Genomic DNA, 142,801 nt, shown 5'->3' on the forward strand with positions numbered 1-142,801 from the left:
GAAGAGGAGGACAGTAGAGGGCTTCAATGCAAGAGTTTAATTCCAAAATATAATCCAAAAAGGTATAAACCGGCAGATATAACCTCCACATACAACTAAATACAATTAACAGCTGACAAGGACAGACTGAACAGAGGAAACTAAATAGACACAAATCACAAAAGATGAGGTGAGCACAGGTGACACGGATGAACAAGACGATAAACAGGAGGGTAATGAGGAAGTGAGTTCAGGTGTGAAGACACAAGGGATTCTGGGAAGTGTAGTGCAGACTAAGACAGACAGGTGCAGACGAAGACTGTGACAGAATGCCCCCCTTCAACAAGGCGCGACCTCGCGCCGTAGAACATCAAAGGGGTGGGGGGGTGGGCGCCCTGGAGGCTGATGAAGGGGTGGCCGATCTGGAGCAGGAAGCCTCCAGGGCGGAGCAGGCCATGCTGGTGGCCAGGGCGGAGCAGGACGTGCAGGTGGCCAGGGCGGAGCAGGACGTGCAGGCGGCCAGGGCGGAGCAGGACGACCCTTGGGCGGCCACGGCGGAGACCTCCCCTCGGGTGGTCCAGGCGGAGGACTATAGCCCCCCTCCCCCCCAAAAAAAATTACTTGGGGAGAGTGACAGGATTAGGAACCGGCTCAGGAACAGACACCGGCTCAGGAACAGACACTGGCTCCAGTGTGTGCGCAGCCCACACACACCACATGGTTGTGGCCATAATGGCCAGTGTCGCGGTCAGTGAGGACACAGGCGGTGTATACATGGGGTGAACAGTCTCTGTGCTGGACGGGACCAGCGGTGCAGGAAGCTCTGTGCTGGACTGGACCAGCGGTTCAGGAAGCTCTGGGCTGGACGGGACCAGCGCCGAAGGGAGCTCTGGGCTGGACGGGACCAGCGGCGAAGGGAGCTCTGGGCTGAATGCAAATGTGTTTAGAGTTTTGCTGAAAAGTCTAAGTGAGATCTGCAAATTGTGTTTTACCATGTGAAATGGTTTAAGGTATTGATAACAGACTGCACAATTATAAATGAGTTCAGGCAACTGAGAACTTTGTTCAGCCAATGGGTTTTAGTGTTTTAGCACTACTGTACAGTAAAGGCTTTTAGAAAATCCTGTAATAATATGCAAAAAATATTGTTGTTGACATGTTTACTTTAAGTGTAAACTCAACCTTAAGGATTGAATCAGAAAAAGGAAAATATTTTTTTTACGACTGAGTTTCATTGCTTTTACATTTACATTTCTTTTATTTGAGCACTTGTGTGGCTGATGCTAAATAAGGTAGAATGTGATGGGGAAAAAAGGAAGCTGCATCTCAGCCAAGTAAACATCTGCCGATGGACCTCAATGTCCTGCTCTATAATTAAGGATGTAACTTCTAGATTTACCTCTGTTTGTTTGAGTGGGTGTGAGAAAAAATATAGAGATGGTGAGTGAGGCTTAGGACTGTGATGGAGGAAGTCTGTTTACAGGATATAGATGAAACAAGATTGTGGGAAGTGGAAAGAGTGAGAGATCAGGCGTGACGCACTCTCTACCCCATAAAACAGAAACACACATATGCTTAATCCAGAGGGTCTTCTGGACCATCATCTCCTTTGATACCGAAATTAATCTATGATATTGGTCAGCCATATATATATATATATATATATATTTCATGTTCACTAAGTATACTTATAAGAAAAGTTTATTTTTATAGTATTTCTTTATAGTATATAGTATACTTAAAATAGACAAGTATATTTTTAAGTGAGTATGTACTAGAAATATAGTTGTAAGTGTACAGTTTCAACACTAGTTGGGACTAAATTGGCCCACTTTTACATAAAAGTATACTTTAAGTGTAACAGTAGTAAACTGAGTACACAACTAGTTTACAACTACGTTTATCGTTTGTACTGCAACTATATTACAAATTAACTTATATAGGTATTCTGATAGTTTACTTGTCACATACTTTAGTTTATGAAAGTACATATAGTTGTTTTATACTGCAAGTATCCTTGTAAGTTCTTTAAGTGAACAGATGTCACGGAACAGAAGAATGCAAACAGGTAAATTAGTGAGTGTCACAAGGGACTTGAGCAGTAACAGGATTGCAGATCAATATGGTTATACTGGCGGGAAAGTGACAGTTATTATCCGTTGCAGGCGGTCATGATGAATGAGAGGAAAACCAGAAGACTTGAAGATGAGATGACGACAGAAGATGGATAAAGACTGAAGAATTGACAGTTCAAGAAAGGATTGCAGAAGTAAGTTTCCTTTCACAGAAGACTGAACAGTTCAAGACAGGATCGCACAGGTAAGTTTCCTTTCACAGAAGACTGAAGAAGACTGTACAGTACAATACAGAATCGCACAGGTAAATTTCCTTTTACAGAAGACTGAACAGTTCAAGACAGGATCGCACAGGTAAGTTTCCTTTCACAGAAGACTGAGGAAGACAGTACAGTACAAGACAGAATCGCACAGGTAAATTTCCTTTCACAGAAGACTGAACAGTTCGAGACAGGATCACACAGGTACGTTTCCACAGGTGGGTAGTCAGGTAAGTGTGCAGTGTTGAACAACGAGACCAGACAAATGGTGAACTGACTGGTGACCTTGAATAGAAAGGTGCTGAGTAGGGTAACCACAGACAGGTGTGGTGACTGTGGAGTGTGAGCATGTGTGAGCCAGAGGGATTCTGGGAGACGTAGTGTGCTGATGTGACTGGACTAGTGATTGGAGATCATGCTGAGGTGACTGGACTGGTGAGGATTCGAGGATTGTGACAATAACATCATACTTACAGTTTACTGTATTATTTTTGCACTTTAAGTATAATACGTTTCTATTTAGGTATTCATTTTTTATACTTGAAATATAACTTTAATTGTACTTTAACTCTTTCTATTAATTTTTTTTTTCAATTATTCTAGCTTCATGCATTATTTTTTATGAACTGTTGGATGTGGTTAAGTTTAATAAAAGAAAGCAACATTTTAAACAAAACGTTGAGAAAATCACATTTGTTTCAAAGACTACAGTGCATCCGGATCAGAGGCAGAACGATGATCAAAACACAGATGGAGTAGATCGAGTCCATCAACACCCCCCTTGCTAGTCATTAACCCTTCCTGGGTCATTTCATTCTGTAACATTAGGCAGTGGTTTATGCCACTCTTTCATATTTGAATTGATTCAAATATATTATTATTTTTATCTTTTTTTTCCAATATATCTTTTGACATCATATACTAATAGTTCATATCCTATTCAGACAACTAGTCAACCTTTGTCCTGAAGATGTACTGTACATGTCTACATTTTGTTGCCACATCTCCAAAAGTTGATACATACATCTTATATCTTTCTTATCTCCGTGCGCAAAGTCTGGTATCATGTCTCATTTCATATGTGTTCAATAGAGACCTTATACTATTATAAGGTCTCTGGACATGAATGCTAATTTTCTGGTTCAAGAGTGTTAAAATCACAACGCTTATCTTGCAGGATGTAGAACCAGAAGTCAAAGCTGATTCTTAAAGAGGTTATTTTGACATTATCGACTTACCCTTTCCTTATCTGATCTGAACATATGTAAGAATTTGTACTTTCCCTATAAGTCATTGTGAGTATTCTCAGCTTTGACAACATAACAGAACAGAAGCCACTCTCAGAGGCTCAGATGGCAATAACAGTAGTTTTGCTCCCTCACACTCCCACAGACAAATTTATGTCAGCTTTGGGATACTGAGATACTTGCTAAAACCAAGTTTCATGCAACAGTTCATGGCTAAATTAGCCAAAGCGACATTAAAGGCAGCCAAACATGCTTTGAAAGCCGTATGGGGAAATTTGTACCATCTTTTGGACAAATTTACTTTAAGGGATAGTTCACTCAAAAATAAAAAATCTGTCATCATTTACTCACCCTCCAGTTGTTCCAAATCCATATGAATTTCTTTCTTCTGCTGAACACGAGAAGATATTTTGAAGAATGTGGGTCATCAAACAGGTGAGGATAGCCATTAACTTCCATCTTATTTTTTTCCGTCAACTGTTCGATTACCCACATTCTTCAAATTATCTTCTTCTGTGCAACAGAGAAAGAAAAACGTACAGGTTTGGAACAATGTGAGGGTGAGTAAATGATTGATATTATCTGATGAATTGACAGAATAAAAAAAAAATTGTGAACTATCCCTTTAATTTGCTAGATGGCTCTAAAATCAAATTGATAATTGTCCAGGTAGTGAAATAAAAGGTAGAAGAGGTGAGAGACAGGAAGATGTGACATTCTCTCAGTTCTCTTCCCTCAACAATATTGTAGTTCAACTAAGGGGCATTAAATGGATGTACAGCGTGCTTATGGGTGTAAACACACACTGTACACTGCCATCCAACTAAACCTGACATTTTTTTTTACTTTTAACTCATTTAATACTTCATTTTTTAAGGTGTTCACTGCAACAACAACAAAAATCATTACATCAATTATTTTATTCTACTGATAACCCTTATATTTGTATTTTAAGTTGTCATTTATGTTTCATAATTTTAACAATGCATACAAATCTTTGCACGTGCCACTGGTTGAGAATCTCTAAGAAGGATGTTCACCTAATTGGTTTGTAGGCATTAATTGTTTCCAGTCAGCTGTTAGAGCTACAGGAAAGTTGGCTTCTCTCAGTCTCAGCATATCCGATGACCTGTCAATTCCATTTCGACTTCCGCATGACTTCCTGCCAGAGGAAGGACTTCTGGCTTCACACACTCAGAGATTCACTTAAAGGACAGGATGTGGTTGAACTGCACAGAGGTCTCTGTCCTTGATGCTTATATATGTTTGTGTGTGTGTGTGTGTGTGTGTGTGTGTGCTACACTAAAAATAAAAAAACTGATGACACTATTTAACAGTGTCCTTGTTACATGTACACTGCAGTAATATCAGTTAATTATGCATAATTACATGCAACTAACCCTAGACCCAATCAAATTCCTAACCCTATAGTACATCGTTAATTAATATTACTCACTGAAATGTATAATTACTGTAACAACGACAGAAATCAGAAATCATTATAATAAAGAAACATTTATTATTATCAATGTTGAAAATGACTATAATATATTTTGTGGAAACTGTGACATTTTTTGCATTTGTGAATTTGTGAAAAGCATTTATTTAAAATATAATTTTTGTACCATTATAAATGTATTTTCTGTCCCTTTTGATCAATATAATGCATCCTTGCTGAATAGAAAATACTTATTTCCAAAAATATTATTATTATTATTTCCAAAAAATAGAATTGTGCTGCAGCCAAGTTGAGCGCTCTAACACATTCTTTAAAATGAAGATTTCGGGTTGTAAGGTGTCAGGAGGGTCTTTTCAGCTTTCAGGTACCTTTCATCCTGTGCGTGTATCAGGTTTCACCCTTTATGAAAGCTTCAGGTCTCACTCTTTATTGGCTTTCACCAAGCTGTGGTAGAAACCTTTTCAGTCTGTCAATGAATCTGGCCACCGCTCAACACCGATGACTCACACCGATGCTCAAAACACCAGGGATGCTCAGCCCTGTTGTTATCTTTTTAATATTGTAATTGAAAACAATATGAAAATAAATCTCATGCCAAAGAACAAATCAGAGAGACACATTTCAGCGTGAGAACCAACTTTTTATTGTTAATTTTTGTGATGGTCCATATTCAATATTCATAACTCAGCATTTTTCCAAGTGAATCAGAAATACTGTACAATATCAATGACATTGACTAAGAGACATTAAAATAGTCCTTGTAAAGCTAACAGTATACTGTGGCTAGTGATCTGAATGTGCTATCACCCAACAGAATAGGGTTTGACTAAAGTTTTAAGAGCATTGCTCTTCTTTAGCAGTGAAGCCCTCTGACGCCGCTACTCTCAGAGTAACAGCGGTTCCTGTGGCCTAACAGACCGTCTGACCAATGTCCAACCAAAGTAAATGCCTGCAGAAATATTGCTTATAAATCTAAGACTAGTACAGCACACAGGTGTAGACTAGAGGGTAATAGTACAGGTTTCATCGGTGTCCTTCTTACTAAATTACTTGCGGATGATCGTTACAGTACTTGGGGGCATTAAAAATACATTTACATTCACATCAAGTATATTTCTAATGATTAAAATAGCACTTCCAGAGTGCAAAAGTACTCTAGTTTTGACTTCCCTCCTTAGTGCGCATACACATACGAGGCACAAAGAGTGGAAATGTCCCAGCTAAGTGTGCTACAGAAATCTAACACTACTAACAATGATTGCGTTGAATATAGTCGAACTAAAAACAACGTGTGTGAACATTTTGACTTTTGACAAAACCTAGAAGCAGCAAACGATAATATTGGGGATACTAAGGCCAGAGGAGCGTACAGAAGGTGCTGTCTGTATGATAAGCTGACGTATACATCGAATTAAAACCAACATTTACATTAAAACCGTAAAAGAACACTTCAGTTTAGTGTGCTAACCAACAATCTTTGCGGCGTGAACACACAAATGAACGAGTCATGTTCACAGAGGAATCAAAACTCACACCTGGAGGTGAATCTTAGGAGGTTAGGGACTCACAACATCACAATAGCAAAAATAAAACAGCTTTTTTTTATACACACATACACACACACACATTTGAGACAACAGACACTACTCCCATACACAACACATACACTATTACACAATGTACAAAATAGTTAAATATTCTACGCTTTAACTGTACAACAATATCATACACATCAGTGTTACAGGAAATCGCCTGTTTGCCTTTCATAGATTTCTTACCGTTCATTTAACAAAATGTACACCGATATTTACAGATATAATATTCAGAATCACAATGTACATAAATATACAGTATAGCACTTTGCTCACAAACATTATGGCCTCCAGCACCTCTTGAAAAAAGGAAGAGATGCTTGTTGTACATTTCATCAGTTTCAGTCGACTAAAATATGGCTCAATGTTTACACTAGAATGAACTTCATTTCAAGAGGTCTCAGAGCTGCGGTTTTCATTGTTTTCAAAGCAAATTAAAAGTGCAATTGTGTCTGTGCGTCAAAACGTTGAACATGAGCCACATGATTCCAGATTGTCTATGACACTTAGTGGATTATCCTCAGTAGTTGAATTGGAATGTGAAGATTGTAGTGAACACATCCTATTCGAACAGAAAGCATTTGCAATTATGCATTAATGCGTTGCCACTATTACCACTACCTGTGACTATTATGTAGAGAGAGGCATGTGCTGCTTATATCAGAGAAGTGTGAGTGATATGATTATTGCTTCCCAGCCAAAAAATAATAATCATAGTAAGCATTTTAATGCTTGTATACGTTTGCTTGCTAATGCATGTTCAGATCATGCTGTAAATCTGCTGCCGAATGTTGTGCTTGGCTTGGTGCTAATGCTTTGTGCTAAGTCGTGTTTTGTCCCTAAAAAGGTTTCGAACATAAATGAATAGTACGTTTGATAAATGTTGCCCTTAAACCTTTAAGCTTGTGTGTGCCTTGACTGCTTCTTTGTTCCCTGTTGATTTATATTGTCTTTCCAAATACTGATGATGTGGTCAATGGTATTGTCAAAATTATACATATAACATTTCTAAGAAGTTTCTGTTATGTAAAGGGTAAGGTCAGAAGGGTTACCCGTTTTGTCTGGAGAGTGCAGATGGTTACGAATGAGGAACAAAAATCAGCTAGAGCCAGTTCTCTTTTTTATTTTGTGGTTCTGATTTGTTATTAAATATAACTTGGCTATAATTTGTATCTGTATTGAAATGATGCACAAACCCTTAATTGTAAAATGTCAACTGTGGGCCAGGATCATGAATATTTTTTCTTTAGATTCTTAGCTTAGCTTTGGTTGAAGACTTGAAGTTAACTTAATATTGCATTTTTGTTTAATGCGCATTTTCCACAAAAATGAGTTTTGTGAAATAATTGGCCAGCAGTAATGTTGTGGACCTCCTAGGGGTCACGGAGCCCCTGTTGAAGGCCCTTGATATAGATTTTAATATTCAGGCTGCCTACAGAGGAGATTTTAATTGGAGAGCTGCACTCTCCTCTTTTTTCTGTCTTTTCTAATGACTTGGTGTTGTTGAAAAGTTAGGATTCCATTCTAAATATGAGCTGTTGTGAGCTGAGAGAAATATTTTTATTTAGTGCAAGGAGTCACAAGTTAAAATTTTGCTTGACTGGCTTTCAATTTTTTTTCTTAATGAACCTATTAAAGTTGCATCTGTTTATCAGTGTAGATAAAACAATCCTAGTGTCATTTTGTGCTTGTGTGGTGCAGCTCTGGGGCCTCTTGTCGGGAGAAGGTAAAGTGCACAAACCCAAAACTGCCACAAGAGAACAACAACAAAACAAACATATGTTTCACACAAATCATTAGAGTGCAAGCGATAATGAGAGGCACCAGCTGTGCGAGGTGGGAGGATGTTCATCTCAGAGATGAGGCTGGGCACATAGAGACATGCCTTCAACACACTAATCAACGGCAAACAGCGACACCTTGTGGACAATCTTGTGCTATTGCAGATTACATACATTAACATCATTGTACTTTACCACACACTGGACAACTATAAACTACAACAAACAAATTGTGCATGTAAAAACGTCTGTGCTGATTTATGTATCAATGTGCTCTTTTGACAATCTCATCCGACTGTGTGATTAGAGTTGATGCACAACAGACTAGTTAGCAATTCTCGTCTAGGTGGATGGCTTCACATATTTCTAAACTCCTAATTCTCTTTTAATGAATGACAACACAATCCATCTTAGTGCAGGTCAATTGTGGGCTTGTAAAGGGAAAGTTCTCATAAAAACGTGAACACTTTTGTCATCATTTACTCACCCTCACCTTCCAAACCCATGTGACTTCATTTCGAATGTAAACACAGCAAGGAGATGTTTCGAAGAATGTATGGAACAATCAGTGTGAACAATGAAAGTGAATGGGGACTGGAGGTGTCAAGCTCCCAAAACATCACAGTTGAATGAAGCACTACAATGGAGGCAAAGATTATTATTTTGCAAAGCATTTATATTACTCGAAAAGTCTACTGCTATGGTGCTTTTCGTCTTTTTTAAGCTCGACAGACCCAGTCCCTATTGACTTTTATTGGAAGGAAAAAAGTTAATATTCCTAAAAAGTATATTCCTAAATAAATTCATATTTTGTGTCCATGGATGCAAGAAAGTCATAGAGGTTTGGAACATCATGAGGGTGAGTAAATGATGAAAGAAGAATTTTTAGGTGAACTGTCCCCTTAAATTATTTCCCCCTTGTTGTTCTGAAATGCAGTGGTTGCTAGGGATACCACAAGGCCCTTATATGAACATCTTGAGGCCCCCCCTCCCCCCTCATTAACATGCAGCCGTGCTGTTTCTAACACAGGTTCCCCTAGGTAACCAGCCTAGTCCGTGTCTATTTTTATCACAGAAGCTTTTGTGACAGACGCAAAATCTACAAGCAGCTGGATGATCAAAAGCTGCACTTGTACTCAGTGTTTCAATATGACCCACAACTCCTGTCCCACTCTTCTTCACACCTTCCTCAGCTCTCCAGCCCTCTTCTGCTCCCTGAATCTATTCTTACTGGAATAAATACTGAAAATGTACCCCTTACATTAAGACCAGAGTATCTGTTAAAAGCACATAAACCAAACTAAAAAGGAAAGTATGTTTAGGCTTACAGGATATTAGGCAGTGAGCTTTTAAGGGCAGCAGTTCTCAATTACATTAAGCAGTCCTCACAGTATTCACTCTACACTACACATAAAGGGACTACACATTACACGAACCAAGACTGTTCCTTCTTCCAGCACAACATATTATATCTAAATACACTCAACTGCTTTTACATATCAGTTTGATTTACATGAATCTTTTTTAAAATATATTGTACCATTTATATATTTCAGAGCCTGTTTTTTTGTAATGCAATTTTTAAGAGAAAAAAATGCAAAAAATATCATGCAAAGAGGCATATATATGCTACCGTTCAAAAGTTTGGGGTCGCTAAGATTAGAAGCATTCTATGCTTACCCAGGATTCGTTATTTGGCCAAAATATGGTTAAAACAGTAATATTGTGAACTACAAAACAAAAAATATATATATTGTGTCACTTTGGATAAATGTTATGCCTCCTTTCTGAATAAAAATATTCAGAACCTTACTGACCACAACATTTTGAACAATAGCATATCTGATCTGTGAAGGTCTGCAGAGTGTGAAATTACGATGTCATCATGTGTGTGGCCTTTTGAAATAATTCTTACGATATCAGATTGAAATCCACACAGATGACCTTGTAATGTATTTTACACATATTCTAGATCAGCTGTATTATAGAAAAATCCCAACTCTACAATCATATCTTATCTGTTTAGTGGCCATGATGAGAATGTGTGTCTGTAATATGACCCCAGAACAGCACATTTGAAATCAGGCAGTGTTAAACAAGGGCCAAACACTTCTCTGTGCAGTAAACAACTATAAGTAAATAATCTGAGATTTGGCATCTGTAAATCATAAGCAAACACAACCATTTACATGTTTTGTGGTTTGAAGTTTAAAAACATACAGTAGATTTCAGTACCACTCCCTATTTAGAACGTATTGTCTTCACTTAGAATAATTATAAATAATTCTGTCATATAGGTTAGTCTCCACCAAGCATGGTAACTTTCAGTAAAAACAGAGTCCAGCTAATGCAGATTTCTCCACTGGTTTAGAACTGTGGTGCAGAGTAAAGCTCACAATGGCAGCTTATGCCACTCATTACATTTATATCATTGCCATTGCAGACATGGAAATTAAATATTTTGTTGATGTTCAGTTCATTTGTAATTTTAAAGTTAAAGTTGTTGTGCTTGGTGGAGTTACATGGCTCAACCCGTACCCCTTATTGCATCCTGAAAAATGTAATTCCTTGTGCTGTGTGAAAGTCACCTCTAATCAGGCAGTCATATTTGTTAAGATTATAAAAAATAAAAACATCTAGATAAAACCTTCCAAAAATGAAACTCAAAAAGAAAATCAGATAAATCCAGTTGCAAAAACAGCCTGAACCTGACACTGATACTGTATATATTTGATACTGCACTGAGACTACAGTACGTTTGTTGTGTATGAATACATATGTCGCCCTCCTGTGCTGAGATGTGGACATGACAGACTGTTGATGTGCAGCCTATAACCAAGAACACTTATCAAATGAACATGTACTTCAGCCTGTACCAGAAATCGAGCTATCGATCCACTCTACTGGCAGGTGGTCTGTATTTAACAGTGACACTTACATGATATCCACTAGAGGACTCATTATAATAAGTGAAAGCTTTAGTTTCTCTGAGCCCCTCTGATTCGTCTATGTGAGCTCTAAAGTTGGGTTAAATTTAATTTAATTCCTTGCATGGCATCTTTTATCTTGTGCATTTTTGTAAGATGTCTGGAGTTCAGCAGCATTGGTAACACCTTAACCTAAGCAACAACTATTACTACAGCACTCACAGAGAGGGATGTGCTACACCCCTATGGCCCCAAACCAGTGACAGAGACCGAACCTGCAGCTTGAATGTTTCCATTACCTTCTTAGAGTTTACATTATTTTTCTAAATGCAAAAATAACTTACCAAATAAGCCACCTTACACACTGATCTGAAAGCTCCAGGCTCTCACCTTCAAACCAACATCTGTGGTCCGTATGAATAATTGGGGACAGGGAAGCTGTCTAGTCAGGGAATGCGGAAGGATCTGTGTCTTTCTGTTCGTTTTCTTGTGGTCCTGCTCCTCTGGATGGCTTGGGTTAAGGTGTGACCAACACTAGGACCTTCTCATCTGTTCAGAATCGTCTTTCTCGTTCCGTCTCAGTCTCTGGGGGGTGGGTTGGAGGATCATGACTCAGATTTGGGAGGGGCAGGGTTGGTCTGGTAACCGCTGCCATAGCCGCTGATGGAGGTAGAGTTGGTGATGAGCTCCACAGGAGATGTGCTGCCAGGGCCCAGATAGGCCCGATGGCTGGGCATGGGAGAAGGGGCTTCGCTGGGATTCTTCCCGAGGATAAACCTCGTCTCATCTTCCAGGGTGGAAGCCTCTTTTGCCAGGCTCTTGCGGTAGGAGACAGACAGCTTGTTGGAGCCGTCAGGGAGCCAGTTAAAGTGACGGGCAATGAAGACCAACGGAAGAGGAAGCATGGCCACAATGATCAGAGCAAAACACATGACTAATGCCCAAGGAGGATAACTCTGGAACTTCTCCATGGCCTGATTATAGGGAAAAGGAGAGAAATAAATGGTGAAATAGAATAGAAAGACACTACGTTAACTATTGAAGTCATTTAATGATAATTTTCCAATGTAAATGTCATCAAAATCTAGAATTAATTGCTAACTTTCTCCTTGAAATGCATGTACTACCATTCAAAAGTTTGGGGTTGGTAAGATTGAAAAAAAAAAATTTATTCAGCAAGGATACATTAAATTGATCAAAAGTGACTAAAGACTTTTATAATGTAACAAAAGATTTCTATTTTAAATGCTGTTCTTATAAACTTTCAATTAATCAAAGAATCCTGAAAACGATTAAAAATTCCAAATATGATTTCCACGAAAATATTAAGCAGCAAAACTGATCATTCAACATTGATAATAATAAATGGCTGCTGAAAATTCAGCTTTGCCATCACAGAAATAAATTAAATTTTTAAAATACTTAAAAAAAAATTAATTGTAATAATATTTACCTATATTACTGTTTTTACAGTATTTTTAATTAAATAAATGTAGCCTTTGTGAGTGTAAAGAGACATTTTTTTTAAGTAACTCCAAACCTTTGAAAAGTAGCGTATGTATCTGAATATGAACATAATGCCTAGATGTACTTGCATATATAATAGCAGGGGGAAAATATCCACATATGTAAATTAGGGGTATTAATACAAACTAACACAAAATTTGTTTGATTTTAAAAACTTTTTTAATAGAAAAAATATATAGCTATATTATTATTTATTTTTAATCAAACAAAATGTAAAAACTGTAATGCAAGATAAAATAGCCAACTAAATATAAAAAATTATATTTAATTTCAAAACGCATGTTTTATAGTTAAGCATATATTATAGTTTGGGAACAGGGAATAGTATGGGAGAAAGAAAAGAATTAAAGAGATATTTTCATAGTGTATAACTAACCAGGTCTTGCACCCATGCATTGTATCCTGGAGGGTTGATGGCCATCTCTACAACACTGGCAGAAATCAGTATGATCAGACACACTGGAGACACATACTTCCACAGGTAGAAGTAAACAATGCACGGTCTGAAACCCAGCATGTCCTCCAGATCCTGCATGAACCTAATGGACAGCATAAAACATGCAGAATTACAGATCAATATCAGACACAAGGCAAAAGCAAACTGGATTGCATAGAGACTATATTTGGAGTTAGCAAGAACAAACAATGAGGAGATCTGATTTCAGAGATAATAGGGGCTTTCACACCAGAATTCAGTTATAGGAACAAGCCACCAGGGTGGTCTTCCGCAAATTAAATTTTCCACTAGGTCTATTTTTCTGGTTGCATTTGTAGCGCCAGTAGGAACCATAGGCTACGTTCACACAGCAGCCGAAAACACTTCTCAGTCTAGGGCTGGACGATATGGACAAAGTTTATATCACAATATATTTCCTAATTTCGGTCAATACAATATAATTCCAATATCGATATGAAAAATATAAAAGCCTCAGAAAAAGTGCCAAGAATGCCCACAACAGATTGCTGTACTTACAAACTTCTGAAAAAATGTATTTGTCAAGTCTATGAAACCTCCTCCTATAAAACTATATAATATTTTATAAAATAAAAAAGGTACAAATAAATTAATGTTAACTTTTTATTTGTATATAGCCTTTATCCAAACAAGAAATGTGAAATCACTATCAAATAAACAAGACTCTCAACTTATTAATATTATATTAATTATTATTAATATAATATAAAATAAAATAGGCTTATTATATTATTCTTATAGATTGAAACAAAGGTGCTTCAGCCAGGATAAAGAATATGAAAAGTGCTGCAGAAAACAGAAAAAAAGAGTGATCAACAACAAAAACACAAGTTTCTGGGGCAAGGACATTGTTGAGTGTTTATGACACCCTGTTGGAGACAATGAGCATATATTTTTCATATATTTATCACGCAGTAAAAATGCCCCACTCCACGCCCAAAACCAGACATCTGTGGATGAGAATCGGAAGCTAGGACTGGTGGGACGTTGTCCTGCTCCACTTCACAGACGCGGAATTAAATGAGAATTTCATTTATATGACACTTCTTTCAAAAGGAAGAACAGCTCGTTTCGTGCGTCATTACGCTATTCTACGTCTGTAACGTTGTCAGTCCAATGATGAAGACGAAAGGCAGAGAAGATCAAATATAAGTCCTTTTATTTAAATAAAGAAAACCAAAGTAGACTCAGATTATCCAAAGTGTAGAAACAGCAACAAGACAGCATGTAGCACGCAATACACCAACAATACCGGACAACTGAAGTGAGCACACAGAGGAACTTAAATACACCGTGATAATGAGACAATGACAAACATCTGTGATAATTAATGAGTGTCCATGGAAACTGATGAGTGGCAGAAAATTGAACAAAGGACAAAGGCAACAGATGAATGCAAACTAAAAGTCCATGAAAAACTAAACTAACTAGACATAATTGTGACAACGTCATTGCACATGCGCAGTCCTTTCAGTTTCGGTTGTCAAAATATGATCAAGTCTTTACATGTTTTCTCGATCGGATTAGAAAAGGAATAAACCACCTATTTCATTCGGATCAAGCTCAATCTGATCGATTAAGGTGTTTACATGTAGGCTTTGCAGTCTGATTAAGCCGTCAATACGATTACTAATGGATTTGGGTTACATGTAAAGTGCCAGTGACAACTGCTGTAATATAGCCTATATTGAAATATCGGAAATGTGTTTAAAAATCAGCGTTATTGAAAGAAATTATATTGCGATATATATTGATATTCAATTATTGTCCAACCCTATCTCAGCCACGTATTTGATTGCCTAATACGGTTATATTCACACACAGTTCAGTTGTTTACAGGTGTGACAACCGCATTCTATAACCGAACTCACACCCGTAAATTTTCAGGACTCACAACCGCATTCTCAGAAAACACACGCTGTGTGAACGGTACGTGAACAGTGTGAGAGAGCCGCTCTGCACTGCGCATGTCTACCATGTGTTGTGGATTTTCATGTATGGTTTTTCAGTATCTAACAGTGACGGAGATATGAGTGTTTTAGATCCAGTCACTGTTTTCCACCGAAGCTGCTCCCATCAGTTTTGTGTGCTATGTGAGCCTCAAATGCTCCGCTCTCCACCCAGATATACAAGCTGTCAGTCAATGAAGATTTGTCGGATGAACTAGTGGCTCAATTGGTCTCTTTTCATGTTAAAATTGATAAGACATTTCAGTGTTATTGACGTCGGCATCTTTGATATTACTTTGGTCACTGTTGCTATGGCGACTGATAAGAGAATACGGGTTTGACTCCCGTTGCACATTCATACAGAAATAATTAGAAACGCTACTGTCAGTTGCTGTGAGAACGGGACATGTTGAGACTCATTTTTCAACTTGTAGTGCTGTGCATCATCGAGGCTGAGAAAAGAACATAACACTACAGAATAAGGGCCACAGGTGAATGCTATCTATCACTGTTTTCCACGTTCCTATAACTAAAATCGTTCCCAGTTCCATCAGTGCGAACAGACCAAAAAGGTGCGAAAGCCCATACAATCTTATTTTGAGTAGCTCTCTGAGCAAAACACCAGAGGACAGCACTAAACAATCTGCCCACCTCTTCGTGCCATAGATCCAGGCAACAGATACATTCTCCAGGATCACCACAATAGTGAGGGGCAAACCAGCAGAGTAGTCATCAAACATGGTGACAAAGTAGTTCCCTGAACGCTGGACAAACAGCAAGCCGCACAAAAAGGCCACAATACAACAGCCCACTGGGGAAATACAAGATCATACAAGTTAGTCTGTGCCTTATAAAATTGGCCCAGCATCATTTAGAGTAAAGTTAATTTACTGGCTCGGAAAAAAGAGAGAGAAGTGAACAAACCAGGAGCTCTCACCTGTGAGCACCTCTTTGCGAATTTTGAAGGTATCCAGAATGGGTGTGGTGATGCCAGTCATGGTGCCAATCATGCTGCCCAAGCCCAGGTTTATCAACATGAAGAAAAACATGACAGACCAGAAGGGAGAACCTGGAAAATGGGTCATAGCCTCTGTGAAGGCAATAAAAGCCAGACCAGTGCCTTGAACAGCCTGATGGGAGAGAGAGAGAGAGATAGAGAGATTTTATTATCATAAAAAAACTACAATGAAAAATAATGAAAACATTTTCATTGCATTTTACATAATTGTAAAAACTAAACTAAATAAATAAAATAAATAGTATTTTAAAAAATAAAATTGTAAAATGTTGTAAAAGTTTCACATTTTATAACCTCTTTTCAAAAATGAATATGCCACTAGACCACCAGACAGCCATTAGAAGTTTAATGCTGGTAATTATTAAGCGCACTAATTTTGGCAGCACAAATATACTAAAATAATAAAGTAAATGAATTGAAAAGAGGAAACACTGAAAAACTAAAACTAACAGTAAAACTAACAAATAAAATAGAAAAGAAAAAGCTATACTAAAGCTATAACAACACTGAGAGAGATGAATAAAATAAAAAATTGTGCATACATAAAAAATAAAAAAAAATAAAAAATGGCTCTAAAATTATAAATAGCTTGAACAGTACAATATATTCCAGAACATTACGGTTCACAGGCATTATTACAATAGCTTTTTTTTGTGTCTATTGAGCTTGGTAAAACAAAACAAAAATCATAAAAGTGTACATTTTAGTCATCCATCCTGAATGGCTTAGCTGAAAACCTGCTGAAAGCTTTTAGCTCATGGGCAGAACACCTGCCTTATTGAGCTCATCCTCCAGTAGACACGGCTCCAGCCCCAGCTGCGCAAAACTATCCTCTTTCACAATCTTTATTACGCCGTACATCTCGGCATAGTCCGACGTGGTGAGGTGGGAAAAGTTGACATGAGGAGGGATGAGATCCTGACTCAGCACATTTGAGTTCAAGTACCCTATAATCTTCTCTGCATTCCTACATGAGAACAACACAGACATGAGCTTCCACATGTAGATTTAAAGTATTAGGCATAAATATTATATTATAATGGAGAGTGTAACTTAATCCAATCACAAAAATGATCCTTTCATGAGAGAAATGAAATGCATTGAGAGGTCATACGTACTCCACAACACATTTCTCGTTCATGATGTTGGCTTTGAAGCCCAGCACAGCAAACACTACGAGTGTGGCCAGTATAGAGGTCATGAAGTTGATGAAGGAGACCAGCACAGCATCAAAATGACAGTTGTTGTCTCTCTTGTTGTAACTGGAAAAAGCGATGACACCTCCGAAACCCAGACCAAGAGCAAAGAAGACCTGAGTGGCAGCTTCACGCCACACCTGCGGCTCCAACATGATCTCCAGCTAAAATTAAATAAATTAAAACTATTTATTACATTTCAGTGATTGAAAATCTAATCTCTAAGTAAATGAACAGTGCCAAATAAGTGTCAGCATAGCTGAAGGCCTTCTATTGCATAGAATCATGTGTGATTAATGTAATAGAATCATATTTCATAATGTGAATTTGATTAAATATCCCAAATACACCACAAGAGGGAGTCCAACCATGTGACGAGCACTACATTTTAGCTGCACACATTTTCTTTTAAAGATTGCTGCCTATAAACATTTGCTTACACTGCATAAAATGTGTCTGCTAGTTTCTAAAAAATAAATCTTAAGCCTTCTGGATATCCTAACTATCGTTAAGAAAGTGTGTGCGCACAATCGCCTTACCTTGGGTGTGAACATGTGAGCAATGCCATCTACTGCTCCTTTAAGAAACATCCCTCTCACCAGGAAGCAGAAGAGCACCAAGTATGGAAATAGTGAGCTGAAGTACATCACCTGCACAAACACGGTGTGACAATATTTATTGTTTTTAATCTAATGTTTTAGCATGATTTGTGCATACATTTCTCAGAGAACAATAACTGTGTATTAATGCTTTTAGTATTATTTATTACAGCAAGAACTCGTAAATTCGGCACATTATAAATGTATTTATTCTTCTTAGACAATTTCTTTGGTAAGAATCCACTCTATACTGTATATGGAGGCCTTAAGGAGTCTCTTTTAGTTACTTTCATAAACTGCTTAGACAAGTTTTCTCCAAGACTGGTCATACATTTTTGTCATTTACATAAACGTATAGATTGGTCTGATTTGAATCTAAAAAGTAAGACTGATTAGCCCTAACTAATTGGTCAGGCTAGATCTTAAGACTTGCTGGTTAAGTTTATGCAACTGTCCCCAGAACAGGTGGTGAAGCTCTATTGGTCTGATTGACCGAAATTTTGATTTATAGAGAACTATTTGTGTCCCTGTTGTTCAGACACTGTGATACATTTAAACAGCTGGTAAATGGGTATTTTTCCATAAAATCTGTGTTTGCAAAAAAACTGCAGCACTATCACACCTTGAATTAGCTTCAAGGAGAAAGCAAACGTTCCACTCTGAGAATATAATCATAATTGCGCATCGTGATTGTGTAATTGTTCAGATGTGTCTGATAACGCAGCATCTGCATATTGTGCCTTTGAGCCATCTGAAAATTGATGTTTCTCAACTCAGTTGGTTCTCATTTCATTATCTCATGCAGTAGCAAGTCCGCCTCACCCTCCCAGAAGACTGAATGCCCCTTATTACAGCCAGGCAGACGATTATCCAGGCACCCAGCAGCGACAAAGTCATCTTCCAGTTCAGACCCCCGCTGTCTGCGATCGAGCTGGTGATGTCCAGGGTCTCGCGGTACCAGTAGTATGTGGTTGCTGAGCTCTTCTCACACTCAGGCTCCACATCTAATCAGACAAAAGAGAAAAGCAGAGACACAACAATCCTTGTCTATTAATATTTATTTACACCACCGACTATTTAATGACCCTTTGGAAAAGATCAGCATGGTATTTCTTAGTATTTGATTCCGATTCATTTCAGTTGCGATGTCCATTTTGCTTAGATACTGTATAAAAAAATTGTAGCTAATGTTGTCAATTAATTGTCAATTATAAGGACAGTGTTTCAGACTGATTTAAACCGGTAACTCATCTTTTTGAACGATTCATTAAAAGAACCGACTTAAGAGAGAGTCATGTGTACAGAGAATCAGGCAGCACGTGGTCGTGCAGTATTTTTTTTTATTCACTACAAAGAATCGGGATCATTCAAATAGAAATTCTGATTTATTGGAATATTGATTGTTTTTCGCCCCAGGTCGAGTCTTTGGTTTAAAAAGACAGTTAATTAATTTGGTGGGAAAACAATCCAAAACACTACATATGCTGGTTACCTGCTGATATTTCAATGCATTCTCATCCTTGGGCGTCATATACTGAAGCTTTTGACAAATCGTCTACATCTAACGCACATGGCACCCTTTAGCGTCAATATGACACGCACAGAGCTTTGTTCGGTTAATACATGAAACCATCATTACATGTCCATGAAATCATTCCATTCCATGAAACACTAACAAATTTTGTGTTTTAATCATTACAATTTGACAGTTATATAGCAATTTTTTTAAAGTTTGTATTACACAAAGACTGCAAACATAAAGTAAGTCCAAACAGTGTTTGAATATAATCTAGACTAGAATATAATAGTTTGGGGTTTTATTTGTACATATGCAGAGGATTGTGTCCACTTATCTTGCATGTCTACATGTATTCTAGTCTTAGTAAGGTTGAGAGTGAGTCTGACTGCAGGTCACAGCTTCTGTCTAGTTTATTCTTTGCTCACTGACCAGGGGACACAACCGCAGGGCATGCTGGGAAGTCTCAAACACACAACATGCTCTTGAGAACGAGGCTCGTGAATAGCATTATAGGATAAGGTGCGTGAAGGGCAGAACAGTGGATCACAACCTTTTTCACTTCAAGGACCCCCTTCGTCCACAACAATATTTGAAGGCCCCACTCACAATTTCTACCCAATAAAATATTTTAGAGCTTGGCAATTAGGAAAATGTATATTGGTTATAAAAATAACCAAATACTACGAAATATCTTGATTTATTGTGAGTAAGGGATAACCCAAGACTAGCTGTGCATTAAACGTTTTAATGCACGAGTTAAACCTGTTACTGTTGTTTGCAGCGTAATATTTGACCAAAAGGGTAAAAATTAGGGTTATTAATGTCAGTTATAGCTCGTTAGATCTAGCATTGGGCCCGCTTTAAATCACATTACATTTATTTGAATGAATGGATTATAGAATATATTTGAATAAATTATTGAGAGAGAGAGAGAGAGAGAGAGAGAGAGAGAGAGAGAGAGAGAGAGAGAGAGAGAGAGAGAGAGAGAGAGAGAGAGAGAGATACAGACAGACAGAAGACAGACAGTGCAGCATCTTGTTGCTAAGAAATATAACGTAGTGATTCAAAAGCAAAGCTATTTTATTATTAAAAGTTACAGGAAAGCGTTGATAAGTTTCTGTGCTCCTAAATGTTTCTGTGTGTCCTCAGAGACCATGCTGAGGACACACAGAAACATTTAGTGATTGGCTGGAAGGTGTGCAATAAAACTGATTAATGCACAGGTAGTTCCAAGTTAGTTTAATCACCAAACTTGGAACTACCTGTGCACTAATCAGTTTTATTGCACACCTTCCAGCCAATCAAAATTGAGTATTCAGACAGACCATGGTATAAAAGATTTTAAGTCCCCTTAGTTTGTTGAGGCCCCCTGAGAACCACTGGGGTAGAATATATTTAAAGTGTTTTTTATTCACTTTGGTACTATTTTCACAAGTAAGGTGTACATTTTCAAAACTCTTCTCAAAAATCCAAACTCATTACAGTGTAGCATCTGGACCAATCAGACACACAAATTATTCATTATATTTCATGAATAATCCAGCAAACTCACTCTCCCAACAAAGATCTATGAAACTTCCCCCAAAACTAACATCCCAAATGAAGTTAACACACTGGCAGAACCCGGTGTCCTGTTAAGAGACTGATAAGACTTAGTCACAACTCTCTGCAAATTCCTTTTTGGGGTTGTACACTCACTTAATTCTTGCTGAGAAGGAGAAATAAACCCTTTTAATCCCATATTATTATATATATAACCCACTTGAGAAATGTATAAACATGTATCTAATTTTCTCATCTCATGATTTTCACTTTAATTTGGTTTGGCCTATGTATTCATTCAACTCTTTTGGATTAATGTTTCAGACTTGCATCCTATGGCTAACCAAAATCAGGTGTAGCATGTTTAGTCTCTATAAACTCCAATCTTCATCCCCCATTTGTTAATTTACATTACATTTTGCTAACATTGTGACGCATTGGTATTATAAGAATCTTGAAGAAGTTTAGAAACGGAGAATTAAAACGAATACGATCTCCGTCCACACCAGCGTTTTAGCTGCGTATTAGAATTGATCTCCGTTCACATTAAAACGACTGAAAACGTGGATCACGTGACCATTCACCAACACTGGGCATGCGCGTGCCGGTGTAAACAGGCGCATGTAGGCAGTTATAGCGTTGTAAAATGCAGAATTTACTTGCACAACAGCTGCTAACAAAGACATCAAAGTCAGTACCGCTTGTAATTCGTTATCCATGTTGCAGTCACTAACGTTACGCTGTCCAGGCTGTTTTTGAATGTTTTCTTCCCGAGGACGGGTCATGTGATGGGTGGCTGACGAATCAGGGAAGGATACGCCATGACTGATGACACCCAATCATAGAGCTGAGCGTGAGCCTCTGCGTCATAGTTTCTAAAGTCCTCCGTTTTGACCGCCTTCACTAAAACGCCCTCCGGAGATTCAAAACGCGAAACGGGGTCGGCTGCGTTTCTAAACTTCTCCGTTTTAGGTCTTCGTTTTTGCAGTTGTAGTCTGGACGGGAGGTGCAAACATAGCAAAAGGTCTCCGTTTCTAAACGAAAACGCAGTAGTGTGGATAGGGCCTTAGTCCCTTTCTGAAATCCTGATGTGAAGATGATGCTGAACTAGAAGTTTTCAAAGGACCCCCAAGCTTGTGCCAGGCTTCGGCCTTGTCTTTCCATTTACCAAAGATCCTCTGACTCACACTGGTTCTCTGTCATCAAGACAACATCAGCAAAGATCAACTGGAGCCTCAACAAATTGCATCAGGACAGTTTAATTCACATGGGCGAGACATGCAAGTATCATTATACTATATGTCTTAGTCTCATTATTAAGTATCCTTACCCCTTTTAAAGAAGGGCACATAAAATTACATGCCTCCAATATTTATGGTCATTATGTGAGAAACTGCAGAGCACTCACAGGATTGGGTCCCGTTCTTCCTTATGGGACAGGCGCTCCAAGGTAGAGGATATTGAAACGACTGAAAAAAGTAGAAGATGCTCCAGCCGATAATCACATTATAGTACAGACCCACAAAACCACACACCTGCAGAATGGAGAAAAGAAAGAACAAAGGGCATTTAATAACAACTAGAAAATAATTAAGATACTAAATACTGAATTGTAATACTGAGAAGAAGAAAAGAAAAAGAACAGCCCCTTGGAAAGGTCTCATCTAGTTTAAGGCTCATTTTGCTTGACTATAGACTGTTTACTGAACATCTGAGCCACACTGTGCACTAAAAATAACAAGAGGTGACAAAATCTGGTCTAGTGATCTGGCACCTTCTGTGAATCTTTATCTGGGAGGGTTTTCTGCTTTACCTATGGCTTTGAAATAATTTCTATTTATATTAGATGAACAGAAACCACAAAATCTACACCTAAATTCACAAATTTCAAAGGTGTAGTCTGAATGAGTTTACATGCCAGTTTAGGATTGTGGTAAATTCATTTTACAGTACATTTCAGTCAGAGTAGCTCTTCCTGTCAGTTGTATAAGTGCTGGTGTGCACCAGACTGTGCTGACAGTCAAAAGTCTGGCTCCTGCAGTCTCATCTGATATATGATCGGATGTCTTAATGGATAAAAAAAAAGTCTTTTAACTCTTAAAACTCAATAGCATCACTCCAAATATAGTGTGCATACAGAAATAGAACACAATAGAATAGAATGAATGTTCTGTATGCTGAAATGACGTGTGTTTTGAGGGATTAGCAATGTGCCTGTTAACAGCAAATCTATCCCTTGATTTTTCCCTGCAGTCAGTAACAGGGCTGTAATGGTACTTTGCGATGTAACAAATCCACAGCACATTGAGTTAGTGAATAATTGAAGCACATTCTTTCTGCTGTAGCTTCATGGGTATTAATAGCTGAGGCTGCAGCAGAACAGCCACATATAGTCCCTGAGTGTTTCTCTACAGTAATTTCAACTGTGGGCCTTTTTATCTAGGATATGTTTTATGTTAACACGACAACAATGTGTTAAAAACAAAAAAAGTTTCCCTTCGCATTTTTTTTTTGCGTACAAAAGACAAAGTTGTCAAAACGATACCTGTTCACACCGCCATTGTCTTGTAAATGAATGACCAAAACATATAAAAGGTTTTCCGTTTTTAAGTTGAAAACAGTGTCATGTCATCCTAAGAGGCATGTGATATCAAAATGGCTTTCCCTATGTGTTTTTTTCATTGACACGAACAAGGTTGATTCCCAATCTGAAGTAAATAAATCCAGCAGTCTCACTCGGACTACATACCAAATACTAAATAAAATACAAAAAAGACATTCAAGATTATCTTATCCATAATTAATATTTTTTAATTATCATAATTTTTTATATTGGTAATCAGCTCATTCTGTTACTAATAAAAAGCCATTCACAAGAAACTGCTGATTCGCACAATACCAGATTTCCACACTGGTGCATCGGCTTATGGTATATATAACCACCACCTCCCAAAAGGCCTTACATACTTGCTGACTTGCTATATCTCCAAAGTGCAGTTGCTTATACAAGGAAAGAAAACCAGAAAGTCCAGGTGCAGCTGGGACTGAAAATAGATTTATTAAATGTTCAGACAGAGTGATATTTTAAGATCGAAACCTATCTGATAGGTTGCGTGACTGTGCTCATATTAAAATGATTTGAGAACAGCGTTGAGTAATGGATGACGCGGCGCCGGCACAGAATAGCTGGTGAATTAGCACTTTTAGGCCTGTAACTCATCAAAAATAAATCCTTCTATTAAGGCCTTCAGAACAAATTAAAGGGGGGAAATGACATTCGTTATTGATCTGGAACTCACAGGCTCCTCATTGTATTGTGACCCTTTTTCAACAATGCATTAGCATCTTAACTAGAATCTGAAACTGTATCAATTGCCCAGTCTGAGCTGATGTGAACAAGACACTCACAATCTAAAGTCTGGAGATCATAACCCATGAAGAATGATTTACTTTATCTTGTCTATAGCTGTATTCAAAGTTTCTTTCACATTTGACCACAACCACTCCATTTACTCAAAAACACTCTCAAACCAAGTTAAGCAACATTATCACAATCAAGAAAAGAAAATACATTGAAGAGACTGCTCATTTGTGTCTTATGTTTCAAAAGAACATCATTCACTCACCATCAGGCTGGACACTCCAATGCCACCGAGTCGTGGACAAACATAATTCCACACTCCAATGCTTCCTCGACGAATCCTCTGGCCAACCGCCAGCTCCAAGAAAAAGAGTGGGATGCCAATAAGGATAAGAAGGATGAAGTATGGAACAAGGTAAGCACCTGTAAAGAGAGACAGCGACACTTGTAAACACTGAGAGTAATGTCCTTACAACAGTGTCTTTAATGACCAACCAATAGCCCAAGATCAATCAAGTTACGGCGCACTGAACTCACCACAGTGTGAAAAAAATCCTTTTCCCCCTTCATGTTGTTTTTCCATACATACATAAAAAAGTAGTAAATTATTTTAAAATATGTCTGTTGCTAGGACATGTTTTTTCCCTCATATTTTATATTTGCATTTATTAAGTAAAATATATTATAAAGGGGTCACCTGATACCCCTTAAATATTTTGTTATATTTTTATTTCGTTTAAGACATAGACTTACCTAACTACATGAAACGATGTATGACATTAAATCATATAGTATAGTAGTGATTCAAACTACAATATTTAATGCATTTTACAGTATTTACATTCACCAGCCACTTTATTAGGTACACCTGTTCAACTGCTCGTTAACGCAAATATCTAATCAGACAATATTCGCAGGGGCTCACTAAAATTGGACAATGGGAGTGTAGCGTCTGGACCAATCAGACACACACCCAACAAAGGTCTATGAAACTTCCCCCAAAACTAACATCACAAATGAAGCCAGTGTTCTGTTAGAGGACACCTTAAGACTGATAAGAGTTTTACGACCCCAAAAAGGAATTTGCATAGAGTTGTGACTCTCACTTCATTCTTACTGAGAAGGAGAAATAAACCCTGTCAATCCCATATTATTCTATATATATAACCACTTGAGAAATGTAACTAACATTTTGCTAACATTGTGAGGCATTAGTATTTTAAGAATCTTGAAGATTCTTTTTAACACCCAGTGAAATAACATATTCAAATGCCTCCTAGAACACAATGGGTCGTACAATTTTCCCTCCAAAGGAAACAACTTCTTATTGGTTCACACACCCCCAGAGGGTGTGACATCTTCATGCTTTAAAAATCACTGATCACAAGATCAGCCATCTCTTAGCCTCTTGCGCTCTTGGTCCTTCCTGAGAAGTCCTGGTGTGAAGATGATGCTGAACTAAGTCCCCCAAGGACCCCCATGCTTGTGCCAGGCTTCGGCCTTGTCTTTCCATTCACCAAAGACCCTCTGACTCACACTGGTTCGCCGTCATCAAGACAACATCAGCAAAGATCAACTGGAGCCTCAACAAATTGCATCAGGACAGTTTAATTCAAATGGGTGAGACATGCAAGTATCAAACTTAGTCTCATTATTAAGTATCCTTACCCCTTTTAAAGAAGGGCATGTTAGAACTAAACGGATGGTTTGCTCAAGGCTGTTGATCTGCTGAATTTCAAACAATGCTATAACTTCTTGCTTTCCTGTATTCTGCTTCAGTCTCTTTCCCTTGGTAAACTGTATGCATGTATGTATGTGTATATTTAGTCTAGTTAATAAAGTCTTGTTCATATCACACGTAAAGTTGTCCATGTCTCAAGCTCATGTCCGGAGTCACTAATCATATCGATTTTGACTACTTAAGCCTTGTTTATACTCGACACGCGTCCGCACGAGTGCGAAGGTCCGCGCGGCAAAAATGACGTCATTGCTGTGTGGGCGGTCGCGCGCGTTGGGTGCGCAAAGGCCCATTTCGCCTGGCCGTGTTCACGGCAGATTTTGTAACAGCGCGCGCGGCTCCGCATCCGAAGATGAACGACTTCGAGCCGAATCTGGCCGAGCACGACCTTCTCATCACACCAGCACCCAGTTTGCGCGTCTAAATTAGTAGCTTACATTTAAAAAATGAGCATACAATAGCATAAAAAGCCTTTTTAATGAACATAAAGGTCCATGTTTAATACAAATGTACACGAAAGTTAATGAAATGTTTAGCGAAATTATAATTTTTTTAAGAGATCGTTAATTTAGTTGTATACATACATGTATTCCCATATAGGCTAGCCTACAAATATTTTGTACTAATGGCACACGTAATAATCTCAGGGTTTACTGGGTTTTACACGATTATTTTTGTATTGGTGGTGGTATACTAAAATAAACATTGTCACGTGCTTATCTTTCTTCTTCTCACCGATTCCTGATGTTTTAGAGGGCAATTACTCGAGTCGCCCCCTGTCGTTTCAAAGAATAGTACAACGGCGAGCGCGTCAAGTATAAACGCCTCGACCGTTTGGAGAGGTGCGCGCGCAGTCAGCGGAGACTCGCGCTCGTGCGGACGCGTCGAGTATAAACAAGGCTTTACTCTTAGTAGTACTAAGTAAGAAAGACATTTCCCATGCCCCGGAAATGTACATTTATATTAATCAATTAATAACCAATATTGAGGGTTCACATGATGAACTGAGTAAATTGGTTGTAATGTTAATGTAGCTACATCAAGTTAATCCGATTAACTGATCCAAATATTCATAATTAATTATAACAAGTTATGATTGGTTATTAATATTTCATAGAGCTAATTTGCTACAGGAGATTGGAAAAGCATTGCCTGGTCTGATGGGTCTGAATTTCTGCTGCGACATTCAGATGGTAGTGTCAGAATTTATGGTGGTGGTGGTGTATTGGGGAATATTTTCTTGGCACACTTTGGGCCACTTAATTTAGCATTGTTTAAATGTCACATCCAACCTGAGTATTGTTGCAGACCATGTCCATCCCTTTATGGCCACAGTGTACCCATCTTCTGATGACTACTTCCATCAGGATAACACTTCATTTCACAAAACTCACATCATCTCAAACTGGTTTCTTGAACATCACAAAGAGTTCACTACACTCAAATGGTTTCCACAGTCACCAGATCTCCATGCTATTGAGCACCTTTGGGATGTGCTGGAATGGAAGATTTGCATCATGGATGTACAGCATCTGCAGCAACTGTGTGATGATGCTATCATGTCAATATAAACCACTATCTCTGAGGAATGTTTCCAGCATATAGTTGAATCTATGCCACAAAGAATTAAGGCAATTCTGAAAGCAAAAGGGGGTCCAACCCAGTATACCTAATAAAGTGGCAGGTGAGTGGCATATATAATTTTTTTCTCATCAGAAGAGAGATATTATAAATATATCAAGTATTGGGACTGATCTAATGTCAGCCACACAAAAAGAAAAGAAATAAAACAGAACATTAATATCAAGTCAAAGAAATATTGCAAAAGTAGTGCAGTTGACATTACTGAAGATTTACATAACTGCAATATAGTTGGATCACTGATTATACTTCTCTTTTGATTACATTTAAAAAGCTTGATTTCAGTGAACTAGTAAAGATTAGTAATAAACATGACATTTGCCTTTAGAGAAATGCATTTAAACAAAATATATGACCTGCTGTCACACCATATTTTAAAATATATGAATCTTATATGACACGATTTGGATAATGAAATCCATTTATCTTATAATTTTCAAAATAGAACAAGTGCAAAGCTTAATTATTTTGATGTTTTGTTCTTCACACATTTTCCAGCTAAATTTCAACCAACCACATGCAGAAGACGGTATCTTATAGGCTATTGACAGCCTGAGCCTCAGTAGGCATGAACGAACAGACAACAGAATAAAACAGCAAGTCACGCTGCTGAGCCCTGACGTCAAACTAGCTCCATGGTGACGAAGAGTTTGGTCTGAGCAGAGCTTCCTCTGTTTGATGTCAAAGAACAATCCGAAAATAACTGCTTCTATAGACAGAGCGCACACTGTGCCGGATGACCACAAACCCCTCCTCTTGGGAGGTTATAAGTGTAATTAGAGCCAGGGATGATCACAGCAAAGCACTCCCTTGGCCTCAGCTTTTGACGAAGAACTGCTTGTTATCAGGTTGATTACTGCATTTCTTTTGTGTTCGATGTTGCTTTGTCGAGGCCTTTTGTCTGGGCTTTATTTAGCCTATGCATACAACTAATGAAACAAACGACAGGCTTTGCATAGAACAGAGGAGACAGGAGGAAAGAGAAAGGGATGGACGGACAGATGGAAGAGAGAAGATGGAGCGAGCAAGGGTGCGTAACGTAAACAAGGCCTTCTGGGAAACATTCATAATTGCAAGACAAGCAAGGACAAGACATGACGATCTAATTAAGTCAGATTTCACTTTTCAGATAACATAAACGTGTCCAACTATATTTTAGGAGCTTTTTTTAATATAGTTTGTTACTATACTATTTTCAATAGACAGTAAATAAAAAAAAATCCAGATAATTTGCAATCATTTATGCACTGCAAAAAAATAATTTATTTTGTGTGTGTCATGTTTCCAGAAAATATATTTAAAGATATATATAACAGCATACATGTGCGTGTTTTAATATCTTATCAATTTTGCTTCACTTTTTTTCAGAGACTACATTTGAATTTTTCTTACCCAATTGCCATTGTTGTTGTTTTTTTAAACAAAACACATTCTATGCTTAAACAATTTAATGGAATTACCTTGATTCATTATATTTTGTGGATATATTTAATTTTGAAGAGATTAAGCTGATTCAGTTATCATTAAATCAATAATTTCCTGAAATCATTTTAAACCACATTTCTGTCTAGAGACTGTGAAACAGCATGAAATATACATTTCAGAATAAAGGAGGATATGAACCATGAAGAATAGTCCAAGCAGCCAAAGAGCAATGACAACAGGAAATGTATTGTATTATGGCATGTAAATGTGCAAACCAAGACCACACTGGCCTTAACTTTCCTGTTTTTAAACAGCCCATATAACATTGCTGCCCTAAATAACACTATCGTCCGCTTAATAAATTTAGAGAGACCACAGCGCACAAGGCACAGAGCTGACCCAAAAAAAAGACTGTCTCAATGGAAAAAATTTACAGCTAAAAATAATAATAAAGAAGAGTGAAAACATTAAAGGAATAGTTCACAAAAAAAAAAAAAAAAAAAATCACCGTCATCATTTACTCACGCCTATGTTTTCTATACAATGAAAGTGAGTTAAGCCTGGGTCTGTCAACCTCCAAAAAGACAACAAAAACAAAAATATATAATAAAAGTCCTCCATAAGACTAATTAAAAAGTCTTCTGAAATCATACAAAAGCTTTTTATAAGAAGCTACTATAAGTTGTTATTCAGTACAATTCATAAGAGTTCATGAGTAAAAAGTCTAATTATTTAATAAATGCATATTTTAATAAATGTTTTAGAGAACTGACTCAATGATCTGGTCACAGTGGTTAACAGCTCACCGGAGGTTATCAAAGAATAACTGACATTCTGGTAGTCACACAAAGCTATCATATGGCTTCATAAAGACATTCACAACTATAGTTATTGGTAACACTTTACAATAAGGTTCATTAATTAATTTGATTAATTTGATTTTAATAATGTATAAGTAAATGTTTTTAAATTAATATTAACTAAGATAAATAAATGCTGAAGAAGTATTGTTCTGTCTCAGTTCATATTAAAGCTACAATATGTAATTTTTTTCCTCGCTAGGGGTCGCTAACCTCTTACAATAACAAAGGCGTAGGTTGATGACGCATTAAGTGGAATTATGGAACTTGTCGTCATGCCGAAGGATCTAATAATGTTTATGGATGAGTGAATACATTGATGTTTTTAACATGACTGTGATATGAAGCAGGTCACGATTGCTAATGATATACAGATATCAGCGCCACACACGAGTCCCGCGGATTTAAAGGAATGAGGACATTTCATTCTACCGAACTACCCGCAAGTGCTGAATTACTACTCACACAGGTCAGTTTATTAGACGAATGAAACTTGTGAGGTAACACAGCGCTGTTTCACTGGGTCTACACTATCACACTAAACTGCATTTGAGTGTGTTGAAAGTTATAATGTTATTCTATGTGTTAGTTTGTCTGTATGACAAGCAGTAAGCTAGATCAACATTAGAATAACACACAGTTCAGTTTTATGTACATTTGCTCACCTGTCTAATAAAGTACATAAGTTACAAGAGTGGTGTCTCTGTCAAGTCGAAGTTTGTCAAGGACGTAGAGCTCTCGGCATCTCGGCATATTGATCCTCTTTTTAGTTCTCCTTTTGTCCCAAAGTCTGCTTGCCATGGTCCATAATGTTTGAACGAAACAACAACAGCGTGAGCATGCCGCTAGACGTAACGCAGGTCCACATCTGTCACCATGGTAACTATGGTAGTACGAGCGGAAACCAGGGATACCAGAATAACGCGGTCATTGACAGGTGACAAGTGAACAGGGAGTCAGGGACGAGCCATTATTTAAAATTGGAATTTCTCTGAAATTAAAAATCTTTGGGAACTTTTGAGATATTGTACACAACTGCAGGAAATATATCACACCGTGCAAGTGATTTTTGGATATTTTATTACAAAAATCGTACATATTGTAGCTATAACTAAGGTAGATAACTAATGAACCTTATTGTAAAGTGTTATCGAATTATTTGTATATATTAAAGATAATATATATTTATATCACGTATAAATCATTTCTGTATTTTCAGGACTTACAGAACGTTTTTTACGCTTCAATTACCTCGCGATTAGACTACTGTAATTCAATGTAAACTTTCACTTTCGCACCTTCAGATGGTCCAGAACGTTGCAGCTAGATATATGACTATATGACCTCAATCTTAGTCTCTATTCATTGTCTCCTGATTTATTTTAGGATCCAGTTAAAGATATTGTTTTTAAAGCTCCAAGCCCCATCTTACATTAAAGATCTTATCCTCCCTTTTTCATCTAGCACTCTTGCATTTCCCATGACCTGTCCTTCACACATGGTTCTTAAATCTAGGCTTAAAATGCATCTTTATTCCCTGGCCGTTTTTTTATTACGCATGCTGTGTAATTTACTTTGGTCAGCTATGCTTTGTTTAAATGTGATATATAATTAAATGTTACTTACTAGAACAATTTTTTTTCATTGATTCTTTTATTGTGTTTTTGATATACAATTAAAATGTGGAGAAAGTTATTTATTGTAGATTTGGAGCGACTTTGTGTTTGTTGTGCATTTTGATTCAGTTTGAGGACCACACAATGTGTATGGGTCTTATTATATGCACATAATTCTGCTATATGTGTCATCTAAATGAACTTCTGAACCAAACACGGTATTTTGTTATCTTCCCTTACAAAGGAACTAAATGCATTAACAACTAAAAAAAATTACATAGAAGGCATTGGAATTTTGACAGCCCTAATTTCACTCCCTCAGTCTCTCAAGGCTGTTTATTTTTTGCCTAAATGTACAGCTAGGTTTAGAAATGCAACATAGCATTAAATAGTAAATGATTGCTTTAAAATTAATATTAAAGGTGATTATAATCAACACATTGGAGGAAATGTTGATTTAGTTTTCAACTAATGGATGAAATCCAATGCAAAACTATTTAAAAATATTTATGTATCTTAATTGGTGCTTCTCTGCCTTTTTTAGAATGAAATCTGTTGTCCCCATCCATTGTAGTTGCATGAAAAAGAGAAACCATTAACATTTCTCCTGTTGTGTTTTATTGAAGAAATGGTGGTTGAATAAATTATGATAGAAATATAATTTTATTTATGTTGAACCTTGCAACAGTTGTAATAAGTAACTCACCTCCTCCGTTCTTCTGGCAAAGATAAGGGAAACGCCACACGTTACCCAGGCCCACCGAGAAGCCCACCTGGGCCAGTATGTACTGCAGCTTACTGTTCCAGGCAGGTCGTCCGTCTTCCAGGTCGGGGGAGATGTCTGGTTTGCCTATGGGCGGAGGGCCCCCTCCTGCCATGCTCATCTGGCTGCTCTTGTAGTCCATGGGAGCCTCCAGCGCCAGGAGGTCGGCCACAGACTCTGTGACGTGCTCATTACTGTGCTCGCGCTGAGTCACTTTACTGCTCTTGGGCATGGCTGTGCCGTGTCGTGGTGATCCCAACAATTAAAGGTGTGAAAGAAGAGCAGGGCAGAATGGAGGTCACAATAACTGCCCTTTTTGCTTGATACAGGTGTGGAGAATGAAGGTTTGTGCTCCTGTGAAAAGAGCATAAAAATATGAGAAATCAGGTCACAAGAGATAAAATTATGGCTATGGGATTCATAATATAGACCAAATCATCTTCCAAATGAATGTCCATTTGTGTTACATTTAACAAAATATATTTTTTCTGGTGTTCTGTTGGCTGTTGAATTGTATAACTCAAGCCTAATTATTACTCTGACTTATTAAAACTATCTTTTTTAATAAATTGCTAGATTGCTTTTGCCTCAGTCTAGACTATAGAATAAATGTCATGAAAAGCTAAGCAATCTGTTATAATAGAAGCACATGCAAGCACTAGTAGGACAGATGGGAAGATTTTCTGACCCTCTGCATTGCAGTTTTGAACAGTATAGCCTAATGGTATTAACCATGCTAAAATATCATCATTTTGCACATTTTACAATTACATTCATTAATGTAAAATAAAGTAAAACAGTAATATTGTGAAATATCATTATAATTTAAAACAGATATGTTCCTAATTCTGAGTATGTGAATCTTGTGCAGTCCACTGGTATAGTATAGTATAGTATAGGATAGTATAGTACAGGAAATTCTACTCATTTCCAAAGCTACGTCTATCAAGACAACTCCTGGAGTGTTTGGCATGGTAATGGAAATGACAATGGTTTATGTTTGGTCTTGGCGGAGTAGATCTGCTGCTGCTGCTGCCGCTGCTAATGCAGTGCAAATACAGGACTTGCTACTGCCAATAGATACTCAACACGCTGCTGTGAGCAAAGATGACATCCTGCTGCTGTACAATACAGCATGAATTACCCATAGCAGATACAGGTGGACCTGGGGAAGGTGGACGGTATCTGAAAGCGTTCTGCAACTGCTACAGAAAATGCTGACCAAGTATTTGAAGGTTGAGCACACAAGCTCATTGGCTACTGATTCAACAGGAAGCAATCAGCTGTGCCCTATAAAGGATGAGTTGAGGATCTATCAGTCCGCACCATCTAGAATTTCATGACAGAACTTTGTATTTAACTCTTTCCCTGCCATTGACGGAATTTTACGGCAATCCATGTTTTCCATGTTATGACATGTTTGTCATGTTATACAGTAATAATGGGCGCTATTTGGAATCTTCTGAAAGTGTACAGAATCTCCAGATCAAGACACAGACGAAGCAGAAGCAGAAACAAGCGATAGAAAAATTGCTTATGCAAATGTAAAATAATGTCATCATCAAACATTAAACAGCATCAATCAAAATTGCATAATGATACCGAATGAAATGTCGACCCAGGACAAGGTATAGGACTGTGAATCTCTCGGGGTGTTGATGGACTCGATCTACTCTATCTATGTTTTGATCATCATTCTGAATATAATCCAGACGTATTCTTTGACAAAAATGTTTTTTTCCCCTCAGATTTTTGTTCAAAATGTCGCTTTTTTTTTACTAAACTTTTTGTTGTTGTTTAAAAGCAGAGACTCTGTTCTTTCTTTTTATATATTGCATGTTCAGATATTCATATAACAAAATATTGTTAGCTGGCAACATGTAAAAAAAAAAAAAAAAAGGTGTGGAAAGAGATACAGTACAGTTAAATGTATATTTCAAATATAAAAATGAATGCCTAAATAGGAACATAGTAGTATACTTAAAATGCAAAAAATAATATTTAAATAGTAAACTATAAGTATAATGTTAAACTGGTAGTTTACTGAGAGTATACTTCAAAGTATACTTTAATAAACAAAAAAATGTGCTGCAAGTATTTACTAGTATCTACTAGTATAAACAATCAGTATAGCTATAGCTTCACTTGTAGTAGCCCAGTTGCAGTATACGAAAAACGTAGTTGTTGTGTGCTCAAAGTTTACGGTTATACTTTCATACACTAAAACCAATTAAGTCCAAAGTAGTTTTGAAATAGTAGACTTACACGTACTAGTAGTAGATTGATATTAGTATACTTTCAACATAAAGTATGCTTAAAATTTTAGCTTTGCTTAAGTATGTTTAATTAAATGAACTTGAAGTATAGCCTACTTGTTTTTTGTAAGGGTTGATGAATAGAAAGTTAAAAAGAACAGCATTTGTTTGAAATTGAATTATTTTGTAACGTTATGTCTTTACTGTCAAGTCAACACATATTTGCTAAATAAAATTATTATTATTATTTTTTATCTTACTGAACTTTTGAAGGGTAGTGTTTTTAAATATACAAATCATTCTATAATTGATCCATAAATTACATTTATATTGGATGATTAATAAAACCCGTTAGCATGTTGTATACATGGCAAAACTCAAGCTCAACAAGTATAACATATTTGCATACAAATGAGAAGATCATCAAACAACAGTGACAAAAATTATTTGTTACATTTGCAAGTACAGTACAGAAAGCTATTTATTGGAGATGTGGTGCGAGTTCAGGGTTTGCATTCATTTTGATGCAGCTTGAAGAATACACAATGTGTGTGGGCACTGCTGCTGAAAGGTTCTACTAGATGTGGCATCCAAATGAACTTCTGAACCCAAAACTTACACAGTATTATCTTCTCTTACAAAGGAAATGCAATAACATGTTAACTACAAAAAAATCATTGACACAGAATGTATGCATCTTTTGACAGACATAATTTCACTCCCTCAGTCTTAAGGCTGTTTATTTGCTGCCTAAGTTAATGATTTAGTTTTTATGTTGGGAGACTGGTGTAATACTAAAGCTAAAATGTACTTTAACATTGCAACATTGCAAGATTAAATTATTACTTTAAAATTAGTCTTAAAAGGTAGGGTCTTATCAGCAACCTATTGGACAGAATTTTGGTTTGGTGTTCAACTAATGGATGAAATCCAGTACAAATCACAGCCTGAGATTAAAAAAGAGGCAGTCACTGACGAGCTTTTAATCTAGACCTTCTCATGATAAATAAGGGAGAGGTGATGAGCTGAGATTTTTATCTACAGAATGACTAGGGAATGTGGCAACAAAGCCGCCATCTTTTCTCTTCTCACCTTTGTTTATCTTTGGTAATGAGAACCTGAGGCACTAACAAAAATCGATACAGATTATCTCAAATACAAGAGGACACAAAACATTGCTGTGTTGCTAGGCGATGCTCACCCACTGCCCATGACCACCTAAAAAAAAAAGGCTCAGATCTACTTGGGGGACCATATGGGGTGGAATCCACCTCCTTTTAAGAGCAAACATACACATCATATAAAATTATTAGCACGTGCATTGTTTTTGTGACATGGTCAATGATGATGATAAACCATCAAAGGACCATCACACACTGAGTTTGAACTTTTGCACCCACTGAGAAAATTTGCACAGTGTTCAGGTCCAAAACAGCCTGTCCGGGCAGCAGGCCAGTTAGTTCTCTACGTCGTTATTATGGAAGGGATTATATTTCAGTAGGGAGCAAACCAGACCTGAAGAATGCTGCTTAGTCTCATTTTGCTGTGCATTAAACACATGGGTGCTTATCACTCATAATGCAGAGAACGTGCTTGGTCAGTTGATTCTGCGGAATTCAACTAAGTCATCCAAATCTAAGCCTCCCTGCTGGTGAATTAAATTTTTCAACATTTCCCCCAAGAACATAAAATGCGTTGCTGATCAGAGCCAACTATTGGTATGGCTTCCCTTAGCAATAATGGTCTAACTGTAGCTAAATATCCTTTTGATTCAATTGCACATTATAATATGCAAATGTACATATTTTATCCGTCTGGGTTGCTAGGCAATGAAGCTTGATGAAATTCTCACACCTCTGCTTCCTGCATGCTCTCTATATCAGAACAGTGAGTGACAGCTCATCTAGCCAGTGCTTGAGAGCATCCATGAACCAAATTTAGTCAAATCCTTGAAATACAGAAGGTGGGTCACAAGAATCAAATTTCATATATAGCCAGCAATATATATATATATATATATATATATATATATATATATATATATATATATATATATATATATATATCATGCTGAGGAAACGTTTACACTGATATAATGCAGGGATGATGGTAACAGCATGTTTTGATTGTGGCAAATGAATTCAGAGGACTTCTGTGTGTATGTCCCCAATGTCCATCTACAGTATATTTATTTAGGATTGCAACTACAATAATTGTACTACAATGATATTGTACTACAATAATTATAACTGTGTGTGTGTGTGTGTGTGTGTGTGTGTGTGTGTGTGTGTGTGTGTGTTGTGTTAGATGTGATTAATCGTGATAAATCGATTTGTCAGCACTAATTCATTTTAAATATATGCACAGGCCTACATTTCAACTAGCCTGTGGGTTTCCCCATACTGCCTTTGCGCAGCGCGATTTTATTCACGCTGAAAGGCAGTCTGGATACCATGGACCAGATTTTCGCCTCATCTAGGGAACCAATCACAGAACAGGGAGGGAGCAGCAAGACGATGACGACATCTATGCGACACAACTAAGCAGTTTGTTTATAACCATATATACCTTCGACCCTCATGTTTATCTTGCACAAACGGCAATAGTCGCTGAACGTCATTGTTTACACAAAAATATCTTACCCATCGTCTTCTTCCTTGTCTAATTTCTGTCGCTCTACATACGTCATCTGGTATAATGGAAACGATTGGCTATGAGCTACGTACAGGCGCATTTGATAGACATTCTTAGCACCCAATAAACGGCGCCGGGCATTCGTAAACCAAGCCTCAAATACGAGAAAATGTACATGTGGTTCCCAGACCCAAGTCTCAACGAGAATTGGGTCTGGCGTTAGCCAGGCTACATTTCAACAGTGTTTTCAAATGTTTCTGTTATGATGAAAGTTGCATTACAAGACCATGAAAATGAAAATATGAGAAAATGGGCCACAAGAGATGAGTTTTTCCTGATAAGTGTTCTGTTGACTGTTACATTTTATAACTCAAGGGCTAAATGTTATTCTGATTTATTAAAACTTCAATGAATCTTAATTGAATTACAGCATCAATTTCATGAGAAGCTAAGTAACATTTTGCAACAGATGCCAAGTCAAGCACTTATAGGACAGATGGGCAGATTTTTCTGACCCTCTGTAGGCTACAGTAGTTTAATAGTATATATGGCTATGGTACAATAATTACATTAATTAATTTAGTTGACGGTCTTATCCAAAGCGACAATTGAACACTCAAAGCAAACATACATAGCCTACAGTGGGCCTACTCGTTTTCATTTGTGTATGAAGTAGCCTATAACAATAATGGTTTCAAACATAGTTGTTTTAGCCTACTTCATACACAAATGAAAACGAGTAATGTAATGAAATAAATCAAATGCACCTTCGTCAAGTATTCAGAGAAACTCGACGTCACAAGCGTCACCTGAGGATGCGCCTGACTGCAGTCACGGACAATGATAGCTACCATTCACCTTTACCCTCCCTCTTTCGCTGATCTTTCAACACTAATCGAGACGAGAAATACGTTTACAATAGTTTAAAAGCACTAACACGTGGACCCCTCGGGGCTTAATGTTGTAAAGAGTACCACGCGCCTTGCAGCATCCTCAAGGTCAAATATTTGTGTCACGTTGACCTAAAACTGACGCGCCTCTGATAACATGAGAAACCTCGTAAATAACAAACAACTGAGCAGCAATTGCTGCTGTGAATTATCGACATGAACTGCGTGCAGCGTGATAAAAGCATGACATGAATACCAAATAAGTTGCCACAACGCGATCATCGATGGAAAATCTCTTGCATCTTTTATCACGTCGGGTAGTAAATGAAGAGAAACCATGCACGGTCACTTACTGGATGTCGAAGAGTGAGAATCAGATGCGAGTGTTTTCATATAGGTCTCAATGAGTGACAATAACCCGAAGAATCAATTTGATGGCTCCCTCAGAAAGAATCCTCGCTGGTGTGCCGTTTCCGCGCTCACGACTGAACCTGTCCAGAAATGCGCAGAGTAAGTGATAGAGCGCGTCGCCTTACGCAAAGCCCACCGCGCACTATTGTGTATTCTCTTCCAGCCCAAAATAGTAACTTTGGGGTCACGCTGACACATCTGTGGGTGTTGTCAGCGACAACACTTTTAACCAACCCACTTCTTGTTTTGTCCTCCAGTGGTTAAAATTCCGAGCACAATTTTTTTTTCTCCTTACACGATTGGCAGACAGCAAATTATAGGTATAGGCTACGCATGAGTCACGAACTCGTTCATACGTCAGCAGACGCGTAATCTGCGCATCCCATCCCGTCCAAATTCTGATGAAATACCTTTTGGCGATTGCAAAGTAAATGCTTACTTCCTACCTTTGAAACCCACAATGTGCCCAGATCTGTCCAAAGGGCTTCAAGTCATTTCTTATTTGATACAAGATAAGGTTCTTTCCCTCACATTTTAAATCAATAAACTCCACTATGATCCCATCAAAGCAGTGAGAAATGCTTACCTAAAAATCTGGAGCTCTACTGATGCTTGTTTCTTCTCTCAGAAAAGACTGTCTGCTATCAGAAAGGCTATTTCTTCACACCTGCAGCCAGTCTGATTGTGTCTAGCTCATTCTTCTTCCTGACATTGGAGGATTTATACCGTCCTTGGTTCTGGCTGGTCTGGCTCAATTGAGTTTCTTTTCAATTTTGCTGTGTGAATTGAGATGGATGTCTCAGATCACTGATTAATGTCTTCAGCAGATGTTTTTTAAAGCCAACCCATTAATCACACGTATGCACTCCTGTAAAGATAAAGAGTGATTTAGAATGCATCCCTTAAAATGAAAAGATGGTTAATGTAAAATACTAAGATAATTTTCAGATTTCCATCCTAATGACTTATAGTAGCCTAGCGCTCTGACTTAACTGATCACAAATCAATACAACACAGTTTTTACCTCATGTGGAGACCAATAAAGGATGTTCTGGCACCATGTTTTACAGAGATCAAACTCTGAATGTTTAGTTCCCTGGGTTGGAGGCAGAGCTGTCTTCTGCGCCTACTGTTTGGAGAACAACAAACAGGTAACACATATGCCAGATATGGGTTTGTTTATTTGTGAGTGTGTGTGTGTGTTTGACTCACATCAGCAGATGTGGCCCAGAGAAGCAGATGTCTAACACCAAAGAGACTGTTTAGGGGCCGGATACACTTGCAGAAACACCACCTGTGTTTTCATAGTGCTAAATGTCCAGAATTTACTTTTTCCACGTTCTGCACTGACGAGAATTTTCCGCACTACTTTTATTGGAAAATCTGTTGAATTGATAGGCCTGATTAAAAAGGGCTTACTGATCACATAAAGAAAGCATAATTAAATTAACCAAACTGTATTTAATTAATTTGATTTAATCCTTTAACATTCAACCCTAAAAGGAGTTAGTGAAACTTAAAATTGACTTACAATTCTTATTAATGGACATCTAAAGAATTACCTCAAGAATTTTTTTTTTCAAAATGCATGTTTTTATGTAGAAGATACAATATACAAGTACTGGTTGCGATGCTATTCATGGTAAATATTGCTTTAGATTTGCAGAACTACTTCATTTGTCAATAATAATACCTTTAATTTGAATAGTTATAGGTGGATACATGGATTCATGATTATCAGGGTTCAACACAAAATAAAATGTAATCAAAAATTGTACTTCCCTATGTTGGTATGTTGTGGTCAATATAATATCCATTTTCAGTGATTTTAATGTATTATTTAATTCATTTTTATGCAGGAGCAATATCTTAAATCATAACATTTTCAATAAATTCATCCACAAATTTCAGTAAATTTAAATAAAAGAAACATTTTCTACAACATGATTAGTCCTTTATATCACATGAGTTATATGTTTTTAAGATTGTTTGCTAAATATCAAAGTAGTTATAATATTTAATAAACACAGCATTCCTGTTCTATGGAAATCTACAGATTGGCATAGATTCCGCGTGGGCCTTGACATAGCCCACATGGTTACCTTCAGACTTATGCATCTACTAGGTAAACACTAGTAAGGCACAATGAGGATTTGAGCATCTCCCTTTCCCCAGATGTCTAAGACGCCGGGATGCTGCATGCAGACGTGCACAAACACAGCCAAAAATAGGACTGAAGTATCCAGCAATTCCCTCCCTGTGTTAAAGCCTATAGCTCTGGGCACGCTGGAGCATCCTCAGCCCTGCAGCGCGTGTGTGTGTGTGTGTGTGTGTGTGTGTGTGTGTGTGTAACAAGGCTCTAGCTCTCTCTCTCATGGAGCACAGAGAGCTCCTCACCCTTCTCATGTGACTCACCTCGCCAGGGCCCACTGCTGGGATCTGTTGCTATGGCAACAGCAGATCATATGATTCTGACTCATTCGCTCGTGTATGTGTGTGTATGCATATTTGGGATGATGTTCTGGTGGCATGAATGAGCCATGGTGGCACACGCATGTCAGATCATGGTAAAAGGGATGCCTGTCTACTTGCAACATGAAATCACACCGCACGCGTCGCCTAACCCAAGACTTCTACTTCACACAAACACAGTACAGAACATAAGCCATAGCACCAGTGTTTTCATTCAGTCATAACTATACAGCATAACAAGCTACAATCCATAATTGCTGCAAACACAGCATCTGAACGCAGAACTTGCGAAAATATACAAGTGTTATAATATTGGGGAAATATGGAAATGTTGTATTTACCTGAAGTTATATAAGATGTTGATTGAATATTTAAATGCCTTATCCTTTTGAATTTAAATCTATTGAACCTGCATAGACCAGTGATGTTATTGTTAATAAATAAAAAAGTAGCTTAAATATGCGATAGCATCGGTATAAACACAATTTCCTCTGCCGTTCTTACTGTGAGGCTGCAACAGTGGTCCCAGAGGGAGGCTTTAATTATTGAGAACTTGCTGGCGTCACCGTGACCTTGAGTGAAGTGCATTTGTGTGGATGCTCTCCATTGGCGCACACATGCTAGCCTGACGCATTACACCAGTTTTCAATTCTATAAAAAAGAAAGGATGAAAAGGAGGTATTTTTAAACACTATTAATGAGTCTTCTAAAGCTTGCAACTAAGGTCTGTCACTCAAACGTCCATGAACTCCACATCCCGCCTCAGAGTTGATAAGACTTCACACTGTTCACAGGCTCATTTGCACGCACAGGCTTCAGGAAACCAGCGGCAGGGATATTTATCACCGGCCTAATGGGGCATGCAGCAAGGCTTGAATTTACAACATGGCCGCACGGGGCATTTTATCTGGGGAAATTATGACACGGCGGGGATAGTGGAGAGGAAGAGAGAAAGCAAGATGGAAAGTATAGAGTTATTAAACAAAAATAGTAGTGTGTGCGCTATAAAATTGGGCCTTAAAGGATCAAGGATCCAAGATGTTCATGTCTTTAGTTCAAGATGTTCATGTCAGTGGAAAACATATTACGTTTTTTGAGGAAAACATTTCAGGATTTTTCTCCACACAATGGACTTAAACTGCAACCAAATTGTGGAAGTCCAAATCAATGCAGTTTCAAAGGGCTTTGAAGTGCTTCAAAGGTCTGCACGATCCGAGCTGAGGAATAGAGTCTTATCTACCAAAACGATCGGTCATTTTCAAAAAAAAAAATATATATATACTTTTGAACCACAAATGCCCGTCTTGTACCATCTCTGGATGCGCTAGACACGGAAAAAAAAATTATAATAATAATGAATTAAAACAAAGATGTCGGACGATTTTGAAGTTGGAGGAGAAAATTTGATTACTTTTTCGCCCTTCCCTACCTTTTTGAACCGGAGTACACAGGCAAATAACTTAAGACAGATGACGTGACCCGTGACCTTTCCGATGTGATTAATAATGCCTGGCGCGTTGCAGACCAGCACAAGACGAACAATTGTGGTTAAAAAGTATATTATTTTTTTAATTTTTTTTAGAAAATGACAGATCGTTTCGCTAGATAAGACCCTATTCCTCAGCTCGGATCGTGCAGAGCCCTTTGAAACTGCATTGATTTGGACTTTAACAATTTGGTTGCGGTTTAAATCCATTGTGTGGAGAAAAATCCTGAAATGTTTTCCTCAAAAAACGCAACTTCTTTTCCACTGAAGAAAGAAAGACATGAACATCTTGGATTGCAATGGGGTGAGTAAATTATCAGGAAATTTTCATTTTGAGGTGAACTTATCCTTCTCCATATTCACCCATGAACACATCAATTTTTACTCACCCCCATATTATTTTCTTTAATCTGTGAGATGCATAACTGGTAACATTTTATTTTGATAGTCCACTTTAGACATTCTAACTATAAGTAATTTTCCAACATATCAACTGCCAATCATTAGTGTTATAGACTGTCTGCTTAATATCTGCAACACTGTATTTTGACGGTCCATCCAACAGACAGTAACTTTGCAAGTACATGTCAACTTATTCTACTAACCCTGGCCCTAACCTAACGGTCTAATACTCCAATGACAGTCAGCTGACATAGTTGCAAGGTTACTTAATTTGTCATCATTTACTCATATTGTTCCAAAATCATACAGCTGGCTTTTTTCTGCAGAACACAAAAGAAAAATGTGTCAGCTTTATAAGAGGAAACAATCACAGCATGATGAAAGATTGAAATGTGGCTTTATTCACTCTCAAAAAAAATAAAACAATTTTTAAATAAAAACATTGATCAATGTATGCATACTACATCAAATATGGCCTAGTGATATATTCAATCATTAGAACTGGGCAAATAATTTCTAAAGAAAAGTCTCTAAACAAATTCCCACAATGGCAAAAGGAAGTACTCAGCGGTAAGAGGGAAATTTTGCAGTGCTGCCAATCTGACATTTGTCAGCACCATGTGTGATCCAAAGCGCTGTTCCTTTATTGCCTATTATTTATTCCATGTACTGGTATTCAGGATTTAACTACTTACCCCGGACTCAGATTTAATGGCCCGTGGTGTCTTATCTCACTTTCTGTGCCTTTTAACTGCCTTTGACAAACCGTATTTCCTCAAGCCTTGTACCAACCTGACAGAAGTAACCTGTACAGTACCTCTTGCACAATCTGTCAGAGACACGGAGGCATGGAAATGTAATTCTCCTGCAGTGAAGTCAGATTTATACAATTACATGAATCATTAAAGATGTATGCTCAAATCCCTTCAGGATCAGACAACAGACCAATCACTGTAACTGACATCTAATGAACTTAATCACAGAGAAGACGATAAGGGACATGGGTGAGATACAGATGTAATATAGGTGTCATGAACCGGGGTGTGTGTTACACTGACAGGATATGAAGCACAGGACATATTTCAGGCTGAAGCTGATCTGAACACTACGAACAGCCTGCTGTTAAGGGCCGGCTGACGTCATAATCTCCTGCTGCAGCATTACGTATCATAAACAGGAAGGCGATACAGATTTTGTCAGTGCCAATGGTGGAGCTACAGGGATGCTTTTGATTTGGGCTCGATTCCAGTTAGATATGTTCTGTGACAGAAATTCAGGACATATAAAAAAAAATATGACCAAAAAAAAAGATTCTATCAAATGATTAAAAGGGGCATTGATATCAGATTTTGTCTTAAAATAATAAATATTCTTATGTGTGTGTTTTGGTATCGATGGAACTGTTATTTCATTGGAAAGAAATATAAAATGGTAGAGATAGGAGGTTGGAACTGCATGATGGGAAGGCACAACACCATCTGTATCACAACCTGCCAATGAGACGGTCGATCGGCACACAGATAACGGGAACACTGATAATATACAATATATAAAAAGAGATAAAAAGGGATATAAAGGGAACACATATTATAGATAAAATATTAGATAAATATAATAATATAAATGTTTATGTAAAATGTTGTATTCTGTAATCTGTGATTATTTTCCCACATCTGATGCATTGTGCTTTTGTATTAAATAACTAAACTTGATCATATTACTCATCAAATGCCAGAACGGAAGATGATAGACTAATGGTGAATTTGCCTGATGAATTCATATTCAATACAAAAAAATTTGTGAAAACCCACACATACACTGCATAATAAAACTAACACGGTGCATTTTGAATCACAGATATAACATGAAAGGATTAGACATGTGAGAGCGAGCGCAAGATAAAAGACTCTAAAGGCTGCAGGAAATAGACATTTCATCTGCACAGTTAACAGAGTAACAGCAAGCTTTCTGCTGCCAAGAATTTGAATGCATCCTTCAGCACCGCTTCATCCATAAAGACAGAATCCAGAACATGACATTTTGATTTTTAACTAAATGGCTTTGTTTTTCTTCATGTGTTCTGACTTCAACTCGCTTCCTGTAAGACATTGAATAAGGTGCCATTGTATGGATTATAGATTATAGGTTTCATGTCTCATGTTAATATAAATTCAGAAATTTTTGCACTATAGCATCATCAAAAAGAACTGACGCTTTGTTAAACTCAACCTCTCTTACATCTCAGACAAGCTTTACAGAACATTCCATAGAGTTGAACTGGAGATGTATGTGCTCACATGTGGTAAAAACAGCCTGGATTAATTTAAATGAATGAATGAAATAACATTGTTACATTAATTGTGTATGTAATTTTCAATACTTAATTACATTAAGTAACATTATTAATTTACCTTGAAACAAATGTAGATGGTCATTCTAATGTTCTCATGTTGAGGGCTGAAATAGTTTAATCCACATGTTTGAGAACATGAACGTCTTATTTATACACATACTTATAAACTCAATTTTATGGAAACTATCCACTCATGATTCTCCCTATAGGATTAAAAGAGCTAAAGGTTATATAATAAAAATGGTGCAGATGCTAAATTGGACTGGTCAGTAATATTTTTAAAGCAAGACTTAAAGGGTTAGTTCACCCAAAACTATAATTTACTCACCCTCAAGCCATCCTAGGTGTATACTGTATGACTTTTTTTCTTTCAGCCAAGCACAATCGGAGTTACATTAAAAATATCCTGGCTCTTCCAAGCATTATAAAGGGAGTGAATGGTACCTTGGTTTTTGAAGCCCAAAAAAGTGCATCTATCCATCATAAAAGTAATCCATACGGCTTCAGGGGGTTAATAAAGGCCTTCTGAAGAGAAGCAATGCATGTTTGAAAAAGAAAAATATTTATAACTTTACAAACTATAATCACATTCCGGTAACAGCCGTACTGTACGCAATTCGAGTTCCGGCGGAAGAGTGACCTCAGACCTGACGCATGACGTAGGAGTAGCGTAAGCTTAGGTAAGAGTAGATGCCTCTCGCGGTTCAAATAAGACTGGGCAACAAACTCAAGTTTCTCTTCTACATTTCACATAAAAAATTCTTACTTTAGACTTCTAATTCGTGACCGGTGTTTTGTTTTGCTCAATCCTCTGCACTTCCGCGTTCGTCAATACATCATGCATGGGGTCAGAGGTCACTTTTCCGTCGGAACTAGACTCGCTTATGGCCGTTAGATTATGGTTTATAAAGTCAAAACCGCATTGCTTCACTTCAGAAGGCCTTTATGAATGTCTCAAGCCATTCAGAATACCCCTGAAGCCGTTTGAATTACTTTTATGATGGATGGATGCGCTTTTTAGGGCTTCAAAAACCAAGGTACCATTCACTCCCTTTATAATGCTTGGAAGAGCCAGGATATTTTTTTATATAACACTGATAGGGCAGAAAGAAGAATGTCATATACACCTAGGATGGCTTGAGGGTGAGTAAATTATGAGATAATTTTCATGTTTGGGTGAACTAACCTTTTAACAAAGGTTCAATTGCTAAAATTAAATAATAATCCATCTTCCATTGGCTGGACGAGATTATTAAGATGGGATGGAAGAAAATCAGAAAAAAATACATCGCCTTCCTATTTACCTGTGCATAATATCCTGGAAATATCCCGGACTCTTGATGATAATAGTATTAGACTGTCACAATAACTGATTTGATTAATGGCTACGTGTGCACCATCAAATCCAGTTCTACAGTGCCCTAGAGCTAAGTGTCCAGAATAAGCGCTCATAATAATCCTAACGCGCATTAATGGTCAGCCAGCCATCTCTGCTTTAGTCATTTTTTAATATGTCTCTCTGTTATATAAGGCATTATATGGGCAGAGATGGGAGAGGGTTAAGCCACTGCTAAGCCCTCATTACAGAGATAGAAGGAGGTGTGAGGACCCAACAGATGGCCCTCTAGAGTCAAGAAGATGCCACTCAGTACAGATACAAGTGTGTTTCGCTTATGTAAGTCTCCAATCTAATGGATGAAGTTAGTATGACAAACTGTACAATTAAAAACCTTTTGATTATTTATATATATATATATATATATATGTATATATATATATATATATATATATATATAGATATATATATATATATATATATATATATATATATATAGATATATAGATATATATATATATATTCATTGAGATGTTCTGCTCCACAATGCACTTAAAGCATCATTATAAATATATATTCAGCTCTATTTTTATCATGACGCTTTAAGTCCATTGTGGATCAGAACATCTCGATGAGTCAGAAGCTGGATTTTATATTGTGTTTGCTGATTAATCAGATGCTCATTCTACAAAGCTGCATGAATATCGCTAAAAATATGATTCATCTGTCACGCATCCATTCATAAAGCCAAATCCAGAGCTTTTTTTTTTTTTTTTTGCACATCTACATAAATGTTCTGGATGCCGCAGAAACTAAAACAAGACGCAGAACAAGAACATCTACTGAAATTCTGCTCGTCTAACTGCACATCACGACTGCAATTTCCATTAGAGGAAATACACTTCAGCACAGTTCACTTATAATCTGCAACATAAAGCCCCACGTGGTCGTCCATCAGCTTAATGACTACGAGGTCTTTACACATGGAAAGGCCTTTTGATAAAAGAACAAAGAATCTGTCAGGAAATGGTCACCTCCTGGGTGCTATACCTGTGTCTTTTCTTGTTCGGGTAGAGACCATGTCAGATGTGTGCATTTTTCTCCTCTAGAATTTATCTCTAGAGAAGTTAAGCAAGAAAAAATAGAGCCAGGAAAGAGATCAATAAAAGGCATTCGGTGTGTTTTGACTTCTGCAAAAATCTCTAATGGTTTTCAAATTAAACATAGCTTCTTTTTCTGTGGCTGCCATGAGGGTCAGTTCAGAAACGGCATTCTTAAATATGATGTCTTGGTTTTTGGATAGAGCGGCCAAAAGTCTCTTACCCATCATCATGCATCAGTAGAAGCAAATCAGCACAGCCGTGAAATGGAGCTCATTCTGTGTGGACGCTCAGCACCCTCTTGTGGCTAAAAGTTAAATCAAAATGTCATTGTCATTTTATCTTTGCTGGGTAAAGCTTATTGAAAACATTCTGTAGTTTGAGACATTAAGTATTTACAGACAAGGTTACAAACAATAAATATAAACAAGGGACTATAAAAGCAATCTAGAACAGTGGTTTTCAACTTTTTTGACTCCCAAGACAATAATTGTCCAAGACAATATTCGAACGCCCTCCTATAAATAGTTTATATATAGAGTCTATGTACAAACATTAGATAAAGCAGGCATATACCAATATTGAACAAGGGGCTTCAGAGCACACACTTTTTATTTAACATTAAGGATGAGGTTAAGTGATAAATCCATCAGAATGATTCAAAAAGTAATATTTTATTACCCCAGACATCACACACATACAATGTGTGTGATGGCGAGACCTGTGTGAACGTGCATGAGGAGATTTACGCGGGCCCTTTCAGCACTGTAAAGGTCACCTTTTGAAGACGAACACACACTGCAGACGAAATAACCCACCGCCCGACTCCCACCCTCCTCTGGGTCCAGAGAAAAGGGCTCTTTAGATGATCACACACCGGTGTGCATTAGGTTTCAGGATGATGGCTTATCCACCTTCACAAAAAGCTGTCTTTAAAAGTTCACATGACAGACGGACATCAGACTTAGGGAAAGTGAATAAACCATGACTACGATTTTTTTTAAGGAAGATAGTTATAATAATTTTAAAGAAGTTAATTATAATAATTTGGCATTTTTTGTCTAACCCACTGTACTAAAATATGACATATGGCTAACTTGCTTGTAAATGTAAAACACAAATGTCTTTTTTTTTACAAGCAATATTTTGTCCCTACTCTGACATTTTTTGCTCTTTCTCTCACACATTCTGTCTCTCTTTCCACACACACACAAATACAGTGATGACAAATGAGTGTGCCACAGCCGCTCTGGTGTGGGCAGCACTATGTCTTTTCTCTCTGCACGACTGTCTTCCTGTTCCATTGCTTTATTGATTCTGTGCCACTCTCCACCAGATAAAGACATGACTACAGTCTATATGAACAAGCCCACCCCACACGCCCAAAGTCCCTTTTTTCTATTATGAACACAGAAAATAACCTATTGTATGCTACGTAATGAACCTTATTAATTTGTGGGCTGTTCTTTAAGCCACAAATTACTTTATAGCCCATGTCTCTGTTCAAGGAAAAGTGCTTATCAGTGCATTTAATTGCAAATGAAACTGGGAAAATTGGAATTTAAGTTGTTTTGGAGAGGACTGCTTTGCAGAAGCCATACGGATGTAAAATAGGAGATTGTGGTCATCTTTTTTTTACATTAGACCATGCCAACTGCGTATTTATAAAAACAGACAATATCACACCATTATAGCCATAAACAACCTTGGTTTTAGCACCGAATGTGCTGGAAGGGGCTGTAACTCTGCAGTCTATGCAGTTGATATACAGTTGTGTTTTTTTTTAACTCTCGGTCAGCTCTCAAACTTCAAGCAGCGTGGTCGTTACAGGGAATGATTATGGCTGTATTTCTCAGGTCCAGTGTTCTTTTCTTGCTGTTTGAAGTTGCATATTAAGGTCAGTTCTGTGCTTTGGACCAATGGGTGAAAAAAAAAAAAAAAAGCATTATCACCGCAAAGAAGTCCAGGGTAATGGGCCATATATCATATATCAACAGGCATGGCGGTGCATTCTGTGATTTTCCTGGCTTTTAAGACTTCATACAGAATGACAGGCTATACGTCAGGTTTGTCAAAAGTAAATAACGTTGAAGGTTACTTCAGAGACCTGCTAAGAACCATTTTAGGTTGGTTCAATATGTTTTAAATGAGCTATTTAAGCAAAAACCTTGTAGCCTCTCAGACTGCCATTCTCAGAAATGTTTATTTTGCTCCAAAAATTCTGCATTTATTAGAATAGAAATACAGTAAAAATAGTAATATATATATATATGTTTGTGTGTGTGCGTGCGTGCATGCGTGTGTGAATATTATATTTATAGTACCAGGTAAAACTTTAAAATATCATTTATTTATGTGATGCAAAGGTGAATTTTCAGCATCATTACTAAGTGTCACATGATCCTTCAGAAATCATTCTGATATGCTGATTTGATACCGGTACTCAATGACTATCAATGTTGGGAACAGTTGTGCTGTTTAATTTTTATTTTTTTGGAACCTGTGATACTTTTTTCAGGATTCATTGATGAATAAAAAGTTAAAAAGAACAGCATTTATTCAAAATAGAAAACTTTTCTAAATAATTTTTACAGTTTAACACATCCTTGCTGAATAAAAGTATTCATTTATTTCAAAAAAAGAAACCCAAACTTTTGAACAGTATGTTGTTACAAAAGATTTATATTTTAAATAAATGCTGTTCTTTTTTACTTTTTATTCATCAAAAAATCCTGAACAAAAAGTAGCACAGGTTATAAAAAAAATATTAAGCAGCACAACTTATCCCAACATTGATAATAAATCAGCATATTAAAATGATTTGTTAAAGGATCATGTGACACTGAAGACTGGAGTAATGGCTGATGGATATTCAGCTTTGCATCTCAGAAATAAATTAGATTTTAAAGTGTAAAATAGAACACCATTATTTAAAATTTTAATAATATAGTATTTAGTAGAATTTTTTTTATAATTAAAATTTTTTTTTTTCTTGTGTATTTTTTTATCAAATAAATGCAGGCTTGATGTATAAAAGACTTCTTTCAAAAACATTTTCCAAACTTTTGACCAGTATTGTATGTAAGTAACCCCTCAGGTCCTACTCGCTCCGCTCTGTGCGGGCCTCGAACCTGGGTGTCCGGTTTGGGAGCCGATGATATAAATGATGACCGAATTTTCATTTTTGGGTGAACTAATCCTTTAAAGGCTTTCCACCCTATTCTTACAAGAAAAAAAATAGGCTCACTGAAAGGTAACAATAAAATGTAATGGTGCCTAAATTAATTATACAATTCAAGCATTTCAGAGGAGAACTTGATAGTGTGGCTTCTTCCCGAAAAGTTGGACAGTGTCCACAATACAGGAAATTACATCACTCATAATGAGATAGCAGTATTTCATCCACTAGATGGTGCTAAAAATGTCATGCTTGATTTCAGCTGAAAGGTTCATTACCAAAGTCCTGACTTGTGTTTAACAAACTGTACTGTCTATTTTCTATTTTAATCAAAGTTGATGCAGCTGATCTCACATAGAGTTGTATAGTATCCATTATGCATAATTTAAGTAATTTATGTAAACTTACTGTACCCGATACTCGTAAATATGATCATCTACCCGCCGGACTCAATACAGTCAAATATGGAGCGATGCACTAATAATGAATCTAAAGGAGCAACTCAGGCAACATATTTGAGATAAGGCTGTTATCTGGAAGCACTGTGTGTGCTGCTGACCCTTGAATGAATTCTCTGAACGGCTCTGGTTACAGCTTAAATCTCCATGTGTTTATCTTTTGGCGAAGGGAGGGGGGTCGAATGCTAGAATGCTCTTGTCATAACCTGGCAACATTTGAGGGTCAGATCATGTGGAGGAAGACTCATTTGAACAAGAACCGGGGCCAAGTGGAGAGTTTGTGAGAGAGTTTTTTTTTTTTGATTGCAAGATTTTACTACAGATGGTAAACCAAGCAAGCAACCACATGTTGAGTCCTGTATATGTGTAATTATGACTGCATCTCGACCTTTTGCTCAGGCCTTTGCATACACAAGTCTACTTCTTTAAGTAAGGATATCAGGAAAAGCCCTGACCCCACAAGCTCAACATGCCCCTTTTAATAAAACAATAAACATGGGACGAGCAATCCACCCCCATAGCAACCAGCCACATAGCCATAACCTTTTATCCCCGTACCAGCCGATGGCTACAAATACTCCGAACACAAGCTCACTACAAAAGCTGGTCACTATTTTAAGCCATCGAAGTCAAATAAAGTTACACAGGAAAAGAAGCTATATAATTCCACTCATACCTGGACGTTTCAAATAAGCCGCTGTAAGTCTTTATTTACGCTTGGCTCCCCCTATGTGATGTCCTGGAGTGTTTGAAATTGAAGCCCTGCCACAGAAGAGGGGGGCTCACGGGGGTCCCAGACACCCAATACCCCACGCGCTGCAGGCTCAGTTTGAAGAAAAAGAGCACAATTGGATTAGATACCAAAATATGAGCAGTGTTTGTTTTAATCAGTCTGGTGACACAGGGAGCTTTTGAAAGCACTAGGGAGAGAGGGCTGAGGCGAAGGGAGATGAGAAGGAGAGAAGGACAGCTGTCCTGCAGACCTGATACAGCGTTTGGAGACAGAGGCCTGCGGTCTGGGGGGTGCTTGGCCATAAAGGGGTCACAGCCAGGACTCTATAGTAGGCCATAGTCAGGGTAGCGCCTTATTTATTTATTTATTTTGCCAGGAAATAGGCCTACAGACAGTGCATTCAATGTATACTGTTGTTTACAACATGCCAACTGTTCAGCTGACAAAGCGTATATAAAAATATATAAAAAATAAAAACTTTTAGCAGACAAAGACTCCATAAAACAGTTTGGAAAGTTGTGAGTTGTGAAAATTAAGTAATCTAGGACCTTTATAAAGAATGTGCCATTGTAAAGACTTAAGTCTATCTATCATTTGTTTTCATCCACATACAATTCAATATGGCGTCCAGTGAATACAACCAAAGACTACCTTTGCATATGTCTGATTCTGAGCATGTGTAACTTCTCAAAATAATTTTCTCTTCACAGTTTCATTACTCATGGAACCTGTAACATAGCTGATGTATTATTATAAGATATAATCACTCATTATATTCACCTCATCAGAATTCAGATCGGCACCAGAATATTCCTCCGGTAGGATGGTTGAAGCAAGAAGAAGCCTTAGCCTATCAGACTGCCGGAGACTTTTCCTCTCATCAGGGAAGAGTCATTGAACTGGATGACACCTGCAGGTTATGAATAAAAATGGTTGGAAATGCGAAAACAAAATGTGCGACAATTATTTAAAAGTTGCATTTGACCTAATTTGGAGTGTATCAATTTATTAGTTCCAGAGTGTACGTGCGCCAGTGTTGGGGGGTGTGATTTTTTATTGCGACCTGTTGAGAATCGAGTCGATTGCAAAGGTTCCGGGGAATCCGGTGGCTTTTCATCGGGTGGCTTTTCAACCAATATTAGACAGCTCGTTACCCCAGAAAAGCTAATAAGTTGTTTAACAGTTTATGGCAAAGAACACAGAAGAAGAATTTTTTTTTTTTTACAGTTTTAAAGCTCACGATGTGCGAGACACATCCATAGAAAGAGAAAACAATTAAAAAGCAGGCCTTTGCTCTGGTAAGCCAGTCCACTTTATGTTAACCAGAATTATTGCTTTGTGAATGTTTTGTTTTGAATATCTGAAAGCAGACAGCTCAATGTTAGCTTTATTGTTTAGCCTATACATATTTTTGTGCTAAGTTTTGTAGTTACAAACGAACAATTTGTGGAATTAAAATATGCCTTCATGGACAGTGAATTAAATTTTTATTTTGTTTGTGATTTTTACATTTCAAATTTGTAGGCTATTGTCGGTTTAACAATAAAAGGCTATGCAATGCTACTTCCCAACACAGTCTATTTAATCACATATCTCTGTCACACACACTCATCTTCCAATAAGACATTAGTTTGGGATCCTTTCTGGAATCAGACTCGATTTCTGCAGTCAGTTTCAAACTCACTTCTGACCACTTTCCCTTCAGCCAATCGTGGCTGTACTGAGTGCACAACTGACTCCCATGGAGTAATTTTTTTAGTTCTGTCCCATTCGAAATAACCAAAAACGTATCTGTTTTCTGAGTGTTTGTTCATATCAATTATTGGAATACGGTAAATAAACTGCCCCTGTAGTCAATCATTTTATCCCTTAAAACTCTTTGGTAAAAAAAATGACATTTAAAAACATTTTTTCCTTAAAAAAATTTCTTCATGCCTTAAAATAGATTGAATGTAACGACATCCTTGCCTCATTTGGCATATTAATATGTTCTATGAATATGCAAATTAGCCCCGCCTCCACTCACTCACACCAGCTCAAAGATCCACTTGATGACGATCACAGATTAACATGATTGGTTACACGGTGAGTTTTGACATCTGAAACACCGGGAAATTTTAAAGCATGGTTTGTCTTGAATCGTATTAACACCACATTAATAATAATAAAAGTTGGATTTTCACCACAGGGGGACTTTAACAATTGTATTCTAAAACACATTAAAAAAGAAATTGTGATAAGAACACATTACTCACAAAACAATTTCAATCTGCTGGCTAATAGGTACTGAGTTGAGGCTGGTCTGGTGGTCGACCATGCATGCAGTTCAACAACAACAACAAAACTATACAAAATGATTGGGATCTTTCTAAAAATGCTGGACTTCACGATGTGCAGGGTACTAGTGGGTGAGCTGGAGGTGCTCTGTAGACTTCGCCAAAAGGCTAAACCTCCTCACTCTCCCTCAGCAGAACGACTCCCAGATCCCAGGTTTAACCCCTTAAGTTCCGCTGGCTGTAACGGAATCCCTCTCTCGGAAGTGCAAATCCAGCTGCTGCTGCGCTTCAATAAATTAGATTTTCTGCACTGCTTCAGGGATGTAAGTCTCCAGGGCACAGTTGGGCAGCAGTGCCATGATCAATATGTGTGTGTGTGTGTGTGTGTGTGTGTGTGTGTGTGTGTGTGTGTGTGGTGCACCTGTATAAGATTTTGTTTTTCCACATAGCTGCATGTTTGTTGTTAGTGTATAGTGTACATTTGACTGTCATTTTAAATCTGTATTTTTGAAACATAAATCATCATTGTGCTTGGTGTTTTGGCTGTTTTAGAAACATGGGAATATGCCTAACCTGAGGATAAAAATGGCAAATTTGCTATTAATTTTCATTTTATTACTAAAGTAAGAGACATTTTTTTCTTAATTGCATCTTTGTATTATTTCAGTTTTTGCTAAATGGGATGACAAACTTTTGTTATGAATGGTTAAAAAATATACTCTATCTCCCTTCTATTCCTTTGTCCTTATGTGAAAGACATTCAGCAAATGGAACATTAATCTGATGTTGATTTTGATCGTCATCTGCTTCTCATTGCTTTAGGTGCAGAGTATTTCCAAACAGTTTAGGTTTTGATTCCACAAGTTTCTAATTCAAGGTCAGTCGCTGTCTTTTAGAGAGAGGATTGAATTCACATGAAGTAGTAATGTGCCTGTGAGGTTGTGTGATGTGGTTTCTCATTTACTCAGTCTCTTTTGAAAGTGAGAATAGTTGTATTTGAGTGCTGAAATCTTCATGGCTGTATTGCTGTCGGAAGAGCTTTGATATTAAAAAAATGTTCTCTCTCCCCTTTCCTCTCTCTTTCCTCTGTGTAGGCCTACTTGTAGCCATGAGCGGTGAGAGAGTCTGTGTGCTGGGTCTGTTTTGTGTGTGAGCCTGTGTAAGTATACACAAGTCCCTATGTTATTGTGAGTGTCTGTCTGTCCTTTATGAAAGAATCAACTTCAGTCCTGCGGATGTAAGAATTCGATACTCAGGCAGAAGATAGACAGCAACGCATATGAAAGGTTGCATTATGCCCAGCATCTGGGTGGTTCTGTGAGGGGTCAGAGCGCATGTCCAGTGCCTCGGGCCATCAGGATGAGCTCCGGGCCACGTGAAGATGACCCGAGCTGTTCCTGTGCAGTTACGCTTGTACAGCTGCCGCAGTCTGGCATTCAGACTGGTCCCACAACCAAAGGCCATGGGCCAAATTTAGGTCATTATCCTCCTTCTTGCACTGTTCAAGGTGACAAAAACCTATGCAGTTTGAAATGTGGCATTCATTTTTGATGCCTGTATTCCTCACAGATATTCATTGTTAATCGAATGTGACTGTTGAACCATATTGCATATTGCTTCTCAAAGCAGGGCTATCATGTTATTGATTGTAATGCTCCCTTCACATGCTATCAGATTTATCGTAAATACAAGTTTCCTAGTTAAAAATTGGACATGAACAGAACACTCAAGTCATATACGGGGATAACTTTGATACCCAAGTTCTCGAGATGGGCGTGCCACAAACTTTAAACATGGCGGAAGGGGAGAACGATTGCTGTAGCTATTCTTTTTTCTGGAATTAAACTTTTTTTTATTGCCAATTATATATTACTAATATTGACTTTGTTTTTTGTTTTTCTTTTGGCGCCATATTGTGAAAGCAAGTGAAAATATAAATTAGTTTTTCTTACGCGCTACTTGGCGTTTGAAGAAACCCAGCAATGAGCGCCCCCTGGAGTAAGATATCCCTACTTTTTCTTCTTGGCCATAGCACATTGCCTATATCTCATCCCAACGCATATTGCTATAATTTACTGAACTGCTAGGCTATCTACATTTCTCCTGAATCAGAAGGAGGGAAAAGGCCACGAAAATAAGAATGAAAGAAATCGTAGGCTATGGCTGATTTCCCCCCCCCCCCCCCCCCCCCCCCCCCAACAACATACAGATAAACGGTTAGGCTACGTGAGAGATAGGCTACAATGATTCATACAAATATTAACAAACGTGTATTTGTCCTTTTAAGCAAAACGACATACAAATGATCGTTATTTTTTTATGAATTAACATAGCCTAGGCTACTTCACTTTAAAACAGTTGTTTTTTTCTAAAACATAGGCCTATAGGCTACTAGGCCTATATAGGCCTACTTTATTATTACTCAATTTTCAACAAAATGTTTTTAATTTAATTTGAAATAATTTTTTAATGAAGATAGCCTACTCTAAGAGTTGTTAGAATAATTAGCCTAAGAGGAGGAAAAGAAGTCATGGTATCCTGAAATTTAGAGAGAAATTAGTCACCTGAATATCAACGTTTTTGTTGATAGGCTACGATGTATTCTATTGAAACAGCTTTGATGTTTTGTAGCCTTAATTGCATCATTGAATAGTGATTTGTGTATTCATTTATATTATGTTTACTTTTTTATTTCAATATGTTTATTTGTTAATGGGAGATTTCTAAGTAGGCTATAAAGGGTAGAATAATTCATTTAGATTTGCAGGGGAAAAATATTGTTTTTATTTTTAAGTGAAAAGGACCGTGGATGTTTTTTTTTATGTACCTCAATGGGGGAAAAATTTTATCAGTAATTGCATATTGTGGTCATCTTCCCCTAATTTATTTGTTTATTTATTTAAATAATTTATAAGTTTTTCTTTTACATGATGTATAATTTGTCATTTAAAACCTTTGTAACCAACTAAACAACCAGTGCACACAATAATAGGCTATACAAATAAAATAGCCTAACATAAAAATAAAGACCAAATAAAGATAATATACATTCAATCAAAGTTTATATTTGATTTTAAACAACCTAATAGCCTACCCTAACAAAAATGTTTAACTGCATTGGACTCGCCTTCATTCCCCGTGAATGGTGGCTTGAGACAGACAGCTGTTGCTCTTCCACCAATCAGTCCTTTATTGTCGACGATATTCCAGAGTTTCTCAAAGGGGCGTTTAGAGAACATCAGGGGGCGATGAAAGCAATAAATTTGTTTTTAAGTTGGCCGTTTGTTTAAGTCGAATTTACTCCAAAAGATTCACTAGACCAACTGAAACATGTTGCCTAACTAATGTAAAATATAAATGGCCAAGTAATGATAACATATTCCAAATAATTCAAACTTTTGTTTTGGATTCGTTGAAATGCTTTTTTATAATAATAATAATAATAATAAAAACATAATAATAGCCTATTAATGTTAACATTAAAAGCAATAGCAATCAAAAAAATAATTATCCGTTTTATTTGATGGTGGCGATAAGAAACCTGCAAGAATGGATGGGTGACCCCAGAAACACTTAGGCTACAAAATGTTTGTAATTTCGCTTTAGACTATTTATTGGGGGAAATTTTGTAAGCCTTATTTTTGCACTAGGCTTATTTGACGATTGTTGTAGCCTAGCTCTCAATTTCTTTAAAATGTAACAAATAGTAGCCTAATGTGTATCCTTACACAATTTTACCAGCGCGTATAGCCTATCCTAACTATTTATGATCTCTCTCTGTAGCCTATAGCGAATGAAAAATGAAAATAACAAACTGGAAACGGACTTTGGGCAGTTGGCAAGAATATCATTGCGTGTAACACTCAGAAGCATTTTTATATCCTTATTAAAAAGAGTGAATATTTCAAATCGTTTGACAAATGAACCCTATATGGCCTATAAAGAATCAAATAGCTACCCTAAACCCTAAATCGTTCCACCATTCCTTCTGTAGAGAAGCATTTAAATAAATGTGTGTATATAGCCTAGTCTAGGCCTATATTTCTCATATGCTTTCAAAATATTCTGGTCGGATTTGGATATGGCTGTTAGAAATGACAGTGAAGTTGATTGTCAATTCACGAACAGTAGACTTGAATCTATTATTGGGACTCGCTGACTTCCAGAGGAACAGGCAGAAATTTGGCATGGGTTTAACTACAAGCTTTGAAGCGACATGACCACTCATTCGTTTCTCGGTGACAGTTTAAAAGGGCTCTTTCTATCCCGTGCGCGCATGACTCATGAAACAGCCACAATGCTTGTGTCGAAAAGAAAGGTCCGTTTTATTTAAGAAAACCAAAATTCAAGGAGGAATGAATGACGCCACAGCCACAACATACACAATACTGTAAATTGTACTTGTTTATTGTGTTGTTTTTGACAAGATCAAAAGAATAATTATTTTCTTTGTACTTTATTTTTTTACTTTATTTTATTTTAGAGCAACAGCGACTTTAGCGCAACATGGGCATGACGGGACCTTTGGAAATTGGTGATATGTGGAGAAAAAAATGTAGGTTAATGCATCCTTCAAAAAAGTACCATCTTCTTGATAAGCCGAGGGACAAACATACCTTAAAACTCTCTCAATTACTAAAAAATGTAAATAGACATTAGAAGAAACCTACAATAACATGTTTGACAGGACGTTGGGATTTAGGGCAGGGTGCAGTACAAATTGCATACCAGGACAATTATATTTAGAGGGACATGGTGCTCAAGGAATGTTTTGACTTCGTAGAACAAAGGTCCTGCATCATGGAATAGAGGAGAGGTAAAATAGGATGCTTAGCCAACTCTCCGGATTCATCCATATCTGAGAAGAGAGTCCATGCCTCAGGCTGCAGCTAATGAAAATCCCATGGCTGAGCATCTGAGCTTCAGAACCTTCTTCATGGTCATTGTGTGAGCACCTTTAATTGAATCAGAGCCACAGGTCACAGAGACTCTCCGCCACCAGCTCCCCCTTTCAGTATAAACACATTTGGGGATTATTTATTTTTTAGCTGTGGCGTGCGTCCACAGCAGCCAGGTCAACTGATACCCAGATGGTTACCCAGACGAGGAGCCTGTTTACGGATTCCTGCAGTCAGAGAGGAAGAAAACGAGGATCTTTTGATTAGAGTCACTCAGCTTTACATACAAGAATAAGAGCGTGATGAGCATTAAGGCCTGCTAAGTGAGCTCAACTTGTACGCTGTATGCGATTACTTTTTTTTTTACTGATAGATATGATGTGCACCATTCAGAAATTAATTGAGAATGCTTTTTAAATTCCAGTTTGAGTTTGGAAACAGAATACTGAACTGCATTTCAAAATGATATAGACAGATGTTTAAAATGCAATTTATAGATTTTTGGAAGGACACTTCATTTCTCAGAATACATTGCCTGGGTTGAATTTCTCTGATTTTGCTATTCAGTAAATTCCTCTTCTTTTTATCCCAATTTAAATTCCAGTTCAACTTATTGTGGAGCATGGATAATTCATGAATTTGAACAGGAGTCAATTATGAATTATGCACAACCCTGCATGCAGTTTCTAATATCCCAACAACAGCGTGGCTCTCGGAGGAAATTCAAATGGCACAACAAACAAAAAACTTTTTGTATAAATGTTCAAATTTTAATTTGAACATCATTGCATTCACATCACCTCGGCATCTCTCAGTATTCTCATGGAGAGAGGCAGTGAAATATGGGGTTGTTGAGGGGACAGTCAGTCTGTTCTTACCCAATATCCCCTGCACACACATACAGACTGGCCCTTCTTGAGTGCTTTTCTGAAACAAACTCCCGCTTCCCAGACTCCCTCTGTCATGTGTTATGACCTGCGGGTCGGCAGCTGTCAATCAGAGCTTCGGCTTCAGCTGGCCATCAAACTGCTGGACAGAGGGAGTGGAAGAGAGAGAAAGAGCCCTCAGAGGAAAATCCATCCTCTTTATATGGGATCATCTCTCCGCATGCAGGGCACATAATTGAATTACTGCTCCTTCCCCTCCACATATTCCAGTGCAAACCTGTAGGCTGCTGAAATGATAAAGACCATCCACACATGATCAGAGTGTGCGAATCAGATTGTTAACAGCACAGAGGTTTCCCTGTTTAAACACAACTAATGCTGCACGGTATTGTTGAAATCCTAATCTCTGTAAACCAACCCTTCAAACTGCAGAATGCACCAAATCTATCCATCTATCTATCCATATCCATCATTTACAATGGCGTATATGGTTCATGGAGTGCAGCCACACTGAAAAACTGTTATTTGGATTCGTTCTAATAACAGATAAAAAACTAATAGGCGTAGTACTGTAGGTCCAGCTTTGCGTGAATTGAAGGTCTCAGAAGGGTCACATCCAACTCTCTGCTCTGAGCTGGATGAAAAAGAGAGAGGGAGAAAGGGGGAAAGAGAGCGTGGGCCACAGACTGGACTGATTTCCTGTGTGGGGTCATGCCAGGGACAGGTTCAGCTGCCCCAGGTTCAGGAAACAAGAGTGGCCACAAAGCCACAGCAAGCGGAGGAGCGAGGGTCAGCCGTTTGATGACTTACCAGAAATCCATTGAGCTGCTGGAGATTTACAGCACGGCCAGAAATTGGTGTTTCCTCCTGATCTATAACCTGCAGAGTTTTGGTGGCTGGAGTTTAGGTTATCAGGGTATGTTAATGAAAGACGGGTGCTGTTAAAGGGATACTTTACCTTTGTAAAGATGAATGTGTATTTAAAATGGGTCATTTATGTAGTAGAAATGTGAACTTATTTTTGAATTTGGAGCCTTCTAGACTGAGAAAAGCCAGAAAATGTATTTGTGGCTCATGTGGATGAAAGACAACAACTCCCAGAATGCACTTGCTTCACTGCCCTACGAGGCCATGCCGGTAAGAGAGCGCAGTTAAACAACGAGGCTAGGCTACTAGTGAGTCTCCGTGAAGAGTCTGCCCGGGATTTCAAAATCCGCCCAAAATGTCTGGGATACGGCTTTTGCGTTCTACGGTCGCCATTCATTATGTTTACTGTGGCGAGCAGGACAAGGCTGAGGGCAGCGGAAGAAGCCGGTAGCGTGATTACTGATGAGCGGCACCTGTGAGACGCACCGGTCTCGTATCTCTCACCGAGGAGCGGGAATGTTAAAACGCACATTAACCCATCACTTGTTTAGCGTTCATGTAAACACTACATTCAGATTCACCAATCGGAATGAATTCAGTTAGATTGAAACAAAAGGTGTGCGTGTAAACAATGAATGGCGACTGCAGAAAGCAAAAGCCGAATCCCGGACTTTTTGGATGATCTCGACGGCCGGACATGTCCGGGAAAAAGAGAATGGTAACCCCTACTACTCAGCTTTCTCCACAGAATAAGAACACTGTAAAAAAAAAATGTTGGTTTAACTTAAAAAAGCAAGTTACCTTGTTGCCTTAAAATGTTGAGTTCGTTGTAATTAAAAATTTGAGTTAATACAATGAAGAAGAATGGTTATTAAACAGAATCAAAATAGTATGTTATCTTCACACATTAGTTATCGAAGTTGATTTGACAAAAGATAAAAAGTTGTGATGATAAATCATGAAAATATTTGTTTACAGTGAACCTGTTAGCTTAGCTTCCAAAAAATGATGGCTGACACTATTTGTACATTCTGTGAGTGAGATCCCACCCTCTATGGGCGGGTTGAAAACATGCGGATCTAGCGCCTTCTGGCTGTAGTTTTTAGCCTCTGGCCAAAAAATCCTCAGATGACGCAAAATGACGATTTTTTACAGACAAAAAATACATAAATCTCTCGTCTCAGTGGGATATGAGGGAGGGAAGCACGGTCATTTGAAAATACTACAGGTTTTTTTACTGATACAAAACTTAATGCTAAATCCTTAAGTATCCCTTTAACCTAATTTTTTCTCTGGGAAAACCTTCAGAATGGAATAGTGATCTTTGCCTTTTGTAATCTAACTTTTTTTCAGGATGCAGTCAGTTCTGTTTATTGGACACACAAATCATATTCAGTTCAAGAGGAGACTCATTTGTATGCAAGAATTACATATCTTATATTCTGAACATATTTATCTGTGCTCTAAAATGGCCGCTGATCGAGAAGGGGAGGGCATCATGTTTTTCTCTCTATTGCCAGTTGTGATTTAATGGTATCAGCAAGCTATTGAAGTAGATGAGAGCATCAGCTGTTAGTCTGCTTTCTACAGATGCAAATGATATGGCTGTGGTTGTGCACACGCCAACTCTGTCAACACCAAAGTTAAGAGCACTGGTTCCTGAGGCCATCCAGCCAACTCAGAGTTGATATGTTCTCCAAACGTGTCTTCTGGAGTTATATTTTTTCTACTGGGTTTTTATTTTTATTTCAAGAACACGCCATCTCCTCCGGCTAGAGTGAAATGTTTTCTATAGCCATTTAACCCTGTGCCAGAATCACAAAACTTGGCTGAGGCTACTGGATCACACACAAGAGAAGTGTTCAGGGTGCACTGCATACACAGTATTTACAGTAACAAAGACATACTAAAGTGGAGATTGGGGCTAGTTGTCACACTTTTACTTCAGTGAATATTTCTTAGATTGAGTTTATTTTTGAAAGTCAAAATAGGCACAATCCTTAAAGTCTGGGCTTTAAAAAGATAGTAACATTTACACTATTATTGCCCAAGGGGGGAAAATATAGTTATATTAACAAAAGTTTACCTTTTTTGACAACATGCCACAATCGTGGGTCATATTGTCACACCCGGTTAAAATTATATTATATAATAAATAAAAATGTGACACCCAACCAGACATTTATGATTTTTTTTGTGTCCTGACTCTGAATGACTTTGGGTCATTCAGACAGAGTTAGGACACAAGGTATATATATATAAGGTATATTTATATACCTTATACCTTATATATAGGCCAGTATAAGGTATATTTTGTGTTCACTTGTTGTTTACCCATTTAAAAAAAAAATTACACTATTGGAATTAGTCTGAAATAATTATTCTAATTTAAAAACAGTTTAACTGTTTAAAACAAACAAAAGTTTCGCCTCCGAACTCTATGATGTAGCTCTTGTGACAACCTGCCCCAGACTCCCTAATATAATTTATTTTTAAATAATTACACGCATGAGTTGTATTTTATTTAGAATGCATTATCTCTGTCCCTCCTACTTTCTGCAGTCTATAAACTCTCCCGCACGCGTGTATTTAATCATGTTCGCTGTATCATTTCATAGACAGGATGTGGTGGTCATTCTACTCAGAGGGTCTCCAGTTTTCCCCCATTTCCAGAGCTCCCACACATAATCTAAGTCATGTTCTTCATTAATTGGGTTACAAACATGCCCCTGCAACCACGAGCGGCAGGCCGGTCATGTCCTTTTGATTAACTTCTGCTCGGTAATTAACGGGGCTCCTGATGCCTTTTAGGATCACTATAATGAAAGACGGCGTTTTTACTCTCTCTTTTTCATCTTCATCTCGTCTGTGCACGGCTAAATGTGGACTGTTTGCTCAAGGTTTCCCTCAAATGATTTTTTTTCTGTTCTCCTTATTTGTAACAAATGTACTCTCTCTGCCCATTACAAATGAGCATATGTCCTTTTTTATACACAAATCGCAATGACCTTTCAAGTGACATATAACAGAAGGTTATGCAACAAAATAACAGAAAATAAGGTGTAGGCCCATGTTTCGTTTTGAAAAAGAATACGACGTCAGTGTCATACAAGTGAATCAATATTTAATTAAAAATTTCAAAAGACTATGCAGTTTGCTGTGCAACAAAACAACTTGTCAGAGGAAGTGATATGATCTCTTCCGTATATTCCCAAAGTCATTTAGCTTGGTGAATTCATCGTCGAATGAAACGGTTCTTATGTGGGCTGACCGAAGCAAATGGACTTGATGTTTACACACTTGTCCGTCAGGGGTGCGTTTCCCGTACAACTATATAGCTCACTGCTTAACTACCATAGTATGATGCATCGTTGGAGAAATCAACTAGCTAGTCACGAGTGTTTCCCGAAACCGAATGTCGTAAAGTATCGTTCAACCACGCTGGTTTATGACGTCTCGCACGTGGTGGACTAATACATTATTTTAATTAATCTGTTTGAGATCGAATTAACGCTAGATTTTGTCATATAAGTTACAGACATGGCATCTGAAGACCATTTCTAATTTTTCTCAGTTATTTTGCTTTATTACCAGACTCAATATTTGGCTCGTTCTTACATAGTAGAGCACGTTCGCACATGCGCAGTCTTCAAAAACGGTGTTTTAAATCTCTTGACAAACTAAAAGACGTAAATTACATTTGTATGTATTCTAAATAAATAACACGGGTTGTACTGAATGTCAGCTTGCTTATTTTGCTAAAGATAAGGATTTATTCAGTCTATATCTCATGTAAACTAGAAACTATGCTTCTAACCACAGCTCGAGAGCAGTCGTTCCAACCACACAAGTTTGCGATGCTGTTTGCGAACGTTCGTCAGAACGATGGTTTCGGGAAACACCAAATCGTTGAACAATGCTGATAATGACGGAACTTGCGACCATAGTTGGCTAACGATGCTTTCGGGAAACGCACCCCAGGTTGGCTCCATGCGGCTTTGATAACCAAAAAAAATGGTTAGACATCCAGGGGTGCGTTTCCCGAAAGCATCGTTAGCCAACTATGGTCGCAAGTTCCGCCGTTATCAGCATAGTTCAACGATTTGGTGTTTCCCGAAACCATCGTTCCAACGAACGTTCGCAAACAGCATCGCAAACTTGTGTGGTTGCAACGACAGCTCTGGAGCTGTGGTTAGAAGCATAGTTTCTAGTTTACATGAGATGTAGACTGAATAAATCCTTATCTTTAGCAAAACAAGCAAGCTGACATTCAGTACAACCCGTATTTTTTATTTAGAATACATACAAATGTAATTTACGTCTTTTAGTTTGTCAAGAGATTTAAAGCACCGTTTTTGATGACTGCGCATGTGCGAACGTGCTCAACTATGTAAGAACGAGCCAAATATTGAGTCTGGTAATAAAGCAAAGTAACTGAGAAAAATTTGAAATGGTCTTCAGATGCCATGTATGTAACTTATATGACGAAATCTAGCGTTAATTCGATCTCAAACAGATTAATTAAAAAAAGTTATTAGTCCACCACGTGCGAGACGTCATAAACCAACGTGGTTGAACGATACTTTACGACATTCGGTTTCGGGAAACACTCGTGACTAGCTAGTTGATTTCTCTAACGATGCATCGTACTATGGTAGTTAAGCAGTGAGCTATATAGTTGTACGGGAAACGCACCCCTGGAAAGTTGCACAAGACCTTTAAGTGCTCTATGTTTAGAGATCTATTGCAGAGATTTGAGCTGCCACGTCAATATCAACAGTTTTGAATTTCTTCGATCTCTGGATGTCCAAACTGAAGCAACTCACGTGAAAGGTGATTTTATATATTTTGTATTATTAGCTTGGATTAATTTGGTGGACAGTCTGCAGTTTGCAGTATTATTCCTCAAGCTTTTGAGTTTAAAGTCACTTGAAACTTAAAAGGACAAAAATACTCTTAAAACATTAACTTTTCTGCTGGGTTGGAGAAGTTGGATTTGTAAGAATCATTGATCGAGCAGAAAAAAATAATGGATGCAGCAGACTTTCGTTTTAATAACCCTAGGCTACAGCAAATCCTTTACCTCTAAAAAGCAAGAACTAAGTGGCATTATCTAAAAAGATTTGATTTGAAAGTGGTTGCTTTATTATTTAGGAGTAAAGTTGAAGTTCTGTGTTTTTGCCATGATAGAAGTGGAAAGAAGTAACAAGTGAGTTGATCACATTGGTGAATTTGATATCAAAGATTGAAAATGTTCTGTGATGTGTAATAAAGATGCAACCACGTTTTGATATTTTTGTAAATTGTATTAGTGATGGATTAACCCTGTTTATTGTAATCTTGTTAGTTTATGAATATGTTTTATCTGGCGGTCTCGCTGTTTTCTATAAATACATGGGCTGTTTTCTTTTAAACTACGGGCTTTGAAATGTTTCACAGATTTTGGTACATCAAACGTAGCCAAATTATTTGTTTCCTGTCTGAAATTATACATAAAATCTCAATCATTCTACTAATTTATGGCCCTGTGATTGTTTCACAAGGTTGTTTCATTCTGTACATCCAATTACAATGATTTATTTGTACTTCTGTCTAGACCTCGTTCATGTCTCGATGATAAAAACGATGCTTCTTTAACGCAGGCTAGGCCTAATTTTTGAATTATAGGCCATGCATATAGCTATTTGTGTGGTCATATCCGTCACAGCAAAATATCTTAATTTTGTCATCGATCCTTTATGTATATGCCATAAATCATAATTAAATTAATTCAGGATTTTTTTTATAACCAGTGCGCGTTCACTTGGTTGATCCCTGCTTTGATTGAGCTATGACAGTGACCGGCAGCGTCACGCGTAAATGTTCCTGGACCGAAACTCATCAAATCTGGATTAATTTGGGTGATTTAAAGTTATAAAGGCTCAGCCAGTCGTAATTACTCGATTTAGTCACATTGTCCTATATCTCTTATAACAATTTTGTTTTATTACAGAAAATGTTTTGTAGGTAGGCTAAATGGTTAATTGACAGGAGCCGCACGTGATTGATTTCTGGGCGTATTGAATCAGATCGCTGTCTCACTCTCTCCCTCCCAATTCACGGGTCTTTGTTTCTGATCCTCTAAATCCCACCCACTTGAAATGAAGAGGTGGAAAAAAATCCCCTACTCGCTCGCTTATACACTAACGTGTCCCCTGTTAATAGCATCCTACTCCACTATTTGCGCTCTCGTGCTCGGGACGAGGTGATGGAGACTGAAAGTTGTTTGTCATTCTCCTCGCCTCCAAACAGGATCACGCCGGAGAATTCACCCGGTTTGGAGCATAATTCCGGCTCTTTCTTTCAGTGTGACGACCTTCAAAAGTCTCCGCATCTTCCTCTAGCGCATCGACATGAGTTTTTTATGGGACGCTACGCTGACGGCGGCTCCGCGAACTTTACGCACGGCGTCAGCACAACAACTCCTCGCGCCTCGCCTGGAAAGCATACCAAGTTTTTGGAGAATATGAATCAGGACCAAAAACCTTCGATCACCGAGAAGAACTCGTCATTTTATGAGACTAATTCCGAAGGTATGTGACTGTCGTTTTGGTAGATAATATACAAACGCTATAATAATAATATTTTTAAATAATAATTAAAGTAAAAAAAAAAGCTTTTCAAAAACTCCGTCTGAAAGGCCCCATCTCAAAACAACCAAGAGGAATATGTTATGTAGAATATGTGACAAACCATTAATGTTTTCAACTGACCCATAATTTGTTAAAAGTTTATGGCAATTTTTTTCTTATTATTATTATTATTATTTAATTTTCCCTTATATCAGAGTTAGATTTGACCTATTTTAATATTTTATTTTATTTTTCATTTAGTCTTTTCGGTCAATCAGTGGGCCTATTTCGTTCGATCTGGAAACATAAGCGGCATTTTTTTTTTAGGAAATTAGCTAGTTCTTAAAATAGGCCTAATAGTCGAACATTACTAATAAAAATAGGCTATACAGATCTCAATAACCAAACAGTAAATACGTAACATAAATAAGGCTAATGAGAAAAATACCATAATCTTAAAAACTAGCATAAGACAATACACTTCTACTAAGGTTCAACAAAGAAGCATTGAAATCCCACTTGGCCGTGTGGGGGTTTTAAGTTTTTTTTTTTTAATGAAAAGATAAATGAAAACAGTTGATGTTTGGATCTTCAGGTCAGTGTATTCGTTGATATTTCCATAGAAGGTTCTCTAAATAACTACAAAACAAAAAAAAGTTATTTATTTATTATTATTACTTTATATAGGCTATTTCGCTATACACTTAAAATACGTATGCTTTAATGAAAATGTTTAATTACCTTTTTCAGATTGTAGAGATAATTGATCTCATATTGCCTAACTACTATGTTTGATATTTTATTATTTTGTAGGGGAAAAAAAGATTGACCCTATAAGATTTTTATTTTTAACAGCTGAATGATTTCTTCAGGTTGAAGAATTATGTAGTATTTTAGATTAAGTTCAGGCCTACAGGCCAATATCAATTGCGCGTTTCGTCCTCAGACTTTTCCATATTATGATAAAAAAATAAAGCATTTGTAAAGGTCTAGATTATTGATAGTTCATTTGGTTGAATAACCCTCGTAGTAGTAACGATTTAACGTTTTCTTCCCTTACCGGACTGGAACGATTTATTTCAACCACAAGTCCCAATTTATATAGCAGGCCTAAAATATTGCGATGTGAAGGCCTAATGCTCAGAAACAATATTTAATCAGATTAAAGCATTCAAACCTGTATTTGTCTGCGCAGTTTTGAGGCCTGTCTCGTTCGCTTTTAAATGCTTACAATATGTCACATATGAAGACGAACGTTAATTTTCCAATAACATATTTGGAATAGGATGCTTGAGGATTCTAAATTCGTTTTATTTATAAAGGATATTGTTGAGACCATTTTCCATATAAGTCAACACGCAGGTTTCCATTTCTGAAATAACTTAGCCTATTTGTTTTTTAAGATCCCGAGATTTGTTCAGCCAGTAGGCTATCTTTAGCCTTTTAATTGGGAACCTTATACCTTATGGGAGTGTGTCAAACAAATATAGCCTGGATTTCATTGGTCAGAAGAAACTAGTTCTGAAGGCAACACTGTTATAATAAGAGGTCAATAAAACATTTCAAAGACAGGTTGTCTTCTGGCTTACAGTATAAGGAACAGAAAAAAATGTTCTTTCAAATATGACTGGAGTTTTGGGACTAACTTGTTTTACATCATTGCACGTACTTTATTATCTACAGTAGGCCTATTCACATAAAGTCTATTTTGTAAAATGTTGGCTTTTGAGTAGAGACATCTTGGAATATATTTATCACAAATAAAAATGAAAATGGATAAAGTTTTTTTTTTCTAGTTTCTAAACTATTTTAAGAGATCAAATATAATGCACTCTTTTATAGCTCTAGTAAATGACTTCCTCTGTTTTGGTTAAAATTAAATTATGAAGAACCATAATAAATAAACCATTCATTTCTGCTACTTGTAATCACTAAGCAAAGAGACACATTGAGCTGTAAAGCAAACTGCCTGAGGATATTTTATGACCCAAGGTCAGATGTTTTGAATATCTAGAGAAATTATAATTTCACTCTAATTCCGATGGAGTTCTTGTGAGGAAACCGAACAGCATTCTCATCAAACAATATTATGAGCTTAATTATTAGAAACTTTAGATGTGCCCATTATACTTTTAATATAATAATTGTTTTTTTATGTATGTGTGTATGTATTTAATTTATTAACCTACATTTTATAGAGCCATAATTTTGTCATTTTATTGTCGTATATGATCATGGTTTAAATACAAATATTGCATTACAATTTTTCTCAACGTCTCACTAAAGTATAGTCATGAAAGAAACCAGTCTCCTTAAGCTAAAGCTCTATGGTTTATTCCTTTTAAAACAGCACTTCCCATCCTTTATATTCTCTTGAGAAAAGCAAACACGTCCTGTTTGAATGATGTTTATTATTATAGTGATTTTAACGGATCATTTTTTGTTGTTGTTGTCTATAAAATTCTTTGACTTCTTACAACCTTTTAATCTTTCACATCATAACCGTGGATTTTGGAATGACATGCTTTTTTATTGTATTATTCAAGCAAGCATCTGAGCTAGCAAAAATTGCAACATTCACTCTAAACTCAAGCCATTCAATCTCAAGTTTCAAGCTAATCAAAACAGTAAGCTCTACTGACAGAGTGTTTTATTGTCCCTTTTAAAGTATGTGGAACACTCAAAAACAGACAGAATATTTGAAGGAGAACATATTTTTGTCTTTGAGGTTGGTTGAATGGTCTACTATTTATTATAAAAACCAGATATATTTTTGATTTTATGTGCCGGTTGCACACCATTATTTCAATCCCGTCAGGAAGTACATCACAGCACTTTTGATGTACAACATAGGCATAGCTTACACAGCAGTGATTGCTATTAATTGATCTCATGTCAACAGTGTGGGTTTTTTTTTAGCAAAAGTTATATTTGGGGAATATATAAAAATAAAAAATGTAATTTGTCTTTTTAAAAAAAGATATATATACTGCATTATTGTGTTTGCCGTTTAATTAAAACTCACATATTTTACATGCTTTTTTTGGTTAGTCTGAGGTCTGAGGTTGCTTAGCCATGTTAGACAGTTAGCTATATCACATGAGGAAATATTCGGGCTATACATAAAAATATAAAATAAATAGTCATTAACAGCAGTTGAGGAGACAAAAAAAGCACTGTACTTACAGAAACTGATGTTTAATTAGCCTGCAGAGTATTTATATATTTTGTTAGAGACTAAATGGTCACTGATCTGCATTTAGTGGCAAAACTTGCCTGTTTGTAACTCAGCAGGAGAGAAGACCCTACCCAAGCCCCTTGGCTATCCCGAGTGCTGTGGAAAACTGAAAGAGCCGTCCCACGAACTAACTGGAGACTCCATCGCTGACTCCATCGACCTTTCAGGCAAGAACAAGAAGAGGCGAAACCGGACAACTTTCAGCACCTTTCAACTGGAGGAGCTGGAGAAGGTCTTTCAGAAGACGCATTACCCAGATGTGTATGCTAGGGAACAGCTGGCACTGAGAACGGAGCTCACAGAGGCCAGAGTGCAGGTGTGTTTGACTCCGCCTCCTGGGACAGGTTGTTATGCATGTAAGAGGAATGCAAGATTAAATAAAACTGCAATATTAAAACAAACATGATACACTATCTGTCATTAAAAAAACTAGGGTCTGAGATGTTTAAATGTTTTAGTCTCTTATGCTCACCAAGGCTGAATTTAGTTGATCAAAAATACATTAAAAACAGTAATGCTTTGAAATAGTATTACATTTTAAAACGACAATCAATATATTTTAAAATGTAACTTATTCGTGTGATGTCAAAGCTGAATTTTCAGCATCACTCCAGTCTTCAGTGTCTCATGATATTTCAGAAATCGTTCTAATATGCCGATTTGGTGGTTAAGAAACATTTCTAATTATTAGCAACGTTGAAAACAGTTGTTGTTATTATTATTATTGTGATATCATGCTTTTTTTTCAGGGTTCTTTGATGAAAAGATAGTTCAGAAGAACAGCATTTATTTGAAATAGAAAGCTGTTGGAACATTGTCAAAGACTTTTTCTGTCAGTTTTGATTAATGTATGAAAAAAGTTAATTTCTTCAAAGTAACCTTTTCAACTGTAGTGTAATTCATTAATATATCTGGTTAATATAGTCTGTTGAACATGAATTGATACAATTATGATTTAAGAAAAGATTTTACATGAGACAGAGGTGTTTACTTCAGCTTCAGATATCAACCAAAACTTCAGCTTAATAAATGTGTTCTTTACCCAGGTGTGGTTCCAAAACAGACGCGCCAAATGGAGAAAAAGAGAGCGCTATGGGAAGATGCAAGAGGTGCGAAACCACTTTGCTGCTACATACGATATCTCCCTTCTCCCTCGCTCCGACACATACCAGGTACACGCATGAATACACAAACACAGAAGACACACAGAGCTTGAGAACAAGTATTTCAACACACACTGGGGAGTTGCTTTGGTTTGGCTGGGGATATAGTGAACATTGTAACAAATTATATTTGTTGTCAAAAACACTGATTGAATTTAGTTTTTAGGGCCATATACACAACACTGTTTTCTTTTCTTTTTTTTAAGTTAAGTTTTTGTTGCAAAGGGATACAATTCACGTCTGTTTGTGACATTTGCCACTTTTACAGTTTTACGGGCTTACAATTATATTTATTAATCAGGAATAGCAAAACTCTCCAGTGACAGTTCATTTAAAAAAAACACCTCAATTTATCTCTTTAAGTTAGCCTCCGTTTCAACACAGAAACTATTTACAAAAGAAAGGGGAGGTATAAATAAATAATAATAATAATAAATAAATAAAGACATAAAACATTAATTCTATAATAAAAAAGTATTTGGTTAAATAGGAGTTGTATACTCAATCCATTTGGACCATAAATCAACCAGTAAATCCTTCTGAAAATTCACACAAAATGTAATTTTCTCCACATTGAAAATACTTTTTAAAACATCAATCCATTCCAGTAGGCTATTTGTCAAGGGTTCGGTTTATAACAGCATCTAGTTTGAAACATGTATTACATGTATCGACACACTGCCCAAGTAAAGTACCTCAAAACTTAAATCAATTGAAGTACCTTGAATCTTTTTGAATACAGTGCATAACTTTCCAAAAACTTCTGATATTAGGGAAATCCCAAAATATGTGAAAGGTTGGCATGCTGAGAACCACACTGTTACCAACTATTTGCATTACCTAAAAAATTCACTATACCATTTTTAACTAAAAAACGTTTTTGCTTGAGGGCCTGAAACCGCAAACTTTTGACAACAGGTTTCAAAGTGAATTTTTTTTTCTTCAAAATGATACCATAAACTTCTTAAATACTTTTTTACTTATGTATTTGTATTTGTTATTTTATTTTTCAGACAATATTCTATAATTATCATTCATTCTAAGACATTAGAATAATTCACTAATGTTTTTAATGTCCACATAGATGCAAAATACCCTATGGCCAAGCAGTGCGGGAACGGGAGGTGTAGGCGGAGCGGCCAGTGGTTGTGTTCTGGGCACGGAAAACATGGCATCGTCCTGCATGACCCCTTATCCCCATCCTCATGGCAACCTACCCGGGCTTATGGGTATGTCTGCATCTGCAGGCCATCCTCATCATCATCATCATCATCACCCAACCCACCATCCTAGTATAAACGGGATATACTCACTCCATGGCTTCCCAGGAAGCCTAGGGGCCCATTCCTTTGAGCCCGGACCAGAGTCTGAATACAAGGCCTCAGGCCTGGTGGCCCTGCGCATGAAAACCAAAGACCCCGGGAGCTTGTTATCCTGGCCGACATGACCGTGCAGCTGCAATTGCGATTGCGATGACATCACTGAGCCAGCAAACATTTAGCATGCCTGCACAAACCGGCATGTTAGTGTTACTCAGAAACACACAACTGAAAGACACTATCGTACACATTTCTTTTTTTGCAGGCTTCTAGATGTTTTCACGGCAAAGAACCACCTTGTGCCGGGACTCTTTGTGTTGATCTCTTTCCCTATGGAAGCGTCTCATTTGTTTGTGTGATTTTGTTGAAACTCAATGAGCCATAATGGGCTTTGCACACAACTTGCCTTACTATAAAATTATTTCTGGGATACTAAAATTGTAAAAAATGTGTAATATTAATTACCAAAGAGGATGTGCAACATGTTTATTTAATATGTTAATGTTAATCTCATAGTTTCAGTGTATGCAGTGTTTTAGCCCCATTATGTATATGTAGTCCCAGTCAATAAATGATTTTACATTTCCCAACTTTGTGCATTCAAATATGTCACCACTAAAAACACCAACAACATGTGTGCTTCTTTGGCAGAAATTAAGCATCTCTGCATATTGTGCAGATAGTGTTTTTTTATTTATTTAGATAAAATCATATAGATTTAAACCATTATTTTTGTATAAACCAAAATTGTTATATTCATGCATCTTTAATTTAAAAATATATTTGGAATGTGTGGTTTTAGTGTAACAGCAAATTAAACAGGCCCAGACAACTTTTGGAACCATAAAAACATCTTATTGATATTAAAAAATATTTTGTATGCCAATTCTTTAAGGCTATAACATTTGCATGTAAGGTGAAACGTGTTGTATTTGAGAGAAGACATGGCCATCTAATGTGTAATTTTAAATGTGTGTTTTGCTGTAGGCCGGCTGTGAAGGCTGTCAATTGTCACTCGATACATCAGCAGCATGTGACACCACTGCTAATACAAAACCAACTAAGTAACCACAAACCCTTCACTCCTGGACTGATGATGGATTCCAAGGTTTTTCTCTGTCGTACCTATTAATTGAGGTCTGGGGTCTGAAAGCGGAGCAGAACCACAAAGCCTAATGAATTATGTGTCAATGTACATGTTATGCTATACTGTTTAATTCAAAAGCCTAGGACCAAAATCAAAATACTTTCTTTTTCAGTGCAGACTCCAGGTTCCTGAAGCTGGCTCAGTGGGTGAATGTATTGGATAAAGACTCAAATTCAAATTCTGCCTGGCGAAAACATATACAATTTTTTTGTCATTGACTTTTAACTAAAACTATGTCCCTTTATTAGAGTATGCAGTTGATCATGTTTGATTGATGTGTTTTTGGAATCCCGATCCAGTGGGAAATAGCTAAAGTGTTCTGTTGATACAAGTGCCAAAAAGCCTTGAGGAGGGCAGTTCTGTGACCCAGCAATGGGACTGGTGTGGGTTATTCAGCTCCATCTGGGTTTAATGACTGCATGCCAATCCTGCCAGCCATTCTTTCTGGGTGATTCACTTCATTTAGATGACACATAAGACGACATTTTTCGAGATGAAAAAAGCTGCAGTGACATGATTTTCAAAGCTTCTTTCGTTTTCCTAATTCTCAAAATGGGAACAGATCGACAGTCGCTTTGGGGCAAGCATTTCCTGCTGCTTCTTTCCTTTGTGCATTGAGGATGACAGAAATGCTGGATCACATTAAGTGCCAGTTTAGTGGACCGTGCCGTGTTTTGGAGAGAGCTGACATGTGGTTCCAATAGAGGATAGAAATGGAGGCTGACAGAAACTCTCTCCACACCCACAGCTTCGAATTCCAGCCTGATCTTTCAAGAAAGGGGAGCCAGCCCCAGCTACACATGCAAACTGATTAAATCCCAGATTAAAGGATGTGATAAAGAAATACAGTTCAGGAATACAAGAAAAGCAATATTAATAGGCTAAGAACTACAATGAAACTGGCAGAATGAAAAATAGACAAAGAAAGTGTGTGCTAATAGGCTCTGATAGGATGGACGGGCACACAATATAAACGTACACGGAATCTAAATATTTAACATTAACCATAAAATAGCCAAAACTATTGAGTTGACCTGTCTTAATGACTAGGCCTGCAGCAGTTTGAATGACAACTTGGCAGTTAACTGCCAGCTAACTTGCAGGCTAAATCCACTATAGGCTACTTAAAAAATATATAAAATAAGCCTATGAACAAAAATGTAAATTATATGATGTGTTAGCTTGTGCTTTGTGGATTTAATCCTTATTTGTAATAGATAAATTATTTGTAGCCTATAGAAAGCATGTATTTCCTAACACTTTTATAATTGCATAGGCTACTTGATCTCTTTTGACCACACAAGAAACATTCAAAGCTTTTTTATTTTTTTTTGCATGAAGCAAAAGATTAGAGCATCTTGCCTTAAATATAGGCTAAATACATTCAGTTTTGTAGCTCTTTAACTGTGTTACATAACATCTTACATTAGCCTTTGGTTAGCTATTTGGGAGACAAAAATAAATAAATGTTCCACCCGTTCTGAAACATTTTATTATAAAAAATAAAAAAAATTCCCTTTTATTAGGGTGAACCCCGCTGAAAATGCTAAATCTAATGGGCTACTGAGCCGACATGTTAAAAACTAATAATATTCACGTTTACACTAACGTGACCCTTCCGTCCACCTCAGTGGAACAGGCAAGCATCACCATCTGTTGGACATAAAGTGAACTACCATATTTTATGTTTTATTTATTCGACCACTCACAATTTACAAAGATAACATTTGTAATTTAAATGAAATGTAAGACACAACTCCCAGTCTTTAGAATCAACTCAACATAAAACACTTTTTTTAATTCAAACTATTTTTTCCTAGCAGATTTATTGATTCATCATGTTTATTAAAAGATGATGGAATTAATTCGGTGCAGAAGCACATAATTACCTATATTTTAGGTGCATGACCTCAAGACCTCATTGCAGATTAGTTAAATGTCACCTCTCTTGTTTATAAAGTGGCTATGGTAAATATTTGCCGTTTGAAGCTAAAATGGTGTACATCGAGGCTGGGCTCTGTACGGGCGGTCTAGATTGACAGATAGAACAACCAGTGGCGTGGAAGTTTCTCAGAGATTCAAACCAATCAAAATCGACGGGCGGGACATGTTTTAGTCTCGACAAGATGGCGTATGCGGTTGTTTTGCCGCAGGGACACTGAACAAATTATACAATTTCTTGTGTAAATTCGTTGCCATCGCGCCAGCGTAACTGTTAAAAAAGTGTTTTGTTTGACGCGCAAAGCCAGAGGATATCTAACATGAAAGGGAAAGAGCGGTCGCCTGTGAAAAAGCGTTCAAGGGCCTTGGATGATATACGAGACAGAGGAGGAAGCCACCCTACCAGTAAGAAAATGGGGGTTATCTCGATTTCTGGCGGAGGAAGCAACAACGGCAATAGTTCTTCTAAAAGCGAAGGGGGCTCTGCACGAAGGGGGCTGATCGGAGATAAAAGAGATGGAAGGGATTTTGACGGACATGTCTCCAGTCGGACTGGAAATAACCACGGTTACACCAGCCCCGTTGCGAGCTCGAGCGGCAAGAATCACGCGTCGAGCTTGTCTTTAGAGGCGGCCGCGCGCACCAACTCGCGCGGAGAGTCGCGCGCCCCGCTTCCCACCAACGAAAGTGAGTACAAAACTTTAAAAATCAGCGAGCTCGGCTCTCAACTGAGCGACGAGGAAATCGAGGACGGCCTTTTCCACGAATTCAAAAAATTTGGTGATGTGAGCGTTAAAATCAGCCGAGTCAATGACGAGAGAATCGCATTCGTCAACTTTAGGAGACCGGATGATGCCAGGGCGGCAAAGCACGCGCGAGGCCGGCTGGTGCTGTACGACCGTCCTTTGAAAATCGAGGCTGTCTACTTGAATAGGCGGAGAAGTCGGTCTCCGGTAGATAAGGACCATTTCTCTGTCGTTGCTGGCCATAGACATTTGCATACCCAGAGGCCGCTTTCTCCAACCGGTCTGGGTTACAGAGACTACCGGCTACAGCAGTTAGCGCTGGGTCGGCTTCCTCCTCCCCCACCCCCGCCCTTACCGAGAGAGCTTGAAAGAGAAAGAGAATTTGCCTTTTATGAAGCGAGGGCGCGGCCCGCGTACATCGCTGAGCGAGCCGCTCCTTTCCGCGAGGAGGACTTTATCTCTCCAGAGGACGACCAGAGAGCCAACCGCACACTATTTCTGGGTAATTTGGATATTACTGTGACTGAAAATGATTTGAGGAGGGCTTTTGAACGATTTGGGACCATCACTGAGGTGGATATTAAAAGGCCCACTCGGGGCCAGAGCAGCACCTATGGCTTTCTTAAATTTGAGAACTTGGACATGGCCCACAGAGCAAAAATGAGCATGTCTGGGAAAGTCGTGGGCCGAAACCCCATAAAAATTGGCTATGGCAAAGCCACCCCCACCACACGCCTATGGGTGGGTGGTCTTGGACCTTGGGTGCCTCTCACTGCGTTAGCCAGGGAATTTGACCGCTTTGGCACTATTAGGACTATAGACTACAGAAAAGGGGACACCTGGGCTTATATTCAGTATGAAAGCCTGGATGCCGCTCAGGCAGCCTGCACACACATGCGTGGATTTCCACTTGGCGGTCCCGACAGGAGGCTGAGGGTGGACTTCGCTGACACGGAGCACCGCTACCAGCAGCAGTTCTTGCAGCCCCTCCCTTTGCAGCACTATGAAATTGTGGCTGAGTCTTTCGTCCATCGCGCCACCCCCGAGGCCATCAGGGTCCGAGAACGGACTCCCCCACCACTGCACTTCAGAGAACGAGAACTATACGCCGGGGCTGAATGGCCTGCCCCTGCCATTCGTGAACGTGTACGAACTCCTGCATTTGAGCCCCTTGAACACTTAGAGCGTGAACGACGGCGAGAGGCGTGGTCACTGGAGCGGGAGCTGCCGGCCAGGGACGCTGCACGCAAACGACGACTCATGGAGGACGGGAGACATCTGGAGTGTTCACCTGACAGCAGCAGCGAGTGGGCAGCCCGACGTCGCAGACCGCCGTCCCTTGAAGGGAGCCCGGGAGGGAGCAGCCGAGACGGTCGATTCAGCGACTCGGAGCGTCCAGCGAGAGCAGATCGGGTGTCCCCTGCACGAGAGAGCCGCAGCAGCCTGGACCGAGCCCCTGGTGAGAAGCGCATAAAAGGCAGCATCGTCTCAGAGACCAGTGTCGGTGCAAGTCCAGCGGAAAGAAAGCGCAAAGCAGGTGATTCAGCCAAAGGCGTCTCCAAGAGGGACAGATCCGAGGGCAGCTCCAAAAGCAGCCAGGCTTCAAAGCAGGATGCAGGGGGCAAGCTGAGCATGGCCTGGAATGGCATGCTGCTCCTAAAGAACAGTAACTTCCCAGCCAGCATGCATCTCCTGGACGGAGACCTGAGCGTCGCCACCAGTCTTCTTATCGACGGCAGCATGGGTGGCAAAGTCGCTCAGCTGCGCATCACGCAACGCCTCCGTCTCGACCAGCCCAAGATCGACGAAGTGTCTCGCCGCATCAAAGTCGCAGGCCCGGGCGGGTATGCGGTTCTTCTGGCAGTTCCGGGCAGCACCGAGGAAACTTCGTCGTCGGACCCAGCAGCATCGACACAGAGGCCCCTGCGCAACTTGGTTTCCTACCTGAAGCAAAAGCAGGCCGCTGGGGTCATCAGTTTACCCGTCGGGGGCAGTAGAGATAAGGACAACACTGGCGTCCTGCACGCATTCCCACCATGTGATTTCTCTCAGCAGTTCTTAGATTCTTCTGCGAAAGCTCTTGCCAAAACGGAAGAGGACTTCCTGGTCATGATCATTGTGCGAGGAGCATCCTAACAATCATAATATACACTAAAGTATTGTTAAATGCAAGCTTCTCTTAATGTCTCTTAATTGCATGCTCTCTAAAGCAGAAGTGGTACTAGAGTAAAGGGCAAATGTTATTACCTGCTCTGCCAAACATGTACAAAAACGAAAGAAAAAGGCCCATTCGTATAGCAAAATTTAGCTCTATATAGCAATATATTTGTTTTCCATTGCAATTTATTCAGATGTCTAGTTTGTGATAAGTTGTACCCTGCGTAAAAGAATGATATTGGGCATATTAGAATAGAAATTTAATTTGCTATGGGTCATTAAACACTGTTTAGTTACAATGTATTTCAGTCAGACTCCAGACAGTTATCCCTGTACGAAATCAATGTTCATTTCATTCATGTTCATGGTTTTCTATTGATCTGATTTAATGGGAACCTGGTTTGTGTCTTGATGCTTTGAACAATCATTCATTAATGGGGAGTGTTATATAGGTATATATAGTCCTGTAGGCAACTAAAACAGGCCCAATATGTTGCTCAGTGACCTGCATGTTAATGCTCGTGTTCTGCTGTAAGCTGTTGCAGAGGTTTAATATACAAAGATGTAGCCAAATAGTGTCATCAGTGTTATATTGATTGAAACGGGCAGCATTTTAACACCCCATATCACATAAAAAAATAATCTGTAAACATATTTTGATTATAAAAGTAGTCCTCCTTAGACCAAAGCATAGCATTACATCAAGCATCAAATTTTGTGAAGAATAAGGTATTCTGACATACTGTTTCCATGTTTTTGGGTTACATTTGAAAGGTTTTGAATTGAGCATGATTCTGGTTTCAAAGTGAGGTGTCTCAGTTTAAATTATGATGATAGTTAATTTGTTTGCATAGTGTGGTTTCAATTTTATTTTCCGCATAGGACTGTTATAATTTTCCAGATATATCCTCTTTACAGTGACATTTTTAATACTGGTATTCTTATTAAGGTCTCTTTATAAAGATAAATTTGCTATAAAAACCGACTTTTCAAATAATCAATGTTATGTGCACGTGGCCTATAATATGATATTTTGTCATTGTCACTCATAATTTGCTAAATATGCCATGTGGATAGCACTGAGAACTTAAAGGGAAAGGTCACCCAAAAATGTACATTATGTCATTTACTCACCCTTATGTTGTAAAACCTGTATGAGTTTCTTTCTTCTGTTGAACACAAAAGAAGATATTTCGAAGAATGTTGGTATCCACACAGTTGATGGTAGCCATTGACTTCCATAGTATTTTTTTTTCCTACTATGAAAGTCAATGACAACTGTCAACTCTGATTACCAACATTCTTCAAAATATATTTTGTGTTCAACAGAAGAAAGAAACTCGTACAGGTTTGGAACAACATGAGGGTTGGTTACTGATGACAGATTGTTAATTTTTGGGTGAACTAACCCTTTAAGGTGTATGACTAATTTAAAGAAATCAAGCCCACATATTTGTACACAAACTGAGACTTAAAATTTGAATCTTGTGTAACTGTAAGACAGTCCTACATTTTATTTTATTGACATACTTTTAGTTGACAATATAGATGTACATTTAAGTATGTTCATAGTTTAACAGCCATTTTTGTTTGAAATATTACACGCTGTTGTGGTTCTTAAGTGTCATTGTTCGAATGGTTTTAAAATGACAGTCTATACTTTACGCTGAAGTCCTGAAGAAGTAGAAATTTGTGTTCTTAGTCTGTTTAGCTAACTGCAGTGTACTGATCTGATGCATAACTAACATCTTTTCATGTATGACTTTTCTATTCTTCACACTAAATTGTGTTTTAAAAGTTGATTGATTGGTAATTTCACAATATAACAGCTCTTTGTGTACATGGTTAAATGGACATACTGTACGTTCAGTCCCGGCCACACAGGACAGGACAGCAAATGGACCGTTCCACAAGTGGACTTCACATGGCTGGAAGCCGAAATAATTGTTTGAAATGATTCAGGAGCCCTTTGGATGCACAGGGGCAAGAGCTTTCCATTTAGTGTTAGTGTACTCTCACTGAGAGGATCTTCCTGCTTGTGTAATTGTTTTTTTTATTTTTTTTGTGCTTACAGTTCCCGTATTTAAACGGAAATAATGACGCTCTTGATTTGTGCTGTGTTTACCTAATTTCTTGATTGGGGAGAAAGAGGAAGCGTCACTCACTCCTTGCACAGCTCTTGACGAGGCTGTTTGTACACACACAAAAAGTGCACTGGCCCCTCATTTGATTATATCACGCTATCAATAAATTGTTTCATTTGAGGGAGAAATGTTTATTCCTTGGAAATCAATTGAAGAACGCCTGCGCTGCTTTTTTCGGTTGTGTTTCGGGAGGAATTGTTGCTCAAATGCTTGTTTCTGCTCAGGAAAGAGAAATTCTCCTCCTTTGTGTTCGGCCCGGGATCAGTCATGGCAGTGAGAGCGAAGGGCGAGAGAGCTCTTTTGAGGCTCTGTTGTTGTTGATCTGTGTTTTCCACCCTTGTGTCCTGGAGTTGCCCCACATGCTAAGTAACCTGAGGGCGCGCTGCTGCCCCCCCAACCCTCAAACAGATCAGGGAGAAAGGGGCCGTTCTGCTGAGCGTTGAGAATGAGTGGAGAGATGTTTGCGCAGACCTTCATCTAAACTGAAATCTCTGTTTCAGCACCTTTTGATTCTCTCAGGCGTGCCGGCTGCTCCCCGTATCCCCGTGTCCCTCAGCTGGAAGTATCCAGGCTTGCTGTAACCCGGCCGGCCACACTATGCATTGCCAGCACGACTGCCTGAACCTTACCTGATATCAGTGATTTCCAATTCAGAGGAGCAGGCATTTGTTTATCCCATCCTTTGATTTCGTCTGATATGATTTTGTTTTGCTCCATTGAAAAATCAGTGAAGGAAGAGGATTTAGAAAAGCCAAAAAAGCGGTTTTAGCCTTCGAAATTGTGTCCGCCTTGAATCGAGCTTTGATAGTTTTGTTTCCTTAAACGTTTATTTTCCCGAAAGAGATTGTAAAATGCATCCAGATGATCGATACGTGGTTAATTGACCCTCCGTTGTGAAGAACCCCTGAAAGAAAACAAGCTGCCCTTGTGAACTCCACTCAAAAGTTAACATGGAGTTTGCTTGCATTGCGAGGAGCCTCATCAGGAGGAAGAGAATGAACACCTTTCCTTAGTAAGACATGCGGTCAGCTGCAGCACTTCACCTGCAGCTCATTCAGGCCTCTGGCGTGAGGATCCAGACCAGTCCTCTGGTGTGGGTGGTGAGTAAGGGAGCATTTGCTTCATACCAGGTCTTTAGAGAGTCTACCTGGTACAGGTAAGTGTCAGTTAAACAAATGCATTAGAACATTGCCATTGACTGTAACTGTGACATCTCGGCCTGTATTGTTCAAAACATTTCCTCTGAAAAGCAAAAATATCGGTATCACTTTACAATAAAGGTTGTATTAGTAACATGAACTAAGAATGAACAATATTTTACAGGATTTAGTTCATTTCAACATTTACTAGTACATTATTAAAATCAAATTAGCATTAATGCACTGTGAACTAACATGAGCAACTGTATTTTTTTTATTAACTAACATTAACAAAGATTATATACTATAACAAATGTATTGCTCATTGTTAGTTCATTTTAGTTAATACAATAACAAATGGGACTGTTGTAAAGTGTTACCGAAATATTTGTTGTGATATATATTTGGTAGGAGGTCAAAGACTTGTGAATTTACACAAATAAACTGGCAATAAGGATGTTCATGTTAAAGCACTAGTTCACCTGAAAATGCACTCACTCATGTTCTTCCAAACCTGTATGACTTTCTTTTAGAACAAATGAGGTATTTTGAAGAAAAATAAATTAATTGTTGTTTTGGACCCTATTGACTTTAACTGTACGGGCAACAATGGTTAAGATATTCTTCAAAATATCTTTTGTTTTCAATAGAAGAAGAAAAAAAGTAATCCAGGTTTGGAATGACGCGAGGGTGAGTAAACGATGACAGAATTAGCATTTTTGGGTGAACTATCCCTTTAAGTTAAGAATAATAAATGCATTGTATTTTCAAATGTAAATAAATTAAAAACCTATATATTATTCATACATGCAAAATAATGGTTGGTTGTATCCATAGAATGACCATAACTCAAATTAACTCTAATCATTTTAAATACATTTAGAAAATAAAAATAAACCTTTAAAATAAGTATATCTGTGTTCTTAAATTTTTATTTGGATTATAAAAAAACGGAGACAGCTTTTATAAGATCTAAAAACACCACATTTACAATTTACTTATAAAATTTAAAGGGATGGGTTTTTTTTTAGATTTTACTCGCTGTCAGGTTGTTCCAAACCTGTACGAGTGTGTGTCTTCTGTTGAACACAAAAGAAGATATTTTAAAGAACGTTGGTGTCCAGACAGTTGATGGACCCCATTGACTTTCATAGTATTTTTTTTCCTACTATGGAAATTAATGGCTACCATCAACTGTCTGGTTACCAACATTTTTCAAAATATCTTCTTTTGTGTTCAACAGAAGAAAGACACTCGTACAGGTTTGGAACAGCATGAGGGTGAGTAAGTAATGACAAAATTTTCATTTTCAGGTGAACTGTCCCTTTTACCATAATGCCACATTTGTATTTTCATAGAGTTAAAACTTCACTAGATTTACAATTAGACCCTTCACTAGATTTACTATTAGACTTTTAAGCCATTTAATCAGCCTTATAATCCTAACAATGAATTGCCTTATAAGTTCTATTGATAACTTTCACCTGTTGTGTTGAAAGTACTGTAATTAATGGATTCGTAGTGCACTATGTGCATAATAATTTGCTACACTAATGTCAATATCAGACCCCTCCTGGTTGTAAAATATTTTCCTAATGAAAGCAGGAAATGAAGAAGATAGTGATTACATTAGTTATGCAGTAAACTTCATTGATTATGAACAGACTTGAAAATAACCAGGGGCTGTGGGAGATTGTGTTGAATATCTTATCTAATATATTGAATATCTAATTAAATTATGATGGGTGTCAGAAAAATTATTTAATTGCATAAGTCTTCTGTTTTTCACATAGGGCTGTCATCATTTCTACCTTCACAATGAATGACATTGTTAATACTGGTATCCTGAAGATCACTTTATAAACAGACAAACAGGCATTTTCTGTACAAACATACATTTCTGTCCATGAATATGAATAGAATTAACAAGCTGAAATATTATGTATATATATTTATACTCGGTTATAAAAATAGTCAATCTTCAAATTTTAGTTTTCAAAATCAAAGTTTTATTTTTGAAATTTGAAGGCTGCGCCCTCCGGAGGTCATATGTCATTTAGGCTTCCTCATTTCAGAAAAGTAACCATTACAATCTAAAGTAAATTACAATAATTTGCTCCTCACAAGGAACAGTCAATTTAAAAATGTATACTTTTCTGAAACATGCGTTCCACAAAAGTGACCTCCGGAGGGCGCCGCCTTTGAAATGAGACAGTTTTTATTATGAGTATAGATGTGATGTTCTATTGACCAAAATCTGCTCTTTGCAAAAAGATTTGGGCACTGACTAATATTAAATCCACTTGCATTAACAAATACAACTGATATAATTAGTCTCTATAACAATTTCACTTGTCCAGTTTCAGCTACGCATCGAGAGAAGACCGTGGCAGTGATGAAAATGACGAGTTCTCTCAGTCCATGGCACCCAGCTGTGGTCTCTTATGTTTTCTCTTGTGTCTTCACCACAGTTCTGACTGACTGGCCTGTCTTCTGATGCTATGGAATGTTGCCTGGTAACTTGGTAACCGTAGGTCTCCACGGTAACACTCAAGCCCCTCCTCTGGGCTCATTTGCATAATCTCTTTGTGTAGTCCTGGCACTTTTCCCTCCCAACTTTTCCAAGCAATGAAAAGACCATATTACGTCTTGACAGTCCAAAACATTAGCTCATTGTTCCTGGTTGTAGCTTAGTTCTCTCCATAAGCTACCACATGATGACTATAAAACTATTTCAAGCCTCACAAGAGGCTTTCTACCCTCTGATCTTAATAAGAATGACCTTACTACTCTGAGTGATTATTGGAAACTCAAGTTAAATGTGCAAAATGAATACAGCCAGAATGAGCTTTTTAGGAAGTTAATTCTAAACTATTATACATGTACTAATCATTATAGAGGAGAGTGATCATTGAAATTCTTCATAAATCGGTTTTACAACACAGTATAATGTTGATGCCTCAGGTGACCTATCTGCATCCTCCGCTGTTATAACTTAATTTTAACACCGACTATCCCTCTAGCAAGTATATGTGCTGAAATCCTTTTTTTTTTTACCGATGTGCTGATCTGAATGGATTCCAGGTGGACAGATCTGAGAGAAACTGTTAGATGGTTTGTTATTGATTATAAGCCTTTTGATTAGTTTTTCATGTTTTATTTTATGCATGTAATTAATTTGCTACAACTTTTTATGTGCTGTTTTTGGTGTCTACAGAACATCAGTGTTGCATTGTGGGTATCCATCCATCAGTGATTAAACACGAAATAGTCTCATCACGGCTCACATTTCTGTAAGTACAAGATCATTTTTTTTTATCTAAGCATTTTTTTCTCTCTCAATATTTTAGAATTGAATAGGTTTATAATACTAATGAGGGCCGAGGCTAATGATTTTGTGTAATATAATATTTAAAATATTGATATATATTTTATTTGCAATGACAATAAAAGGAATTGAATTGAAATATATTAGAATAATTATGAATTAAACATGTAAATACTGCCTACCATTGTTGTATGTACTACATTGTGTTCTCAATAAAGATATTTTTACACCACTTTGTTTTGATTTTGATTTTACACATGAAAATGCAATCTTTTATTCCAAAAGCTAATAATTAAAATAATGAATGTACTTCAGACAGTTGCATTTGAAAGGTTATAGTATATTGTGATTTGAAGATAAACTGTTTTCTTTTCATGGGGAAAAAGGAGAACATCTCTCAGGTATCAACAGATGTGTTACAGAAAACCCAGTTGATTTGTCAAATTACTGCGGGCTTTAATTGCAGTCATGTAAATCTTAACAGCTGTGAGCATTGTCAACAAAACAATTATTCAAAACCTTCAGAAACAGTAAAAAAAAAAAATCCAGTTAATAACCCAAATACCAGCATAATGCTATGACATTTCCACACAATTACAAAATCACTAACAGTACAGAATTCTGAATGAAGTCTGTCATTGACAATAATAGTGTTATTGTGTCCCCTTATTCACCCTGAAATTAAAATTCTGTCATAATTTACTCACCTTGAAACCTGTATGAGTTGTGTTTGTTCTGTTGAGCACAAATGTTGGTTTCTGGTCACCATTGATTTTTTTTTTTTTTTTTTTTTTTTACTATGGACGTCAATGGGGTCCATCAACTGTTTGGTTAAAACATTCTTCAAAATATCTTTGTGTTCAGCAGAAGAAAGAAACTCGTACAGGTTTGGAACAACTTGAGGGTGAATAAATGATGAAAGAATTTTCGTTTTTGGCTGTCTTTAAGGCTAGTTTTTGAGTTTACAAACAATTTATACAACATTACCAAAACATTTCTAACCAAATTCTCCAAAGAAACTTGCTTTTATTAAACAATTAAGAGTGAAATGCTTTCTGCGTAAAAACAGCGTGTGGCATACTGTTCTTATCTTTGTGATGTGCTTATTTATGAAATGGTCACAGTTGTGCGTGTCTTGCTCGTTCTTGTTAGGAAATACTGTTTGTATTTACTTGCTGATGAAAGAAAAGAACTAGACATTCCAGAACATGGATCGCCTGTTAATTGATACAACATTCCAGTAGCAGTACATCATTAGTGCCTCTAGAGGGCAACAGCTCACGCAGAACTTCTTGAGAGCGTGTGAGCACTAGAATGTATTTCTATAAACAAAGGACATGTTCCAAGGCATAGATTGATAAATTATATTTCTATTGCATCTTTGGCTCTTATTACATGATATTTAGCACAGTCATTGGGTACAAAGGCAAATAGTGGCGATAAACATAGTGCACTGTAGATTACCCAGCAAAACCTAAAAATAAAAAAAAATGACAATAAGTATAAAGGATTTGCACTTTCGAGAAACTCTCCACATAAAGGCTCACTGTCTGGGCCTCTTGTACAGGTACACATGAACCCACAAGCCAAATGACCTAATTCTTGCAACACTTGGCTCATTAGCATCAGAAGAATATTCACTTGTTCCAGCAAATCTCTTGGTTGTTGTCAGTAGTGAATGACAATGTGACTGATTTGGCACCAGTGAGAAGAAAAGTCCATGCCTGGAATATTCTGCCCCCAAATGTATTACAGTTGGGGCACTGACGACAAAACAAAATCTATGTGGTTTTCAGTCATTGTGCCATTATGTAGTCATTTACACATCTTCATAGCAACTGATACACATCAACAGACATTAAAGGCTCAAAATGGGGACTCACAGAAGAAGTAGCCATCTTAGGCTTATTGCATTGACCCATCACCATCTGACAAAATACCCTTATTTTAGTTCCTAGTTTATTTGCCTAAGTGAGTAAAATGTGTCAGTGGAAGCTTTTGAGTAACTTTATAGAAGGAAGATCCTGATTCATAATGTGCTGGAAAATAAATGCTTGTGTGGTGATGAAGACTCTTCATTTTGTTATTGTGCTGATTTGATTGTCATTAAAGATTGCGGTGAGGGAAACGTACTATTTGTTTATACATCAAACCAATTCAACAAAATCCAGTCTCATTCACCCACTAACAAAATAGTTTGCATTGTAGTGTCCTCAAGCATTCGTTTATTGGTCTCCATATTCAAATGAACATTCATTTGCTTGCCACACTGTGGTCCCGCCAAATGTTCAGGTCAGGTCCTCTTCCGATCAGAACCACATGACATGGTGGAAAGTAAAATGGCTTTGAGTTTATTTCCTTTATTATACAACACCATTCCTCTGAGGTGCCGGGCAGAAACCGCCGTTATTCCACATCAATTCTTCACTCATCGTCTCCAGCCGTTTCTTTCGGGCTTGCCAGCGTCTCGCCAGAGGCTCGAGAAAAAGAGAAACTGATGATAACAGGTAACACGCACCTGCCAGGTAGAAAGAGCAGTCGTAGGTCTGTGTGTAGTCGTACAGGAAGCCTTCAGGAAAAAAACGCAATGCGTTAGACGTATATTAAACTGTTGGGAGAAGGAGTTTTTCTTAAATAGAAGTCAATGAAGAAAACAAGGAAAAAATACTTTTGATTTTATTTTTACTTTCCCTTGCGTGACACATTTGCGAACAGTCAGTAACCTAACGCTTAAGATGATGGACAGATGGAGAAAACTTTCTTCACTTTACACCCCAGAATCTCCCACACCTGTTTTCTGACTGGATACGCTTTTAAAACGACAGCTTGTTTTCGCTACGCAAGCAAAAGCGGGTCAAGTCCAGAAAGGCCGGAAAAATCAGTTTTGCTTCCCTGGCTGCTCATTATTTTTGGTAGGCGGAGGGATTGTGGAAGGGGGCCCTGACAAGATGGTTCATGTTAGCATAACTGTAACAGAGTTCAGGGCAAGGTCTATACTCGCCTTCCTAAAGAGGCCCCTCTGCAAGACTTGTATTTCCAAGAATTGTCCCTCGCTTTACAGCTGTTCTACATAAGGAGATTCTGTATTGGGATTTATTACTGAATATTGCTAATAAATAGCAGCAAATAAGACAAATACATATATGTTCTATAATCCAGCATTATATATTCAGCATTATATTATAATGAAAAAGTGCCAATAGTCGTTTCAATCTAACCAGACAGGTCATCCTATTTTTAGATGGGTTAACATGTCTTCCATCTGTAACCCACTTAAATTGGAATATGAAACTAAATGACTGCAGTGTCCCTCAAGCCACACACACAGAAGCAGGCTAGTCTTACGCATTATCAAGACTGGCCAAGACTTTCCAGAGCTGTAGGTTATTTTGGTGAGACATCAAGACTGCATTTACCTATTGATGCTCGTATGTTAGTCATGGAGCTCATTGAAACTCCACATACCTGCAAGAGGAGGACCTGTGAGACAGCCAAGCCCCACAAAGAACATTGAGAACCCCATCGAGTTGTTCAGCTTTTCAGAACCCACCAAGTCCACCTGGAAAACGCAGACAGGAAAATGAATGATATTTATGACAGACGACATATGACAGATTATGACTTCTCTGACTAGGCCAGAAGAAATGGAGCTTTGGTTAGCAAACTCTTTGATATGAAAAATAGACAAGGCACTATCATTAAAAAAAAAAGAAAAATTGGAAGCACAGTAAATCCCATATTTGTAAATACACTTATTTCCCCCAAAAATTAATAAAAAATATGTTTTATCTTTATCTAAAAATTATACTGTATGTCAAAATTAATATCCATTACACTACACATACACTACAGCAACATATATAGCCATGTGATGGATTGTTAGACTATATTGCAATTCAATAATGATTATAATGTAATTCAGATTTTTTATTTATTTATTTATTTATATATTTTCATCATTGCTCCAGTCTTTAGTGTCACATGATCCTTCAGAAATCGTTCTAATATGTTGATTTGGTGCTCAAGAGACAGTTGTTCTGCTGATACGTTTTTCCCAGAACTTTTAATGATCATCAAAATTATAAAAAATAAAGGCTTGAAATATCTCACTTTGCATGTAATGAGTCTATATAATATATTAGTTTCACCTTTTAAGTTGAATTACTGAAATAAATTAACTTTTGCACGATATTCACATTTTTTGAGTTTCACCTGTATTTGCTGAATAAAAATCTTATGCAGACCCTTAACTTCTGAACGGAAGTGTATATTTCATAAAAAAAAATGTAAGGACTTTAAAAAAATTCTAGCACCACACAGTATGAAACATTGCTGTAATGGAGGAAATTCTTTCACTTTTACTCACTAATTCAATCATAATAGAACAGCTGATTTGCATATCACATTTGGGCAAGTAAGGACGTTGTGTTGACAAATGGCTTTTTTGGTTTCTTGAGGTTCAGGGAGTTCACTTTTTCTGTTCAAAGCAATGTTTAACATAACTACTTTTTAAACTCAACAAGCAATACTCATTTAATGTCTATGCATGTTGGCAAAAGACTAGTTTCTTTTTCTGATTCACTGAGAGTGTTTCCATAGGTTGTAAAAATATTTGAAAGGTAAAACCTAAGATTCCTTCCAGAGGAACGGGTGCACTGCAGTGCTGACTGTCAATCTATCCCTCTCTCCTTACACTGCCCTGCACAGTATTGCAGCACAAGAACTCAATGTCTCAATACTTAGAAAGTTGCAGAGACCTTTTCATGAGCACATTTAATAAAAGTGAACGAAGCAGCACTCAGTACTAGGATGTCCTCAAACCCTGCTAACCAGTGCAGTCAGTTTACAAAATTATTTTCTCACTTAAAGACAGAAACACCAACAAAACTCTATGTACCTACAGAACAATTTGCACTTACTCTTTTCAAAACTGTTCAACTTAAGTTCAAAACCTTACATAATACAAAAATGAATATGACAGCAATTTGCTACATGTCTACAGAAATACCATATTGACATACTGAATATAAAAATACTATCAAAACAATTAGATGTACCAGAATGTATGTAACACACACACAGGTGTTAGTCTTTCAATTTCATTACTATCTATACCAAATGCCAGTACAAAATTATTCAGGACTAGGAGTGCCATTTTTATTGGGACCCCTTTGTAGGTGTTCAGCTGCATCTAATTGTTTTGATTGTATTTAATTTTTTAGATTCTGAATTTATTTTAATATGGTATTACTGTAGAAATGTAGAAGATTGCAGTATTATTCATTTTTGTATGTTAACTTAAGTTCAACTGTTTTTAAGAAAAGTATTTAAACATTGGCCTGTAAAAGTATTTAATTATTAACCTGTATACATGGAGTTGGAGGTGTTTGTGTCGGAGTGAGAGAACAATTCATGAAATTTGACAGATGTCATAATTGAATGCATGTTGTTCCAAAGCAATGACAAATGATCCACAGTTTATCCCACATAGACTGCTGTTGTGTTCACTGGTAAAGAGACTGGTGAAAAAGAGAACCCAAGTATTGAGAAATGGGTCCTAGCGATTGTCAAAAACTGTCATATCCATATCATAATACTCCGATTTTACAGTTTATACTCAGTTTCTAACTGCCAGTACTCACCAGCACAGGAAGTAGTAGGGCCATGTACCCCCCACAAAAGATGGCAAAGAAGATAGCGTAGACCATGAGCAAGATGTAGGAGGTGGCCAGAGGGGAGAGAAGATTGACCACACCACACAGGATCAGGTAGGCCTTATGGTAGTGATATTTGTTAACTAGATTCCTGTCTGTCACCCAACCAGATGCAAGTTGGGACACCGTCTCTGTTATACCTGTGAGACAGAAAAGGCGCTGAACTGATGGACTGAAAATGAACCACTTATTGTTGGTTTCATGCAGTATTGAAGTATTATATTAAGCCACTGGCAACACATTAATGAGTGAGATTTAAAGTTAAGCTAAAATGAATAGATTTTTTCCTTTGAATAAATCTGAATTTGGTTAACCATCATCAGACACGCAATAGCTGCGGATTAGTTCTTTTTAAATGCCGATCACTGCAGCTTGGTATTAATATTATTACCTCACCCTCATGTTGTTCCAAACCTGTTTGACCTCTTTTCAGTATGCAAATGAGGGCTGTGACTGTCAAGATGCAAAATGACAAAAATCACCCTAAGGTGTAATGACAGTGATCTAATTTAATTGAGTATACATTTCAAGTCATTCATTCAATCCTTTTCATTTGTGAGAATTAAAGAAATTAATTCTTCTGTTCATCAAGAATGCATTACATTGATCAATAGTGGCAGTAAAAACTTTTATAACATTACAAAATATTTATATTTTAAATAAATGCTGTCCTTTTGAACGTTCTATTCATCAAAAAAATCCTGAAAAAAACAATCACGGTTTCTTGAGCATCAAATCAAGAAAGCATAGAATGATTTCTGAAGGATCATGTGAGGCCGAAGACTAACTAATGGCCGCTGAAAATTTTGCTTTGCCATCACAGTAATAAATGACATTTTAAAATAGAAAACTGTTTATATCCATATTTCACAATATTTCTGTTTTTACTGTATTTTTGATCATCAAATAAATGATGCCTTGTGAGTATAAGAGACTTCTTTTAAAAACATTTTTAAAAAATGTTCCCATCCCAAACTTCTGATCTAACAAGAACTAATGACAAGGAGTGATTATCATACCGTCAGTTAATTGCTTTTAGCCTCTGGCAGAATCTAATTTTCAGTTCAAAGAGGGACAGAAGAACAGAAGTAATGATAACAGCTTAGTTGTTTTGTGGCGTCCTGTACAAAGCGTTCAGTGCCGGTTTGTATTTGCTGTTGTCTGTCCCGCAGTTGTGGTTGCGTGTCCGTGTGCTGCAGAGCTTTATTGACCAGTCTAGGAAAAGACCTGATGCAGCACTATTGCAGATTCATACATACGCAACAGATCCAAAGTGTGACACTGACTGCTGACATGCAGGCTGCCACAGTTTATTGGATGTATAAAAAATGCATATATGCCCCATACATTGGATCATATTTATCTTGTAATTCATTCATAATCTCTCAAGTAACTAAATGTTTAAACAAAAACCCAGAGGTGTTGGCATGATCAACCATACTGACCAGGGCTGTTTCCCAAAAGCATCGTAAGCCTACCGGTAAGTTGATCTTAGAACAATTGCCACCAATGGTCTCTAAGATCAACTTAGACTAAAGATGCTTTGGGGGAACACAGCCCAGCTCATGTAGAACTGACGGCTTGAGCTGATGCTGCAGTTCATGCACATGTGGGGTCATTTATTGCTGGCCAGACATAAGACAAAACAGCTGCTCAATGTTTGCGTGTCCTCGGTGCGCCACTAAAGGTGATATCCTGGTGTGCCCCGCTTGGACCCGAAGACATTTTATGCGTTGTTTGTGTGTTTAAATCCCAGCAGGGCCATTGAGTTTCACAGCTGTTCCTGTCATGCTTTGCACAATGAAACTTCAATACAAAATCTCAGTGACAGAAAGTAGTAAACTGCCTTTAAATGGAGGAGCCTAGTCCACAAAACTCTGTAGTGTATAGGGGGACTTTCACCAGGGTAATCGGGCATGTGACAGGTGTTTGTGTCTTTGTGTACTTCACCCAGTGGACACAAAAGGACTGGACGAATGCAATGTCCCCACTACATCAAAGGCGGACAATAGGCCCTCACTGAGGTACAGAGAGTCCAAATGCATGTCCGATGGCTACTAGCTCATTAAAACACAAAACGTGTTTGGCTCGTCTCCTCGCCCTCTTTTGTCCGCATTGCTGCCTCGGTGGCAAGCCACACAATGTCAGGCACTTCAGAACTGGGCACAGAACTGCCAAGCTTCGCGTCAGCTACTTGGGCTGTTGCTTAGCGACTTCCCTCAGCTCGCCGACTGTGTGTGACCTGCCACGAGGAGGTGAGCTTTAGTTCCCTGCTCGCCCTGCCTGATGTGAAAACTGCAAAGTGCAGGTGGGAGGGGGTGGGGGATATGAGACGTTTGGAATACGCGAGTAATATATTCCCACTGAAAATTCCCAACAGAAAAAGTGCACTTTAAATACTCAGCACTTAATTAACCGAAAAAGTGTGAAATGTTGGACACTATTTTCTCTCAAGTTCCGTAGCGGAGGGGGTTGGGTATCGTGCTGTAATAATGCTGGATTACAAAATAACGTATTAAATTCATTCACTAAAGTACTCAGATTATTGGAGTATATTTTACAAGAAAATGCTATTTCAGTGTTTCTACTTCCGAATTTCATTTTTATTTCAATGCGTTACTTCACGTTTCTTTGTAATTATTTGTGAAACTTACTAGCTTTTTCTGGAAGCATTTTTTTTTTTGACAGCTTAAATCAGGCAAAACAGAAAATGGCAAAATTAAATGAAATACAGTGGCTGCTGTATTAGACATTCAAACATTTTATGTGAGACTCTGAAAAGTGACTTTTTGTCTTACTATATAAAGTAGGGATACACGATTGCATTTTATTCTTAATTTATTTTCACAAAATAGTTAATAATATTATTACTGGTCATTTGGTCAGTTATCGGCTACGACATAAAAATAACCAACAGCTTATATCGGTCAGAATTTTGGCACGTTAAAACCGACAACAGACATGTTGTGAAAAGAGAGCCTTCATCAGGGTGTGTACTGCATTAAACATACAGATAATTAATAAGGTGTTGCATGTTTAGATTACTCTGTGTCCTGACAACATGTTTGTGGGTGTGGGGGGTAAGGGAGTATTCGTTACTACTATCTTTTGGTAAAGAAATGTAAATGATTGAAAAAAAGCATGTTTGAGTAAACTCATTTGAGTACATTTTCATTCACTACGGCATTTTTGACAGGGCACTTAAAAGCCCTCTGGTTTTAGCCACTGGGCCAAAGTTCATTATTTATGTAAGAGAACTCATTGCATAACACTGCAGATTTTAAACAGCTCACAAATAATTAATGTGAAGTTGGCTGCGTTTGCATCAACTCTTTGAAGCCCATATGGGAGCACATCTTGCTGCAAAGCACAATGGCCTTAGTGCATCTCTCAGGTACGGCTTTATGGCTTTCCAGAAACACAGCACTGATGAAGCCAGAAAAAAAATCAGTTCTCTGGCACCGCTAATGAAACGCAGTCCACAGGCACTGACATTACAGGGTCTTTTGTCTTTCAATTTTCCACAGCACAGCTCAGCAGTGCTTACGTCCTATTGATTTCTTCTACTGTAACACAGTATTAGTGTACAATTAAACTGTTGCAGCCAGAGAACACCAATAACAGACATGCTGACTAGAGGACTTTTTATGCAATAGGTAACTTTGAAAGTTAGGTAACTTAGAAAGGGAGACTGGGCTTTTGCCATAGTCTGCCCCAAATTGTGGAATAGCCTTCCGTTATCTATTAGGCTAATCGCTACAGAATCTCTGTTTAAAACAAAACTTGTGACACTGTCACACATGACACATGTTTTAACCACTCTATATATTATATAAAACCTACTTTTTACAGAAGGCGTAGAATATGTGAGACTTTCTGAGCTTGTTTTCTGTATGTACAATGGCATATGTCATTTTATTTTATTGTTTTGATTAGTAATTAGAGTCTTCATGTAACCTTTGTCCCCAAACCTTTATCTATATTTTCCCCTGCTAATGCAAAATTAATTCTCTAAAAAGCACTTTATACTTAAAATAGATGACAGTGGGAAAACAAAACTCTAGTGTTACATACTGTAGGTTGGTCAAAGGTAATTTGACTCACCAGCCACAGAGATGATGAAGGAAGCATCCATGGGGTCGATGCCCAGGTTCCGGGCCCTTGCAGACAAATGGAAGTAAGGGATAAAATAAGCCAGCTGACTGAAGACTAGCGACCAGGTGTAGATGCAAAAGAAAGGGTTCTTCAACAGCGAGAAGTCCAGCACTTTTTGGGAGTTTTCAGGAAGAGTTTCTGTTTTGCTGTTCTCAAGTAACGCATCCACAGGAGAAACCCCATTCATCTCAGGGGACGTTTTAACTTGGCTGCCATCCGTTCCGTTCACCCCATTCTGGATGGATTTTTTGAGTTCAGGGTGTGGAAGAGTGTTCTGCTCATGAGCTCGGTTCTCTATTATAAGTGTGTCCTTGTGATTGGTGGATGAGCTGTCCATTTTGGAAGTGCCATTGGACACAGGCGTGTTGCCATTCATATTGTTCTTAAGAGGATCTTTCTCTGACCCATCCTGATGAAGGGTGGAGTTTGACACGGGTGAAGCTGGAGGTCTAACGTTAATTGGCCGCAAAAGCATCCCAGAAGCCACAAGGTTCAACATCAAACCTCCCAAAATCAACAGAGCTCCTAAAGACAGAACAAAAAACAATCTGTGTAAATAATAAGATTTATTTAAAGGAATTTACACTTTTATTCAGCAAGGATTTTTTTTAATTACTCCTAAATTACAGTAAAGACATTTATAATGTTACAAAGATGTCTAATTCAAATAAATACAGTTCTTCAAACTTTCTGTCTCCTCAAAGAATCCTGAAAAAAATCCATTACATTACACCTTTTATAATAATGCAGCCGAAAGCCAATTACCCTGCCAAGCATACTGATCCAAAAGCAGCTGAGTGAAAGGAGCGAGGGCAAAGGTCAGACCCATGCCAGAGCGTCCAATAGAATATGCAGTTGCCAGTCTCTTTCGGAAATAGGTCACTGTTACAACAGATGTGGCCTGATAAAGAAGAGCAAACCCTAGACCTGGAAAAATCAAAGTTTTGTCGATGACTTTTTGCATGATAACCCTCCAATATTTAACTTTGATTATAAAACAAAACATTACACAATACTCACCAACAACTAACCCCATGCTAATGTAAAGGTAGATCACGCTGGTGGCAAATATGCTGGAGAGAAAGCCGGCGCTGACTAAAAGCGCCCCCACTATGGAGGTAACCCTGTTCCCGAGCTTGGCACAGGCCACCGAGGCCAACGGACCTAACGGGTCACAAACAAAGTTCATGACCAGTCATATTGACCCTTTGGTTCAAAGGTTGCTATGGTGACCGTACCTCCGGAGAGCCTGAGGCTGGACATTATGGATCCAATCCAGCTGATGCTCTCAGACGAGCCTCCAAACTCATCCTGCAGTGCCACAAAGAAGATCCCAAAGCTCTTCAATGTACCCATCACCAACACGTTCACCTGAAGAAACACCAGAAGATTTTAGCTCAATACAAAACACTTTAGTTTTATCATAACAAAGATATGTTCTCATATTCATGACATACCAGAAAACAATGCAGAACCACCATCCAACCCCAACCGCCATCTGGTGGGTCCACATACACAACCTCGTTCTTTTCATTCTTCATGGCCTTGGCTTTTTCTTCATTGCAGGAGGTTTTGGCAGCCTTGCCATCACTGGAACATTATCACATCCACTTAATACATTTAATACACTTACCCCCAGTTTCACAGACAAGGCTTAAGCCTAGCACAGATTAAAATGCATGTTTGAGCTGAAAGCAGCTTGCAGGGATATCTTAAAATATGTCAGTGCCATTGTTTTGTCTCAAGATGCACAGCAGTAATGTTTTTTTCTAAAGCATATTTATAAAAGCTACTTAAATGCCCTAATTAAACTAAGGTTTAATCCTGGCTTAATCTAAACCCTGTCTGTGAAACCAGGCCGTAATACAATACATCCACTAGTGAGAGATAAAGTTTCAGAAGTATCATGAGACCATGTAGACTGTTCACAGTGTCAGCCCAAATCCAATTATATGTGTATCCGATTGGAATGTGATCTAAAGCCTCGTTCAGACTATCAGTCCAAATCTGATTTTTGTGCATATCCGACCGAATCTGATCACATTTAGCAAATGTGAACGCGGTAAAAAACAAACAAATTACTAATCCATTTTTGAGCAACATTCTTGTGGTTTGAAATCCTATACAAAATGCATTTCTGGAAATGCGTTTCAGTCTGACCGCTCTAATCAGATTTTGCGTAGTTATGTAACTTTCTTTCCATTTAAAACGTAAATATGTAAGACACTTTTATAGTAAATGCGCTGAAAGTCGCTTCAGAAACCAGTTTGTGTTTTGCTAAGTGCCGGTTGAGCAAAAAATTACAATATAATGGAGACATGTTGCATTTTGTTTTCCATTCAACAGCAACGTAGAAGGGTTCACAAAAAGATGTTGTCTTATTTACAACATGACAATATGTAGCCACCGCGCTGGACTACTACGTCTTCTGAAGCAGCGGCAGAAACATAGGGGGCTGCTGGTATGCGCAGCTTTATTCCATGCTGTTGTCTCCGCCGGTCTCAAAACTATTGTAATTTTCTGCTCGACTGGCACTTTTTAACAACACAGCTTCTCCTTTAGTATTTTTTCTTATAACAACGTCTGGCATGTTCTCCGTGACTCGAGAAAGATACGTAAACCACGCAAAATCCGATTAGAGAGATCAGACTGAAACAGACTTCTAGAAATTTTAATAGATAGTGGCTCAAAACGGATTTCATGTGATTTCTCGCGTTTACACTTGCTAAACGTGATCGGATTCCAAACGGACATGCATAAAGATCAGATTTGGACTGACAGTCTGAACGAGGCTAAATATTGTACTGTTCATTTTCTGAAACATATTTTTTAAAAGGGCTTTCATGAACATATTAAGTAATTTACATCAACAGGTTCTATGAAAACAAAGACAAATGTAGCAAAAATTTGTCCTTTTTGATTTTTCCAATAATTTATCTTCTATCTCTTTTGCACTGGACCCCAAAACAATATCGCCAGCATAATGTGGTGTGATCTGAGGCTATTTAAATATTTTCTGTTGCAGGGGGTAGTAGATTATGATGACATCAGTAGTACCATGCTCTGTTTAGAGTGGTTACAATTTGAGTAAACATGAGGATGCCACTTGTTTAATCTGGTGATCAGTACGAGGTGAGGTGTTTTGGATCCAGGCCTGAGACTTTAGCTGGAAAATATCTTTATTCAGAAACCGCTATAAAGCCAAAACAATCTCAATTACCTTAAATTATTCCGTTTTAATCCGTTATTACTGTAAAGCCGCTTTGAAACAATCTACATTGTTAAAAGCGCTATATAAATGAAGATGACTTGACTTGACCTCTTTACTTACAGCTGATACAGCTGAATACAATGTGTGTCTAGTACAGTGTTCAAAATGACACAGAGAGACTGAGCGAAAGAACGGTCAAAGGGTAACGGGTTCGTTCAAACAAACACCTGGCATAAAGTTAACCAAACTGCGAGTCCCTGTGCGGAGGTGGTGGATCCTTTGAAATATTTCACAGAAATAAATGCTTGCTCAACTATAAATACAGAGCAATCAAAGTCAGCACCACGGGTGGTTCCAGCTGAAGCAGGAACATCGCTGATTTTAAAATGTATGTGTGCATATACCGTACACACATCTGTATAGAATTATAATATTTTTATCCTAAAGGTATAGTTCAATCTCCAAGCTCCAATAAGCACAAAAAACACCATCAAAGCCTCATAGAAGTATGATGATATGATCATAGAAGTATGATTTTTTTAAATGTAACGATTCGATAGCTTTGCATGAGAAATAGACTAAAATGCAATGCTTTATTAACTGAAGTCATGCCATGGTCATTATTCACTTTCATTGAATGAAAAGAGCAGCTTGGACATTCTGTTTTAAACATCTCCTTTTGACTTTTGTTTTGAAGTAAATGACAAGAACATGTTCTTTGTTGAATGAACTATTCCTTTATCTAAAGACTGGCCCACACTGAGATTTTCAAAATGTGAGACCACAAACATGACAATAAAAAAATTCAGACATTTAACAGTTTTGTTCCTATAGTGTGTGGAATGCCGCAATGTGACCAAGACAGCACACCACACACTAACAGATTACATTCACAAACAAAAAACAAGAGTCTCGACTCTCGACTGACATGGAAAAACCTCACAAAATCTCTTGCGGTCATTAACACACATCACACCACAGGGAAATCTGTTAAGAAATAATCTGTAGAACCATCAAGATAATCTGAATTTTACCAAGGATTTTCGGAAAAGGAGAATTGAGTTCAAAATCGGCCTGATTATCTTGAATGTGTATGCTGTTAAGTGTGTATAACTTTTAAAGACAAAAACAGTTCAGAAATTCAGTGTTTCATTGATGAAAACACAACCGTGTCAAGAAAATATGTGGTTTGACTCGTTCAAGTAGTTGGCTGTTCCTTAGAAGAAAAGATAGACATGTGGAGAGGCCAAAGCATGCAGAAACTGCTTAGAGGATTACAGAGCAATGAATTGGGCCAGTGTGTTGTAAGTGAAAACATTTCCTTCCATGTGCTTACCGCGGGCCACCCCGGAGTGTGTCTCCATGTGTGTGTGCTTGCATGCATGTATGCAAGAACACAAGTGTAAATGCCTCGGTTCAAGGGAAAGTGCAGGAAGTTATATTGGTTAGGTATTGCAGCAGACTACGATCCACCCTGTTCCCCACACTTTAACTCAAAAGCCTCTTAAAAATCCCAAAATTGCATTTTTGGTAATTGCCCTAGGCAGCAATTGAGCAATATTAGTGAAAAGAGCATATAGACAAAAAGGGCCGTCTATTAGGCATTCTCAAGTCTTAAAGGAATAGTTGACCCAAATATGTCATCAATTACTTGCCCACAGGTTGTTTCAAACCTGTATTACGTTCTTTCTCTGCTGAACACAAAGGAAGATATTTTAAAGAATGCCGGTAACCAGACAGTTGATGGACCCCATTGACTTCCATAGTAGGAAAAAAAAATATTATGGAAGTCAATGGGGTACATCAACTGTTTGGCTACTGACATTCTATAACATATCTTCTTTTGTGTTCAGCAGAAGAAAGAAATGCATACAGGTTTTAAACTACTTGAGCGTGAGTAAATGATGACAGAATTGTCATTTTGAAGTGAAAAGCAGAAACTAAACAAAAAATTTTAACATCCTAAATATTATATTTTTAGAATCACTAACATGGAAAAGAAGAGTTGTGGATTATGACAATAATATAAAAATCACAAAATCGATCAATAATGTTAGAGCCATGCTGATTAAATAAAAGGATACTGGAATTGCAGACTCACCAGTGTTGCTCTTTTGGCAGCATAGTTGTAGCACTTGAAAATGAAGGGCCTTACTTATGTGTCATCCTCTGCACGAAGCTCAACTAGTAGATCCCGTATTTGACGAACCTGTTACACAAATTTTGTTATAACTTGCTGTGTTTTGGATCTTCCCACACAAGAGTCTTTAATCATTGGGTGTTCATGGTGTGCGTATACTTAAAATAATTAATTTTCACAATTTTCATGCGTGCTGTCAGAGGCATTACACAGTTAATCTTACATTCATTGTTAGAAATGTCTGACCTGGGAATTACAAGCCTTCATAACTGAGGTGACTTCTGAGGTGAAAAGTCAGAGTACTGGTTTTGGCGCATTTTTTTTTTTTTTTTTTACAAAATTGTAGTTGTTGGCATACCTGTGAGGGACTTTACACCCCTGTGATTGTGGAGCAGTTTTTCTTGTATTGGATTTTCGCAGGGGGTTGGTCCTTTTTAATTAGTTATATCACCTTAATTCAAGTGAGAATTGCATTTAAATCTATAAATCTCACTAATTTGATGAATCTGCAAATGCTATCTTGTCATTGTGACATTACAGCTAGGGGAAGGAAATCCTTTGACCTCTCCATTGATTTTCTGTATGTTTTTTAAACATTACATTCACAGAAGTACATTTCCACACATTGGCTCCCAGTGTCTTCACATCAAACATTTAGATTCTACAAAACGTACTTATAATAATGTAAAACATAATATTAGGTTTGGTAAGACTGAGCAAGATTAACAGAGCATATTGTAACTTTGGGAGAAAGTGTCTTCAAGTAGCCTATGATAGGCTACAACACATCTCTCTTCTAGTCTACTTTATTAATGCACTGCCATTGCCATTGCCATAAATGAAAACTGGCCGCGTGATTCCTAACTTTTATTTAAACAAATGTTTTCCACCCTTCAAAGATTCACATTGGGAACGCACTGTTCAGGACATCACACGTCTACAACGTGATCATCCTCAAACATCAACAACTACATCGACGACAACTGAGTGAGGTTGTATAGTTCAACGTCTAAAAGCTTAGTTTATAATCCTATACCATGGCACAAAACATTGGGGAAAATCACGAGGGTGTTCGGTGTTGCACTTATGCACTTACCCCAAACGCCAGAGCTGATGCTGTCGCGCGCTGTCCGCAGCCGCATAGCGCTCGTGTGTGGTTCGCGCGAGCCCAGCGGCGTTCATGTGAATGCGCGCTACTGGAGTGCAGTACTTTACACCTATCGATAACAGTCGATGAAAAAAAACAATGTCATTAAACCTCCGGCATTGTACGATCAATGCTGCATGTTCTGATCAAACATGTCGCTTTTTACTTTACTGTAAGTGAAGTAGCCTAACACAAAAAAAGTGAATCCCAAATAGGTTACCTGACGTTTCACACGCATTATTTTGCCTGTCAAATTTTTCAAATAAATTAAACAATTAACAAAACAGCGAAAACACATTACATTTGCTAGCTTACAGTGATTCAACTATTAATTTTAAAGGTAAATAAATTCGAAAAGATTATAGGCTACTTTTTTTTCAAGTAAAGCATCAAATAGGCTACTTTATTTTATGACATAGCCTACTGAACACATAAATCCATCTAAATAAAAGTAAAATATAAAACATTCGCTATTAATGACTCGTGAGAGAGACACTTACAAAGAGAGACTATAGAAAAAGTTGTTATATTTTGGCTAACTTGTGACATGTCTGCAACCGAACAATTTATTCTGTCAATTGTCAATGACCATTTTATAAATGGAAACATATAGTTGCCGACAAAAATAAGGACTTAGCCTACCATATTTCCCGAAACGATTTCAGTCAGTTTATTCCAGATTTCACTTGTTAAGACTTGATTTGTGTAGACGTTTCCTAATGCGCGCATCTGCAGTTGCGCTGCGGGCAACATCCGTGGATTCCCCGGTTACAGCTCCTCCTATGTGCTGGTATATCTGATCAAAATCATCCCTGAACATGGCTGGACTCCCTGTGCTGGATTTCTCTTACTTTCTGAAAGTTTGCCCCAAGTCTCTGAGTATCTCGAGGGTCACATCTGACCGGCACAGATCGGATGCAATGCGCTCAGGCTGTGCAGAGCCAAATACTGGCCCCTAGTGCATTTAATGACCATGTGACCGGAACCTAGTAGCCAAGTATTGAAGTGGAACTTATTTCAGAGGCTTTCCTGGACTGTGGCTATTTGAAAGAGGTCACTACACTGTGACAGCTTCAGGGGCAAATTATGAATGCATAGGTATTCAGATAGATATCACCATGCGAGGGGAAAACCCTAAAGGTAGTAATGTGAGATGAACCTTAAAAGGTTGGTTGAAGGCAGGTTAATATTTTAGGCTGTTAGAACACAGGTAAATAAACCGTAATGAATGACAGACTGTCGTGAATGATAGATATTTAAATACTGCAGCAGGTAAACATTGCTGTGTCAAGTGTCCTTTTTTTGTCTCATTATGACACAATGGGTCAAACCTTCATAGATACACCTGCTGTATTCTGAAATGTTATTATAACCATACAAATGTACTTAGAGAATATTTATCTGCTGACTTAAGCACACACAAACCTTCTGCAATGTTTAGTTTATCCTGAAATTGTCAAACTATTTGGAGCTGAAATTCAGATAATATAATCTATCCTCTCGGTTGTATATGGCATTATACAAAAAGATCCAGTGCAATTCTTTCAACTGTGTTTTCTTTAGTCATGAAATTATGTTATGTTTACCCACGCATGCTACGATGATGATTACAATGCGTTCTGTTGCGAGTGCAGTTTTTGTGCTCACAAAAAGTTAGACATTCAGAACATCTACTAAACATTACAAATAATACATTACAGATACAGTACGTCAAAGAATGGGATAACTACTTGGCTTGATTTCTTAACATTCATGCTGCTTTCTTTGTATACCTATTGCATATCATCATATTAACTGCAAACTTGGCAAATACAAGTCTGGGTCGCCAGTCATCACACGCATTCAGAAGGAACGCTTCATGACAGGCCAGAGTGACTGATAATAAAAAATTCAGCAATCTTCAGATACCTCATTTCTTCCCCTCATATGATTTACTGGAGTGAGCATGACAAAAATAAGACTATTGAATTCTCTGCATTCTCTATATGCATAAAGCAGTTAAATCCAAGCAAACATAAAGAAAAGAAAAAGGGATAATATATATGTTATTCCCAAAAAAATAAAAATAGTAATACTTAGTTGCCTCTTTTCAAAAGGTTTTCTCAGCTTACGTGTCTGTGTTTAAGAAATAATTAGTTATTCACCATTACAGAGAAGGATTAAAAAACACCTCACCTGTCTCAACTTTTATAATATAAACTGCAGCTCAGAATGAAAACACTTTTGCTCTGATTTGATTCTTTTCAGGAATCTGTTTAATGCAAATGTGTTACAACTACTGCCCCCTTCTGACACACTATGATACTTCAACTAAAGCACCTCTCACGCACTTGTGTGCAATTAGACACTGTCAGAATAAGTTTCCTTAAATAACACAATTTATTAACTGGAAACAATATTGTTTGACCAAAAAAAGCAGTAAACACATTTGAACTGTGGTTTATGGTTATAAGAAAATACAAATATTGGAAAAGAAATTAGTGATTAACCACGGACAACAAACATCTGATGGTTTCTGATATGAAGGAAGACTTGATCTCAGCCAATCATTAAGCTTCTATGTTGCTGACAATAGACCTTTAAAGATTTTCAAACTCAATGGCGTTTAAAAACACTGCACAAATCCAATATCTGACAATTAGATACAAACAGAATTCACGATGCCATCTTATGCACGGCCAGTGTAATCGCTCCATGTGTTCTCACCAAAATATTCCTGCAATAACAGAATTACAAACATTCCCCAATTAATACTTAAAAAGCAGCTGCAATATGTATTATTATAAGTCTCTTTATAATAAATGTAGGAGGAGTAAGCTTTTAAGGTCTGGAGTTTGTTTTGTTGTTTTTGTTCTCTATCAAATCAAGACGCTTCTTACCCACAGTCAGACTCCAGGCACACAGTAGGGAAGTCAGTGGGGTCTTTGGTTAGAGAAGCAGCTTGCTTGGCCAGTACAGACACAATTCCTCCATGTTCATCAGAGAGCGAGCCACGGCCTACAGATTAAAACATTAAAGAAGCTCACAGTTACAGTACATAAGTCGTTCTCATATTATGGTGAGTAATGGAAAAGATTTCAAACATTCAAGAAAATCCATATAAAAGCACAAGTCTATAACAAGTCTATTTCATTAAACAATATGTTTATATTGTATTGTATTTATACAAGCTCTATATTGCTCAATTTGCTCTTGTGTGCAGCAGATTAAAATTTTTGTGCAGATTGAGGATTTACCGGTATGGAGAGGACAAGAAAATGATGCGTTTATTTTATCAGGCAGTTTATAGAGAGCATAATTAGATATGGCATTATGGTATGGTTTGGTAACCGTACGGCTCAAGCAAAGTCTAAGCTTGCTCAACTGGTAAAAATAGCGATGAAGGAACATCAGTCTTTTGAGTCATTGTATAGACAGTCAGTTCTTAGGGAAGCACATCAAATTTTAGCCGAGGCATTGCATATAGAGGATATTGCATATATACCTCTGGAAAGATAATAAATAACAATACAAATTTGTTACATTTATAGTGCTTTTCTCTGCACTCAAAGTGCTTTACATGGAACGGGGAATCTTCTCAACCACCACCAATATGCAGCATCCTCCTGGATGATACGACAGCAGCCATAGTGCTTTTATTATTATGAATTGTTATTATATATTGTTGCATTTATTGTTTATGGACCCAATTTATTATCAATGTAAACACACCTTGAGTCCAAGACAAATTGGATAATAAATTGTATTTCAGTTTCAATTGTTTTGCACATTTAAAAAAAGTGGGAAAAATTTATATTTAAGGAATTTGTCACTGGTCTTATTTTTATTTTAAAATTGAAAAAAGTCAGAACTGAGTTTACAGTATACCAATCAAAAGTATCTTATGCTCATCAATGTGGCAGTTATTTAATCAAAAATACAGTTAAAACAGTAATACAATTACAATTTAAATGAATTGTTTCTATTTTAATACGTTTAAATAAAAAAGTAACTTATTCCTGTAATGGCAAAGCTGAATTTTCAACATCATTACTCATTCAGTGTCACATGATCCTTCAAAAATCATTCTAAGATTTAATGATCAAGAAACATTTCTTATTATTAATGTTGTAAACAGTTTTTGCTGCTTAACATTTTTGTGGAAACAAAGATACTATTCAAACGTTTGTGGGTAAGATTTGAAAAAGATCAGAAAAAAACTGAATTGTGAGATAAAAAGCCGCAATTACCTTTTATATTTTTTTATTCTATGGCGGAAATAAGCTTCATATATTATTACCCTTAATTTATTAGTGAAACAAAATTAAATAAATGTAAAGCAGCGTTATTTTACTATTATCGTTTTTATTCATATTTTGAATTAGCTTTAATTTTTATAATAATAATAAAACGTTTGTAGTTTTTTTATATTACACTTTAGAATTGTTTTATTTCCGTTTTAGTTTTTAGGTATTTCTAACTTTAGTACTTCAATTAAAATTTAATTAAGTTTTCATTCAGGTTAATTTTTAATACTTTATTTATTATTTCAATTAACTCGTGGGTTTTTAATAATTTTAGTTTTAGTTAATCATAACAACCCTGACAACAACATTCACAACTTTAGTAATTTTCTACTGGCCCAAACCTACACCTTAACTTGTAACGTACACTTATGTAGCCTAAATATTAACCTAAAATGATAGTTGTTGTCGATGTTGCTGAAAAAATAAATACATGAATGGACATGTAAACTACGCAAATACAGTCGTTACTGTCATCATGACCCAGTGGATGACCAATACAAACGAAACTTACATCCTAGATTATGGCCTTGAGCGTCTGTGCACAAAACCCCAACAATAGCAGGATTTTTCATCCTAGTGTAAGAAAACACAGATTAGTAAAGCAACACACAAAATAAGTAACGTTAGGCTATAATATGCTTGGTAAAGAACGATAATTGTTTTAACCTACGTATCATCAAGATGCTGTTCCAGTGCACCCTCCATAATAGTGGCTTATAAAACGATGTTAAATTAACAGTAAGAGTAAATATTGTGGAGAGAGGGGAAGCGGCAGTTATTATTTGGACGATACTTCCGGGATGTCAGCTGACATCCTAACATGCGACTCAAACACTACGGCGTCCTCCAAGGAAAAAACACCAAACGAATGATCTAGCGCCATCTAGCTCAAGTCAGCATTAGAAAATATTGTAAGCAGCGAAACACTCTCCGTGTAGTCTGTAATGCTATGTGTTTTGGTTTCAATTTAAGTTATATGATACAGTGTAACAGACTTTATGACAGGACAACTGAATAATTTTCTGCGTAGTCAGACTTGCTGAAATCTGTTGTTTTGCTGGACGAAAATCACCAAAATGGTTTAAGACCAGCTTGGACCACTTAAAAAACAAGCTACAATGTACCAAAACGCAGCAACCAGCTTTAGATGGATGTTCCTGCAGGACTATTATTAGCAGATGGTCATGATACATGCTTTTTTTCTCCTCCTACTTCCTTTTTTATCAATAATACATTCTTAAAGAATTCTTTAAAATTTTTAAAGGGCAAATGTGTCCAGTTAACATTTAGCTGTCATTGTCAATGAGAACTCCCAGGGGAACGTGTGAATGTTCCCTGTTGATATCTCTAGACGACCCCATGCTCTGACCAAAAGCAGAATAAAAGACCAGTCCTGCATGCTCCTCACCATCAATTGTATTTGAGGAGTTCTTTATCAGAAACTGATGCTGTCTTCTCTATTTTGAACTTATGATACTGAGGCACTCTGTCTTTTGTGTTTCGTGAGCCACTTTTAAAGAAGACAGTTTTACTCTGTCCATTATATAATACATACAATATGTTTGTATGTTTATCATATATCCTGTACACTTCAAAAATACAGCTTACCATTTTGTATTTGTGCAAATTGTGAAGTATAAATCAGCTTATTGAGCTCAATATACATGCAAATGAAATGAAGCAGAGCAACAACCCCTAGAGCCCAGTAAACTGATTCAGGTTTCCAGAACGTATGCAGCCTTATGGCCATCACATTTTTTAGGTCAATTTAATTTATTTTTCCTTAATTTCTCTCTCGATAGATTAATGAAATATAAGATCCTAAGTGCCAATATATTTTAACTGCTTTTACAAACTGCTACTACTAATATATCGAATTAATGAATTATTCGTTATACTGTGTGTTTATGCTCTTATTGTGACAAATTTTAGTGTGTGCTGATAATAGTTTAATTAGCATGGGAATTATTAGGTAAATATCTTTATATATTATACATTATATAATTATGACATAAATTATAATGGTCATTATCTGATTTATATTAATATAATATAATATAATATAATATAATATAATTGCTCACCTCATTTGGTTCAATGCTCACATTGCATTTATTATGAAGTTCTGTTTAACATCGTCCAAGCTCTTTTAGCCAACGTAGGTTCTTCCCCGCTGGCAACGCTTGATGATTTCTGCCCAGTCCTGTGCAGTTAGAGCCAAGTTGGTCTGCTGACGGGGCAAAAAGTTGCAATGTAATTACGTGGTCCGGCCGTCAGTGGCATCCATCACTTTCACTGCAGCCAAGAGATGCACTGCTGACTAACCAATGGCATTTTCATGCTCTCGCTAAACGTAAATCAAATCCCAACAGATAGGACTGACATTTTCCAGTCGGCAATCCTTCACTCCAATTGCCGTCAAGTTGGATATTTTATTTAGCTATCATTTCAAGTAAGCTCATTGATTCTGTATAATTGCATTCCATCACGTATCTCCAACCCAGGGGCTTTGATCATCAGCAGTTCATACATATCCACATTTCCATATGCATCTGACTCCGATGAAAAGAGAGTGCCTGACTTCATATAGTGCAAGGCCACATAGACGTCATGTATTTCTTTGTTAGCTGAATTATTAGTCAAAAGCACTATCAGAATATTTAACCATGCATGCAAGTGGCTTTTATGAATGGCAGGCGTTGTAATTCTGTGTAAAATGCAGAGCTTTGCATGAAGTTCTGCGGGCGCTGATTCAGTGTAGGCCTTCCGATGACCTCACAGCAGCAAAAGCTGAAGTACGAGACCAGATTAAACTTGACACCAGAAATTGAAGAGTCCTTATTTTTAAAGAGTCCCTTCATGAGAAATGTACTGTTCGTAGTGAGTAGGGCACATGTGTCCGCGATGAGATGTAATTACTCTTGTTACTGCTGGGTCAGAGAAGTTTTCAGGCTTGAGAGGACATGATGTCGAATACGTTTAACAGTCTGTGCCTGACTGGCACATTTAAGACTTGTAAATAGGAAATTGTCAGTGAATGACAGTGCATATTATGTCATGGGGTGACTGTAGGCTTAAACGTCTCAAATGAATTGACAAGTGCTTAATTTGTTGTGATTTACCTAGAAGCATCATATTGTCAGGAAGCAAAAATAAACGTTTCTCTCGTCAACCCCTTGCGCTGATGACTCATTTCCTATGAACTTACTTGACTTGTGTTGGTATTCTGAAACTTGGCTGCAAGACTGACATTACTCTGGCGTTGTAAAGGGTGATGAATCCTAATGATTCAAATGAGAAGGTGATAATTATGGCCCGTGGACTCCTGTAAAATGAACAAGTGCCTTGTGGAGAAGTGAATAAGGGGGGAAAATTAAATTACTTTAACAAGCTGCGCATGAAACCAGATGCATAGAGGATATTAGATGATTGTGTGAAGGATTCTTTCTCTTTGACAATGAAGTAAATCATTTTAAAATGTATATTTTCAAATTATTGTTTACATCATTACAAATCTCCTCAAATTTAAAATAAAATAAAAATATATTATAATATTATTTTAGATGCACAATTTAATAAATTAGAGAATCTAACTGCATGATACTAAAAAGTATACCTACAAAACATTATGTTAATCAATCAATCAATCAATCAATCAATCAATCAATCAATCAATCAAACTAACTAACTAGAGGATTAACTGAAATATTGCATAGTAATATGTGCTCTAGTGATTCCCAACTTGGAAAGATTTTGATTTATTAAACCTATAAAAAACCTATAAAGATTTAAGTTTATTTTAAGAAAATAATTAAAACACTAAATTAATTTTAAAAAATATTGTGTTTTTTTATGAATTTCTGTGGATGACACTGATAATATTTGTGCTACTGTTTACTATATGTGTAAATCTGGTTTCAAACATATCTTTTATATTATCACATATGGTTTTATTCAATTCTCACTTTAATTGTATTAATGATATTTTGATGATAAATGATATTCGGAATAAAATGAGTTGACAGTGAACACATTTCAGTTTTCAGTGAAGGTGTACTTGAGTCTTAGTGATTGGGGGGGGACATAAGCCAAAAACAAAGTTTGGCAAACAATGCTCTTCTAAATTTAACTCAGCTGATTAATAACCACACATATCCAATGAAAAACGTGCTAATAGCTGGTGCCATCAGGAAAGATTTGCTTGAAGTGAAACCATTAAAGGTCTCTTCTCCATCATCCGGTCCAGCGTCATACAGAAAGAGATGACGAAGTCCATGCGGAGGTGTGGGTGGGGGGAAAAGAGGGGCGAGGGGAGATAAAGAGAAAGAGAGATGGAGAAAGAAAGAGAGAGAGAGCCAGATCTCAGACCTTATTTCAGAAGTTACCAAAGACTCCACACTCCGAGACAGAAGGTTAAGAACAGCAGAGAAGTCAAATCGTCTCCTCTGGGCCATAGACAATCCTCTGGGAGCTCCGCAGGACAGAAGAAAGATCAATAGGGAGATTTAGAAGACTGAAAAAAGATAGTTCGTGCTCTTAGTGTTTTGTGGTGTTTGTCCCGCTATGAGCAGGGTGTTGATTCTCTCCGTGCTCCTGCTGTCCCTGAGCTGGTGCAGATGTGCCGTCATCACAGGGGTGAGTCTGACTATAATCTCACTCCATTTACTCTTACTCATTTTGATTTCATTTAATTCACTTTATTTATCATTTATCATTTACTTATGCATTTATACATAATAATGAATAGTGTTCAGTTGGATTCAATAACTAATAGTGAAAAAAGTGTTTTATATTTCACCAAAATGGATTGGTAACAATTTGCAATAAGGTTTCATTTGTTAACATTAACTAACATGTAACAGCATTTATTAGTTCATGTTAATATCAACATTTACTAATACATTTTTAAGATTAAAAGTTGTGTTTGTTAGTTAATGTACTGTGAACTAATGTTAAGATGAATATTTAAATTAACTAATAAGTTAATAAATGCTTTAAAAAAATGCTAATTGACTAATGTTGACAAAAGAGACCTTAAAGCCAATGGATACAGTTTTATTTATGATTTACCTTCGTTGTGTTTGTTCAGGCTTATTGTTTAATTGATAATTGTTTGCCTCAGCCAATGTGTCAGATTAAATTTACTGTATTAGAATAGATGTTTTGAAAGGACAGTTTGTTCATTATCAGATTTTAGATCCGTGTTTCAACATGTTTCTATATAGCCTAATCATTTTTGCATTTCTACTGCCCCCCCACCCCCACCCCCCATATCTGATCAGGGTTTCCCATCCTTTTTAGCTTAATACTCTCACAGCCGCATCAGCAACATCCTAAATTGATATCCTCCATTTAACTCATATTTAACTCTGTCTAGCATTTTCATTTAATAATGAATAATAAATATATTGAAAGATACACTTTTTTGACTTACCAAGAAAGTGGCTTCCTCCTTGCTGGTCTATCAAAGGTTCTGAACATTCTAAGTAAAATTATAATAAATAAAAAAAATAATAAATAAAAAAAACTTTATAGGCATTATTTAATAATGGCATCTTGTTTATAAATCAAATATTTAACAAAGGTCATTTGCGCTCTTGGCATTGGAGAATTCAAAAGCTCAACAAAATATCACCCATGAGCAAATCCACAATATTACACAATTGTAATCTTACAAGTAAACAAAGCCAAAGCAAGATCTTCTATGTATTGGGCATACAGTATGTGACGTATTCTGTGTTGTGTTTGTGTGTCAGGCTTGTGACAGGGATGTGCAGTGTGGCGTGGGTCTGTGCTGTGCAGTGAGTCTGTGGCTTCGAGGCCTGCGTATGTGCACACCACAGGGGCTGGAAGGAGACGAATGCCACCCGTACAGCCACAAGGTATACAGATACACTCACACACACACAGTGTACAGAGCTATGAGAGACCCCTCCGGAAAATCAAAGCAGTGGCTCGAGGGAACCCAAGGTTAACAGTTATAAGAAGAGAAAGAGAAAAATATAGAGACAAGAAATAGAGTGAAAGAGCAAAACAGAGATAGTCTAATGTTTTTAGACCAAGTCAAACAACTCTCAATTGAAAAGAAACACTCGGATTCAAGAACGCAATCTCTTTTTAAACAGCTGATCTGATCGTGAAGTGAACATGCTGCCAGAAATGACTGAGAAAGGCTTTAAAAGAATCTGCTGATAAGTGTAGCTGATATCGATCGAATGTCTCACAGATCAGGGCTGTTTATCACTCTGACGGACAGTCTCGGACTGATACAGAAGCTTTGCCATTCAGCGTAGGCTACGAGGTGAAGAAAAGCAGGTTTCGGGGGTGTTTGTGACTCAATGATGACTAATAAAACTGACAAGATCCTTAAACAGAAACCTACGCCTATAGAGTTTTGCAGTATAATCTTGACCTAACATCTGCAAAGATTTAATTAGAATGGTGACGTCTTTACACCAGTCATGGTTTAAAAATAAATGGTCTTTATTTTTATTAATTTTAATGTAGCAATTCATGTTTTTTTTAAATTAATGCATTGAATGATATGAAATAATAATATCATAGTGATTAATAAAGTGTGTTTTGACTTCGCTGCAGTTTCCTTTCCCCGGGAAGAGACAACACCACACCTGCCCCTGCCTGCCACATCTGGTCTGCACCACCTACAGTGACAACAGATATCGCTGTAACAGCGACTTTAAAAACATAGACTTTTAACACTGGAAAGAGTGCAAGACAAGAGGAATGGAGGAGGGGAATACTTGAAAGCAGGATAGCACAAGAAGATTAATAACAAGTGCCATAGCCCCTTTCTGCTCATTTTTATTTTTCACTCTCATGCACTTTGCACTACAGAAATGCAGACATACATTATTCACAGTGGCGCAAGGTTCAATGGTTTACCTTGGCATCTTGATAGTAAAAGCAAAGTTAGTCTCACCTTTATGTTACATACACCTTGATATATGTATCACCTTTACCTCACCTTCTCACTCGCACCTTTATGTTACATACACCTTGATGTATCCACCTTTATGTTGTGTACATGCAAACATAGACATTTTGGAATGTGCTTAGGATGGAGTCATATTTCAGATTAATTTATCTTCAATATGCTGTAAATATGTTGAAGGCTTAGTTATTGTAAATAAAATATATTCAGTCTGAATTGTCTTTGTGCTTTTTTCACTATGTGAAGAGTGAATGTGAACTGGACCTTTTCATGCATTCAGACTTTTTGATGCATTCCCCTTAATGTTTCTGTCAACAAAGCATTGACGGGAAAAAATAATAGAAATGCACATCTAATGCACAAGGTGAACAACAGTGTTTCATCCCTATAACAGGGAACGTTATAACTCAAAATTATGAACAAAAGTTCTTCCATAACATTATTAGAATGTTCTGGTCTTTAATAATGTTCTCAAAATCATTTATATATATATTTTTGATGTTTGTCTAATGTTTTTAAATTGTATTAATTGCTTCAGAACATTCAAAAGTAATGTTCAATGTTTGAACATTCAGAAATAACATGTTCATAACTTAATGGGAACATTAGCACACAATGCTCTTAGAATAATATTTTAGTTAGGTGCTATCTGATGCTGAATAAAAAGGTTTTTGAATACCATTTTTTGCATTAAAGACAGCAAAATACTTGTAGAAATGGCATAAAATGCTATAATATTCCATATAAAATGTAAAAAAAAGAAAAAGAAAAAAAAAATCATTGTTTACATGCGTTACATGTCAACACTCACTAAAAAATGTATTTGATTTTCCAAGATACTAATGGAAACAAAATATTGGGGAGAGAAAAAAATGCCCTAGACCTCCAAAAAGAGATTTTCCCAATTTTACTTTCAAAATGAGAAATAAATAAGACATATGCATTATTTAGCACATATAAAACAAAAAGGTTTATGAATGTAAAAATTTAAAATAGAAAATTAGGTGCAATACATGAAGCATTGTTGTCAATAATACACAATTAGTCATCTTCTATTTAGAGATGTGTGAATCGAAGATAACCATTTGACCCTTCTTTTTTGTCATTTCTTTTTAACATCTGTTCTGTATGACCGGAGCAATCTGAGTTTCACTTCATAGGGGAAAAAAAACTATTGCAGTATCTATTCAAAGATTCCTCTGAACTCTGCAATGAATGCAAGGAATTCTCTTCATTTCTGAGACCTTCTGGCTGATCAACATGGATAGGTCAACAAATTGCCTAGAACAATCATTATGAAGACAAAGCAAGGGTGCCCTAAAATGTCATGTTGAATTTATTGGCTTGATTTGTGCAAAGTGGTTGTCCTGATTCATTGGAATGGTCTTGATTAAACCAGGGCCCCTGAAATCACCATATATGTTAATGTTGCCTTGCTCTGCAATACTTATCCTTTCGACAGAAGTGGCCAAGACTCTCTCTGGATTCTGATGGGTCTTGCCATTGCTGCCAAAAAAGTACTGGATTGCAAAAATAGTTTTTTTCCGATTTCGACATCTAACTAGTTTCATAGTTGAAAGGTTCTCTATTCATCCGAAATAAAATTATTGCAATTATAATTATTGCATCACACATTGTAAGACCCACATTTAACGATATACAGTTTGAGAGCAAAAAGTAATTATTTTTTAGCTTCACAGAGACAGTACAAATGTTTTACTATTTAAATGTTTTCAGGCATTTATTATAATAATCTATATTTTATATTATCATCAAACAGTTTTGCAGTAATTGTTTTTCATAATGAAAAAAAAAAATATCCATTGAACAGCCAAAAACAACAACCGGAAAAAATCTAAACAATGAAAATATTATAGAAAACAAACATCACAAATGTTTATGCTGGTGCTCTCAAAATAGTGGAGTATTCTACACTTCCCTCTGTTGTGAAAGTACAGCTTGAAGAAGGATCAGTGTCTCCTGGACTGCGTATCTGTAAATTGGCATAAAGTTCAGATGGATCCTGGGGCTTGAAGTCCACCATAGAGTAGATGATGCTGTTCTGCTCCTGTGGAGAGATGTTGAGCACACAGGGTTTGATTCAAATCATCCGTCCATCTCTATATATCAAGCTGTTCCCTTTTACAGATGATGAAGGTGTTTACAGATCAGCATACTGAGATATTATGAATAAGGAATGAAAAGATTAAGCAGTATGCGAGTTGTGGTTGAACTCGTGGGTCAACAAATGGTCAATTTTACCTCATAATAAACCTTGTTTGTAGCATGACTGATGAATATATCATAAAAGTGAGAGATATATCAAAATAAATAATATGTAATTTACACTTAAATATCTTACATCTGTCTTTGCTATGGGACTAAAAGTCATCCGTCAATTGAAAATATATGTACTCCTTACCATGGTGGTGTTAGTAGAACCACAAGTTCCACTTATTTCTGTGGGAGAAAAAAAAGAAGTGATGTTCAACCAAAAATCCTTAGATAATTGAAAATAATCATTGTCCATTGCACATACCTGTGGATTTTTTCTTCCTGGTCTTTAGACAATAGACAAGCAGTGTCATTGAGATGACAGCAAACACCAGACCACCTAAAACAGCAGCTAGCGTGTAGGGTGTTCTCCAGCCGTCACTGCTTAATGTTGTGTTGTGTTACACAGATTCATGACTATTACTATACTGATTTAATTGTAAGGGGTTAATATTTGTGATGAAATTTACCTGAGTTTCCCTGCGTCGTTCTCAGAAACAATGGGTGTAGAGGGAGAAGATGGCCAGACTGCTGGCTTGATGGAGGATTTTGGCAAGAGAGGAGCTGTGTTTACTCCACTGAGATCTTTTAAGCCTATTTGTGGAAAATACTAATATTTTTACATTTTTATTTTACAATTTATAAAAAAAAAAGAAAAAAGTGTAACTATTAACTCATATTTATCTACAACTTACAAATGAGTATGAAGAAAAGAAAATCTCACCAGAAACTGTAACTTCAGCCCTTTCATAGGTGTCAGGGAACCATCCGACAACACACATGTACATGCCAGCATCCATTACACTCAGGTCTGTAAATATTACTTCAAATTCCCCATAGTAATTATTGATGAATATTCTTCCTCGATACAGGGGAGCAACTTGTCCTCTATTGTTCACAAAGTAGAAGCACTCCGACTGATCAAACTTACAGCAAGCTTTTTCAAGACTATTATAATTCGGGTTAAAGGAATATTTTAAAATAACTTGCCCTGATGAATAAATCACATGGAGTCCTTCGGCCGGATTCATTCCTAAAAAACAATAATGTTCTCTCATTTTAATAGACATAATCCCATATTTTATTGCTGCTTGAATAGTATATTATTCTTCAAAATGATAAAAATAGATTTAAGTTCTAATAAATAAATAAATCGCAAAAATCAATCCATAAACGTTTTTAAATGTATCTAAAATAGATTTTTTCTTTTTTTTAAAATCTGCTATCAAATTTAAATAGGGAATTACAATCCTAGTGGTGCTTTTGCTCCATAATCTTTTAAAAAGAGCAGAAAAAACAAGAAGCATTCTTACCGTTCTTCAAGAGCACAAGAAGAAAGAAAATCAGCTTCATTTTCCTCTCGAATAGTTCAATGTTCTCCAAAAAGCTGGACTGACTTCGGCGAACTGTATGTTGTTCTTCTGTCAAATTGAGGAACAAACTATCTAAATATAAGACTATGATGAACAACTGACAGAAAAAGGAAGTGTGGCCTTGTTTCTCTGTTAAAATTATGTTCTTCAAATGTCTTGTTATCCAGCAATGACAACCAGATATTTCTTTACAACCACTAACAATGCTAATTGAACATTCTGATTCCAATACTATCTTTTGCCATGTGGCATTTGAACACATCATGAAATAAATTGATGGCTAGCATATGAGAAACCACAATGCTTAAACCTATAGTAACAACCATATCTTCTGCACAAAATTGAATCCAATTTTATATAATCTAAGTCAATATATTTTGTTGTATCCACAATTAAGGGTATTGTTAGATGTCAATAGAATATAATAAGTGATTAATCTCAAGATTTCCAACCAGCATTTAGACTGAAACTGTGATGTCAAATTTAGTGTTGTTTTCATCCTGACCATCGATCATCTTTCTTGCATTTGAGAACATTCTAGAATTTAATATTCTGTTGACTGAACATTTAAATGAACACAACTTTATTGGGGAAATGGTTAAAGGTCATATAGTTTGTCAATAATGAGAACATAATGTCTCTATCCATCAAGAAATTAACACAAAAAATGACTTAAACATGCTTTTATTGTGTTATGCTTTATGTTCAATATGCGGTTTATGCAGAATCATCATTTTCATATTCGTCTTGAGCGATTTGTCCATGATTCATCTAAGAAGAGAATCACAATCAGACTTTATATAGTTTTGTTGATAACATACTGTTACAGAACATTTGAGGCTGTTACAAGCTTCCAAAGCATTTTTTAAACAGGAAAATGTCCTATTATAAATGGTATTTAATCCTAGACCAACTGTTTACAATAAGAGTGTGTTTGACAAAAGAAATAGACAAAACAGTACTAATATTATAAAGCTACACAACTGTATTAACCAACATTTGGTTGCCTTGAGATTCCACAACAAGCTGTTGTGGGATTAAATATTGAACTCCATCCTGAGAGTTGATATACTGAACCTGGGCAATGGAAGACAGAAAAAAGACATTGGACAGTGATTTACTTATGAGTCTATCTGAAAATATTTATTTGAACCTATTTTCAGTGCTGGGTAGATTTCAAATTGTAGTCCAAATGATTCCAAATTAGATGTTTGGTAACCATTGTAGTTGGTAACATAATCCATTACATTACATTTAGGGTAATACTTTTTGATTACTTTTGATCTAACTCATTTATCACATTGATTCTTGTACCATCCATGTTGGAATAAAAATACATAGAGAAAGCAAAATATGTGGATGTGATGCGATCTGGCTGCAACCTCTGTCACCCCATTGATCGGTTGATTCGGGTGGCTAGGCGGGTGTCCCCTTCCTCCCTCACCTCTCCATGTGTGTGCCCTTCCAAAGCTCCGCACTCAGCTGAAGAGGACAAGTTCCCCCGGTGGATGGGCATCGTTGGTATAGAGGTAGCTGCACTCCCCTGCTAGAACCTCCAAATAAGCTCAAGGCCCATTTGTAAGAGAAGAGTAGGAAAATCGAGCTCAAGACTTCAAGCACAGCCAAATGAGGCACTGCATGTGGCAGTCTACCTGTCTTTTTGGGGCAGTCGTGGCCTAATGTTTAGCGAGTCTGACTAGTAACCCAAAGGTTGATGGTTCGATTCCAGTACCAGCAGGAAATTACTGAGGTGCCCTTGAGCACCTCACCCTAACCTAGTAATGAATTTTTGGAATTTGATTACATAATTCAGATTACATGCAATCAGTTACTACCCAGCACTGCCTATTTTTATAGTGATTGTTGTAAAACTGTGGCAGAAGCTGTACCTCAGTAATTTCATTGTGTCTGCTCTTTAAGTACTCTAAAATCTGCCCATCTGCAGAGTTGTTCTGCAGGATATATGTCACTTCCTGTGAAGCAAAGTGAACCATATTTATAGGACATGGGTTTGATGTTTCGAAATATCCCCACTAGTGCCAGCCACTTGATGGATGAAAAAAGATGCACAAATTGCTTACCAAACTGGTGTTGAGAGAACTGCAAGTTCCATATTTATCTGAATACAAAGAAAAGCATGAATTATGTTCAGCTTATATATATATAAAAAAATCAAAATTAGTGGCATTGATACTCTAAATTGCAACCTGTGGATTGTTTCTTCCGATTCATTAGAAGGAACGCAAGCAGAGTCGCTGAGACGGCAGCAATCACCATAAGACTGAAAACAGCAACTATCGTGGATGTTGTCCCGCTGTCAAACATGGATAATTCATGTAAGGATATAATTCATTAAAAAAAAATGTAAATTCTGTCATCATTTACTCTCCCTCATGTCGTTCCAAATCTTTATGACTTTTTCATCTGTGGGACACAAAATTATTATTTTTTATTTTGGTCCATAAAATGAAAGTCAGTTGGGTTCAATGTCCTTTGGACCCCAGCACTCTACAAAATATCTTATTTTTTGTTTCGAAGACATGGAACAACACAAGGTCTAGAAAATGATTACAGAGATTTTTTGTTTTTATGGGGGTGAACTGTCCCTTTAAGAATTGAAATTTTTAGACCTTCATATAGGGTATGTGACAACATTTACCCGAGTTTCTCTGCATCATTCTCAGAAACATTGACTGTAGATGGAGAAGACGACATCCAGACTGCTGGCTTGATGGTTGAATTTGGCAAGAGAGGATCTGTTTTTACTCCACTGAGATCTTTCAAGCCTTATTGTGGAAATATAATTATTTCAAAATTGATAAGAATAAAAATGAGCATGAGCAACACATAGCACATATTAGACTGAAAAGCATTACAAAGAATTCTTAATCAATGACTGCAAAAGGCTTTCATTTATAAATAGTTCCAAGCCTTACCAGAAACTGTAACTTCAGCCCTTTCATAGGTGTCAGGGAAGCCTTTGACACCACACATGTACATGCCAGCATCCATTACACTCAGGTCCGTAAATATTACTTCAAATTCCACATAGTAATTATTGATGAATATTCTTCCTCGATACAGGGGAGCAACTTGTCCTCTATTGTTCACAAAGCTGACGCACCCCGACTGATCAAACTTACAGCAAGCTTTTTCAAGACTATTATAATTCGGGTTAAAGGAATATTTTAAAATAACTTGCCCTGATGAATAAATCACATGGAGTCCTTCGGCCAGATTCATTCCTGAAAAACATTTCCTGGACATTAATGTTTTCTCATTTTAAAATTGAGATTATAGACATAATCCTACCTTTTACAGTTGTTTTACATCTATTATTATTTTATGTGTACCATTATTACGAGAATTATGAAATTATTTTATTATTGAATTAATATAAGTACATTAAGTTTAGGTACATTTAGTACTTCTACTCAAGTACTAATTCAATTATTAAGGTTAATCATTCAAGTTAAAGCAGAACAGATTAGAATCTTGCTATTTAATTTAAATATGGAAATACATAGAATCCTAGAAATGTTTTCAGTCTAATGTCAGATTGAACACTATAATCTTCTAAAATAAACAGAAAAACCAAGTACCATTCTCACCGTTCTCCAAGAGGACCAGAAGAAAGAAAATCAGCTTCATTTCCCTTCAATATTTTCCCTGGACTGGCTCTTTTGAACGTAAATTGTAAAACGGAAAAACCTCAAATTGAGGAACTAAACTAGATTAAAAAAACAAGACCATGACGAACAACTGAAAGAAAGAAAAAAACAGGAACTATTGCCTTGTTTCGCTGTCAAATTATTTGATTTACATTTTTTAATCAAGCCTGTCACCCATTATCAAAAAGCAGATATTTTGGTGCTCAACTACAGAAACTTTACCAACGGTGTAAACTTAACATTCTGTGTTAATTTAAGACTTACTGAATCTTCAAAAGCAATTGAATACAACAGAAAACCATGTTGACTCCACCCTTAGCCTGTAAAAACATATAAAGATAGCATTTACAGTATGAACATTTGATGGGAACTAGTTAGTTTATCAACCATATCTCTACAAAGTTACATCCAACTTTACAGCTTATGTCACAACCAAATGAAAAAAGCCAACCTTTTAATTGGCAGTTGGATGGACCTGAGTTTTGGGACTGAGCAGACAAAATGCAGAAGAAAATGCAGTGATTCGATCATGAGTTCATCTGAACCTTTTTTAACCCGACACAGCTTGGCATTCATGTGCAAGATCTCAATAATGTACCCGAAGTGACATAACATGAAATAAAATTTCATATTCTATTATGTTCTGTTCCCTTGTATCATGTTTTTGATATTTTGCTTCATAAAACCTGTAGAATATGCTAGCATGATGACACTAAGAAAATCAACGATAGGTTCAGATAAAGAGGTTGTGATTTATTTGGTATGCATTTTAAGTTCCTTTCTGTAGCCATCTCAAAGAAAAATAAATCTTTAAAACTTAAGAAGCTAAAGATGAAAAAACGGCACGTTTTACATCAAATGAAAAATGATCAACCCTCCTTTCATAACAATGTTAACGCCAATCCTCCAGTCTACCGTTCATAGTATCATTGAAGTAGCATCTACCGTAGTACATTACAGCGACATGTAGAATTAAATACAGGATTCTCTATACAGGCTGCTCTTGGCTTTCGTGTTTCTTTTTCTTTACAAGGCAAAACACTGTAGGCACACAAAGTTAAATGCTTTAAATATTTACAGTGGCATGAGTTGTATAATTTGCAGAGAGGATCTAACTGTACATTCACCCTCTTACTGACTAATTCTGGTAGAAGACCAATTTAAGCCTGTGGAATAACCCGTCAGAGTTTGTGGTGTCCACTGCACTCATCTGTAACCGAGACGAGCCGCAGATGCTCTGTCTGTGTGTCGGTGTTGTTAAATAATAGTCAAAGTGTGTGTCTTGTTTTTACTCCTCAGTAAAAGTGATGACGTCATACTGGATGCCCTGTTGTTGCAGCTGCTCCAGTTGTTCAGGTGTGGCCTCGGTGTAAACTGTCTGAGTCTGAGACATGGCTGCATCTGCAACGGCTTCACACACACACACAAACATCCCTTACATCACCTCTGATTCTTCTGCATTGCCAGAAGGTTGAAGTATTACTACTAAGGTAAAAGGTCCTACCAGTGACAGCGGAATGGGCCGCTGCCTCCAGGTCCTCAGGGGCCACAACCTGCTGTTCGGCAGTGATGGGGACGTACTGGATCTGTCCATCCTGAGACAGAGCAATCTGACAAAAACACAGAAGACATTTACACATGAACCAGTTTTTACGTTTTCACTGTTAAAGCCAGTTAGGTGATATACGTCTACACTACCGTTCAAAAGTTTGGGGTCAGTTTCTTTCTTTTTTTTTGTCTTGAGAAAATAAATGATTAAGTCAAATTAATAATGCATTAAATTGATTAAAAAAAAGTTACAGTTAAGACTTTTACATTGTTACGAAAGATTTAAATTTCAAATAAATGCTGTTATTTTGAACTTTCAATTCAAAGAATCCTAAAAAAAAAAAAAAAAAAAAAGTACCGGTATATCACTGTTTCTAAAAAAAACAAAAAACATTAAGCATCACAACTGTTTTTTAACTTTGATAATAATCAGAAAGTAGCACCAAATCAGCATATAAGAATGATTTCTGAAGGATCAAAGGACACTGAAGACCGGAGTACTGATGCTAAAGATTTAGTGTTGCCATCACAGGAATACATGACATTTAAAAAATATATTAAAAAAGAAAACAGTACATTTTAAATTGTAATGATGATAATAATAATTCACAATATTACTGTTTTTACTGTATTTTGATCAAATAAATGCAGCCTTGGTGAGAATTAGATTAAAAAAATTTGACTCAAAAACATAAAAAGTCTTAAAGGACGCCAAACTTTTGAACAGTAGCATACCGTACTTCTGATTTATGCCGCTTCATTAAAATAACATATTGAGGTTTAATATGCTGTCATTAACAACAATGGTGCACATGCCAGTTGGCATTATGAACATTGACGTAGAAAGAAATAATTCATGTTGTATTAAGTTATCATGTTGTATTTACTGTAATTCAGACATGCCAATGATGTAGCATAAACTAAGCTGAAATGTAAAAAGCAGGTTTGTATTCTGCTCTGGGCTCAACCTGTTGCTCCTGCAGAAACGTCCCATCATGCTCGTACTGAATGTGAGCGATCCGCCCATCCTCCATCTGCAATTCACAATCAGGATGTTTTTTTTTTTCATAATGACACAATATAACGTCGAACAGACCATGAATGAAACTGAAAATGCTTTTCAGTCAGTAGTTACAGATCAGATGAGCCTGTTCCTAGCCAGAGAACGGTTTTGGAGCCCGGGGGTTATGAAAGAGCTAAAGAGCACATACTAACCTGAATGTGGTTTCCGTCTGATACCACCACATATTCCCGTGGGAGCAGGTGCTGAACTCCATCCTGAGAGATGATATACTGGACCTGGAAAAATATATAGGGCAGAAGAGGGCACCAAAATTGTAACTCTTGAATTGTAAATCTTGAAAACTAATTGACAACAGAAGTATTTAATATAAATTAAGGGTCGGTAAGATTTTTAAATGTTTCTGAAAGCAATGTCTTGTGTTCACTCTATTCAATAAATAACAAAATCTATTAAAAACAGTAATATTGTGAAATATTATTACAATTTAAAATAACTTTTCTATTTATAATCTTTTCAAAAGTTTAATTTTCCTTTTTAAAATGTATTTGTTTTCCTATGATGGCAAAGCTTTCAGCATCATTAATCCAGTCTTAAATGTCATATGATCCTTCAGAAATCATTCTAATATGCTGATTTGATGCTTAAGACACATTTATTATTATTATCAATGCAGACACCAGTTGTGCTGCTGAATATTTTTATGGAAACTGATATATTTTTTTACTCAATTAACTAATTTATTTCTTGAAGAAAAAAAAATATAATCTTACCAACCCCAAACTTTTGAGCTGTAGTGTTTATGACTTTTGCTGGTTGTCAGAATAAAGCCCTAGAAAATGAGTTGTACCTCAGTGACCTGATTGTCTCCAGTCATTAAGTGCTGTACCGTCTGTCCATCTACTGTTGTGAACTGCTGAATATAAGTCGCCTCCTCCTGAGAAATGTAGAGTTTAGTCAAAAACAAAACTAAACCTGAAACCTGAATCTACTTGAAGTCTGACAAGAGATAATAATCCAAACTATCTGTATTACATGCAAATTAAAATGTAATAAGCTGTTACTCAAAAAGAGTCAATTAAATAAAGGATAAAAATGAGACTGTCGCAATACCTGGTCAGAAAGCGACTGATCCTGAGTCACGATGATGTGTTCCTGACCCAAAGCCTGCTGCAACCTCTCCGGACTGATGACTGTCTGACCTGCCTGCAGATCTGGAGAACATGGGGAAAACAAATATTATTAGGTAGAAGAACAAAAGCTTAAAGTGCCCCTTTTACACTTTTTAGGATATCAGGGTATTAAACAGCACGTGTAGTTAATATGGTCCCAGTGATTTTCAAAATGGACACATTTTCCACCAACCAGAGGATTGATTTTGTAAAACTAATTGATACGGTAAAACCAGCGCCATCGTTACTGTTCATATCATTGGGTAATCAAGTGCTTGGGAAGCCTCTGGAGCTGAAATTCAGATATAGGCATTTGGTTCAATATGGTAATAGACACTGTGAGAAAAGAGGTGATGCTGCAATGTATATTATGAGAAAATTCAAGTATTTTGACATTGAATGCATGTAAACCTATTGTAGGAGACCTCCAAGAACAATATTAGGAACCTTTAAAATAGCATAATAGGGGCACTTTTACAACATAACTAGAAATGTCAAATAATCAGAACAGGGCTGTGTGAATCCATTATTTCTATATAAACAAAATGCAGTTTCACAAGGTCAGCACTTACTCTGTAGTGTGGCTAAAGCTTCTTCGTCGCTGTTAACAATGATGGTCTGCTGAGAGGGGACAGGGCGGGTTTTACGGGGTGAGGGTTCCTGAGTGTGAAGCCTCTCCATGTGAAACTTTAGATGTCCGTTACGGTTAAACCTAAAAGAGAAACTCAGAGCACTGAGAAGGTCTGTGTGTATTCGTGTTGTTTACATCGATTAGAAGCGCTTATGGATGTAGAACAGTACAACCAATAATGTAAACAGCACAAATTCTGTGATAAATCAATTCTATTATCATTTTAATGATGGCTTCTCATTCGCTCCCTCACCTCTGGCCGCAGACCTGACAGGCGTAAGGCTTCTCGTTGGTGTGCGTCATCATGTGGCGTCTCAGGTCTTTCTTGTTTTTAGAGGCAAAACTGCAGCTGGTGCATTTATGAGGCCTCAAATATGCGTGCATGGCCATGTGAGACTAAGATTGTAAAAATAAAAATAAAAAGAAGTATTTAACACAAAAAATAAGTTTTTTGACAGGTAAGAAACAAAATCAGACACTGAATTAACACTCATACCACAGGACCAACACACCTTGACTTCTGGCCAAGAAGGCGCTGTAAAGTCACAGTCTGGACACTTGAATGTTTTGGGGTCTATGTGCGCCCTCTTGTGGTTCTCCATGTCCGAGCGGCCGTGGAAAGCCTCCATGCAGATGCGACAGGAGAAGCGTTTGGTGTTGAACTGTTGAGAAGGGGGTGATGGACACAGGGAAGGGGAACCTGGAGCTTCACTGCTTAGCTGCAGAAAGAGAATTTCATCAATTTAACTTTCCATTGGGAAGGAACACAACATTGGTTATTCCATCTGTGAAGTAGCAAAACCCAGTCTCACCTCTACCTGCTGCAGGACTCCATCTGTCAAGCCTGAGCTCAGGAAAAACCTCTCTTTATTCTCTTTGAGAGGTGAAGAGATGGACAAGGGCTCAGTGCTCACTTCCATGACCTGAGGCTCTGCTGAGGGTTCCTCTAAACTGCTGACAAACACACACGCATCATCTTGAAGGGTTTATATGACATGTATAGGCATTACAGTGGCAGTTTTCGATCTGAAGTAGTACCTCTGTTCTGTCTCGTCGGAGGCCTGCTCCACCACGCTGAAATCTGCTCCCTCGTATGTACCGATGCCAATCTGTGTCACTTCCTGTGACTCACCAGTAGTCTCCTCTTGCTCCACCTCCCCTGTAGCCGTCTCAAACGCCTCTTGAACCAGAGTGTCCCCGTTTTCTGACACATGGAAGGTGACGATCTTTTGAGGCTCACTCCCAGAGCCATCTCCGGGCCACGTTCCCGTCTCCAGAGTCTTACCGTCGGTTTTCAGCACTGCCACCTGAGAAGAGTGAATCGACTGATCAAGACATATTATAGGATTTATTTTTAAATACAGATACATAATGAATAAAATGTTAAATTATTTTATATATTCATGTTCATATGATATGTGATGATATGATTCTGAGACAGAGTAAAATCCTAATTCTAGTTTGACTATTATTATTATTGTTTTTTTTATAATTACTAAGAATGTATTGAATTTCATAAGTTATCTACAATAAGCAGGATTTTGGCAAACTATCTTATAATACATCCAGTTGTCCCTGTGTAATTATTTTCTGATGCATTAAATGAAAAAAAAAAACTTACAAGTACTTTTTTTCTGACAAAGTGGCATAATGTCTGCTATACTGCTAAACATTCAAGTTATTTGTAATGTTCTATCACACAAAATCTTTTTTATTTCTTATTGTTTTAGTACAAATATAACAACCTCAATAAAATTGTCATTTTAGAATATGTATTATTTTTCTTTCATTGTGCCTTGTAGGTCTGTTACACATTCAACTAACAGGTCAAATTCAGTTTTGTTCAATGGAAATTACTTAATATATATTTCTGTTTTAACATTATGGATTTAACACTAAAATATATCGTGTGCCTTTTTGTAGGGGTACATCTGAAGTAAAACACTTACAAGCACAATTCAAAAGCAAAACAGATCTGTTTTTGTTACTTACTCTTTTACATATGACATTAATTAACTTACTGCGACCTCTTCCTCCAATACATGCCATATAAATTAGGCATTTATAACATTATTCTATATTCATAATCAGAATTCCAGTAGAATTACCCTATAGTAGAAGATGCCCAGTGTGTCAGTACAGTACCTGCAGTTCTCTGGCGTTACTCATGTTTAGCAACAGATCTAGAGCATTCTGGGCTGAGAGGTCTGAAGTCTGGGCTGTGAAAGAAGGTACAGTTTAAATTTAACACCATAAGATGGATATTAATATCATGAGGTGAATGGTAAAATATGTGTGAATGAATTCATAATCACACACTATATTTTAGATGGGTTACAACCACAGATGCACTGACAACTTTTTTACTGACCTTGCTCGTAAATGATGGTAGTGTTTCCCAGTGCATCTTGGGATATAGATGTGTTCCCTATGGACTCCATGTTTTGGAGCGTAATGGGGTCCACTGTTACCTTAAGGTGTAAACAAATATTTATTTTATATTATATTTTATATTATATGTATATGTATATGTACATGTATATGTGTATATATATATATATAGAGAGAGAGTAGTTGTCATTTAACAAACACGCCTTGTACATTTCAATCTCATAAAATCATTATTTTTTATTATAATTATAGCATTTATCTAAATATCTTCTAATTGTCGGAGCCGATAGTCTTAAAGGCAGTGCTCCGAGATGTAGTGTGGTTGTGCTTCGGGCAACCTGAGTTCGAGTCTCGGCTCGGGGACCTTTCCCAATGCCGATAAATAAATATCTAAATATCTTCTTATTAAAACAGTAATACTAAATGTTAAATAAAGGGGGATTTTTTTTTAAATATATAATTTCCAGAGAAACTTTTGAGTATGAACACAGTCATCCACGACCACAACCTCAAATAAGAGGTGCTTATTTCATTCATTCGCATAATATCGTACAAGGTTTAAAACATTTAATAGACATATAAAAAAGTAGAAAATGTGTATGATGTAGTATTTTAGTTGATATTACTCTTGCCAAGCTCTGATATCTGAGAGACGCACAAAAAACGTCTATATAAATGATGAATGGATGGATGCTGGGTTTTCCTTTCATTTAGATACAAAAGCATCAAAGTGCATATCCATGTACTCACAATGGTCCCCTGAAATCCCTGGCTTTCTTGCTGTAATTTCAGCTCTTCAATCTCCTGCATGGAGAAAACGGGCGTCTGGCGTCGACGAATTGGCTCCTCTGGGTGGGATTGACTCCACTCCTCGAAGGCCTCGGGGTGGCGACACTGCACATGCAGCCGCAGGTTCTTCCTGTGTCTAGTTGTGAAGTGGCACATGTCGCAGGAGAAGGGCTTTTCACCTGAGCAGGGGGTAAATGACTAATGAGGAAACCTTCTAACTGCTAACATTTAAAACATTCCTAATTGTTACGTGACTCACCAGTGTGTTTAATGGCTATGTGGGACACCAGAAAATCCTCTTTACTCGTGGAGTATTTGCACTCTTCGCATTTGAAAGGTTTGTCGTTGGTGTGGGACAGCTGGTGATTGAGCAGGTGCTTCTTGTCATTGCAGGTGAAGTCACAAAACTCACACTTAAACCTGACAAAGAAGATGAGAAAAATAGCTACCTTTACAGTATGTTTACCAGTAGAGGTTGTTTTGGACAAACAGACATGTACACAGAGTCCTGACATCTCACTTACGTGCTGTTGCCACAGTTCTGTATGTGCGTGAGAAGATGCATTTTGAAAGTGTAGCGCTTCTTGAAGGATTTCCCACACTGCAAAGCAAACACATTTTTACTAGTATTAGCATAGCAAATATCCAGGGCTGCATTTCCCAAAAGCGTCATAAGCCAGTGCTTTCTACAGTCTGCTTAGGTTTATTCATTGATTCATCAAAACTAGTTTAATGAACAAAATTAGCATGCAGCATACAATAACTTTACCTTGTCACACATGTGAGGTTTCTCCGTGCTGTGTGTCTTCATGTGCTGCGTCAGCCGTTTCTGCATGGGGTACACGCGGCAGCAGATTGGGCATGGAAACTCGGACACTTTGGGAACCTGTGAAGGATTTATGCAAGACTGCTGTCGCATAAAAAGCTACCCTCATCAAACCACTCAGAGCCAAGTTGAACAGATACATCATGCCAATAAAAGGACAATTTTGCTAAACCATGATTGTTTGTTAATGTTTAACATCTGGAGCCTTACCATGTCTGTCTTCCGACTCCTAAAAGAGAGGAAACAAGCACATTTATTACTACTCTAATCAGATTATGTCAGGTGTGAGTTTTAAATGAATCCAAAATGTTATATTTTCGTAATCTGCACAATATTAAAGGGGCAGACACAATGCAGCTTGATAGAATTTTTTTTACCTCAAGGGTTTGACAAAATATTCATGACGAGTGAGTGATCAATAAAAAACATTTTGAGTTCTTACTTGCTTTTGTTGTGGACGGCTGAATGCCGGATCACGTCCTTCTTGTAAACACTGGAGTAATCACATACCTCACATTTGTAAGGTTTTGTACCTTCATGATTGAACATGTGCTCCTATAGGACACATGCATCAATTTTATTATGTGTAATGTCAAGAATATTTGTATAGCGTTTTTCACAATACAGATTGTATCAAAGCAGCTTCACAGTATTAAATTAAAATAATAATAAAACGTCCATGTTTGGTAATGCTAATCAATAGTAATATTGATTGATTAATTAAATTGAATATCCCCAACTGAGCAAGCCAAAGGCAACAGTGGCAAGGAAACGAAAAACTCCATCAGGTGACCTAATGGTGACCTAAAACTCCATCAGGTGACCTAATGGAGAAAAAAAAAACCTTGGGAGAACCCAGGCTCAGTCGGGGGCCAGTTCTCCTCTGGCGGTTATGAACTAGAGGCCGGATTTAACTGTAAGATTAAAACATTTATATGAATGCCTGGTTAAAGAGATGCGTCTTTAATCTAGTTTTGAACTGGGAGAGCGACTCTGAGCAACGAACAGTATCAGGAAGGCTATTCCAGAGTTTTGGAGCTAAATGTGAGAATGCTCTCCCTCCTTTGGTGGACTTAGATATCCTAGGTATAACCAAAAGCCTCGAATTTAGCGATCTTAAAGAGCGCGATGGATTATAGGGCGATAGAAGATCCGTTAAATAGACTGGAGCTAAGTCGTTTAGGGCTTTATAAGTCAGTAACAATACCTTATAATTAATACGGAACTTTATAGGTAACCAGTGTAGAGATGATAAGATCGGTGTTATATGATCATATTTTCTTGATCTGGTAAGAACTCTAGCAGCTGCATTTTGGACTAACTGTAGCTTGTTTATTGAGGATGCAGGACAACCAGCTAATAGAGCATTACAGTAATCTAGTCTCGAGGTCATGAATGCATGAACTAACTTTTCTGCATCAGAAACTGACAGCATATTACGTAGCTTAGCAATGTTTCTAAGGTGGAAAAATGCCGTTTTTGTAACATATGAAATATGATTTTTAAAAGACAGGTTTATGCATTTAATGCAGAACAATGACTAAATATTTTTTTATATATCAATTTATTTAGACACTGAAGCACATATTATTCAAATATTTACATACAAATATTTTAAAATGTAAAAATTAAAACTTACAAATTTAACTAATAGACTATAGTTACCTTCAGTGAGGACCACCGTTTGCAGCGGTAGCTGCACTGCAGGCACTTGAAGCGTTCAGGGTCGTTTCCCTCGTGAGAATCCACGTGGAATCTGAGATCATCTTGTGAAAGAAAGCGAGAGCCACAGATCCAGCAGTTATGAGGCCTTAGCAGAGGCTTAAGGGATCTGTAGTATTTACTTAAAAAAGAAAAATGAGATATTGACTGTCCAGAATATGTGGTTACATTGGATTATAAAGCATTCTAAGACATAGTTTGTGTCAAACAGACAAGTCAAATCAATCAAATGTTGTTGTGGATGATCACAAAGTAGTGCCGGTATTACATACTTGCGATTCATGTACTTTTTGTACTTCTTCTGAAGGAAACGTTTTGAAGGCCGGCCTCGTTTTTTGGGCAAAGACTCCAGGTCATCGTGGCTTGTGTTTGATGATGGATCTTTGTTCTCTGAATCTGACTGGCTGACGCCTGGCTCCGCTGCTGTCCCATTGGATAATGAGGAAGTTCCATTCTCTAATCCAGAGGAACTTGCTTCTTCAGGAGCTTGAGGGTCCTCTGCATTGTTCGTTTGAGACACTGCTGCTGTCTCTGTTTTATAAAAAGGTGAAAATAAGAGTTATCACAGACCAATGAAAAGTTACATTGAAATATCTGAATGCAACTAGCTAAAAATTACTATCTATTTGAATATTGTATTGAATATATTTCTATGACAACAAAAAGCTAAATTAACATTGACCTGACTCAGGAAGGAATTTGCGAGGTGGGCCGACCATCCTGCGGGGACGTTTCCGTGAGGTAGAGGAAGAGGATGAAGAGCAGGAAGGAGGAGTGGAGTGACTGGGAACCAATTTGGGCCTGGCCTCTTCCTCACCTGGCTTATAATCACTGTCACCTGAATGCAAATTAAAACTGCATTAAAAAACAGAAAATGACGAAATGGGGAATGCAAACTGCACTCCACTAACCTTGATCATCTAGAGCGCCCGCATCAATGATGTCATCATCTTCCTCTTCTGGCGGCTCCTCCTTTTTGACCTCACCGGACGCTCTTGCCTTGCTTTCGGACTTTCGTGGACGTCCCCGTCCACGTTTCTTTTGGCCTGGAACACCTGCTTGTGAGATAGCACATCCTGAACAAGAGAACCTAAAAAACTGTACGCATAAATCAAGACCTGATGGAAACTCAAAGTCGGCATGAAAAAGACGGATTTTGTCCATTGAGAATTGTTTGGATAAGGTTTGCTATTGCTGCAATCTCATGTGAGTGACAGGTTTCCTCATCCTCATAAAAGAGAAGTTGTTGCAAGTGGGAGGGGAGGTCATTCCGATTAGGGCACATAAAAAAAAAAAAAACCTGAATTAATAATTTATAATAAGCACTACAATATTATATAAAAAATAAGAATTGTCCATCTATCATATTTCATGGTAACTTTAAGACTGTCCTATTAAAATTTTATTATTTCTTACTTTATTTACTTATAAATTTAGTCTTTGTGGCCACCATCTGCCTATAATGTGTCGAGCACAAAGTACAGTCCTGGATAAGGACTGCAAGGTTTGAGAGTGCCATTTGGGACGGGGCCATTAATGGGGCTGATATTAGTTTATTTTTACATTTGACAAAGACATAATTAGCACCTGCTACTTTACCTGCTGGTTTAAAGTGTTTGTCTCTCATGTGGTTGATGAGTGTATCCTTAGAGGCACTTTTATATGGGCACATCCTACACCTAAACTGCTGTACGATCACCACCTCCATCATTTCCTCCAGTTCGGCCATGTCTGGGGTTCTGTGCCCAGACTCAACCACCACCCCAGACCCCACCACTTCAGGATCTGGCTGGGTGGAATAGGTCCCACTGCTACTTATGTATGGGCCAGGCAAGTTATCGTTGCAGTCCTGATCATTGAGCTGGGACCCCATCGTGTCAGCCAGGGAGTGGCGAACAGCGCCCTCGTCGGCATATAGTGAGCCATGCGACATGTAGGAGTGCTGGGGCTCTTCTACCACGCTATCTTCCTGCTCCGAGGCCGAGACGTGATCCCTGTCATCCATGCTGCTGTCGATATAACGTGAATGCTGCGGCCGCTCCGCCCCGTACTCCAAAAACCCATCACTGCACTCTACAACATAGCGGGAGCGAAACGAGCATCTCTGAGGGCTATCGGCTGTACCGCTGCATTCTGCTGCGTAACGCCGTAGAGGTTCTTCCGAGTCAGCCACGTTGTAGTCACCAGAATGACGTGGGGTCTGGTCTGGTTCGGTTCCCGAGCACTCGATGTACCGAGCCTCCCTGGTCTGGTCTGGGTCGTCTCCTCCACTGCATTCGATGTACTGGGAGTGCTGAGGCTGGTCTGGGCGGCTGCAGCTGCTGCTGCTGTCGTCATGCTCACGGTACCCGGAGTGTCCAGGCTGGTCGGGTTCCACGCTGCCCTGCGGGTTTTCTGACAGGTCTGCCTGGTCCAGGCAAGTGGAGGTGGGTCCATCAGCAAGGGCTTCAATGGCAATGCGGCTTGACAGTGCAGAGGAAGACATCCGAGCCACCATAGGAGCTCCTACACACACAGTGAACAAAGAAAATGCCTGAATATCCAAAAGCTACCCCACTTCTCTTTTATTTCTGCTCATTTATTTGATTTTTAAAGGAATAGTTCACCCAAATAGGACAATTCTGTCATCATTTACGTATGACTTTTCTTTCTTCTGTGTAACAAAACAATTTATTTTGAACTTCTGAACAGTTTTGGTTCCCATTGACTTCCATTGTATGTTTTGCAAATGAAATGAAAGTAACTGAATCTGTTTGGTTACCAATATTCTTCAAAATATCTTATGCTTTTTTACACAGAAGAAAGTCAGTCATTCAGGTTTGGAATGACATGAAGGTGAGTGAAGGAATTTTTATTTTTGGGTGAACTGTCCCTTTAAGTTAATTTGAAATATTCTTTCCTGCAACGAGTGTGGCAGTAACACAAGCACATTTGGGTCAAGCAATACATTGATTAACAACTTTAAAATCTAGATTTGTCAAGAAGATTATGCTAAGGACAAAAACAAAAGGGAATTTTACTACAAGATAACTAATGACAGTGCCACATATGAATGGATAATTTAGCCAAACATGAAAAATCGGCCATAATGTATTCATGCTCATGATGTTTCTATGGAACACAGAAATAGTTATTTAGCTTAGTGGTTCTCAACCTTTTTGGCTCCAAGGCCCCCCAATGTCTACAAAAAAACAAAACAAAAACTAAAAAAAGTAACAACAATTATAGTTTAAATAAAAAATAGTTTTCCAGAAGTTTGAGAGTGAATTAATATACATTTTTATTTTATTTTTGGTAACTTTAGCTTATTTCATAACTTTTTTATTTTAAGGCATTTATAATCGATAAGACATATTTATTTATGTAATGTTTAAAGGCACCCTAGTGCGTGCTGGACTCCAGGTTGAGAACCACTGATTTAAAAAAGGTTAAGGCTGTTTTTTTTCATACTGGGGCTGCCAACCTCCAAAATGAACAAGAGCACTGTAAAAGTATTGCATGGGGGGTTTTTTTTTTGGTACTTTTTTATAGCTTTACAGCCCCAGTTCCTACTCACCTTCATTGTATGGAAAACAGCAGACTGGACAGGTAAATAACTCATTTTGTGTACCATAGGAAAATAAATTAATTTACTTTCCAATGACATGAGGTTAAGTGAATGATGACAGAGCTTACATTTACTTTGCTAAACATCCCTTTAATTTATTTATCCCTTTAATTTAATTTAAAACCTATCGTGGCTGCATCTGAATATGCATACTTCCCTACTATAGAGTAGGTGTGTTAAAGACGGTATGTGAAACGAGTAGTACGTTCAAATTAACAGTATTCATAAAACCGTAGGCAAAGGGTACTGGTACCTGGATGACTTACTACTACTTGCAAGATTCTGAAGTGCGCATCCAATGGACACTTTACTATCCCATGAGGCCGTGGGAGAGGATTTGTGAATGGCTGTAGGTCACGTCTGGATTACATTCATACTATGTAGAACATACTATTTTTAAAAGTAAGTACTTTTACAAAAGAAGAGCCTACTCAAAGAATATGCGATTTCAGACGCAGCCCTATACTGTGAACTCTGGGGATCTTTCTCACCATCATCAGGACCTTGGAGTATCAGATACTGTGTGGTCTCTGCACTGCCATCCTCTGCACTTGTAACTGCAATACATCCTGTAAGATGGACACAGAAACACAGTATTTACATTTGAATACTAAACTTAAATACCTTGAGCGTAATAAAAATGAAGAGGCAAGGTTTTTCTACCATTCATAATGTCAGGTCCAATGGTGGATTCAATTATTTTATCAATCGCCGAGCCAAGATCTGAGGACGTGGAAGCAGTGGAATCAGAAACCATCATTCCTCCTTCAGAAACAGCACTGGAGTGCACCAGGACCTGGACAGACTCCGAAACCAGGACCGATTGTGTCACGGTGGAGACGCTGGACACACTGGTTGACTGGGCGACAGAAGACGAGTCTGGGAGATGAACTCTTTGCACATCTGTACTGGAGCTTGTCTCTGGGATAAAAACCTACAAAACACCCACCCAAAGAAAAAACTCAAAATGAAGAATTACACACTAACATGTGTAGCTACGCAGATGTGTGGATTACTTGTCTTACCACAATTCCCTCGGAGCTCTGTCCTACGTGACAGTCTGATTCTGGTGCCGGGGCAGGAGGAGCGGCCGCATCGCTGCTATCGGCAGACATGGCTTCTGAAGACTCCATGCCCATGCCGCTTTCTGACGGCTCCTCCATCCCAGAATGCCCCACATCACTGCTGCTCTCCACCTCCATGTCGTCAGAATCCATCTCTGCTCTATGGGAAAGTGTCCGTCACTCGGTTATACAGCACTGAATGTGTCCTGAATGATAAATGCTAGGATATGGAAGACATGTGGACAAGTGCATAAGTGTAGTTAAGTATAATAATTTGATTTAAAAAATTTTTTTTTTTTTTTGATGTATTAAAATGATTCAGTGGATGTTCAGTATTTTAATATTTATATGAATCATATATTTTTATAAGTCTGAGGTCAGTAAGATTTTGCATTAATCTGATCTAAAGTGTCTGAAAAGACATTAGAATATTACAAACGTTCTATTTCAAATAAATGCTGTTCTTTTAAATGTTCTATTCATCAAGAAATCTAAAAAAATCATCATGGTGCACAATTGTTTTTAACATTGATAATAATCAATGTTTCTTGAGCAGCAAATCATATTAGAATGATTTCTGAAGGATCATGTGACACTGAAGACTGGATGCTGAAAATTCAGCTTTGCCATCATCAATAACATTTCACAATATTACTGCATTTACTATACTTTTTTATCATTAAATGCATTCTGGGTGTGCCTAAGAGACTTCTTTTTAAATACCTTTTCTTTCTTTTTTTAAACTTTCCGACACCAAACTTTTTAACTTTACTTTAGGCTTCATATATCACATCCTAAAATCTGTGTGGAAATAAACTCATTTTAAACAATATATATATATAGCCTATATATATAGATTGCTTAATTCGATACACTTTGCATATTCATGGTGTTCTTTTCATTCTTCACATAAACATTAATTCACCTGCATATTCTCTGCAGTATTTGCAGAAGAGCCTTGTTGCACAACTAACATTAGAATTTTCTAAATAATTAATTGCACATTACATAGCACATTTTATTCACATCTATTCTCTTTATATTTTGTGTTGTTTTGTATGAAATGTTATTGCATACGGTGTGATTTATGTCAAATGACATATCGTTGTTTTTTTTAGACGAACGTCTCAAATTTCCCCAGGGGATGAATGCGTCTGTCTTGTGGTAGCGCCTTTCTAGATCACTTAAGTACTTTATAAGCATATTATAAGCTTACCAGCGAAACCACAAGCCAACGTGGTCTTCGCATTTAATGCACTTTAACATCAAAAACAAAACACAAACAAACACTAAACCATTTGATTTCTACAATATGCCAACTGTTATCAATCCCTCCCCACCAGAGCACCCATCTGGCTGTGTTTGGGACATAAAACCTGTCTTTAGACTCAAATTTCTGAAGGACATCAAGGTCCTGGTCCTTGTTCATCATTAACACGGTTTTATTTTGAGCACACTAACAGCTTTATAGCGACAATGTCACTGCAATAGATCATAATAAAGCTTGAGGTCCCGCATAAACTGTGGCTGGCTACTCTTGTCTTGTTCGTTTCAAATGACTATGTGCTGCCCTTCCTCCTGCCTGCTCGCGCAGCGCCATTTTCCCTCCCGCCGCACCGAGTTTATTTTTTTCCGCTCAGGCGTTATGAAGAACCGCTCGGGGACCTCGAGGGCCTGCGTGAGTAGGGAGAGCCAGTCCGCCCGAATGTTTTTCTCTCGGCCATCATGGAAGAAGCTGTATTTGTGAACAAGTTGCCCCCACTATTTTGAGCTAGGAATTTTTCTTACCGTAAATGGACGATTGTTTTGCTCTTCAAGGTCGCGAATGAGGCGAAATAAATAAATCTTCGAAAGCGAATAGTTGCTGTGCTTTCTAGTCGGGCGCCATCAGCGTCTCCTCGCTTCCTGTCCTCAGAGCTGGCCGGAACTCATTTATCTGTCATGGGGGAAAGACGGAGTGGTATAAACGCTTAACCGGTTTTATAATGTGTCACGATTTTTTTTTAAGTCAAGTTTTATCTAAAGAACATGTATATCGACCATTTCGCTTCATCTTTTAAGTGTTTTGTCATGTAATGGTGTGAACCGGAGGACTATTGCTCTGAGAGGATGAAACCGCTGAATGTCTCGCGGATTAATATGACACGGTTGTTTATCTTGAGATTCTCATTTATATATATTTTTTGATTTCGCCTAAATAAACATCTCTTTACTCAAATTGAATGTGAGGGGTCACATGGTATTCACGTTTTAATTTGCATTCTGTTGAATTTATGATGTGGATATGTGGCATTATACCACACTGCATATATATATATATATATATATATATATATGCTGTCATCCTGCGATTTATGGTTTATTTTATTTTAAATGTAGATTTTAATTATATAATTAGTCCAGCTCTTTCGCTTATTTGTGCATTTACTCGTAAGGCAATTTTAAGAAATCATAAACGGCTTTTTGGTAAATAATTTAGAGCAGCATTAAAGTAACTTACACTGCTTTTTCTGTCAGTTCTCTTGTATCATTTACGTACATTTTCAAAGACGACAACATTTTCACATACCAATACCAAAAGCCCCCCTGAAATTCACCAAGTATTTTCTCATAAGCAGTCTTGACGGTTTTGATTTCTTGTGCAGAGCATTTTTATGAGTAATTGTAATTTAAACTGATAAATTTATTAATGAAGTAAACATGAGTATGTGGGGTGGTTGTGTGTGAATGTTGGATACTGCATACAATGTAAATATGGCACATACAAGCTTGAACCTTTTTATTACTTTTAATATTAATCACCTGCTACATGCCAAATACTTTTGAACTGTTTAAAACCATCTGCAGTGATTGGGTATTGAATATATTCCAAACTTATATCACATTTTTACCAAAAAAGCACCCGATCTTTGTAAGTTCACCTTACGAGAGACTAGTGTTTTCACAGGCCAAATACTAATGAAAGAGCAGTTGCACATATTGAATGGTCTTGTTTACAAATTTATTGAGTAAACATAATGCAGCAAACAAATACAATATAAATAAGTGGAAAGTGGAACATTAAATTAATAATATTAATATTATCATTTACACCAGGCAAATGATTACACAATACACCAACATCTGGGCTTAATAACATCTCAACATTAGCTCGCCTCTAAGGCTAAAAATAAACCTTTGCTTTGAAAAACATCTGAGTGGGTCAACACAGAGAATAGAGGCTCGGTTGTCAATAAAAAAGTGTCTAGGCTACAATGTTCCTGTGGTGATTCCACTCATACATTTACATACACAAAGTTAATTCCTCGAGTTAGACTGGCATTGCCTCATTGAAGTTTTATAGAACAAGATTAGTTCCTCTTAATGTGCTGTTAAGAAACTCATCATGACCAAAGCAGTTATTTAGTAAGCTGAAATAATAAATTATAAGACCAAGTTAAAGCTGACAGACAATGAGGCAAATATGCCTAACATCCCGTTTCATGTGCCTATGATAAATTCAGTGTTAAAACTGTTCTTCTCCTTTAACAGTTAAAGTCAAAATCCCCAAAACAGGACTTAAAATTGAATACATTCTGCCTGTGTCTTCCCGACTACATTTTACACAGAAGAGAAATGGTTTCCCTATTAAAAAGGGCTCTGTCATCATCAGGTTAGGATGTTGGACGTCTTCACTGTGCCGAGCGACTGCACGTCTTAGCATTTCAGGAGGTCGTGCCTCACATAACCAACACGGTCAACCTGCCTTTTGGCATTCATTCTCCAGTAGAAACTTTCCCGGCAGAAGTAAAAGAATCCTGCAAAATATTGAAAAATAGAAAGAACAAATTTAATTTGCTAGATCAGTAAATCAGATTTTAAAAATGAATTTGAACATAATCTCACTTACCCTTGTAGAGGAACACGTCATGTGAGTCGAGGGGCACTCCACCAAAAACTGATTCAGTGGATCGAGGGTATCCTCTGTCGATCATCTGAGCCTTCACGTCGAGTCTGTGACAAGAAATAAGAGATAAGATAATACTGTGAAAAACTACAATTATTATTATTCAATTATAATCTCCCATCGTTAACTCAATGCTATAAACTCTACACTTTCTGCTCAGTTCCAGTCATAGCAAAGTTACTTACCGCCAGAAGTTCTCTCCATTAAACAGGAGCACCTTGCCCTTTGCTCTCTGCACAGTTCCCTCCACTCTGCCCAAGTCGCTTGGGAGGCCGAGCTTCTCGATTTTACGTGGTCCAAGCACCTCATTTTCAGCATAAACCCAGAACTGTTTATCTGTGTGCATGAAATACAGTTATATATCTGAACTTCAACATATTCTGCAATAATGGCAAAATATCTTTATCTGATAAGTAAGTACCTGCAAAGAAGTAGATCTTTTTAGTGAGTGGTTCCTCAAAGGCACTGTTAATGGTGGCTGGCAGGCCAGGCCACTTCTCTGATATCAAGAAAGGGCCTTTGCGTTCTCCATTGTTTGAGATCTTCCAGTAGTGCCTTAGATGTTAAAAAGAGAGAGTTTAGAAAGATGTATTTGAGAATGTGGAAGTTTCCTGAGTTATGTTTGCAATTTCATGTCAGTATATGTAACAGCTTATACCTATCCTTGAAGAAATGAAGCTCTTTCTGGATTTCAGTGATGGCATCAAATTCCTTGATTTGGCAGGCATCCTGTGATGGGTCTACATGTGTTGTGGTGGAAACAGTGGTTGTTTTCTCACTTGGGGTGGGTTTAGTTGGCACAACCGGAGAGGAAGTGGTGGTCTTTGGTTTCGGAGGAGTGGGATTAGGGCCAGTTTTAGGTCCTGAAAAGAAAAACATTTGTAAAAATATAGCAATAAAACCAGAATTGACCAGACTCTTACTGTCAAGATCAGAATTCTTGAATCTTGAATAAGAAAATGCATAGTAAACGTAACAATCAGTGAATGATAGTGGATAAATACCATAGAGATACTGAATGCCTTCAATATCATCCTGATTCAGGGAGAAATCCTCTATATATTTGTACATGGGATACATCAGAGCATCTTTAACTTTGGAATGATCCAAACCAAGTGCATGACCAAACTCATGAGCAGCCACCAGAAACAGACTGTATCCTATGAGAGAAAGGGCATGTTAGCTAATCTCTCACTTTCATATTTGTATAGTGTCTGAAGATGATTATCACTTACCCTTATCAGGGCAAAATCCCCATTTTTTATCTGTGTCATAGTTGCTGGTAGTTCCACACCAGAGTTTTCCATCACCACGGCCTTCACTGGTGCAGGAAGTGTATGTCTTATCCAGGAAGATGAAAGGAAACTGGCATGGCTCTCCTTCTGAATTTCCACCAATCACAGCTGTATCTGTGAGGAGAAAATATATTATAAAAGATTAAATATCTTAGATAGATACTGTAGAAATATGCTGTTAAATGTTTGCTATAATTACTATACGTAATAATATCTGATTGTGAACTGCTGAGACTTTGAGAACATATTGTTTTTGCATTTACGATATGTATCTTACTTTAAGTTTCAGGGTTGAGTCTTGAGAGCTGCTCACCTCTGTTAGGGCAGAATCCATACTTGCTATCAGTGTCAAAGTTAGCTGTAGTGGCACACCAACGATACCCATCAGTTCGTCCATCCGTGGTGCATGAGTCATATTTTACCCCCTGAAACACGAAGGGGAAAACACACGGTGCTTCATTGCTGTTCCCATCAAACGTGAAGAGAACTGTGGGAAAACAGAGGTGGAATGTTAGACATCTTGTTGAAATACTGTCACATTAATTCCACATATTAAGGGCAAAGGAGTCAGTTTAAATGTCTGCTTTGGAATTAAAGCCCTATTAAAAATCATTACTGGAACACTTACGCTCACTGGGACAGAAGCCAAATTTCTTGTCCTTGTCGTAGTCTGCAGTGGTTGCGCACCAGGGGAGACCATCTGTGCGGCCCTCGGTGGTGCAGGAGGGGTAGGATGTCCCCTCAAACAGGAAGGGGAAGTGGCACATTGCACCCTCTGCATTACCATAGCGGGTTTTAATGGCTGAAGGAGACACATCAATGTTATGGTCTAATCCACAAATTTATATATAAATTAAATATATAGGGGTAAACATGATGATCCCCTTGTGAGGGACCCGAGATATACTATATATAAGGGTTTATTTATAATATATATGAAATTGAGTGGAGTCATATTCTGACCCAAGTTTAAAAACAGAACTAGGCTATATATTTGAACAATTAAGGACTAATTTATTCTATATGAGAAATATTAAGTGTGATATTATAAAAAACAATGTGTTTCAAAACAATGTGTTTATGGTTATTAAAATGAACCCAAAGCAAATACTTTAAAAACTGTTTTAGGACACAGTCAAACTATCACTATACACTCAAAACTGTAGAGGGAGCTATTGTCCCACTATAGAGTAAGATGCTTCCTGATACTTGAACTATTTATCAAAGCCACTGCTATTCATACTGTATTGAAATATGAATCAAGTAAGAATCCCACACACCTGGTCCAGATCCAAGGGTCCAGTTTTCATCATCATCAAAATGGGCATCTCCTTGGATTCCCTCACCAGGAGGGTAGGCATGAGCCAGCAGTCCATCTTTCCCATCAAAAGGGTAGGGATCTCCGTGATCTGAAACAAAAACAGCAGTTCATTCAAACCTTCTCAGAAGTCCAAGTGTTTAATCTAAATACTTTTATCCATTACAAAAAAATCAACTCACCTTCTTTGCCAAAGGAGATCATGATGTCAGCAGTGCCATCATAGAGGCGTGTGAACGTCAGAGGGGTGATGTCACTCCAGACTTTGAAAGCTCTGGCAAAGGCGTCATCGATCAAAGAGGCTTCCATGTCCGGTGAATAGTTCAAAATCCTGAAAGTCAAAACAGTGCAATAGATTACAACATGTTCATCACAAACCCATTAGATATAAAAATGTTGTAGTTGTCAAAGGTTTGGTGTAGATAATATC

The 142,801-nt window shown here is 37.4% G+C and overlaps 10 protein-coding genes across 28 annotated transcripts in view; 3 read left to right on the forward strand and 7 right to left on the reverse strand.

Moving 5' to 3' along the window:
- Positions 1-5,642: 5,642 nt before the first annotated feature.
- On the reverse strand, positions 5,643-54,800 carry slc6a17 (solute carrier family 6 member 17). 2 transcript variants are annotated; one of them, XM_079638210.1, is made up of 16 exons: positions 54,513-54,800; positions 53,038-53,167; positions 48,112-48,195; positions 39,764-39,868; positions 39,326-39,607; positions 32,493-32,903; positions 24,772-24,929; positions 22,554-22,680; positions 18,907-19,088; positions 18,025-18,135; positions 17,408-17,649; positions 17,064-17,256; positions 16,209-16,401; positions 15,923-16,082; positions 13,224-13,386; positions 11,472-12,294 (listed from the first exon to the last, which is right to left on the reverse strand). In XM_079638210.1, the coding sequence occupies exons 6-16, from the start codon at positions 32,779-32,781 to the stop codon at positions 11,926-11,928; spliced, it is 2,187 nt and encodes a 728-aa protein (XP_079494336.1). In that variant the 5' UTR covers positions 32,782-32,903; positions 39,326-39,607; positions 39,764-39,868; positions 48,112-48,195; positions 53,038-53,167; positions 54,513-54,800; the 3' UTR covers positions 11,472-11,925. The 2 variants fall into 2 exon arrangements, with proteins under 2 accessions (XP_079494335.1, XP_079494336.1); XM_079638209.1 differs by lacking the exons at positions 39,326-39,607; positions 39,764-39,868; positions 48,112-48,195; positions 53,038-53,167; positions 54,513-54,800 and adding an exon at positions 38,682-39,040 and having other exon boundaries at positions 5,643-12,294.
- A 10,997-nt stretch (positions 54,801-65,797) lies between these two features.
- On the forward strand, positions 65,798-74,104 carry alx3 (ALX homeobox 3). 4 transcript variants are annotated; one of them, XM_079638214.1, is made up of 5 exons: positions 65,798-66,018; positions 67,532-67,757; positions 71,091-71,350; positions 72,081-72,206; positions 73,282-74,104. In XM_079638214.1, exons 2-5 carry the CDS (start codon positions 67,589-67,591, stop codon positions 73,642-73,644), a joined length of 918 nt encoding a protein of 305 aa, XP_079494340.1. In that variant the 5' UTR covers positions 65,798-66,018; positions 67,532-67,588; the 3' UTR covers positions 73,645-74,104. The 4 variants fall into 4 exon arrangements, with proteins under 4 accessions (XP_079494340.1, XP_079494339.1, XP_079494337.1 ...); XM_079638213.1 differs by having other exon boundaries at positions 65,842-66,018; positions 71,088-71,350; XM_079638211.1 differs by lacking the exon at positions 65,798-66,018 and having other exon boundaries at positions 66,976-67,757; positions 71,088-71,350.
- A 2,533-nt stretch (positions 74,105-76,637) lies between these two features.
- On the forward strand, positions 76,638-83,845 carry rbm15 (RNA binding motif protein 15). The gene has a single exon (XM_079638539.1). It carries the CDS (start codon positions 76,925-76,927, stop codon positions 79,484-79,486), a length of 2,562 nt encoding a protein of 853 aa, XP_079494665.1. The 5' UTR covers positions 76,638-76,924; the 3' UTR covers positions 79,487-83,845.
- Positions 83,846-86,445: 2,600 nt separating this feature from the next.
- On the reverse strand, positions 86,446-103,265 carry slc16a4 (solute carrier family 16 member 4). Of its 3 annotated transcripts, XM_079638731.1 has the most exons (11): positions 103,128-103,265; positions 102,435-102,555; positions 101,300-101,407; positions 97,445-97,577; positions 97,226-97,358; positions 97,008-97,151; positions 96,753-96,914; positions 95,937-96,512; positions 91,761-91,972; positions 89,584-89,677; positions 86,446-88,687 (listed from the first exon to the last, which is right to left on the reverse strand). In XM_079638731.1, the coding sequence occupies exons 3-11, from the start codon at positions 101,320-101,322 to the stop codon at positions 88,482-88,484; spliced, it is 1,683 nt and encodes a 560-aa protein (XP_079494857.1). In that variant the 5' UTR covers positions 101,323-101,407; positions 102,435-102,555; positions 103,128-103,265; the 3' UTR covers positions 86,446-88,481. The 3 variants fall into 3 exon arrangements, with proteins under 3 accessions (XP_079494857.1, XP_079494856.1, XP_079494858.1); XM_079638730.1 differs by having other exon boundaries at positions 86,554-88,687; positions 96,753-97,151; XM_079638732.1 differs by lacking the exons at positions 96,753-96,914; positions 97,008-97,151 and having other exon boundaries at positions 86,554-88,687.
- Positions 103,266-103,381: 116 nt separating this feature from the next.
- Positions 103,382-107,691, reverse strand: lamtor5 (late endosomal/lysosomal adaptor, MAPK and MTOR activator 5). Its single transcript, XM_079638733.1, has 4 exons — positions 107,442-107,691; positions 107,283-107,344; positions 105,365-105,482; positions 103,382-105,201 (listed from the first exon to the last, which is right to left on the reverse strand). The coding sequence occupies exons 1-4, from the start codon at positions 107,474-107,476 to the stop codon at positions 105,141-105,143; spliced, it is 276 nt and encodes a 91-aa protein (XP_079494859.1). The 5' UTR covers positions 107,477-107,691; the 3' UTR covers positions 103,382-105,140.
- Positions 107,692-111,114: 3,423 nt separating this feature from the next.
- prok1 (prokineticin 1) lies at positions 111,115-113,937 on the forward strand. The gene is made up of 3 exons (XM_079637838.1): positions 111,115-111,406; positions 112,528-112,653; positions 113,369-113,937. Exons 1-3 carry the CDS (start codon positions 111,335-111,337, stop codon positions 113,486-113,488), a joined length of 318 nt encoding a protein of 105 aa, XP_079493964.1. The 5' UTR covers positions 111,115-111,334; the 3' UTR covers positions 113,489-113,937.
- Positions 113,938-114,430: 493 nt separating this feature from the next.
- Positions 114,431-117,419, reverse strand: LOC307011877 (uncharacterized protein). 5 transcript variants are annotated; one of them, XM_079637945.1, is made up of 7 exons: positions 117,311-117,419; positions 116,988-117,030; positions 116,722-116,885; positions 116,468-116,591; positions 116,263-116,378; positions 116,146-116,183; positions 114,431-115,791 (listed from the first exon to the last, which is right to left on the reverse strand). In XM_079637945.1, exons 1-7 carry the CDS (start codon positions 117,348-117,350, stop codon positions 115,621-115,623), a joined length of 696 nt encoding a protein of 231 aa, XP_079494071.1. In that variant the 5' UTR covers positions 117,351-117,419; the 3' UTR covers positions 114,431-115,620. The 5 variants fall into 5 exon arrangements, with proteins under 5 accessions (XP_079494071.1, XP_079494069.1, XP_079494070.1 ...); XM_079637944.1 differs by having other exon boundaries at positions 114,587-115,791; positions 116,263-116,381; XM_079637946.1 differs by adding an exon at positions 115,986-116,013 and having other exon boundaries at positions 115,698-115,791; positions 116,263-116,381; positions 116,722-117,030.
- Positions 117,420-118,038: 619 nt separating this feature from the next.
- LOC307011670 (uncharacterized protein) lies at positions 118,039-121,066 on the reverse strand. Of its 2 annotated transcripts, none has more exons than XM_079637623.1 (7): positions 120,973-121,066; positions 120,307-120,615; positions 120,030-120,156; positions 119,578-119,684; positions 119,452-119,489; positions 119,260-119,343; positions 118,039-118,447 (listed from the first exon to the last, which is right to left on the reverse strand). In XM_079637623.1, the coding sequence occupies exons 1-7, from the start codon at positions 121,019-121,021 to the stop codon at positions 118,346-118,348; spliced, it is 816 nt and encodes a 271-aa protein (XP_079493749.1). In that variant the 5' UTR covers positions 121,022-121,066; the 3' UTR covers positions 118,039-118,345. The 2 variants fall into 2 exon arrangements, with proteins under 2 accessions (XP_079493749.1, XP_079493750.1); XM_079637624.1 differs by having other exon boundaries at positions 120,982-121,064.
- Positions 121,067-121,212: 146 nt separating this feature from the next.
- On the reverse strand, positions 121,213-138,021 carry LOC307011659 (zinc finger protein 335-like). 8 transcript variants are annotated; one of them, XM_079637584.1, is made up of 28 exons: positions 137,601-138,021; positions 135,774-135,972; positions 135,412-135,682; positions 135,240-135,317; positions 132,741-133,646; positions 132,053-132,196; positions 131,824-131,979; positions 131,414-131,672; positions 131,085-131,262; positions 129,862-129,974; positions 129,630-129,648; positions 129,363-129,503; positions 129,118-129,194; positions 128,853-129,013; positions 128,555-128,772; positions 127,785-127,884; positions 127,559-127,632; positions 126,452-126,720; positions 126,226-126,367; positions 125,926-126,132; positions 125,667-125,809; positions 125,355-125,494; positions 124,724-124,824; positions 124,461-124,547; positions 123,805-123,888; positions 123,558-123,623; positions 122,546-122,651; positions 121,213-122,451 (listed from the first exon to the last, which is right to left on the reverse strand). In XM_079637584.1, exons 2-28 carry the CDS (start codon positions 135,963-135,965, stop codon positions 122,330-122,332), a joined length of 4,554 nt encoding a protein of 1,517 aa, XP_079493710.1. In that variant the 5' UTR covers positions 135,966-135,972; positions 137,601-138,021; the 3' UTR covers positions 121,213-122,329. The 8 variants fall into 8 exon arrangements, with proteins under 8 accessions (XP_079493710.1, XP_079493712.1, XP_079493713.1 ...); XM_079637586.1 differs by having other exon boundaries at positions 121,575-122,451; positions 126,226-126,364; XM_079637587.1 differs by having other exon boundaries at positions 121,576-122,451; positions 126,226-126,364; positions 129,363-129,500.
- Positions 138,022-138,585: 564 nt separating this feature from the next.
- Positions 138,586-142,801, reverse strand: part of mmp9 (matrix metallopeptidase 9) — a 4,847-nt gene continuing 631 nt past the window's right edge. The window contains exons 3-13 of the mRNA XM_079636914.1: positions 142,554-142,702; positions 142,334-142,462; positions 141,682-141,855; positions 141,367-141,540; positions 140,994-141,167; positions 140,763-140,918; positions 140,417-140,621; positions 140,180-140,313; positions 139,944-140,094; positions 139,702-139,805; positions 138,586-139,609 (exon numbers count right to left, since the gene is read on the reverse strand). Coding sequence (XP_079493040.1) covers positions 139,509-139,609; positions 139,702-139,805; positions 139,944-140,094; positions 140,180-140,313; positions 140,417-140,621; positions 140,763-140,918; positions 140,994-141,167; positions 141,367-141,540; positions 141,682-141,855; positions 142,334-142,462; positions 142,554-142,702 — 1,651 coding nt within the window. The 3' untranslated portion in view covers positions 138,586-139,508. The remainder of the gene's footprint in view (positions 139,610-139,701; positions 139,806-139,943; positions 140,095-140,179; positions 140,314-140,416; positions 140,622-140,762; positions 140,919-140,993; positions 141,168-141,366; positions 141,541-141,681; positions 141,856-142,333; positions 142,463-142,553; positions 142,703-142,801) is intronic.

Source organism: Phoxinus phoxinus (genome assembly GCF_949152265.1).
Source record: "Phoxinus phoxinus genome assembly, chromosome: 15".
In the NCBI taxonomy this organism is placed as follows: Eukaryota; Metazoa; Chordata; class Actinopteri; order Cypriniformes; family Leuciscidae; genus Phoxinus; species Phoxinus phoxinus.

What these genes read in the sequence shown, in the direction of transcription:
- slc6a17 (XM_079638209.1), bottom strand. Translation starts at nt 32,781, where the DNA reads ATGCCCAAGAGCAGTAAAGTGACTCAGCGCGAGCACAGTAATGAGCAC. An exon ending in TTGGAGTGTCCAGCCTGATG is followed by an intron (nt 22,681 to 24,771) that starts GTGAGTGAATGA and finishes TCCATTCTGCAG; the next exon opens with GTGTGTGGTTTTGTGGGTCT. An exon ending in ATGCATGGGTGCAAGACCTG is followed by an intron (nt 12,295 to 13,223) that starts GTTAGTTATACA and finishes CCCTATAATCAG; the next exon opens with GCCATGGAGAAGTTCCAGAG.
- alx3 (XM_079638211.1), top strand. Translation starts at nt 67,433, where the DNA reads ATGGAGACTGAAAGTTGTTTGTCATTCTCCTCGCCTCCAAACAGGATC. An exon ending in TCACAGAGGCCAGAGTGCAG is followed by an intron (nt 71,351 to 72,080) that starts GTGTGTTTGACT and finishes TTCTTTACCCAG; the next exon opens with GTGTGGTTCCAAAACAGACG. An exon ending in CTCGCTCCGACACATACCAG is followed by an intron (nt 72,207 to 73,281) that starts GTACACGCATGA and finishes ATGTCCACATAG; the next exon opens with ATGCAAAATACCCTATGGCC.
- rbm15 (XM_079638539.1), top strand. Translation starts at nt 76,925, where the DNA reads ATGAAAGGGAAAGAGCGGTCGCCTGTGAAAAAGCGTTCAAGGGCCTTG.
- slc16a4 (XM_079638730.1), bottom strand. Translation starts at nt 101,322, where the DNA reads ATGCTGCCAAAAGAGCAACACTG. An exon ending in TGGTTCTGCATTGTTTTCTG is followed by an intron (nt 97,359 to 97,444) that starts GTATGTCATGAA and finishes GTGTTTCTTCAG; the next exon opens with GTGAACGTGTTGGTGATGGG. An exon ending in CCCTACTACTTCCTGTGCTG is followed by an intron (nt 89,678 to 91,760) that starts GTGAGTACTGGC and finishes TGCGTTTTCCAG; the next exon opens with GTGGACTTGGTGGGTTCTGA.
- lamtor5 (XM_079638733.1), bottom strand. Translation starts at nt 107,476, where the DNA reads ATGGAGGGTGCACTGGAACAGCATCTTGATGATAC. An exon ending in TCAAGGCCATAATCTAGGAT is followed by an intron (nt 105,483 to 107,282) that starts GTAAGTTTCGTT and finishes TTTAATCTGTAG; the next exon opens with GCCGTGGCTCGCTCTCTGAT. An exon ending in TGCCTGGAGTCTGACTGTGG is followed by an intron (nt 105,202 to 105,364) that starts GTAAGAAGCGTC and finishes CTGTTATTGCAG; the next exon opens with GAATATTTTGGTGAGAACAC.
- prok1 (XM_079637838.1), top strand. Translation starts at nt 111,335, where the DNA reads ATGAGCAGGGTGTTGATTCTCTCCGTGCTCCTGCTGTCCCTGAGCTGG. An exon ending in GATGTGCCGTCATCACAGGG is followed by an intron (nt 111,407 to 112,527) that starts GTGAGTCTGACT and finishes TTTGTGTGTCAG; the next exon opens with GCTTGTGACAGGGATGTGCA. An exon ending in GCCACCCGTACAGCCACAAG is followed by an intron (nt 112,654 to 113,368) that starts GTATACAGATAC and finishes ACTTCGCTGCAG; the next exon opens with TTTCCTTTCCCCGGGAAGAG.
- LOC307011877 (XM_079637942.1), bottom strand. Translation starts at nt 117,350, where the DNA reads ATGAAGCTGATTTTCTTTCTTCTTGTGCTCTTGAAGAACG. An exon ending in TCTTGTGCTCTTGAAGAACG is followed by an intron (nt 117,031 to 117,310) that starts GTAAGAATGCTT and finishes ATTGTTTTTTAG; the next exon opens with GAATGAATCCGGCCGAAGGA. An exon ending in AACGACGCAGGGAAACTCAG is followed by an intron (nt 116,382 to 116,467) that starts GTAAATTTCATC and finishes CACAACATTAAG; the next exon opens with CAGTGACGGCTGGAGAACAC.
- LOC307011670 (XM_079637623.1), bottom strand. Translation starts at nt 121,021, where the DNA reads ATGAAGCTGATTTTCTTTCTTCTGGTCCTCTTGGAGAACGGTGAGAAT. An exon ending in AATGATGCAGAGAAACTCGG is followed by an intron (nt 119,685 to 120,029) that starts GTAAATGTTGTC and finishes CATGTTTGACAG; the next exon opens with CGGGACAACATCCACGATAG. An exon ending in GACACAATGAAATTACTGAG is followed by an intron (nt 118,448 to 119,259) that starts GTACAGCTTCTG and finishes TCCATTGCCCAG; the next exon opens with GTTCAGTATATCAACTCTCA.
- LOC307011659 (XM_079637584.1), bottom strand. Translation starts at nt 135,965, where the DNA reads ATGGATTCTGACGACATGGAGGTGGAGAGCAGCAGTGATGTGGGGCAT. An exon ending in CAAATTCCTTCCTGAGTCAG is followed by an intron (nt 131,673 to 131,823) that starts GTCAATGTTAAT and finishes TTTATAAAACAG; the next exon opens with AGACAGCAGCAGTGTCTCAA. An exon ending in CTTCTTGGCCAGAAGTCAAG is followed by an intron (nt 125,810 to 125,925) that starts GTGTGTTGGTCC and finishes TTACAATCTTAG; the next exon opens with TCTCACATGGCCATGCACGC.